General features: G+C 44.5%; 3 protein-coding genes across 5 annotated transcripts in view; 2 read left to right on the plus strand and 1 right to left on the minus strand.

Moving 5' to 3' along the window:
- ZDHHC15 (zDHHC palmitoyltransferase 15) overlaps positions 1–2,863 on the plus strand; it is an 18,260-nt gene extending 15,397 nt beyond the window's left edge. Inside the window, exon 11 of the mRNA XM_086619565.1 lies at positions 2,820–2,863. Coding sequence (XP_086475691.1) covers positions 2,820–2,863 — 44 coding nt within the window. The remainder of the gene's footprint in view (positions 1–2,819) is intronic.
- Positions 2,864–10,977: 8,114 nt separating this feature from the next.
- UPRT (uracil phosphoribosyltransferase homolog) lies at positions 10,978–28,838 on the minus strand. The gene is made up of 7 exons (XM_086619690.1): positions 28,552–28,838; positions 21,889–21,931; positions 15,841–15,910; positions 13,646–13,708; positions 12,699–12,860; positions 12,227–12,325; positions 10,978–11,377 (listed from the first exon to the last, which is right to left on the minus strand). The coding sequence occupies exons 1-7, from the start codon at positions 28,836–28,838 to the stop codon at positions 11,271–11,273; spliced, it is 831 nt and encodes a 276-aa protein (XP_086475816.1). The 3' UTR covers positions 10,978–11,270.
- An 11,316-nt stretch (positions 28,839–40,154) lies between these two features.
- Positions 40,155–80,416, plus strand: ABCB7 (ATP binding cassette subfamily B member 7). Of its 3 annotated transcripts, none has more exons than XM_086619650.1 (16): positions 40,155–40,325; positions 47,541–47,618; positions 49,036–49,122; positions 54,676–54,795; positions 62,890–63,022; positions 63,445–63,713; positions 64,945–65,033; positions 65,117–65,204; positions 66,198–66,372; positions 67,800–67,957; positions 68,509–68,672; positions 68,844–68,973; positions 69,415–69,586; positions 74,821–74,924; positions 76,518–76,625; positions 79,338–80,416. In XM_086619650.1, exons 1-16 carry the CDS (start codon positions 40,155–40,157, stop codon positions 79,554–79,556), a joined length of 2,265 nt encoding a protein of 754 aa, XP_086475776.1. In that variant the 3' UTR covers positions 79,557–80,416. The 3 variants fall into 3 exon arrangements, with proteins under 3 accessions (XP_086475776.1, XP_086475777.1, XP_086475778.1); XM_086619651.1 differs by lacking the exon at positions 40,155–40,325 and adding an exon at positions 43,964–44,013; XM_086619652.1 differs by lacking the exons at positions 40,155–40,325; positions 47,541–47,618 and adding an exon at positions 50,684–50,837 and having other exon boundaries at positions 49,081–49,122.
- Positions 80,417–142,436: the final 62,020 nt, after the last annotated feature.

Consider the following 142,436-nt stretch of genomic DNA (forward strand, 5'->3'; position numbering starts at 1 on the left):
AGCTGAGGAAACATCAAAGTTCAGGTTTTCCAGGCCTGCAGTCTTACGAGATGGCACTGCCAGCTGCACCAAGATCCGAATAACAACTGCCCTCTTGTATTTAAGTGGGGTCTCTCACCTCCTGGAGTTCCATCTGTGGTTGTCGTGCGCTTGTGGGTAGGTCGTAGGAGTAATGAGAGGTCTCCTCTTCACTTAAGTCCCTCACCCCAGGCTTGTGCAGGAGAAACACCACAGAAATAATGAAAAAATGAGGAGCTTGATGAAATGTTTCTTTGTGTAATGTCACTGTGCCTAACTCCGTTAGTGCAGTCTTTTGCTTCCACCCTGATTGTTCTGTGTCTGCATAAAGCGGGGCATTTTTAAGCCCCCACAACTGCAAAATCAGCTCACGTGGATATTGGGGGAGGTGAGCATTAAGGGGACTGGGAGACTGACAAGGAGAGGACAAGCCCAGCTGAAAGCAAGGAGATGAGGTATCTTCGTCTGGGTCCCAGGAGCACACAGGCCATCTTCTCATTTGGCGTCCTGTGGATAAGATGATTATGGGTGTTTGAATGTGCCCTTCCTGGTTGGATTATTTTTTTTTTCCTTAATTCTGGCCGTGCTAAGGCTTTTATTGTTTCATATAGGGAGAAAAATATAGTGGAGAACCTTTTGTTTCATTTCTTAGCCAGAGACTGAAAACACTTGCTTCCAAATTCGTGGTAATTTGGGTATTTTTCAGGTTTATTAATGCTCATCCCTTATTCACAGGCATCTGTTTAATCTGTCTCGCCAGAGAGCTACCTCGAATCACATGCTGGCAGCTTATAAGGTTATCAGTTTTTTCAAAGAACTCATCTAGGATGTATTTGACATGCTGGTCACGGGTGCGTCAGTGCTGTGAATGCTTTTGCAGTCTTTGTCTGGTGGAGCTGGGACAGGACAGCCTTTCCTGTACGTCTATAGCAACATCTCCTCTCTTAGATTGATTTATTAATTTAATCGTGGCTCATTTCACTTGTGCAAAAGGCTTCAGGATGAATCAAATCGTTCCCAAATTGTTCTCACCTTGAAAAATGTGTCATCTAAGTAACGTTTTCTGAGCAGAAACCAGCATATCCTGAGTAATAGGTGGAAGTTGGTGTCTCCGTTGGTGTGATGAAGCTTCCGATGTCTGAAGGCATCGATTTGAATTTAAGTTCATATCAGTGGGAGTCTAATTAAAGGAGCTTCATGTCTTGAGGTACCAGCTAGTTTGGCATAGCAGCTCTTTGAATAGAGAAGTCATCTGTTGTGACTGGGGGGGTTGAAGTTCTATCCATGGAGAAACGTAAAAAGCTACTTAGATGTTGGAAGTGAGCAGAGATTGCTCCAAGAGTACAACGGTGTGTTGGCCAATTAGGTAAACTGAGACACAAGACTGGGTGTGCATCTCTGGATTTTAGACATGATATAAATGGTTAAATTGTGTCTGACAGAAAAGGATTTAAGTTAAAGCAGTGCTAAACCCTGCCTCAATGACTGCCTCATAATGGGCTTTGAAACGATAGAGGGGTAACTGGGCAGGAGTCTGCGTCAGTTCGACTAAGTTCATTGGTGAATCTATTTAGTAAAACCAGTATGGTTTTGTATGTGGATCAGCAGCTGCTAAAGCAGTTGGATGAGAAAAGATATTCCATAAAAAGTTAGTAGTGAAATGTCAGTGAGACTCATGTCCCAGAGCAAGCAGGTCGTATATGTATCTGTATATCCCCTTGTATCAGTTCCCTTTGACATTGGGATCGTGTCCTTTCCCAAAGGTATGCAGAATAAAGGGCTGTTCTCTGGAACTTCCCATCTGAATAAACATATTCGATTTTGCAAGGTAAAATAGATGTCTATGCTAATAAATATGAAAATAACCTAATAATGGAAATAGCACTGATTCGTTTTAGACGTAATAAGGAAAGAAGGGGCCTAGGCAAATTTATTTATTGTGGGTGTATCGTTGAGTGATAAGGGGGAAGTGTTTGCTTGCTGGTTTTCTTTTTTTACCTTCACAGGGAAAATCAGTTTAGAGAAAAGTTAACAAACTTCTGTGGCAAATTGATTTTTGACTCTGCTTGATGCCTCTCTTGCATTTTGACCATCATGTCTTAGACAAGCTCTGGACCTTAAAGCTGAACTGTGTGGGATTAGTGTAAGATGTCTACAGAGCAATACGGTTTTGAATCCTGTTTTTGGCAGGAACAGGAACAACTCTAGAAGTATGGATTTGGGAATTGGATCTTATTCCTATAGCTGCCACAGATTTTTTAATTTCTTGTAACAGGACAGCGTGTTGCACTCCAAGGTGTTTTGCAGGTGGGGAGAAATCCAGCGTGCTGACCTTCCTGTCACATAAATGCTTTGAGTTTCTTGTGTGTTAGTTACTGTAACTGCAGTTCTACAGCAGAGCGAAATGTCCTTGTTGCCTACAGTCAGCAGGATGCTGTTTCCATCGAGTATGAGGAGTGAGCACCTTCCAGGCCAGTTGTCATTTTAAACAGTCTCCACGTAGTTGTAGACTGCTGTTAGATCGACCTCGAGCTTCCTCTTCATCAGATGAAACAAGCCCAGCTGCGTCCACCTGTCTACATAGGTTTAAAGTAGAAATTTATGTGCTGCCTATATATGGCTTAAGTCTGACTTCCACAGCTTTCAGTTTTCTAAGATTTGAGCTGAAACTATCTGCTTTCATAGAAAAATGAGAAAATGTTCAGGAATAAACTTACCATGAGTGCATGAAAAGTGTTGCCATGTATTTCTGCCACGGAAAGATTTACTTACCTCTAACTACTTTGGTTTTGTTTTCATAGATTGTGGCGAAGCTTCATCGCTTGCCATAGAAAGGGAGACGTAGCAGTTTGAGAAGGCAGCAGTGCAAAGCTTGTTCAGAAAGGTCAGTATTTCTTTCTTCATTACCTTCAAAACAGCCTCTCTGCAGGGAAACCAGGAGGTAACGTTGGGCAGGTTTTGACTTTAACAGTCACAGTGCTCTGGCAGAGTCGGCTAACCGCCGCAGGCTGTGGGGTGCAGACCTTCCCGCTGGCTCTGGAGGGGTGCAGCTGGGATAGTGGCATGGCATCTCGGCCTCGGAGCCTGCTGGGGGGCAGAGACCCTCTCACCAGACTAACGTGTTGATGCATCTATGCCTGGTAGTATTTCACCAGTGTTTCTGCATCTTGTCCAGAAATACATTGTTTAAGAGAACCTAAACCAAAACCATGGCTCTCCAGTAGCCCTGGGCTGGGTGTTGACGCAGTTGGCACAAGAGCTGAAAGCACTGTTTGTGGGGGAGGATACAAACCCTGCAGCACCTCTGGCAGATGTGGCAGGAACAATTCTTGCTGCTAACTTGAATACTTACAAGGTTGGAAGCCTGCTCCGTGGTTGCTGGAAGGTGGGAGAAGGTGCAGATACAGTCTTAAAAGAAACTGAAGCTGAGAACAGCCAAGAGGCAGTTAGGAATAAATGGAAGTAACTTGTAATGCCCACATCAGCTGCTACTCTCTTATCTATTTTTTTTTTTTTCCCACCCTGGAGAAACTTGGCTACAACAGATGGTACAGTTGGGGGAAGGTGCTGGTACCAGAACGTTTACTGGTCTATAATCTGTTCTGACTTTCCTGACAGTGGGGAGATGCCCCACACACATGCTGTTGCAGTAAGCTGCAGGCTCTGTCCTCTTCAGTCTCCATGAAACGTTTTCACAGCGGAGTGTAACTGACCACGATTCAAGAAGTACCCTCTGCTGTCCCACTTGCAGGAGGTGGAACAGTCAGGTGGAATTTGCCCCTCTGTTTTCTGTGGGTGTTGGGTAACTGTGTTGTGCGGCGAAGCACTGTGAGCCACGGCCCAGTTCTGCACACCAGTAGGGCAACTCGAGATTTTCATAAACGGGCTTCTTGTTTGTAGTACATGCCATTTCATTGTCTTCCACTGAGAAGAAAAACCCCAAAGCTTTTTTCTGTCCATAGTCAGCGAGGCCCCATACTGCCGTTCTACCAAGGGAGCAAAAAGGCAGCATTTTCCCTGTCGTTCTACGTGGCTTTAAAACGATGCTCCAAGTCAAGACTAGACAGCCCTGCATTGCTCGTCAGATCAGTTCTTACAGCTGCACGTTTTTCTCTATTCACATTTCAGCTTCCCTCTCAGGAGCCAGCGTCCCTTCTCTTGGCATGGACTTCAGTTTTGAGGGGCAGAAAACAAGTGGATCTTCAAGATGAGGAAACATCGTGAAGTATCGTCTGATTGGAATCTGCATTCCAGAGTGCTTCTCCTGAAATCCTGCTATCCAGATGCTTCAAGGCTTTATAAGTTTAAGTTACAGAGTGAACAGAACAGTTTTATAGAGGGATTTTGGCCAATCTTCTTTGGCCTGCTCTCTTTATTTTATAAATAATATATATTTTTTATTCAAAATAGGTTAAAAGTATTGACGCGAGGGCATTTCCAAAGGCCTTTTCATTTTGCAAACATCAGGGACTCGAGTTCTTGAAATTCTTGCAAGCCATAATATTCTTGGGGATGGTATTTATTTTGAGACTGATTCTCCAACCTTCTCTGACAAATGGCATTTTCTAACGTGTTTGAAGTTCGATCTAAACTGGTTCAACTCGGTGAGACAGACCCACTTCAACTTGGCACTAAAATGATAGCTGGATGTAAGTGTGTTGAAAGAAAAAGCGCTGGACATGCATATGTACATGTGCAGCTGTGAATGAAAATAAAATATTCAAATTGCCAGTATCAAGATTCAAGAATATTGTGGCCATAGATTTTTTTTTTTACGTATTTTTTAGGAGGGTGTAATTGTCTTAGCTTGAGTTATAGGGCCCTTTCAGCACAATCCTACTTGTGGGCACCTGAGATGCAAAAGGGAACTTTAGACAGCACAGTTTGCATTAATTCCCAGGGCTAAAATACCAGCTCGTTCCTCGATCAGTGTCTGATGGAAATTTCTGTGTTTATGGAGTCAGAAAGAAAGATGTAAATTCACAACACATGAGTTGGAAACATGCACTGAAAGTTTAGCTCCGACGGCAGCGTTTGGAGTTTACGCTCCACAAAGGTGGTTTTAGTCCCATAATGCTGAAGAGACAATTGATGTATTGAATTTTTTCAAGCTTCTCCCCAAGTATATGTATTGACTGGTGGTTTCAACGTTTTTCAGCTCTAAGAGGTGATCAGATTTTATCTTTATTTTGCTCCATTTGCAGTCAAAGGAACGTATCACTGTTTTTATTCTGTGGAATGGAACTGGGAATTTACTGGCAGGACTATATGCATTATTCTGCACCGGAGTCTTTTTTTATCTGCATGATTCAGACCTGGCAACTCCATCATTCATGTTTGAATTAGGTGCATGCTTAAAGTATTAGCATACTGCCTATATGATAATTTAATACCATTTTCTGTCCCATTTTTTGTGTTTATCAGCCCACTTGTGTTGACAGTGACTACAGAAGCAGTTGTGCATGTCATGAGAAATTGCCTGATAAGTATCTGTTTGGTGACAAAGGCCTTGCCTACCTACTAAATGCTTCTTTCCTGTGTTTACTCAGCCGCTGCTACTAGTGGCAATGTGTTTGTGAGAGAGAAGAGAGTCTTGCAGAGATTTTCTGTCCATAAGAGTAGGTGTTTAACCACCTGGTATAAACCATGCCCTGTGGACGGATATTTTATCCATCAGCTTCCGCAGTTGGGCGTAGAGCAGGCACCAATCCCTGTGGAATGCCTTACTGCTGCAGGAGGGTGCATTGCTAGGAGTCAGGGTGGGCTCCCCCAGGCGTAGGTTACTCTCTCTTCTCCTCAGCAGTACTGAACGCTCTGAATGTTCCTGCTTCAGCCACTTCATCCATGTCTGTCGGGTGGTTCTGTCATCGAAGGGCTGTTGAAACTCTTTTTCCTGTCGATCTAAACCTGCATTTCTGATGTAGATCTGGTGGTGGACCTTAAGCTGTGTCTGGTGACAGATGGCAGTAGAATTAGTCACCTCATTTCTGGCAAAGTCTGTTCTGGAGGGGGAGCTCGAGAGGAAGATGGCAGCTAAACACAATGGGAAATGTGCAGGAATTTAGCACCAACAGAAGTGCTATTTGTGCCTTTTCAGACTCTCAATTCCTTGTGTATAAAACCAGGGAGACGATTTGGTGACTTTCTGTTTCGTTCTGTCGACTGAGGTGTGTTTTTAAGATTGGAGTGTCAGAGCTGTGCCTGAAGCCGTGTGGATGTACAGGAGTTTCAGACACGCTCCTTAGCCCCCCCATGCACCCAGGAGCAGTGTCGGTGTTCCCACCAGCATTGCCATCTCGTGACGTTCACTGTCAGTCTCTGCCTGGCTCGGTGCTGTAAATCCAGTTGTGCCCAAAAAATTCAGTCAAGTTCAATAAAGCAGAAAAGTGGTTTTTCAGGGTCAGAAACAGCTTTTGTCCTCGGTGGATCTCATACTGCCAGTAGGGCTCGAGGTGCAGAAGCACCTGTGTTTCGAGAAGAACGACTTTGTTGGCTTAGCTTGACGTAGCCACGGGGGGTGAGCTGAGTGCCGGCGGCAGAGCGCTCCTCGCGCGGCACACGGCTGCTCTGCGGCGCAGACCGTGCCCTGACTGCCGCCGTGGTGCCCGTCGCTGCCGGGAGTGTTCCGGTGGGGCGGTGGAAGCTGGAGTAGGACCACCAGACCTCTGTAATTCTACCGACAGTCATCAGGTAGTAACACCTATGGCTTGAGTGACAACCAGCACTGCAGGTGTTGGACTCACCAGGGGCGTCTCTGGAAGTGTTGAACACAGTCGGGGCACGGACGTGTGCGAGTTCAGCCCAGGCACAGCGTGTTCTCCTCACCTTTGGCCCACTGGTTGGTTGTGTTTCGGCATCTTCCAAATGCATTTCACGTCCTTCACGTGAGCGAAGGCTTTCTCTGCGATAAGCAACTTTTCCAAGTGGATGTCATTGTGTGAAAGAAAACGCTCTGGCTGGATTTCACTGTCCTACCTGCCACTCGGTCTCATCCCTGTACTCCTGGATTAATGCTCCAAAATAACCACCACCTCCTCACCTCTCCTTCTCTCCCACTTACGTTCAGGTACACTGTACTCTTAAAAAAAAAAAAAATAGAGAAAACATCATATTGATGTTTCTATGGGTAGTATTGTGGTAAGGCCTTTCCTTGGGCAGCGAGTCCTGTCTGAGGAATTAGGGCTTCTCTAAGCCTCGGGGCACTGGGGTTTTGTTCTGTCTCTTGCTGAACTGGTTCAGTGTGGGTTTGGGGTAGAGTAAGATGGTATTCCCTTGCACAGGGAGCAGTACCGTGTGGTTGGAGTAGGTTGTAGTGCACTGTCACTGACGAGAACCCAACAGCACTATAGCAATGAGCGTTCACTTCCTGGAACGCAGCAGAAATGTGACTCAGCAAAGCCTGTACTGGTTTTCAGTTCCGCACGCTGGTGTGGACCAAAAGCACAACCTCGTTACCAAACCTGATGCGCAAAGTCTGTAACATAATATGAATGTAAAGTGTCGGGGGGAAAAAAACACAAAAAATTTACCTTTTCTTCCCCGAAGCTGGGTATGAAAACTGATGTGCTAAGATGTATTCAGGGACCTGCTGCCTGCCACGACGTCGTCGCGCCGGCAGAACGGACGAACCGTTGGCGCGGCCGGCTCGTTCGCGGCAGTGCCGAGTTAGCCGGCGAAGAGGCACTGCTGGCCGTGGTTATTAAGCCAGAATTAATTAACCTGACGGGCCACGTTTTTATTTCAGTAACTCCCGTGGTACAAATTCTTGAAATCGATCCATAGTACTTGAAAATACGTGATTTTACTGATATTTTTCCAATTCTGTCAGCTCGGGTTTTGTAGCAGCACACTTGCACAAATAAACTCGTTCCGAGTCGGTCGGTTGAGGCGTTGGCATGGCAGGAGTGGCTTTTTCTGGTCGGTCGAGCAGCGCGGCGGCGACCGGCACTGCAAGGCTGCGGCGGCGCCGGGAGCTCTTCCTGCTCGATGCTTTGCTGCCTCTGCTGGTGATTAACATTTTGTTCTTCTTGTCCTTTTTCCGTCTCCCTTTGAGAGTCTTTCTTCTTCCTCCCAAATATACAGTTAAAATACTCCCAGCTCTCAGCCGTTTGTGCCGGTTTTTGGGTACTACAGAGGTGAGTAGGAGTCATTTTAAGCAGTTATCCCACGTGTTTTATTTGTAACTAAAAGTTTGTCAGGTGTCGTTCGTGATTCTCGTCCTTCAGGCTCAGCTCGCTCTGCGCAGCGCAGCGGGATCCAACTTCCTCCATTGCTTTCCTTTCTCTCCTAGGAATCTTTTTTCTTCATTTTCTACCTTCAGTTTGGAACGTAAACCTTGTGAAATAAAATGTAAGTTTACATTTCATATGAGCCCGTAAGTTGGTTGTGCTTTCATGCTGCTTGAAATGTTTTGTGGTTTGTTTGGGGTTTTTTTATATGAGGTTTTAACATTTACAGCAGCATTTGTAAAACGTCAGCGGGTAACAGCCACTGTTAAAAAAGAAAAGCAGAGTTTTGTTAAGGATGGGGGGAAAAACCCAACCAAAAAACCCAACAAAACAGACAAAGGGATCAACTTTGCTTTTTATTCCAACTGTGCTTAAAAAGAAACACCCGCTCGCATCAAATGCCGCTGTCAGACAGCTCACGTGGCACGCGGGTGTTTTACCTGGAGGCATTCCGCTGGTTTTAGACTTGAACTTTTCCTGAGCGAAACCTCGGGCTAAATCCCCTGGGAAGCCTGGAAACCAACCAGCCAACCAACCAGTCCCCACCTCCCTTCTGAACTGGGAGAGGTGTGTGCTGCACCTTCTCAGATCGGCGCTTCCCTTCCTAACAGAAAGGAAAATGCAGTGGATTCCGGAGTGTTGCTTTGGGTTTTTCCCCCTGCCTTTTTCTGGAGGATCCAGGAGCCTCTAGGACACGTAGGAGAGAGAAATTCCTCGTGTCCACCTCCGGTGTCCTGACGATGCAATAAACCACCTGGGCTGGGGCAGAGGTGGCCTCCCCCAAGGAGGAGGCACAATTTTTATGGCAAGAGCTTGTGTGAGGAGGGAGGTGGAACCCTTTGTGCTGTTGTGGATTTACTCCGTGTGTGGCCATTCTCCTCCTGCAGCAGCCATTACGTGAACATCCAGCTTCCTGCCTGCTCGTGGACAGTGGGAGCTGTTCCAGAGCAATTCCAAACTGTGCTGTTGGGGCAGGGAACTTGGAACAGCTTCCCTTTTGCTAGTAACGTACCGAACAGCAAAGATCACACTATTTTGTACATTATTCTGTCTGCCCAGCTGGTTTTCATCCGAAAGAGACTCATTTATGTTTGTTGTGAAAGTGGGTCCCTCCAAGATGGAACTTAATTAAATCTCAGGGTCGGATAATGGCCTGAGATCGACCTGTGTGTTAGAACTCAGCATCAGCAGGAGGTTTTTTACCTCGCTTCCAAGTAAAACGCATGGGTTTCACCCACGGGTGTTTGGCCAGGCAGGAAAACTTGTGCCAGTAAGAACACTGGCTGCAGGAGCTGGGCAGGGAGCAGAAGGCTCCGTTTGGGAAGCGAAACGTGACCTCTGTGACTGGGTCACAACTTCCCTTGCTGCAGACGCCGCAGCGTAATGCCCTGGTCCTGGCGAGGCAGAGTGGCTTATTGGCTAAATTAATTATCCCTTAATTTAACGGGATGCACGTGTCTCCCAGTGAATGTCACCAAGGGTCTGCCGACAGCATCCGGGATGTTAATGGGGCTCAGTTTAACGCTGCTGCTGGCGTTGAGACTTTTGGGATCAAATGGGGTTTTACAAAAGCTTTGGATACTCGTTTTTACTGTTCTGACTTTACTATGAAAGCTTTGTGTAACGTTTTCGCAGCAGTTTCCAAGTGTTTGTACGGTTTCTACAGCCGAGTATCCTGTATATTCTGCTTTGCCATTTTCTATGACGGTTTCTACTGGAAAGCCTGCACGGTTTGTGTTGCACCGCAGGCAGGGACTGCATTAAAACCATTTTTGGCTAATTTATTCTACTCGTGAATAGTTATTTCCTATGGCTTAGCCTGTGCTCAGGCTGAACGTTCTCTCTCTGGGAGCCTTACGCAACTGGAATTAACTGGAATTACTGCTTGGAGCGGGGGAACGTTCTTCATCCGGGTCAAAAAAAAAGGATTCCCTGACTGCTTCCCCTTGTCACAGGTGCTGGTTGGGGCAGCCCAGGCCTTTGCGTTGTGCCCACCTGACGAGAGGCACGAAGCACTCTGCTCGTGGCAACGTTCTCTAATCCTGCACTTTACAATATGGATATATTTAAAAAATAATAATGGACTGTATTGTCTTTATAGAAAAACTTCCCCGAAGTTCTAGTAAGGTGTAAGATGTGAGCTGGTTGAAGTGTTGGATATTGTGTACTTGGTGCCAGGGGATTTAAAGCCCAAGAAGGAATTTGGCTGCAGATTTACGTTTAATCTGATCGCTGCAATTACTGCATTGGGTATTCTGGAAGGGCGCTGAGCCCTCAGGGCCACGTTTCTCTTTTGACTTTAAGCCCTGTTGCTCTGCAGACAGAGTCAGAAACCGAGTTCAACTTTCTGCCCCAGCGTTGCTTTCCTTGAAGGGTTCAGTGATACCAGTTCAGCCACCAAAGGTTTAAGAGACAGAACTGAAGTACGTGTAGAATTTCTGTAGGCGGTGCTGCTCCCACCCAGTTTGCCGGGGCACAAACTCTGGACGTTTTATTATCTGAAAACAATCTCAACAGAGTAAAATTCAGAAGAGTTTTACCTTTAGTACTTGGCCACCATCCAAAGACTGAAAATTCTGCTAAAAATTCAATGTGGCTGCAGAGAATTACATGGATTCCAAGCGCCCCCATCATTTTGGAAGCGTCAGGAGTGGCTGTACCAGCTGACCCGCAGTGATGTAAACGTTACTGCTAGAAATTAATTACACACCTCTGTGATTTAGTTGTTTTATTTTGCTCTTGCAAGCAGCCACAAGACAGGCTATAGGAGAATAAATAAGTTAAAGCAGAGAGTGTAGTAATTTATACAGCCCCAACATTGAGATGCTCGACTGTGTAACGACAGAGTGCTTTGTTACCGTACCTGATTCGGGGTTCAGGCAGTAACGGAACCAATGGAAGTCAAGTATTTCCCCCTTTGGCCAAAAAGATTTTTAAACATGCCCTCAACCAGCTCAACAGGAATAAAACGTAGAAAAAACCTCTTGCAACATCGTATAGTCCTGTCCGATTGTTCCGAGTGTGTCAGTCTGTGCCAAAGTACTTCTGTCCAAAGTGCGTTGGTGCGACAGGATGGACTTCTGTAGTTAAGATGGTGATCTCTGGGAATTCCTGGATGATGGATTTGGCACCTTTTGAGAGAGGCAAAGGCAGGAATGACTACAGCACTGCAGCTGCGTTTCAGCACCGCACGTTACATCACGATTAGCAGAATTCCGTAGGTAGGTCAGGCTCTGTTCTTCATCTCCACCTCGTGTTTCTGCCTCAGCTGACTGTCTATGAGGAAAAACTTCCTGAATTTAGGGGATTGCTTTTTTGGGTTCTCTTATTTGGATTTCTCTTTACCGTACATGTATACTCCCAGTCTAATCCCCCAGGTGGTTACAGACTGCCGGGCATAACTCTCTGCAGTTCAGCTGACCTTTTTGATAGCGATTTCTGCCATGGCCAATTTTTAAAACAACGCACAAGATCCATTCCCCTGCTTCGCAGAAACAGAGGTTCCTTTTTGGGATCCGCTTTTACAAGTTAAGATCTTTAACATGCGGACAGGACAGTTCTGTGGCTTCATTTACCTCCGGCTCCTTGCGGAACTGGTGCTCTTTTGGTGGTGGAACAACTCAGCGCCATCCGTGGGCTGCTGCAGTCCTGAGCGGCAGCAGGATCGGCGCTGCGTTGTGAGCCACCGGAGCGTTTTGTGTACCTGGCAGCACTTGCATGTTCCTGCTTTTAGGAATACCTGACCATGTGCAGCTTTGCCATTAAGTGTGACAGACCTTTTCCTTTCTGCTGCCCCACACCCTACCCACGCCAAACGTGTCACTGGTCACTCTTGGTTTTACGGTTTAGCCAAAAGGAAAAGAACGGGAAAAGCTCTCTCCTGATGCTGCTGGTGTTACCCAAGCGTGAGACTAATGTAACTGTTCCCCATCAGACGTACCTGCGCTCGCTGTCCTGTCCCCTGGCACCCCTGCACTTACCGTGAGGTGTGGAGAACAGGCTGAGCAGGATAATGACGCTTGGTTGCACGCCGTGTTCCACAAGAACTTTCACAGCCTCAATGACCGTGTTACCAGTACCTACAAGGGGAAAAGTGAGATTTTTCATTTTTCCCCCAGTTAAGAACTTGTCCTGGGCCATGCGAGAATATCCATTTGAATATATGCAGAATATACTGTTTGAGTCTTTTCTCATGGCAAAATTTAAAAAATTAAATTTATATCAAGCCTTAATGCTTCAGCCTTTCTCACAAACGTAGATGTGCCCAAATGATTCGCTCTGTGTTCACGCTGGTGCAGGCTGACTAATGTGTATTCTGGCACAGCCCAATAAATTCCCTAAACCAAGCAAAAACCCTCATCAAAGCCGCTGAAATTTGGAAGTTTTCCTTTCCATTCAGCGCACTCACTGTTCAGATGAGCCTAACGGTACGTAGTGAGGAAAGACACTTACTGAGTATTGGGTACATCAGAAGAACTTTCCTCCTGTAGATGTCGGGTGGGAACTTGGCGTAGTACACTTTTGCTCTTTGAGTCTCCTCGTCGCTCTGTATCAGGATTTTTCCGATGCGGATCGATCTGCAGCAGTCTCGTAAACCTTGTTCCATTGCCTCTCCTCAAAACGAGCAGCAAAAAAAAAAAACAACAAATTGTTACATGCTGAGAAACAGCACAATTGCAAGATGCTGATTAGGACAATTAGGATAATTAGACAGTCCTGATGCTGGATTGGTGAAGAGTTCTGAAAAGGACTTTTTTTTTTCCCCCTCAGTTCTAAATGTTAAAACCACTTGAAGTGGTTTTCCTTTTTTCTCTGTTTAGACGGAGAAACGAGTCTCTTTGGTGTTACTCAGCTCCTGGGTATTAGTGTTGCCACACACCAGTGCTGAGCTCTCAAAGGCGAGAGCTGGAAACACCGAAACAGCCATATGGGGTTTGGAGAACGTCTTTGAGCTCTGCCCCGAGACACCGCGGTGTGGAACGCAGCGCAGGGAGCGGTGGAGCCACGGGATTCACATCACAGCTACGAAGGTTTCCCCAGCATTGGGCAAAATCACAGAAACTCCACCACCACTGAGCATGGCTTATGTGGAGACCTGTCTCTAAGCAGCAGTAAACTGGCAGCAAACAGGGCAGGACACTGGCCTGGCCTCTCACAGGTAACAGTCGCTGGAGAAGAGCCCGGATGGAATCTGTTGCAGCCATTTGTCTCCTAAAAACTTAATGAAGCATGTTACTTGACGTTCTGAGACCGAGGATAGCTAAGAAAGAGTAACAACTGGCAGGTTTGGGTAAAACTTTGCTGTAGAGAATTGGTGTTGCACATTTGTGAAAGGGAAGTTGCTTACGGGTTTCCAAAACGTTTAATTCGTGCTCATTCAACGACCAGAAACTGCCTACCACTTCTCATGATGCTGACTCCGCAGTTTCCCTTTTCAAACCGGACTCCTTCGTACTTGTGTCCTGTGAGAGGAGAGAAACCAGGCATCAGTGGCAGCGATTGCTCCCTTCTGCCCCATCTTAGTGCCCCTTCGGGGCACACCTTGGTGGGAATGGGACTGAGATCCCCAAACACCCAGGGGACAAGTCAGCTCCACATCTCTCGGCAGGTGGCATGGGCCAATCTGCACACCACGTCCTGCAGCCCACAAACAAGCAATGGGAACGGGGCCAAAACCATAACTGGTAAAAACCTGTGCTTTTTTTACCTGGAAAAGTTCTGTCAGAAAAATGGCACAGAAGTGATCCTTTCCAGGTATTCTGTGATTATTTTAAATGAAGGGCTCTATGCAAAATAAAAGCAAACAGCATATTCCCTAGGAAGCCACGTAAATGCAGTCTGGAGCTGCACGGTGGAAGAGTTAGAAGTGATGCTACAATGCTGCTGTCACGTGGTCACTGAAAGGAAAAAGTGGGCAATGGTATGTGTATGAGAGACCATCATCAGTACTGTGAGTTCAGGGCTCCTGCAATTCAAAGGCAAAGCAAGATGGTCCTGGTCCCAGTTCTTCAGATCTAACCCGAGAAGCTGGTAACGAGCTTGCCCAGCACTGCTGCTGGGAAGAACATGTGGTGATGTTCCTTACAGGCACTGCGTATTCCCCTGCCTGCCTGGAAGCCCAAAGTCTCCCTTCAAATAGAAAGAACAGGGTGATTCGCTGATGTCCTTGAGGGCTGTTCTGCTGCTGAGCCCCGAAGAGCAGAAATCACGGGCTCTTGTGCCACCTACAAACACCTGGAGGGAAAGAGCTCAGTATAGATTCGCAGGAATTCATGCAGAAGCATCCGAGTTCTCCAGGGACACTTCCTCCTGGAAGGGCTCGGCTGAGGCCATGGTAGCTCCCTCACTGGGCACAGGTGTTGGAGCAAAAGGGCAAACCCAGTGACTGCAGAGCTCAGGCAGTTTCGGGAAGTGGGGCTGGGAGTAAGGGTGGGAAACTCAGTCTTTTCCCCATGGCGATGTGCGCTCCGAGGGTGAGGTCCAAGACTTTGCCCCCAGCCAGGGCAGCCGCCCACTCAAAAAGAACTGGAGAGCTGCCAAGGGGTGTTCTTCGCAGGGGACCTGCCCAGTCAGACTGTGCAAGGCAGAGAGACGGTGGTCATCGATGTCTCCCCCACCCACTGACCTGGAACAGACGCGACACCGATGCTCCAGAAGTGAAGTAGCTGCTGTTTTATTTAAAAAGGAGCAACGGTAAGTGACGGTGCCTCCCGAGTGCCTTCCTAAATTCTGTCTAGTTTCAGGATTGAGTGTTTTCAGTCCATCTTTTCTCTAAGTAAAGACATACAAAGGATTTACTGTGAAGGGCAGACAGCGTAGACGTACAGAGCTGCTCTCGCTCTGCAGAAAGGCAAATGAAACTCCTGGGGGAGGAGGACGTGCCCGGTGTGCATCTGACAGGGGTGCTGCGGGTGAACTTGAGCAGTTCCCAAGTTCTGATCACTGAGCAGCTACTCCTGAGCGATGCGTGCAACCTGGCATGTTGTTACAGCTAACAGGAGAGGAGCAAACCAAACCCACTGCGGCGGGTTTCCCCTGGGGTCAGCACAGCATCACTCCCAGCTGCAAACGGACAGGTGTAGGCTGGCACCACAAAACTGCTTGTGCCCCGGGCTTTAACGGGCCTGGGAAATGTCAGCAGTGTTAGTTCAACGTTGCAGTATGGGCAAGTAAACTGATCTTGCACACGGGGAGATTTTCACCACGGTTTTGCAAGGCCAATTTAAACTTTAGTAAAATGGCAACTGTATGACTGAAGGTTTGGCTTAACTGTGTTGTTACGCGCCTTCTCGCTCTTTAAATACCAGAAGGGACATTAACTCTGCTCTCTACCCTGAATGTTACACTGTTCTCAGGCTCCCCAGGGAAGTGGTCACGGCACCAAGCCTGTCAGAGTCCAAGGAGCACCTGGATGTCACTCTTAGGGACACGGTTCAGATTTAGGTAGTCCTGTGAGGAGCAGGGAGTTGGGCTCGATCATCCTTATGGGTCTCTTGGAGACGTTCTATGATTCTTGTAATAATTCTGTATTTTTTTATATTAGTTAAGGTTCCACTCCCAGTCTTACCTAGGGGAGGAGTAATTTCCCACATACCTGTCGGAGTGGTCACGGTACATTCCGTGTACGGCAGTTGATTCAGTCCCTCTTCAACCACAAGTCTGATCTGCAGAACCAAAGAGATCAGTCAGCTTAAAGGGATTTGTTATCTATGGAGATAAGATACTAAACGTTAGTAGTTTTTACAAGCACTAGGTGAGCGCCTGACAGCCTGAAGGCTCTAAAAAGTTCTCTCTAATAGCAGTTAGGGACCGAATTTGGAGACCTTTTGGGGGTGATGCCTACGTTTTGTCCACAAATCGAATGCAGGCATTACAAAACAAAACTGGGGGAAGAGGAGGGCTTCATCAGCAGTCATAAAGCTGACTTTATTTGTATCTGGCAGGCGTAGGCATCACAGGCAAATTTTTCTCAACAAACGACCAAAGCACCAATGCAACTTCGTTTTGGGAGAAGGGGATAATGGCACCTAATAATTCTCCCTAATACTAGGGAGAAAATGGGATAATGGCACCACCGAGTGCCCAAAGACAAGTCAGTAGATCTAGAAATCTCTTTTATCACCTTCTTCTGGCACCTGTGGTTACTATGGGATGCTCTGCCAAGCCCCTGTGCCTTCACACAGATGGCCCAGTTCCACAGGGACACCTCTACTGGAGGTGCAGCTCGTAAGCCACACACTCCTCCAGCCTCAGGTGGCCAGAACACCTCCAGCTGTCCCCTGCTGCTGGCCCTGTAGCTGTACCCCGGCCAAAGTCACCGGAACGTGTTCACCTGGACCCCAAATGATTGCCCACGAAAGATGCTGTGGGTATCACAGATGGAAAAATTCCCTCTGCTAGAGAGCCAAAGACTCACAGGCCAGGACTGCTCAAGGACAGCTACTGCCAAGCCAAAGAGAAAACCTGTTCAGCAAAAGTCACTGTCTGATGGCAGAAATGGGGCTACTGCTCCTGGGACTGGGCAAGTATGCCGCTCCCTTCAGACAGTTCTTATTTCAGGAACGGGGCAGAACACATCAGAAGATTTTTTCTGTTCTTCTGTTCTGCCCTAGTTCCTGGCACACGGACAGCCTCTCCTAGGAATGAGAAATGGTCCCTGAAACTTACAGTCCCTCTTTGAAGACATTTTTAGTCATGCTAGTACAATTTTTTCCTAGAGTTGGGTTTGTGGCAGCTGTGTTCAGAGGTGGTGGTGGTGAGACTACATCAGCGGAGGGGTCCAAGGGTGTGACTGACCGATGACGGGAGCAAAGGACCAAAAAAGCAATTCACAGGGTGGTATTTCCACGGCAGCGAAACGGCACTCGGGAAACGGGTCCGTCGGAATCGTCAGCCCCCTTGGTGCTTGGCTCACAGCTTGTTGGGTGGCTCTGGGAAGCCTGTGCAGAGGAGCCAGCTCTACACCTTCCTCCTCCTCCTCTTCCTCCTCCTGTCTCTCTGCAAGTAGGGTTTTTGACTCAGTCACTTTAATCCTGAGATTGAAGGCACTAGTGGTGTTCTATTGAAAGACACAGCTTCTCATTTAAACAAGCCAAGAAGTCTTTGATTTAATTTTAGGTTTCTGGGACGTTTGTACACAATTTTACTTTATTTTTTTTTTTAAAGTTATGTCACCAAAAAAAGCCAACCTATGAGCTAGGTTTGGAAGAAATGCTTTTTTTGTTGTTTTGGGGTTTTTTTTTTTGTTGACAGGGTTAGCACTGCTGCACATTATCTGCCAAAAGTTTAGAGCAAACCAGTGCAGGTCTACAGTCCAATAATCTCCCTGGTGTTACTACACGTATCAATGTTTTATACAGAGGCTGGGAAGGATTCTTCTGTCAACTTGTCCATGTTGATAAAACACGTACTTTTGCTTTCTGCTGTACCCCACACTCAGGGATTATAATTTCCACTGTTTTCCTCTCTGGCCCTGAGAACCAGCAGCCCTGCTCCTCTCCCAGAGAGGTGGTTGCCATTGCTTGGAAGCCAAAACAGGAATTATTATCGCCCCACACGAAGCAGGGAAGTAAAGCTTTGGTCCCAAGATAGAAGAGTTTGAGCAGAAATTAAAACCATGAATTAACGTTATCGGTAACAAACATTAATTGTGGAAGACAAAAAAAAGCTAAAAGGGATGTTAAATTCTAGAAAGCCTAGTTAAACTGTCAAGGCTTACAGTTATGCTGAAGTGTTCGATTAAGCATTTAATGCTGATATACAAAATTGTATGTCAACATGCTTATTTATTACAGTTCTTTCTACATTTAAGATTTGCCCCAAAGCCTTTGCAGTAAGCAAAGGGAAATACTGTTTGCTTCAAACCTTCATTAGTGCAAGCTCTGTTAGAACTGTTAGCAAAAACCAGTTAAGAGAGGTCCAAGGAGTTTTAGCTAACTGCCACACAAATATTTCAAGGATATGAAAATTTTAGTGAAATCTACCTTTTCTCAGTGAGTTAGGCACATGAGTAAAGTCTCCTAACCACACTCGAATACCACGGAAGAAATGAGGTTTGGCCAGCTCCTCAGAGCCCGTGAACAGAGAAATTTGGATATAGGCAACTACAGAAAGCAGGCTGACAGTACTCTTGTTCAGAAGAGGTGTCAAGGAAACCAGCCAGGGTGCAGTCAGTGGTGGGGCTGCGCTGGCGAGACAGATGTGGAAAAATGGGAGAGCCCTTTTTAGAGCCACCCCAAAAGGTATCTGTGATCCTCAGCAGTTGCATGTTACAACTCTTCCTCCTGCCTGCAATTTGGAAAAGGGTGAAGCGTTTAAATGCCACGAAACCAGAATTCAGATGAATTCTGGAGTGACCATTGTTATCTTACCCTATTCGAGACAAGACTGTATTTTATGGGATGACTATGTATCACCTAATTTCCAAGCTCACAGTAATTCCCAGGGGGACCCTCTAACCCATCATGTTGTAGCGCAGCTTGGAAGCCGAAGGGAAGGCAGAGTAGTGGGGCTGTCAGCCATGTATCCGTACAGCTCTTTGTAGCTCAGCATCTCAAACCACTTGTAAAGTGTGCGTTATGACCCCCTGAAAGAGAGGCAGGTGGGCAGAAAGGTGAAGTGACGTGTTCAGTGTCACGCAGGGAGTTGCTGGTAGGGCTGAGAAACTAATTAATTCTTCAACCTCAGACCTCCAGTCAAACCATAAAACCTGCCTTCTGCTGCAAAGCACCACTGCACTTGTGACCTGAGGCTCTACGCCCGTGCTGTGTAAATGACAAATACTTGCCTGAACCCAAGCTGCAAGTTTTGCTTGGTCCTTGCTAAAGCTCTAGGCATGCAACGTTCCTCTACACCTCTGGGAGATGGTTCCTCTTCCTGCTGCTCACCTGGTCTCAGCCCACACCACCACACCGCTCAGCTGGTGTGCAGCACCAGCTAAACTCCACGGGGCTGGACCTAGCTTACCGTGTACCTCCCACTGAGCAGGCCTTGGAACAAAACCCTCAGGTGGTCTCCGTAAAAATACTGTGGGCTTTGTGAGCATCTCACTAGTTCTACAGCAATCCTGCAAGGTGACATCAGTTAAATGCTTCCACAGTGCGTGGGTGCTGGGCAGCACGTGTACAAGGTTCAGTGGGAGGGAGCCTCTTGCACTGAGAGTTGTCTGCTGGTGTTTCTCAGATTAGTCTCACTACTGCTTTGAGGTCTACCTGTCCAGATACCTATTACAAAATGATTGATCGTCTCCTCTGTTAGAGGCTCACGTCCCACAGCTGCCTCTCCTCCTTCACAAACACAAGATGGGTTGCCTTCATTCCCGTGACTTTAACCCCACATCTTTCAGCTTCAGGATCACAGCACTGGCAGTGAGTGGCTTTCAGAAACTCCCTGCTAACCTTTACCGCCTGTTAACTCCTTTCTCTCGCAAGGATCTTCGAACACTTCTTTTGTGTCATCCCCTTACGCGTGAAACAAACTGCCAGAAGAAAAAACTGTACCACCAGAAATTCACCTGCTTTAAAATCCCTCCTTAAGACCTCTTCCTATGGTGACCTTATGAGATACTGCCACTAACAACTGCCAAGCTAGTACCAAGCTTAACTTCTTTCTCATTTTCTGTCTGCAACAAGGTGTACTTCATTACCCCACAATCCCACACGTGTTTCTTCTCTTCACGTTTTGCATCTTGCCATTAAGCTCTGTTTGCTAACTGGGTGGAAAACACAGCAAGTCATAACTATGCTTGCACCCCACCAAGTTTAGTAGAGACCACATCCCACAGGAAATTGTAACTGTTCTTTGCCACACCTAGGAATAACATCTAGAAAATGAGACAGTCCTACATACTGTTTTGCACAAAATTCCTCCTACATAACGGAAAACAGAGCAGCAGATTCTGTAGCAAACATCTGCATGACCAGGAAAGAGGTGTTTCAGTGAAGAGCAGCTCCCTATCTGTACACGTGCTGGCCAGCCCGTAGGAGATACTGGTACAAGGGCCTGAACTTAACTCGCTGCCTGGAAGCTGCAGTCTCTAGCAATGAAGTGGAAAAAAACCATTGCTTCCCTCAGAATGGTGCAGGACCTCCCAGTAAAGTGCGAAGGTAGGTGGGAGAGGTCCTTTGCACTAATTAATGACAATAAGGTACAGTCAGGGCTCTTCAGGGTTTTCCTATCAGTATTAGAATAGCCATTGTTTATCACTTTTTTAAAATACAGATTAGGAATATGGTGCTTCTCTTTGATTCAGAGAAATGGGCAGGAATGAATGCTCCTTCAAAGGTGCAGCATGATGGGAACCTAATACAAGGTAAAATTAGAATGTTAACCAGAAGCCCTTCCTGTGAAAGGAGTACTGGTGGGGAAGGGGCCTGACCCCTACACTGGAGACCTGTACCCTGTAAACGTGTCACATCGATGGTGGTGGCTTCCTGAATCTTACTTTGCACCTTTAGGCACGTGAAGAACCTGAAACCACAAAACCCAGGAAGAATGACACGTAGTTGAGCCAGGCTGTCCCAGGTGGTGGATGTTTCCTGGGCTGTTCCTGCTCACGCCATGAAGTGTAAAGGACATCTGTCTATTTAAGTGGTATCTGCTGAGAACTGCTGGCACAGAATGTCATCAGGGTGGCAACTTTCTGCCTGTCGGTGATGAAGTGCTATCAGCAAAGGTGGCACTCCAGTTAGTCACTCCATCTGTGACTTAGGGGATTCATTGGCTTGGGCCTTTACTGTTCTTGGTGAATGGGAATGAAAGAAACATCCTCAAGAAGGGAAAAGCAGGAGAGAAAGTGGAAAAGCTGCAAAGATAAAAAGCACTGCAGTCACGATCTTAGGTTGTGGTCGTACCTAAGCCCTGAGCAAGCCTGGATCAGGCACGGATTAAGACTCGGCTTGTCACAGGAGACCTGCCTGCTGTAGCAAATGGCACTGGTAATTGAATGGTCTCTGGGCTCATCTTTTCTGGAAAGGGAAGGAAAGACTTTCCTTGTTAATGAATGTGGATTTGCAAACAGCAAACACCCTCATGAAATACAAGGAAGCAGATGTGTGCGCATGAGTGTTGTGTTTTTCTTTAAGTATGTAATTTAAATGAGATAAATGGTGCATTCCCAACAGCCTTTGTTCTGACTTGCTAAAACGTGTGAAAACTTCAAATTGCTTTGTCCCTGCTAGTAACTACCATATGGCTATAAAACAAATTCCTAGTGTGGCTGCACCCAGAGTTAACAATCTAATACATCACAAGTGCCAGGAGGCACTTCTGCATGCAAGCAATTGTTAACATCCAGACTGAAAGGAATTGTACAGCTCTGTTCACAAGATCAAAAGTACCGTTTCAAAGTAAAACTGGATCATCTCTAGCCTCTGAGCATCTGTTTTGAAACAGTGTTCTCATGTTACTACTGCTTTCTGTCCTGAAGTAGCTGTGTTCGATAACAATGTGGTTTCTGGCACCCTTTGGGATGAAAGCGGTCTGTAACAGAGAACAGAAGTCCCTATACAGAAAGTTGCTGTCAAACAGCAGTTCCCTTTGCGTCAAAAAGTTGCCCTCACACCATCGTTATTCTAGCCTGAAAGCCCCGTTTTATGGAAGAGTTACAAAGCACAATACCAAGGAGAAGAAATTCTTCACCTACCAGACGATCAGCAGAAAATACGAAGTCTCCTCTACTGGATTTCCTGAAAAAGGTAACAATTTCTATTTTAAATTGGGGAATAATTTTAAGAACATTGCTTAAATATAATAGTAATTCAAGGACAATACATTCTTAAGGCAGTTGAGAGAAAAGTCTCCTACCAAACACAAAATTTATCCTGCAGAGATTTTGCTTGGTGGGTTTCCTGCCTGGCAGCAAGGATTGAGATGCAGCAATATCCCTGTACAAGCAGCAATTAAAGCAGGAAAACATAAGGATGACGTTCTGTAGGTTTTCCATTGTGCTACTGCTCCAGCTCCATTCCAGAACACCTCAGGAGCTCGGCTGTGCCAACCTGGCACATTCCCTACGGCTCGGAGCAAGCAGGCTTTGCTCCGCCGGTTCCCAAGTCAGTCGGAAACCACGGGATGATAACAGAGATCCCCAGCCCTGAGACCAGCTACCACACCTGATAAGCAGGGTATGGATCTTATCAGTCACAGTGTGACTAGATTAGTGAATCCGGGACTAAAATGCGCAGGGATTAAGGAGCGTTCCCAGGAAAACACCTCTGCTGTTTTAGGAGCTTAGGTGCACCTTTTTGCTGGTGTGATGCATTGCTTTTGTCGCGTTCGGAAGACAGAACAAGCTCACCTCCTCCTGCTACGTACTGTGCAATTATGCCATGTTAAAAACCTGACTTCTAAAAGCAGATTTTAACATCCTGCTTCCCATGCCAAGACCAACTCTCACTATCCAAGAGCAGGACAAATTTCCAATTAAGGAGCCAACACTTACAGCACGCTAACCTTAAAAAATCAACATCATTAAGTAGGTACTTAAATACCATAAAGACAGTTTTGCATTTCATCTCCAAGATTCTGCAACATCCTGCATTTACATGAGTGAAAGTGCAGAGGTTTGTCTGCTTATTTCCTGGGCAGCTGGGAACTTAGCCACACTGAAAAAAGGTGTTTCAAAAAGAATGACAGCTAATCTAATTTCTTTCCTTGTGCTAATAACACATTATTAAAAATGCTGGGTTTGTTTTTTCCTTCTTTCTGGTAATAACAGGGTATTCCTAACTTTCTGCTACTTTGACATGAACCAGAAAGGCAATGCTCAAAAAAACCCCAATCACAGAACTGAAAAAAAAAAACCAACCCAAAACCCTACAATTACACAAACTGATTTTATTAAGATTTTTGGAAGGATTCGTGTTTCCATCTGCGGTGTTTATAAAGGGAAGTAGCAAAGTGTGTAGGTGGCGCATCTGGGTTTGTCCAGACTATGGCATTTCAGAAAATTTAGCTGTTTTCATGGTCGGGTGGCAAGACACAAACCCAACAAGGTCGAGACTGCAGTTTTGACCGCAAAGCGATACGTGTTTAGAGCGAACACGATGAGTTATTAATACAGATTACTAGGTTTTAAATTAACTGCTCTGTCCTTGCAGAGAGACACAGATGTTTTTATGTGTTCATAAAACTGAACGCTCTTAGTCAGTTACGGCTGTTTTTCAAGGGGAGGAGGACAACAGGAAACAATGGTGCATAAAAATGAGAGACAAATAATCATAATAATAATAATACTGAAAACAACAGACCTCTTGTACACCGGCAGCTGGAAAGCTGTGACCACATTTCAAGCCCCACATCATATGAGAATTGCTAGGGGCCAGAAAAAAAAGGCTTATGTGAAAACACTGTAACTGTTCACCTTAAATACCAGATAGAAGTATAGAAAGTAGTGATCAATGGCAGACTGGGAACAAGACATCTAAAAAAGTCGGGCATTAAAACCTGACTTGTGGCAGATGGCTAACGACACGAACACTGTGTTAAACAATATGAATTGGTTTGGATTTGTTTCTGAAGGTATGGAAGCATGGCTGATGCATAGCTAGTCGTGTGCATGTCTTAAGAGGTGAGAAGAAATGTTTTTGGGAACGTGCTGTAAGACAAGCCAACTGCAGAGTTTCTTCCTGCTTTAGCGCTTGGCACTAGTTACGAGGGCCAACAGGGCGGCAGGGTATGCGGGTCGTGGTCGGAGGCACTTCAGTAATTCCTGTTTCTCTGGTTAACTTAGAGGAGAACTTCTTGAGAGACACCCGGGGTGCTGTGAAGGCAAGGCTGAAAAAAGCCGCTTCCCTAAACGGAATTTGTAAAAGCCCTTTGTAGGCAAACTTGAGGCACTGGATGAACTGCTGCCGTTCAGGGGAGATGGTGTGGCTGGGAAATGGGACCACGTTCTACCTGCAGCAATTCAGTACTTAATGTACTTCAGTACCTGTTTTTTTCCAGTGCCTGGGCCAGGGGGTGGTATGTGAAAGGGATCCCACCCGCCCTGCCTGCAGCAGTCATCTTTACTCCTCACAGGCGAGTTACACACTCCTGAATCGCCCTACTCCGTACAGCCGTCAGGACTGCGTGTCCTACTGCTTTACTGCCTTCATTTCCATATTGTTCACTCAGTTCCCCAGGGAATACGAAGCCTTAGCAGAACACAGAGAATGATCTCACATAACAGACACAATAACCTTTAAATACCCACATTTAAATCATGTCTATTGTTAAAGCAGGAGTTAAAATTACACTACCAATCTGAGCTAAGGAATTTGCTTCTGCAGAAACCAGAGCTCTGCGTTACAAACTGCTGCACTACTCACTTCAGCTTCCAGATGGCTGGTTCTGATCTGCACGGGCCAGCAATGACTCTGAGGTCGTACCCTCCTTAGGAAGAGGCTGTAACTGTTCATTCACCATCGTTCAGTACTTAAATCACATCAGTTCATGTCCCATCAGAGGACTCAAAACTCAAATCCAACTCACCCATTAAGCATTTGCTAGCTAGAAAAGTGAACAAGCCTGAGCAACAACGAGCAAACCCATGCACCCTCAAGCTGAGGTGATCTAGCCATGTCCTCAGTTCTGGCACACAGACCTAGCTCGTCAACTTTAAAGCAAAAAACTGAAAGAGGGGAGATTTAGATCGGATATAAGAAAAAAAAATTTCACTCGGAGGATAGTGAGGCACTGGAACAGGTTGCCCAGAGAAGTTGTGGCTGCCCCATCCCTGGAAGTGTTCAACGCCAGGTTGGATGAGGCTTTGAGCAACCTGGTGTAGTGGAGGGTGTCCCTGCCCATGGCAGGGGGGTTGGAACTGGATGATCTTTGAGGTCCCTTCCAACCCAAACCGTTCTGTGATTCTATGATTCTAAAAGAAATACATGGTCATTTGAATCTATCAGACAGCCACTACGATTCAGGCAGCTGTCTCTGAACGCAGGACAGGACATGATGACTAGCCACATGAAGGTGGGTTTTTCTTTTATAAACTGAACAGTTATTCCAATTGAAAGGCCGGGATTTCTTCCTCTGAATCCTCTCAGGAACAAGGAAAGAGCTTTCCACTTTTCTGAGCAGCTCACGCTATGGAGTCCCTGCGGTCTTCTGCATCTGGCCTAACCATCCTCACCTCCACGTAAGCATGCCCGGTTCTAACTTGCATTGCACTGGGAGTATCTATCCCTTCCTTACTTCACAGTAATAGTCCTAAATTGACTGGTTCTTCCCTACTTTTGTTCTGTTTCTCTCCCCCTAGTAGCTTGCCTTTTAATTTCTGCCCCTTTCATGACCTTTTCAGGTGATGGCCATACCTGGAACATCCATCTTCTGCAGGATTAAGTAATCCAAATAGCCTCCTTGAGTTAAGGCAGCTCCCGTGCTATCTGTTCTTTTTTTTTTAATTCAGAAGGAAAGTGCTAGGTAGATGTCACAGCTGTTCCCCAAGCAGTGTATGCAAACATACCCTTTTGTCAGTTTAAATCGGATTTTTTGACCAGTAGGCCCCCTTAGCTGTACAGTTCCCTACTCACAAATACGATACTGCTTCCAAGGAGCTTCTTTTAGCAGTTAGTTTGAATGCCACAGTGGTCATAGAGTCATCTTAAGGCAGATTAGACCTGACCAGGGAAAGGTTACTGCAACAGTTTCTAACCAGTGTGTAAGAAATCCTCTCTCCCTTGCAGCTGAGCACATTTTAGCATCTTTCTGAATGACGGGGACTAAAATAGGCCAGTCCAAGGTCTCTTATTTACTGAGATGCAGCTGACTTTTCAGGGACAGTACGTAAAAATGTTTCCCTGCTATCCCTACGTACAAAGCCTACACCTGCCTTTCTGAGCAGGCTGTTGTCCAGTCTTCCTCACTGGTTGGGAAGGGAGCTCGGAAGTGACAGTTACATCTCCACTGCCAAGGCAGTGTCACGCTCGGAATAAAGCACAGTTCGCTATCGCTGCAGACGAGATGAGTCATTCATTATTTACAAGTCTTATTCTGTACTTCCCCTTACTGACGTCTTGTGCAATGAATCTGATGCAACTCTAAAAAAAAAATCTCCTCAAAGTTAAAATATCAGCTGCTGGTTGCTGGATAAACTCTCTCTAACCAGAAACTTACTAAACGTATTTGCAAGAGTTCAAAAACCTACGTACAACAAAGTAAAAATAATCATAAACCCGGGCTGGGTACAGTAACCACGTTGCTAGTATTCGCCTAGATAGCAAAACTATATGCTATTTCCTTTTCACTAACCTCAAAACCTTTTATGGGCCATCACCAAACCTGGTTTGGATTTTCTCTCTCTCTCTCTCTGCTTAGCTCACTCACAACTTCCCTTTCTGCTCTGCAGGGAAGCTGCCAGGCAGACGTTCTCACCGGCAAAGATCTTTAGTGTGGTCTTCCCACAATTGCCCTCCTTACATGGAGACTGCACTACCTCTGTGTGCTCCTGCCTGCAATGAGACTGTTTTTTAAAAAGCAAATCTAGTTTAAGGCAACAGGGCTCATGTAAGCTAGTAAAATTAATGTAGGTACTGTCTTTGAGAAATGATGATTAATTCTGCATAAAAATGTATTAGTGTTATTAGCTAAAAAGTTAAGCACTCAAGAACCAGGGAATACCAAAACATGGATAGACTATGCAGATGGATAGACATGAAACAAACAGAAGAACCGTGTCTGTGCTATGTGTTCGTTATTGCAGATGTTAGAAAGAGTTGCAGAAAGAGGTGGTTTTATTCAGAACCTGATCACTCTAGCGATAAACTGGATTTCACATCTCTGTGTCTGCTGGTGGTTCTTGCATCACAGTAGGCTTTTGATAGATGGCCACTACTTATGTTTGTCAGATGTTGCATGCCAAATTTAACACCTTATACTATCACCTTCCAAGTGCTGAACAAAGCTCCAAAGGTGGTCAGTGGGAGGTATTCTTTCAACATCTGAGATGCTGTGTAAGGCATAATAAAACATTCAGTCTTAAGTATCTCACGTTAGATGCTCAGCAGTGGGTCACAATTTTGCACGGATTTCTGCACTTCAGCTGAAGATTTGTGAAACTGGAATAACACCTTCATGTCTCACAAGGTTCAGCGGCAGCAAGGACTGCTGGTGACACAAAGTGACAACAATGGAAAATAATGCCTTCGGAAAAGAAAGTCTGCTTCGCAGGTAACGTGCCCTACCTACACAAACTGTTTTCTTTGTCTGCCTCTCTCCTTAACGCTGTCTCTCTCCCGTTCCTCCCAGCCCACCTGGTCTGGTCTCTGTGCTATCCCCAACATTTTGTTCCAAAACTATTCTTTTTGCCTAATTTGTTCCAGACTCCCGATTCCAGTTCACTTTCACTTCAGCTCGTCCCACTTTTCTCCAACCTTTTTCTTATTTCCAGCTCTCTCAGGCCACCCTTGTGATCTGTTTTCTTCCGGCCACCCTTGTCTCAAAATCCTGAACACCTTCCCTCCCAATAAAGACTCAGCCCTTGCCTTTTCCTTAACGCAGTAAACCCAATCTTCAGCAAACTCGAGTGGTTTCCCCGCCATTTATTCCCAAACCCACACTCTCCTTCGCCGACCTTTACATCCCGTCTGTGCTGCTGTACACCCGCGTTGTCTGAACCCGCCCCATCCTGCCCACAGCGCCCGGTCTCCAGACGGGGGTTGCGGGACGCAGCTCCCGCCACGACGAGCTCCACTCTCCCTTCTCGGGGGCTTCGCGCTCCTTGTTCGGCGACGAGGATGCGGCGAGCTCGCTCTCAGCAGCCCAGTGAGCAAAAACCTCCCGGCCCGGAGAGCAAAAATCGGTAAGGCGTTTCAAAAGCCGCCGGATTCATGTCTTTGACGGCGCCGCGGCACCGCCGAGCCGGGCGCGCTGCCCGCCGCGGAGGCGGAGGCGCGGGGCGGGCGCGGCGGCGCGCGCCTTCCGCTGCCTCCGGCCGCACGTCACCAGAAATGGCTACAGCGCTGAGGCGCCGGCGCGAACGCCGAACGCCCCGCCGAGACACCCGCCCGCCGCCACCGCGGAGGTTCGGCTGCCGGCCTCGGTGGGGCCACCCGGCTGAGGGGACGCCGCGCCGGCAGCCTACGGGCAGCGGCCGCCGCCGCATCCCTCAAGGGGCTGCGCCGAGCGCGGGAGCCGGCGCTGAGGCGGGCCGAGAGGCGGCTCGGCCGGACTGCGGCTCCCTGAGGGAAAGGGGCGCCGGCGGGCGACGATCCCCCCTCAGCCGAATTCCCCCCCGCTGCGCCCCGGCTCCTCCTCAGGCCACGCTTCCCGCCGCCGGTGCGGAGCGGCCTCCGCCCGCCCCGCCGCGCCGCGCTCTCACTTGTCCCTGATGATCGTCTGGAGCTCCCGGAGCTGATCGTTCATGGGCAGCAGCTTCAGCTGCGGCCCGATCGGCGACGCGCCGCCCTCTCCCGCAGGGATCGGCGGTTCCGCCGCCGCCACCACCCCGTTGCTGCTGCTGCTGCTGTCCGGGCTGGGGCAACCGCTGTCCTCACCGGGCTCCGCGAAGCGGATCAGCCGGGAGCCGCCGCCCGGTACCGCCGCGGTGGGCTGCTCGTCCTGCGGCCGCGGGCCGAGCTGCTGGTTCTGGCAGGGCATCGCCTCCATGCGCCGGGGCGCGCCCCCGCTCCCCCGCGCCGGCCCCGCTTGCGCCGCGGCGGCGGGAGGCGGGGAGAGGGCGGAGCGCGCGCCGCACCGCCCTCGCTCTATTGGCTGCCGGCGACGCCACTCAAGGCCGCAGCGGGAGCGCAGGCACGGGAGGCGGGCAGGGGCGGGGCGTTCCTGTGGGCCCCTCCCGGCGCGGTGACGTCTGGGCGCCGCCGTTTTCCCGCGTGTCTCACGAGCCGCTCGCGCGCAGCCGGTGCGGGCATGGCTCCGTGCGCCCGGCCGTTACGAAGAACAAAAACCGCCACAAAGAGAAGGAAAAGGACGTGAAATTTGGAACGTGCATCCGTCAGTTCGCCCTGGAAAGCAAAGCAACAGAGAACAAGTGATAACGACAAAGAAAAGCTGGAAATTCTTCGTCCCTAGAGAGAAGAAAGATACCCTGTGAAACTCCTACTTGGAGTTCTCAAACGTGTGTAATCAGAAGTCACACCTTACTATAAAAAGCCAGAAGAGACAAAGAAACGATTTGGTTCATTTCCCCTCTGTAACCACAGAAAAAAGAGTGGGGGTTTGCTACAAAGTTTTTGTATGTAAGAGAGCTTCCCACCTGGCACAAGAAACATGCCCTGTGCCCACAGGGAAATGAGCAGGCACAAGCTCTTCAGGTCTTGTTTAGGTTCTGCTGAGTTTCCTGTGCACATGTTTAAATTCGGCACCTCTTGCAATATCAGAACACCCGGCCACCGGAGCTGTAACAACCAGGTGGAGTTACAACTGGGCACAGATGGTTTGGGAAAGCCTAAAAGACGAGCCGGATCTCACAAGCAGGAGAGTTCTACTCAAAAAAGGGCACAGGAAAACACCTTACAGAAGAAATGCAGACCCTCCATTGACTGCAGGCAAAAAAGAAACAACCCTGACTAAACCCCACCAGACTCACAGGATATGAAACAGTAGCCAGATTTCATCCGAGACTTAATTGACTGTCGCAGCAATATACAAGCAATATGACAAAGAACAGGGTAAGAACAGTAGAAAGAATTTGTAGTTAGAGAATCCAATGCTGTTGAAATCAGGACATGTACAGTGCACGATTGTAACACAATGAATACTGCAAATTGTTTTGGTTTTATTAAGCATCTTGATTTCAGAACACAACCGTCAATAAAGGAGCTCCCCTTAGTGGTCAAGATGAAATTTAACCAAAGTCCTTTTGCTTCTCACCTGAAGGCTTCTTGCTGTGCTAAGCAAAAGGACAGCTGGTATTTCTGGAATCTGCTGCAAGGTTGGTACCATGGTAAATCTGTCGCGGGGGCAGGCTCTAATTACTCACGGCTGTTTCTTGTCTGCAAAGGTGATCAGAGCTGGGATTTCTGTGTTACTTCACTCATTTGCAAAACTCAGGAGCCAGATTCGCCACTGCTTGTTTGTTTACATACAACACAAATAAAACCGAGTTCATGTAATTCTCCATGCACAGGACAACTTAAAAACGAACAAGGGAATGCAGAAAAAAATGAGAGGTGTTTGTCTCAAAACTCGGGTTTGAAAAATCCTCTACAGTAGGATTTTACCGGGGCGGTTCAGGTGGGGAAATGTTTGTGTTGCTTCTGATTTCTGAGATCTTCCTTCTTGAGAAAAGGAGGAGCTGGAGAAATTTAGTGGCAGCAATTCTCAAAAAGTGTAAAGCTCAGTTCGTCCCTGGACCATTCTACACGAACTGCCTCTGACCACGCACAGCTGGCAGGCTTCAGTTCAGAAACAACCTGCGTGCCAGTATTATTGCTGAAAGCCACCAGCTGCACGCTGAAACAATCACACACCCAAAATTAGAGGCCAAGTTGGAGTCCCTTTAAAATTTGAATAATAGTCAGAGAGTGAAGTAGCAGTTGAGTTTTAAATTATATTGATAGAACAACTTTTTCACACGTAGTTTATGGAACAAACAAGAATGATCTGTCTTTTAAAACAGCAACACCTCTCAGGCCATTTCAAAGTGTAATTGCTTTATAAATTTCCCAACATAACGAGATGCACGGTCTGAAATGAAGGCGTCACACAGACACTGCTCTGTGGCAGAAATGTGTGCCAACAGCCTCTCTTTTCAGAAAACTACCAACCAGTATCTGGGACGTACCATGGGCAGTGGTGATCCATTTTTAGCACGCATCTGCAAAAGGACAAAAAAGGAAAATGGCAGGCCAGGTCACGGTTAATCAGGGAATTTCCACTAGACAGCAGCTTTCCAGCGACTGAACACTGGGACGTTGCAGGGCTGGGAACTGCAAACACTTCAGGGCCACACAGAGCAGAAATGCCAATGCTGGTGCTGTCACACGGGAACACACGCTGTTACTGCAGCGGAACAGAGGTACTCGGGTACCTTTCTGCGTACAGAGCCGTGGGAAGGACCAGCCCATTCGTGAAACTCAGTGAAAAACAAGCTGGGAACTTACACAGCACAAACGGAGCAGTGGTGGCAACGATCAGGTTTTATGAGCTGGCATCTATCGCAGAATCACACCCCTGGAATTAAAGACACATTAACACCAAGTAACAGAAAAGCCTGCGTGCTTTTTCACACCTTAGTTGGTATTCCCTCGTTTCCCAACTACTCCTATTCTTTATCAGCTCAGAAGACGAGTGCCCCTGCAGCTGGGTGCTGCTGCCAGGTCATACCCAGATGAGCGATGCTCATCGTTCTTCTGGGGACTTGCGGACGTGCGGAGCGATCCTCCCTGCAAGGCGTACAGCCAGCTTGGAAGCGACACACCAAAGTCGTGCACTTCCCTCTGGCTTCCGCATTACTCAGACTTCACACACGTTCCACTTGGATAATTGCCTACGGAGCACTTCTGCACTGCAGAATTCTTTGGCTTGTCTGACAGAAAGGAACAGGTCAGCGCCTCCGATATCAACAGGGATTTCTTTTAAGCTCTGAACGGAGTGCGCTGCGCGTTTCATCACAGAACAAGGTCCAGAAATCTCTTCCTGGAATTACATCCAGCATCTCTGAGCTAAACTCCATTTTAAGTAAAAACGACTACAGATTCTGTCATTCTATTACTAAACGCAGACAACCCACGTAGGCTTTTGAACTGAAAATACAGAGAGGTAACGTCTTGCTCCGCAAAGGCAGCGCCTGGTGCTGCGCTGAAGATGAACCAAGTGTCCAAGGCTGTTTTGTTTTCCCAGGCACAAAACCCGAGAGAGAAGGCATTCGGATGTCTGCACAAGAGTTACTCAGCACACGCAGTGGCATCAGGAATGCTCTGCTGGTCGGCAGCATCGTCTGGGTTGCCAGCGTGCGCTGCTTCGGCGAGCTGGGCTGGAGCGAGAGAAACAGCGCTCGGCGTCACTGACCTCCGCTCCCCGTTCTCGTGTACACCGGCAGCTTCCGTGCGATCTCGGCGAGGATTTGCCGCTGCACCTCCGGCCTCTCCTCGTTCTCGTAGCGCTCTTTGTCAGCACAGGACATGTGGTACTAGGCGCAGGAGTCGTGAGAGGAGCAGTTAGCCGTGGGCAGCAGGGAGGGTATTTCAAATACAGGCAAGTTTGGGAGCGTTTTATCTCCCACTCCTTCTAAGGAGCTTAATCTGATGTGAAAATGTGTTCGTTAAGACGACAAAGAGAAATAGTAAGGGCTGGACAGCCAGAATACCATGTGATGCATCAGTAAGAAACACAGAAGTGAAATTAAGATCACAAAACAACATACTAGAACTGCTACTACTGCAAGTTTCAGTAGGATCTTAGCCTCCTGTGGCACTAAAACTGTGCTGCTAATAGGCTCTGATCCCTCAAATTAGTCCATATCTCTTTCTTCATGTCCCCCCACCTTCCTACCAACATTTTAACTGCAAATTGTAAATCTTTTTTAAATCATGCATTTATCTTACCACGTTTCCACGGCCAAACACCTCATTATTGGTGGCTTCTGAGCAGGAGGAAATAAAAGCTTCCATTTGTGCCTTGGCCAGGACGAATGCTCTGCGGACAGAAGGCTCTGTGTTCTCTCATTTCCTTGGCAGGACTAACAACCTTGGCCACTTTAGGGGAGGCTACTGTGTTAGCAAGGGGGAAAAAAAGAAGGGAAAAAATAAAGAAACAAAGAAAAACAATCAGCAACAAGAGAAAAGCTCAAGAATGGTCTGGTGTGTTTGCAGTGAGCCAGAGCACAGGTTAGAACAAAACCTGGAGAAGGCAAAAGGATCAGGATGTGTCAAAGTGGAAAGCGGAGAGGGAGGAAAGAGGGACGGATATGCTGAACGACAGCTCCTGAGACGGCACAACAACGGCAGCAGCAGCCGTGCAGCTGTTGGGCACAGAACTTTGGCGTGTGTGCGGTGAGCCCCGCGCAGCCCCTGCACCGAATTTACTGCTCCGGCACTGATCCTCGGTCCAGCACGTGCCTGGAGAAAACCTGACCTGCTGTGGATTTGGTATGGATTTGATCTGCTCACGGCAGTAAATCCAGTGACCCCGGTGAGGCTGGACGCCTCTGCTCTGCGCACAGACTATCCAACGGCAGAGATGGGGTAGGTGTTTCCGGTTATCCCAGAGCCCAAACCTAGTGGCTGCTTCGGCCAAGCCGGCTGGCATCCCAAGCTCCTGGATGAAGATGGCAGAGCCAAAAGAGCTGGCGAGGGCTCTTTGTCAGCAGGTGGAAACTCACCGCTTGTTTAGCATGGCCATCTCTCCTGTGATGCTGCTGTCTCTCTGGGGTGGGCGGCACGGAGACAGAAGGAGGTTCCATCCTGTTTATTGCTGGAGGAGTTGGTACTTGTAGTGGGCCAGTAAATTATTTCATTTCTTTAGGAACATTGAGCCCCTTGTGCCTGCAGGCACCTTACGCTTTACGCCCTTGTTTCAAGCACAGAGGATGCTCCAGTGGTGAACAGAGGTTGCAGAGAGCGGAGCTGATGGAAGTGGTGGGGTTTGGCGCAGACAGGGCAGCAACGTACCACGGCCGCGTAGGTCTTGCCATCCCAACTGCTGCTTGGCCAATCTTCAAAACCAAATCCAACCTCAGAGAAACAGGCAAAGGTAAATTCATCTGCTCAGCAGAAGCATTCTCCAAAACGAACGCTGATGAAAATGCTCGCTTCTTTTGAACCTAAACATCCTGAAACGTTTCCTGAAGCCCTGCAAGCTCGGAGAGTTCTGGGACTTACCTGGCAGTTCACCTCAGCGTCAGCCCACAGAATCACTCGCGTCTCCTTTAAGCCCCACCTAATGATGCAGCTTAACTGCAGCGAGAGCAACAGTTTTGCTGAATGTGCAACAGTCTCGGCATCACGTTTTGATGTGGGGAGACAGAAGGAAAAGGCTATTTTGCTTAAAGTTCAAGCGTTTCCACGGGGCTCGACTGATGTGGAAAAGACAGAGCCCTCTCCAGAGTATCTGAGGTCAAAAAGCTTTTCTCCTGTGTCTCGGATGTGCCCGCATCTACCTGAACAGAAAGGTACGAGTCTTGGAGATTTTCCTCCCCGTCGTTCTCAGGACTGTGGTTCATTAACGACAAGAAATTCCGTTTCATTAATGTGCATTAACCAGCGACTTTCGCATTAGCGCTGCTGTCTCCAATCAAAGACTCATTTATGGAAAACAAGGGCAGAGGGAACAAGCTGCTTTGGCAGCTTTAAGATGAATACGCCCAAAGCTTTATACCCTCTGTCTTATATTTTTACGTTAAAGTATCATGAGATATTACCATATTTTTCATTATTATTTGTGGCACTAAATACTGCAGCACGCAGTGCCAGATGGCTAATATTCAGAATAAAAATAATGCAAGGCCAATCTTAGAAAGACTCCATGAGAATGTAACAGCATGTATTCTACAACCAATGCAACACTGGGCAAAAATGCAAAGCGCCAGAACAAACCGAGATGAAATAAACAAAAATACACAACAGATCATTTAAGAAAAAAAAAAACAACAAACAGACAGATAAACACACCCCCCAAAAAAAAAAGAAAAAATAAAAAAATAAGACCTTGGTGGTCTTGAGATCTTGTAATGGGTGTGATTTTTCAGAAGATGTGTGCTTAGCACAGTGTTACAATCCAGCTCTTTTGAAGTGTTTGCAGGAATAAAAATGGAAACACTCCAACACGTTTCTCCCTGCTAATTAGGGTGGCTCGTGGCTGTAATGTGAGAGGTTAAGCAGCCTTTTTCCGTGGCTGGCATGCTGGTTAGGTTTGAGAGGCGTTCTAGGTAGGATTTTGGATGTTATCTCTCATGGAACGAGCTGACATGATAAATTTGAAATCATTTGTAAAACAGCTAACAGTGTGTTCATACAACATGTAACCTCTTTGCCATAACAAAATATAGGACACGTCTTGCTTGCTGTTAAGGTGGACAAAACCATGGGTTTTTTTAAGAACAAAATCAAAATGCCATTTTTTGTAATGTATTCACACATTTTAAAATACAGCTCATTTATGCTAGTTATTTAATTGATTAGGAAATATAATTCACACTGCACTTCAAACATACGTGCAGCTGCTCCATTCTTCAATGTAAGGTCTGAGGATTAATAGTTCCCATTTTTCCAGAAATAAGTACAACGGTCCCCGTCTCCGGATCAGTACTGTGCCTTTTGGCACATAGCCTCCTTCTGCCAAAACTAATTTGATATCTCTGAGTGAGGGGTTCTATCCCCCCTCCAACCTTGTCCTGTTTTCCTAGTTTTAAGCTCTTTGCATTCATTTCTTCCCATTAATTTTCCCTCTTTCTTCATACACTTTGGTGAAGCATTCCCCTCCGTGTGTTCATAGCCTTCCAGTCCTGTTGGTTTTAAATTATGATTGAGTATTGTCACTTTTCATTATCTTCTAGCCCAAGTCCTGAATTCGTTCTGATTTCCACAGCTCTGGGGGCACCTTCATTTATTCTGCTGCCTGCCATTACTGGAATTGTCACCATTACCATATGAGATGCAGGTTTCCATCTCCCATTGGCATGCTGATTATCTGGCATTGAGTGTAGATTCTTTCCATTTTATAGGAATGTTTGATAATTCTGAATTTGATAGGAGTAATTAATAATTATCAATCTTAGTTCTATAAATAGTCCTTATGAAATTGTATGCGGCTTTTTTACAGCTGGAAGAAACGAGTACTTATTGCTGTAAGTGAAGGTCTTTACGATGCTATAATCATATTAAACACATTTAATGAGAACTTAAAAACTCTAATAAACTCTAAATAAGGTGTTATTCCACCTCCACGCATGGGGGGTTGTATTTCTTACACTGAGCTGCCTCTGTTAACTTTTCTCGCTGGCAGCTCTGGAGCATCCTTGATTTTTGTCTGTCTCCAAGTAGATCCTCCGCTTCTACACTAAATCTGCAGAGAAACAGATGTATATATTTTTTTTTTTTTTTGTGGCAGCCTACTTTAAGCAGTATACATTTCTAAATCTCATCTGCTAGCTTTCTGTGTCTATAGCATGAGCTTTGTTCTCCTGGGTAGGTCACTTTGAGAGAAGGGTTTGTCATGTTTCTGACCACTGTGGGTATATGGCCTCTTTTTCTTTCCTTCTGTGTCTCTCTGGGGGTTTGTGCAGTGCCTTGTACAGGATATTCTGGTATCACGTAAATGAACTGGTATCAAAAGGAGAACAAGAAGACTGGAACTGAAAAAAAGACAAATTACTATTGGGGGAGGAAATAAAACCAGCAGCATTGGAGAGTTATTAAAGAAGGAACAGAAGGTAAAGGCAAAATTTGCAGGGAAAATATATAAAATGTATTAAGTACCATATTAGCCATAAAAGTATAGAGAAAATAAAATTATATGCATTATCACAGAAAATGGAAATTCTAAAGCTGATTTTTTGCTCAGTTCATGATAACAGAGTATTAAAAATACTAATTACCAAATTTTCCATCAAATACCACATAGCCATTTGATATTGTAAATGTATACATATGTACGTAATGCAAGATTTTTCAGTGCAGATAATTTTCTCATGTCTTAGCCATTTTAATTCTAAATATTCTAAATGAGGGGATATCAACTATCCTATCACAGTTCCATTATGACCGTTATTTGCCACGTATTCAGCTTTCCTGTGTTTAATTTGATCCCATTACTTCCAGTTCTCCTACCTTCTGTCATCATTAATAATTTCTCACCCTTCTTAAATGTTTACAGCATGGGGTATAGTCACCCCTGAGTTATCTGTAGACTAAGCTGCTAGCATTTGCAGTTTTAATCCCTTTTTCAAAATTAATCACCTCCTCTCCACCAGTCTGCTGATGTGTTTTTTCAGTGTTAGATGAATGACAGAAAATTATTTTCAATATTCCATCAGAACACTAACCATTCCTCTTTGTATCTCATGAGAGGAATATACTTATTTCTTATGCAGTTGGTGCATGCTTCAGAACTTTCTATTAGGCAAAAAATTAGTGCTAGTCTGTATTAAAGAGAGTATGAACTGAATGATCAAATGCATGTTGTCCATCTTCAATTTTAGGGTCTTATGGGAAGTACTTAACAGTTTCTGTCACTGACGCAGTGTACAGGCATATGGAACCTGCTCTTCTCTCTGGATGGTTCTGGATGGAACCTCCTCTCCATCCAGAGGGACCTTGACAGGCTGGAGAGGTGGGCCTGTGAGAACCTCATGAAGTTCAACAAGGCCAAGTGCAAGGTCCTGCACGTGGGTTGGGGCAATCCCAAGCACAAGTACGGGCTGGGTGGAGAATGGATTGAGAGCAGCCCTGAGGAAAAGGACTTGGGAGTGCTGGTGGATAAGAAGCTCAACATGAGCCGGCACCATGCGCTGGCAGCCCAGAAAGCCAACCATGTCCTGGGCTGCATCAAAAGCAGCGTGGGCAGCAGGTCGAGGGAGGTGATTCTGCCCCTCTGCTCTGCTCTCGTGAGACCCCACCTGGAATACTGCGTTCAGCTCTGGAGTCCCCAACACAAGAAGGACATGGAGTGCTGGAGCAAGTCCAGAGGAGGCCATGGAGGTGATCCAAGGGCTGGAGCACCTCTGCTATGGAGACAGGCTGAGAGAGTTGGGGCTGTTCAGCATGGAGAAGAGAAGGCTCCGAGGTGATCTTATTGCAGCCTTCCAGTACTTAAAGGGGCTACAGGAAAGCTGGAGAGGGACTTTTTACAAAGGTGTGTAGTGATAGGACAAGGGGCAATGGCTTTACACTGAAAGAGGGCAGATTTAAATTGGATATAAGGAAGAAATTTTTCACTGTGAGGGTGGTGAGGCATTGGCACAGGTTGCCCAGAGAAGTTGTGGCTGCCCCATCCCTGGAAGTGTTCAAGGCCAGGTTGGATGAGGCTTTGGGCAACCTGGTGTAGTGGAGGGTGTCCCTGCCCATGGCAGGGGGGTTGGAACTGGATGATCTTTGAGGTCCCTTCCAACCCAAACCATTCTTTGATTCTATGATTCCCTATGTGACGAAGGCGAGATTGTAATAACACAGTTGTCTCGGAGTGGTATTGCGAGGTTTATCAAAACATGCTTGTCGAGTGCTTTTGTAAATCTGCATTAGAGAGGCATTAGAACTATGTCAAATACTGCAAGACCACAATTCAGGGTTCATTTATCCACACACAGGATATCCCATGCAGCACACGTCCAAAGAGCTTGATCCGCTGGAAATGCTGGATGTGTATCATGCGGCTGAGAGCCTGTGCTGCAGGTCACATCGACCCAAAACGCTCCGTATCTGCACCCATAAACTATGCATGAAAGCCAGCGCAGCAATGCGTGCGGAAACGCAGAAACACTTGAAACCACTCAAAAGACGCTGCAGTGTTGGCCAGCCTGTCTGCCCAGGCTATCCCAGACAGAGTCACAATTATCTCATTTGGCCTCGTCACACTTCCACATTGAAGAGGACGTACCGAAGGGAGCGGACGTATGGAGGCCATAAGCCCGGAGTTTCTGTTTATCTCTCTGAATAATGCCACTGGGCGGCACTGTTCAGACCGCACTCTGCCAGCCGCAGGTATGATGAGGAATCAGAGTAGTGGCAGAAAAATGTCACCTCTGTTGTTTAACGTGAATCCTGGTCAGCAGCAAAGTTGCATATCGAAGCGCAGCCTAGAGAAAGGCTGCCTCATTAAAAAACAGCTTTAAGCCAACTGTCCTCTTTCTCTCTGTCTGTCTGTCTGTCTCTCTCCCCGACAAATGAGCTTACGGCTCTCCCTCAAGGCAAGGGCATCAGTAGTCCAGCTCTGGTAGCTTTGAAGAAATCTTTATGCGATTAAAAATGCCACGCAGCGTTACAACTTCCTCATGGCTCTGCATGCCAGGTGAGAGTATATAGGCCACTGTAAACGTAATCCATGGTGTATCTCTGTCTTCCAAAATTGGTGTTTAATTAGGAACCGTACTATTGCTGCGTTATTCTGGTCTGTGAGCTGTTAGCAGAAGGAATTCTCCGAGGTAGCTCACAGCTTCACCCTGGGAAGGGTGTGGAATACAGACCTAGGTCTGTGCGGAGACGTGCCATGCCACGAGCTGTCTAGATTACACCTTCCCCTCCGGCCGCGCTTCCCTCACGGCTCTGCAGGCCGAGGCCTGTCTGTGCCCGCGCCGAGGGAACCGCCGAGGCAGGATCCCCAGAACCTCCCGAGGGGAACGCGTGCCAGCTCGGGCCCCGCTTCCCGTCTGACAGCGACACGGGCGTCCGGCTGCCCGCGGAGACAGCGCGAGAGCGCAAACCGGCGGGCTGGAAGAAGCGCCCTACTGAACAAGAGAGACGCCATAGAGCAGCGCCGTGTTAACGGAGCTGCTGACCAACATGAGCGATTCTCGCAGTCGCCTGGGTCGCCCTTGAGGCCCGCCATGTTTCAACAGCCCAGTTTCTCAAGAAGGCTGCCTTTATCGGTACAGTCGGAACAAAAAGGCTGCTTTTATTGCTACAGTCGGAACAAACAGGCTGCCTTTATCGGTACAGTCGGAACAAAAGCCCTCTTGAGGTGACAGCTCGGGCAGGGCTCGGCTGCTGGCCAGCTCGGCAGGGAAGCGCCCGTCCCCTCACGGGGCGCCATGGCGGGGCTGAGGGCGGCCTCGGCGCGCTGCCGCCTCGCCGCTGCCCACCGGCCAGACCAGACGGCCCCGGCGGAGGGGCAGGCGAGCCGCGCTGCCGCGGTCGTGGCCGCAGGAGGCGGCGGGCGGCGGCGGGGCGGCCTCGGCGGGCTCCGGGCGCGGAGCGGAGCGGAGCGTTGCCATGGCGACGGGCCGCGCCTTCCCCTCAGGGCTCCGCCCCGCCGCTCCGCCCGGCGAGTCCGCCCACGTCCCACAATCCTCTCTTCTCCCGCCCGCCCAACATGGCGCTGCTGGCGGCTTCGCGGAGCCTGGCGGCGGCTGCTTCCCGCCGCCGGCGGCTGCTCGCCCTCGCTCTGCTGCGGCCTCCGGCGGCCGCCGCCGCCGCCTGCGCGCACGGCTGGTTCGCGGGGAGCGGGCGGCAGCGGGGGCGCGCGGCCCCGGGGAGCGGCCAGGTGCGTGGGGGCGCCGGGCGGGCGGCGAGGGGCTGAGGAGAGGCGCCGGGCCCCGCGGTGCTGCCGCCGCGGGCGCTGGGAGGACGGGGCGTTTCGTCCGTGCAGGGGCTGTGGGGGGCCGGGGCCGCCGCCGCCGCGCTCCCGGAGGCCGCCCGTGCGGTCAGCGCCGGCGGGAGGGAGGTTCGGTCTCGGGCAAGTCCGGGCTCAGCGTCGGGCCGAGCCGCTCCCTCCGTTGTGGCCGTGTCCGGCTGGCCGGTCTGTCTGCTCGCGGCGCGTTTCACCGTCTTTGCGCGGGCCGGCATTAAGGCACCAGTGCCCCCGGACGGGGCTGGGCGTTCCTGTGGAGGGGAACCGACCCTGACAGCTACTCCTGCCGCGGTGTGGGGAAGGGAGACTGGGAGTCTTTCTGTCAGCGGTGGAAGGCGGTAACATGTTCCAGTGAATGGTTTTTATTGTTGCAAGCAAAGAACTGAGCATGTATTTAGATGAGATCTAAGGAAGAAATTCTTCTCTCAGAGGGTGGTGAGGCACTGGCACAGGTTGCCCAGAGAAGCTGTGGCTGCCCCATCCCTGGCAGTGTTCCAGGCCAGGTTCGATGAGGCTTTGGGCAACCTGGTGTAGTGGGGGGTGTCCCTGTCCATGGCAGAGGGGTTGGAACTGGATGATCTTTGAGGTCCCTTCCAACCCAAACCATTCTATGAGTCCAGCTCTCAATAATCCATGTGTGTTTTTCAAAGCCAGCGAAGGAAGTGTGTATCTCAAAGACTGAGTGTACAACTTTCTGTAAACTCTCAGACAGCTGTTGTTCCTGTCGATTTCCACTAGATTTTCTAAACTAGAAAGCTAAGGCTACATCTGCAGTATATATATGTATTCATCTCTTTGGCCTTTTAGTTTCTAGGCATTTCTGTGTTAGAAAGTGGTCAATTATGCATTTTTTTTTTTTTTTTTACAGTCTGGTGATGAATTTTTACCTCACTTCTGCATCAAGCTCTCTTTGGATGGAAATCAGAATTCATTAAACGCACGCACAAGATCTTAAATTTTGTTAAATAAAAACTTTGTGCTATATTATGAGAAATAGGCAGTGCATTTTATGTAAGTGCGTTGTACAAATTTATTTGATTATTATCTTGCAGGAGGCTTAAACTTAATTTCCTGGAGTTTTTGGTGATAATGTCCTTCAAAATTTTGGGACTACTTGACATGATTTTTTAATCATTTAATTAAATTTGCTGACAGAGGAAAACGCACTGTCCTGTGATTTCAGTTTCCTTTTTTTGTGTGTTTTTCTTCTTGTTTTTCTGCTAGTTCAAGAAATATTGTTCCTGCACCACCAGCACTGACTGTCCGAAGCTGGCAACTTACTTCAAGTTGCGTTTCAGAGTGATTAGCCATTGATTTTGATAAATTAGGTAATTCAACATTTGAAAAGTATTCTGGGAGCAAGTATGTGCATCCTATTTTAGTTTCAGTTCTCTAATTATTTTGCTATATTTATACGCTAATGAGGACTGTAAATATTTTTTAATGGGCTTGTTCTGAAACTTTTCTATATATTAAAAAATGGCAGAAACACACCTGATTTTGCATTTTAAAACAATTTAAACATGTTTGAGCATGTTTGCCGTGGTCCAAAGCTGCGTGCTGCACAGTCGTCTGGGTATAACGTTTAATGGAAGTAGCATTTGTAGCATGTGTTCTTGTGAAAGTCTCTGGCCTACTGTGTGATGACATTTCTTAGTGTATAGACTTTAGTGTGTAGGAAAGCTCTTGTATTACCTTTGTTGCTATATTCTAGATATCAGGTATGGATTAGGTTTTGCACTAGCTCGTTGGATATAGCCAAAGGCAGTGAATGTGAAATAAATGCCTGTGATGCAGCCTGTTAATCTCCCATGGGATAGGAGACTGGCAGGACTCCACAACTTTTGAAATCCAGATAGTTTGCTTTAATAGGATGCCTTCCCCAAAGTGTTGTGTATAGTAAAAGCATTCCTGGGAGGGTGCACCTGATGCAACGTGGTTGTACCAGCAACATGGGGCTTCACTGTTGTAGCAAAGTCACTTTTCCGAGTAAAATTAGCTGTACAACCACAGTTCTGCTTTTTTTATAACTACACAAATAGCAGAGGTTTGTGGCAGCCAAGAGTTGTGCCTTTTACAACTCAGGCTGGTAAATGATACAGCCATAGCTTAACTCGTGAGAAAAAAATGTGATTAAAGGAAGGAAAAAAGCTCTGGTGAAATAGGACTGTAAAAGCAAAGTGACTAACCATTGTTTTTGAAAAAGGTGATTTCAAACACTTGCTCATCACTTCTACTCTGCTTTGCATCTGTGCAGTACTCGATCCCCCATCTTCATTGTTTCATGTTGATTTTAAGCTTTTTTTAAGCTTACATCTAATTGTAAGCTTAATTATAATACAATGTATGTATTCTCTATGGCACTTAGTATAATGAGATTCAAATATGGTAGAGTTGTTTGGGTGCTGTTGCATTATGAATCCATGTCTTTCTTCCCTCACGCTTGCATTTTTCAGTAGTTTTGATTAGAGCCTTACTTTTCTGAGTAATAAGACAGGTAACATTTGTATCCTGGAGAGGAGAAGAGCTCAATTTATGGAGGGAAAAAAAAAAACAGATGTAATAAACATCGTTGAACTGTGATCAAACTCCATTTCTTGATGTTGAGATCAGTTTGTAGTTCCATAAATGTAGTTCCTTCAGTTTACCCTCCCGTGGTGTGAGTAGACAGGGCTTCATCTTGTCAAAACTTGTGCTTTGAATTTAAGATCTCTGCTGAGTAGTAATAGCAAGAGTGGATGTGTTGGCTGTGGCCTGCTTGGTAAACTCGGAAAAGCAACCGAACAAAGACTGTGGTGTTTTTTTTCTGGGAAGCTTAGGGTTTTTTTTGTAGAACAGTTTGCCTGCATCCAAAATACATGCAATGGCAAATTTTATTAAATGTAAAACTTAAAAGGAAGGAAATTAGCATTTGACTGAAAAGGTCCACCAGCCTTTCATTATAATTATTTTACAAAGAATCTGTGTAAGTCAAGAAATACACTGAGTTTCTTTCAGAGAGGACTTTGGCAGTGGTAGAAAGCAAGGCTTTGTAAATTATTGTAAGAGTAACGGCAAAATATAGAAGTTACTTTTTTTTTTCCTTGCATTATCTTGTCCTTCCAGCTGCCACTTGACATGCGATAGAGAGTGTGTTACTTCTGCATAATGCAATAATATCCCTTGCTCTGGAAGTGGTTGTAAGAGAAGTTTGGGGTATTTTCATTAAATTTGTTTATATTTTGCATATTTTTTTTTTTTTTAGCCTGAAGCCTGGTCTGTTCTGTAAAATTACACTGATATTTATTGTCCAGACGTCATTTCACGTGTCCGTGTGCATTGCTGGATTCTCTTCTCTCGACTTTGATGGTGTGGCTGAGCAGCTCGAAGCATGGGAACTATTAGTCAGCAGTCTTCACTGACAGATACATGCTTTGTATCGGAGTACTTGAAATTCCTTGAATTTTCAAAATCCCTTTATAGAGGGAGTATTACTACTGAGCAGATCAGCAATCCCATATGTCTGTCTGTAAAAATGGATGTCTAATAACACTGCAAATTGTTGCGAGGAGGGATATATAATGAAGTAGAACAGATGGAAATATGGAAACTTGATCTGAAGGTCATTGGGGAATATGGGGTGGGCACAGGATAACAACACTCGCTGCAGCAGGGAGTGCTGTGCATTGAGGTGCCTGCTGTTGGTGCTGTGTGGGTTTTCCGTTCTGCTACGGAGACATATTTTACCAAAACAAGTCAAATGTGAGAGTGTATGAGTAAGATATTACGTGAGAAAGTATCTTTTTGTTAACCTTCTTGGTTTTGTTGGCTCTGGGTGTGTGTAAAGAGCAGTTGAATGTTGGTCATTGTTAAATGTAACTCCATTGAAGTTTGTTTTTCATACTGGTGACAGTTTAGTCTGTATTTATGCCAGAATAACACACCTTTTCTCTTGTCTTCCTCTGCTCTTTCCTATTCATCTCTTCTTTTCTTGCTTTGGAAACTCAGTGAAATTAACAGTGGGATTTGAGTGCTGCACCGGTACTTGGAGCCTAACTCCAGTTATCTTCTCTGTTACAGTTAGCTTTAAAAAAACATCTTCCTTAGATTAGTGCAGTACATCTGGACAGTACATAACACACTCTGAAGAGAAGTGTGGATTTGACCTTGCCCAAATGTGTTTAATCCCTGTTGTTTGTTTGCATTTGTAGAATTTAAACTACTACCAACAGTCATGACACTTCAGTAATATGACTTTTATGTGCAACCAATACCAGACATCTGTTTCATCCTTTAGAGCATACAGAATCATATCCAAAAATACAGTAAAGGAACATAATGGTGCAGAGTCAGGCATTCAAAAGTTAGGAAATGCCAGAATTAAAGTTCCCCATGCAATTTCTGAAATTCAGTTATAAGCAGGACTTGTTCCAGCTCCTTTAAAGCAATAACCTGCTGCTTTGATCTGTTGCGATAAGGCTCAGGTGTGCTTTTCCTTTTAGTCTAAAAATCTATTGGGAAAGAGTTGCCAGTGAGGGGGAGTGGAGTCCCAGTTCTGCCACAGGATGTGCGGAGAGTGACGGGGTAAGCTTCAGTCCCACTCATTTGGGCGGCTTTGCTAATAATCCTATCGTGGCTGGAGGGTTTCTCAGTGAAGTCAATTGTTCACCTTGTTTAATTCTTCATTTCTTCGCTTAGTCTTGATCTTTAGCAGGAGCTTGGGAGAGGTCGAGACCTCCAGTCTTCCAGGCTCGAGACTGGAAATAAGAACTTAAATTTTCCTGTGTACCTTGTGCAAATATTTTCATCTTTTTGCTGAATTCATCTCTTCACCGCATGGCAGTCTGTAGTTTCAGTCAAGGAATTAGCCTATCTAGTGTAGTAGTTGAGACCAGATCTGCCAGTTCTTCAGCAGAAGTTGTTTCTGTGGTGGTGTTTGTCTCATACGCCGGTCAGAAGAGAACTTTGTGAACTTTGAGGCCAAAGGTTATGAATTACTAGTAAACTATTTTTATGATATCCTATGAGTATGCTCTAAAAGAACAGGAGCTAACTTCTTTCCAGCAGCTGTTGAAGCATCAGTTGTCTACTCCCATGTACTAGGAATAAACAACGACAAAAATGCATTCAGAATAAAATACCTGGATTTCAGTCCTTACAGTACTCAAGATTTTTTTTTAATTTCTTGCAAGGCCAAGCAGGAGAGAATGGTACTACTCAGGAGAGGTTCCAGCCATGGTGTTGTAAGAGAAGCAGCAGTGGTTCATCAGCCCTTAAACTACTCTTTGGCGTGGTGTTTTAACAGTCTTTTATTAGCATGATGTGTTCAGAGAAGTAGAAATGCTGGTGTAGAGATGCTGAGGGTTTCAGTATATGCCAACTGCACTCTGGACTGTGGGAGACAGGAACTCAGTCTCATCGGTGTGAATTTAGGACTTATTGGTATTCAGCCTCTCACCCTGCCTCGTGTCTCTGCTATAAATTCTGAATTGTTGGAGTTTAATCCATACTTTGAATGGCCTCTGACTGGTGGAGCAGGCGGAGTTGTATCCATGCAACTGCCTTTGCTGAATTAGACAACACTGCTGCCTCTCATGTTGGTTGTATGGCTTAATTTGGTGTTGGATCCTAGGTAACTCCCAGTGCCCCAGTAGTGGTTACTGCTTGGAGTGCCTACTCCTCTTGTGTGTTGGTGGGAACTCTTATCCAGAATAACCATGCCTTTGTAATGATTACATTAATTTGCAGTAACTTGGGATGGGCTGATGCATCTTGAAGTCCTTCACTTTTTCCCTTATGTTTTCTGACTATGAAACTGCACTGTTCACGTGGAGAGCATACCAGTTTAGATGGAACCCTCTGTGCTGACGTGAAACTGGAACATTACGAGTGTATTTACAACGAAACGTCTTGTAAATGCAGCTCCTTGGTGTAGCCCAGGGCTGGGAGCATCAAGGCAGCTCACCCCGGCCGGTCAGCTCTGCTGAGTGCACAACGTGGGATTGTCATGTTTGCTCTTTCTCGGCATGTGATGTCACGTAGTGGAAAGGTTTGAAATAAGCAGGTCTCGTCTGGTGCCTTGTGAGGGAATTAAAAATGACTGACTAAATTATAACTTATGGTTTGTGCCTTAAAACTAGAGCAAAGGAATGTTTAAGGCAGGATGGGAAATTTGTGACAGTGCTGCTGCTTGTCGAGGTTAAAAATACCCTTTTTTATGATCCAGGTTTGTTGGGTTTTTTTCCCCTTTTTGGCTTTTGTCCTTTGCCTTGGGCAGATGAGTTGTTGTTTTGCTAGTTTACTTTGGGGTAGTGATTTTTACGTAGTGTGAGGTGTATGGTTAATATTGCAACAGAGCAGTAAAAGATTTAATATGGAACGTGTCAAAGATGATGTGGCACCATCATTGCTCACCAAAAGAGAGGTCCCTGGTTTGCCACTGGAGAAGCACTGCCAGCTAGTCCATCGAAGGAAAACAAACGATCCTTTGAAACTCTTCTGGAAAATGAATTGCCTTCAATGCCACATGTAAAGCGTGCCACAGTTGGTGCCTGGCAGTGTGTCTGTTAAAGATGCGTTGAGGGATATGTGAATATTGGGTATCTTGGGTCCTGCCTGCCTAAAACTAGTAGTCAGCTGTACTCTTCAGATAGTCCCAGGGCTTCCCAGTCAAGAGCTGTGGCTTTGATTAGCCTTGTGTTCTAGGAGACCAGCATGGCATGAGCTGAGCTAGGAGGAACTGGGAGTGGCAGAACCTGTAAGCATAAGAATAGCAATTCGTAATGAAAAACAGAACAAAAGCATGTTTGAAAGAAGTCAGAAGACAACCTGGGAGAAAATTAAAGTGAGAGGAAAGGGAAAACTTTAGGCTTTCATGGTACAAAAGAAATGAAGTCTGACGGGAGTGGGATTCAGGGAAGGGAAGGAGTCATTGTCACTTAGCATTTTTAATGGTTGAATGTAATTTATTTTATAGCTGCTCACCACCAGTTTTCTTTTTGTGTGGTCGGTTGTTAAACAACAAAGCCATCTGCCTTGTTTCATGGTATCGTTTTTTTACACAAACTAGGTGAATGTTCTCTGAATGTGAAGTGCATGTTCTGTTTGACTCCCATTTTCACTTTTTTTTTCCCCTTTTTTATTCTGTAGATTCCACCAATCTGCAAGCAAAGATCACGGCACAGTCTGGGAGGAGATTATTCAAGGCCGTTACTCGAGGCTTCAGAGGTAGGTATAAATTGTTTTTCTTCCTACTTGCAGGTCAGAGGAAACTCAAGCCCTTGGAACATCTTTCAGTTTAGTCTGCTGGTGTTTTTTTAGTTGCACTATTTACAGTTTTGAAGTGCAGCAAGTTAAATGGCAAGTTATGCTTCTGCCTGTAGAAAAGATAACTTTGCTTAGAAGCTTCAGACCGTTGCACTCTCCTCAAGAAGTCTTTCTGAATCTCTAGAAACTAATGATAATACAGTAACTTACAAAGACGAGTTCTTAAAAATGTAGATAAACTTTTTGAGGGTTGTCGGGACTTCAAAGCGTGAAATCTACTGAAATTGTTTTTTATAATATTTTTCTTTAAAATATGAAAATTGAAATTTTGATTTGGGAAACCTTGAGGTCTACTATCAAACTATATACATAAATCAGATTCCTGAAGAGCTTTTACATAACTCGAACCCAGAAATTGTCAGTATGTAGCAAATCTTTTAAACAAAATGCAAACTCTTTTCGAAAAGCTTTAACACGTCCATTGTTTGTGGCAGACACTTTTAAATTGAACTTTAATGAGTTAATATTTTTTAGTACATCTACATGCATTAATAAATTCAGAAGTTTTCTCCGGAGGGAGAATTTATTTAGGAGGGAATCTTGGCCACATGTTAAGAGAAGTGAACATTTGTTTTTAAAAAGCAGATTCTTTTCCTAAGTGCACCAGTACATGCTGCACGTGGGTTCCAGCAGGGGCTCTGGACCAGGTTAACTTGTACCTGTCGTGTGACACCAGTGAGCTGTTCTCCTGTTGGGAGAGAGAAGTGGGAAGCACTTCCATCCCTGGAAGTGTTCAAGGCCAGGTTGGATGAGGCTTTAGGCAACCTGGTGTAGTGGAGGGTGTCCCTGCCCATGGCAGGGGGGTTGGAACTGGATGATCTTTGAGGTCCCTCCCAACCCAAAGCATTCCATGATTCTATGATTTATCGATTTATTTTACCCCCAAGTAAAGTTACTCTTTACACATATGGAAAGAGTATTATTGCTTAAGTGTGTTCTACTTTATATATTAATGTACATAAGTACAGTTATCCTCCAAAACTTCAATTTCTTTTCTGTGTTGTTTTTTATGTTCTTTAGTCCACTTTTCAGTTTTTAGTGTCCTTTTAACTGAATATTTAAGGCTGTGTTATCTTTACCTCCCGGCTACTTGGAACACGGTCTTTACTCTACAGCTAGATTTATAGTCTCTTTCTTACTATTGTTTCCTTAAGCAAGGCAAGATTTTGAGAGAGAGAGGTAATATTTTTTTTATTAAAGCAAGCTGGTACGGTTGGAGGATGAGGGGTGGAAAACAGACCAGTAGTAGTTCTTTTTGTTGGCTTTGACATGCATGTTTCCTGAGGTTCTTACAAATTGACTTTCCATTTTCACACAGATCCTCCCGAGGTGGCGACTGATAGAAAAGAGAATGTGTTGGCATGGTCACGCAGGTGGAGGGCTTCACACAGATCCAAAGGAAGGGGTAAAAATTGCTTAATTAGTATTGCTGCTTAAATAAAAAATGTGATCAGCTTCCCCCCAAAAAAAAGCTGAAGACCCCAAGCAACAATTTGTGAAAAACTGTATTGATAGATATGTGAATAGTGTGGCGGAGTAGATACTGTGTAATTGTTGATATATGCTTACTAGCTCTTAATCCACCAAATGTTTGTAGTAACTATGTTGTAGTGCTTAAATTGTTTTATTAAAAATACAGTCTTAGTGTTACAGACTCCTTTGAAGTCGGCCTGTGTTATGTTAGATTTTCTTTTCATGGAAAGTATGTTCCTTGGTAATCTGTTGTGGTTTGTTATTCTTGTTGATATTCCTGATATTTCCCTGTGTCTTGACATTCAGGGTAGTAGAAATCAGCTTGTGGATGGAAGTTAGTGCATCAGTTGGTAAAATTGCACTTGAAGGGGGAGGGGGCAGTAATTAAACTGCATGTATTTTTACTTGGATTTCATGTTAATGCATCTGATATATTTTGACTGTATTTATATTCAGGAAGCATACGTTAAAATAATCATGGTAAGTAAGTAAGGAAAAGCAGTATCTTTTATTAGACCAAATGATTGCAGTTAGAAAATGAGGCAAGCTTTTAGTTAAAACAGCACAATATAAACTTTGCATGATTAGAACTACAAAACCAAACCTCTTGAGCTTAAGTAACTTTCATTTTGTTGCTTCCTGTGCAAACTTATTTCTGATACTTTGTGTATTTGCAGAGCAGTTCTGTATGATGGTTATAATGTGTTCAAACTGGGGTGGGATCTTCCTAAAAGTAGCAAAGACCATGTTGACGACAGACTGAAATTTCAGTGCAGAATCCAGGTCTTTCAGGGTGGTTTCCTCGTGCTTGACTTTTCTGACCATGTATTTCCTACAGCCTCATTTGTAAAGAAACTGAAGAATTTTGATGTGAGAGTTATCCCTTCTGTTTGTGCTGCGGGCAGAAGTCAGGAGGGGTGCTACCAAAACCTATGCTTTGGTAGTAAGAGGGAATTTCATACCTGGAGTATAGACAGCTTGTTTTAGCAAACATCTGTCATCTTTTCTGCATAAGGCACAGGAAGGCACAGTAATCAGACATCTTCAGTTAGCGGTGCTGCTGGCTCTGCATGTAATACTAACTTTAGACTAACTTTAATTAAAGACCCTCCTTACAGCAGGTATAGGCTCTTTCAAAGATTTCCTAGGCAAAACAGACTTTAAAGCCAGCAGACTATCCTTCTCTGTGTTCACCCCAATTGTATGTGTTATGGAATGTAATTGTCATGGAGTGTATTTCTCCTGTAAATGGGAGGAGGGTATTATCCCCTGTGTTGTCACTTTGGTGGTCACGCATCTGTTGGGCTTAATTATTTGTTGTTGGGGCTTTTCTTCCTACTAGAATTTCTGTTCACCTGGGTATGTTGATTGGCTGAATGTTTTCCTGTTTGCTGTCATAACTCGGTTTTTCACAAGTCCATGGAAAAGATTTTGTTGTATGTACATAGAATGAACTCACCCTCATATGATTCAGTTACAAATCCATTTCACAGACTCGACTTCAGAACTGACCTATCTTCAAAAATACCATGAGGAGCTGTTTATTGTTTCTTTAAAAAGCTGCTTCCTGAAACGCAGACATTTTTCAACTGAACCCCTCCACATGTGATGGGCGACTTCCAGGCCAAATCTATTTTATCATTATAGGTATTACATGTTTAATCATCATGTATTTTCTTTGGAATAACTACTTGTCAAAGATCTACAGTTTGGCATCATTCAAAAATTTAAATTTCAGGGTTTTCTCTGGTCAGAAAGGAAATGGAAGGTTGTTTGTCCAGACACTAGTGATGTTAAGGAACAGTGGATGTTCTTTAACACTGAAACTCACTAGGAATATGTTAGCCAGAAATTTTGATGCCAGCTGATATTTTTTAGTCTGCTAGACAGTGTAAATATTCCAGGGCCATTCTTGGTTCACTCATTACTTGCAGCTATTCCTGTATAAGCCAATCCTCTGACTTTTTTATTCCAATAAATGGAGCCATAATATAGGACATTGTCAGTTAAGGCTGTTGTGTAACTACACAAATAGCAGCTCTTAAAGATTGTCAGGGAGAAAGCAGCAGGAACTAGCTGTAGATGAAATGAAAGGCATGAAGAGTGGAAAAAAAGAGAGTAACACTGAGTGCAAAAGCCAAGAGGTTCTCAGCAAAAATGAAGAGAAGGAAATCTGATGTTACAAGTGCAGTTGTTACACTTGTGTATACACACATTTGTATTCAGTGTGCAAAAGTACTGGCACCCAATTTACCATGTGAGAACTTTTTTCCCCCCTAAGATTATGCTTTCAGGATAACTACAGGTGATGTACATGTCATTATTTTGCAAAATCAGACGGGTTTCATAAATGGAGTCAGTTCATCAAGGTGTTTCATGAGCTCCAGAGGTGTGAGAGAAATGGGCTGGGACTGTACAACTGAGCACTCAAAGGGAGGAGAAAGCAGGGGAGGGAGCAAGCTGCCAGTGGCTTGCAGAATAACCTCATGCAGATGTGAGACAGCTCGTGCTAGTAGAATAAAGAGGATGATACAGTTCCTGAGTGAGTACACAGGGAGCCAGAACTGGAGCTTTTTTTTCTTCATCAGCAATGACAGCTTCAATGCAAGTCACACTACCATTTTCTTCCATCATGCTTCTGATAGCTCCTCATCCTGGCATAGGCTTCATCCATAGTCACAGGGTCAGCCCAGTGAGTGCTTGGCAATACTCAGTGATCTTGGAGGTTGCGAAGAGGAAGGAATACTTTCTCTTTTTCCCCTCTTTAAGTATTTTAAAAGGTCCAGAACCTGGAGGGAATGGGTGGGGGGGACAGGAAGATGGTCAATGCTCATTCCTTTGCAAGTAGTCTTCAGTGTTTGGTAGTGTGTCTCAAAACATACTGTATTCAAAAAGAAGAAAAGACTTTTCTTCTTTGCTTCCTGCTATATTACATTTATAATACTTCTCCTTCTGTTCCTTCTATTGCTGTAGAAATAGGCCTTGGAAGAAAACATAAAACATTGCTACCGCTTAAAAGGAGGTAAAATAAATGCATCTCTCAACCTTTTTATATACCACAGAGGATCAAAAAAGGGCCTGAGTCCATTAAACAGACTGCTCATTTTAATTCTTAATGTTGCCACTTGCGTATTTAAACCATTTTCAACTCATGTTTCTGTACAACAGTGACATTTATTTCATGGTAAACTTTGATGTAATGTGTGTACGTTTTGCATCTCCTTTGATATTTCTTCTTATTCCTTCGCAAGGCCTTTGGCAAATGACTGGCTGCCTTCTGACTTTTTTTCTGAACGGATTTACTTCTGTCACCGTTCAGAGCCATGAAGAAATGGAAATAGGTTCCTTGTCTGCTTCCAGTTTAATTTTTTTATTTCATTCTTTTTAATAGCTTTTCTGTGTGAAATCTGCCTAGCCAATAACAACAGATAATTAGAACTGCTCTGGTTGCACTAGTATCTTTTGAGTTAATGTGATACCCTTTTTTTAAACTTCCTTTTAACCTGTAAGTGGTGATCAAAGGTATTTTCCAAATGTTTGAACTGCTATTTATGCATATCCTTGGCTCAAATGGAAAGGTTCCTGTATATACTGCAGCAGATACCCCCATCTCCTGAATGGGTAGGACACAACAGAAACAGTTTTGCATCTTCACTTACAAATCTTCCATATATCCATTTTTAAAAAGTAGTTTCAAATGTGCATATACTGTGTAATGCTCCAGTACATTTGCAAGCGTTGACAAAATGCAGTATCTCTTACCCTTTGGTTTTCTTTGAAGCTGTGACTAGAAACACTGAGATGAATCTTTTGGTGCTTTTAAAAGCTTACAATTTATAGGATTGGCTTCTCTGGTTGCCTCAGCAATCTTACCTTTTAACAGAAGGCTCCTTTCTTGCTCATTCGCACTGGACCTTAACAGAGAATTTCTATTCTATTTTGCTTTATCCTCATTGTCAAGGAGGGAGCATTTAAAGTACACAGCCTAGTGAGGGAGACATTAAAATATATTGTAAAACTCCCCTTTTTACTGACTTCTGTAATGAAAAAGCTGTGGACTAGCTTTTTGTTACCTCCCCTCCTCCTGACTACAAAATATTGCCTGAAATAGAGAGATTAGCTGTTACTTGCTGCCTTCCCTTCAGCTTCAGATAACCTTCATGTCTTTCAAGTTAACCCCAGGGCAGCCAACAGAGTCGTTGATACTTGTGCTGTTTGTTACTGCTTGTGCTGTTCTTCTCGATTAAGTAGCATGATTTAGGCTTCAGATGATCTATTTAGCTTGAGAGTTTAGTGGAATATATCTCAAGTGTAAGTGATACAGATATCTATCTATCTGTAAAATAACCTGTATTTCTGTTAAAAATATAGCAACCAAAGAAACAGCAAAAAGGAAATCCTAAAACAAACCCCAAAACCTCAAACCAATATTTCTTGAGAAGACTTATTAACTGAATTGTGGTCTTGTTTTGAGCAAAGCGAAACTTGAGGTTTGGTGAGGGAGAACATATTTGAAGAATTAATTTAAAAATCAACGTACTCAACCTAACATGTGGCCACGCGCACCTTCTGCCTCCCGAGGTCCAATTACCCAACTTCAGAGGCCGTTCTGTTAACGGAAGTGGTGGCATTGGCAGCTGGGTTAAGGTCACTAGGGTAGTTTTCTTGCTGGTAGTCATAACTTCATTGGGCACCCATTGAAGAACTAGTCTGTGGGTTACTGAAAAGATGCCCTAAAAGACATGGACAGAATAAGAGTATTTCTCACTTCTCTGCAAAGGTTGTAAGATGGCCAAAGAACTATGAGAGTGATGGTTGGAAATGCTTAAATTTGTGGTAATGCGACCAGATGATCTGAGCTGAAATTTCTATTTGGTTCAGTTTATATATCAGCATAAGTGGTCAGTTTCAGAGATTCATTTGAGTTGCTATAGTGCTAGTGGTTTTTTAAAAATACTGTTTTCTGTTGTGACTCACTGAATGTTCTCCAAACTAGTTATGTTTCTTGTAGACCTTTCAGACTTCTTCTTGCCTTAGCTTTTTGTTACTTCATTAAATCCCACCTGTTGTTTCTATGCTACACTAAAACAGCTTCCAAAGAAGAAATACCAAGCCCTTGCATTTTGTACAGAAAACCTGAGAAGATAAGAAAGAAGGGTCAGTTTATTTGTTCTGTGAAGCATTTCGACTTTGGTGAATTGTGGCTTTCTCTGTGTTCCGTTTACAGCAGCTATACTTGCACTCTCGAGGATGTGTGAATTAAGAACAATTCATCTGTTTTAACAGCGTGTCATGGATGTAAACCTAGCAACTTACAACTTGAAATTTTAACATGCCATGCTAGTCTCCAACGTTGTGAAGTGTCTGCCTATCAAATAAAATACAGAAGTGATCTAAATGTATAAAATTCTTTCTTATTTATACTGTTATTTTGCTCCCTGGTGTCTCTTTATAATGCGTTGCCTTTGTTTGTTCTTTCCAATAGCTGAAAGAGATAGATGCCAAAAAGATCATCAGAGCAATGTTGTCTTATGTGTGGCCCAAAGACAGACCAGACCTGCGAGCCAGAGTAGCCATATCCCTGGGCTTTTTAGCAAGTGCAAAGGTAAGAACAGATACTTCATTGTACTGTGATAGTTACTGTTCATCTGCAATTCATACAACGAATAATTTCCTTTTTTAATATTTAAGGCCTTAACAATTTCTGTTTCCTGTGTAAGGAGCATACAGTACTAGAAATAATAGCTTGGATTTTGCAACGGGTTATGTATGCATGTGATGTGTGTGTGTGGTTAGGGAGATGGTGATGGTGACCAGAGTCTTTACTTCCGTTGCTCATGTTAGTTTATCCCAGGATTTTCCATTGACAGTTAACCATTTACATCATAAGTTATGGGAGCTGTGAGTTCAAGGTTGCTTACAGATCTTTTCTTCTTGTGTGGTGCTGTATCTGTTAGACAGGATTTCTTCAAGGCTCTGTGCTCGTTCTCAACTCTGAACTTGAGCAACGTAGTGGTATCTACTCGCAACTCTTGCAGTGCTATGGAAAAGGGGATTTGAGCTCCAGTCTTTTCTTGATATTTCTCTGTGAGATGAAAGTAGAATTTCTGCTGTTTCTGGGACTCTTCTGGTGTCCTAATGTGAAAGAAGCTGTTTAACTTATTTTTTATATTGATCCATGCCTTAATTCAGATGACTTTTCTTGTGTTCTTTTGATTATGAAATGGAGATTCACTCTTACCGTTACTTCATTGTGTGAAAGGATCTCTTATACTGTTGCCTGCAACAAAATTAGTGTTTCTTGGTTCTTAGAAAGCAATAAGCTTTCTGCAGATTAATGGAGGATAAAATTCAAACTTTGTGCAAACTTTGTAGAATTAGTTCAGAAGAGCAAATGTTAACTTTGTGCAAAAAAATCTTTTGCTTTTGAAAAAAAAAAAAGAAATATTCGATTGCAAAATATTGGGAGTAAATTTCATAATTTCATGGAGACATGTGGCTCAACTGGGTTGCTTCTAAGTGTGGCAATTTTTACCAAGCCTAAAGCTAATATTAGTATCTTGCTGGGATAAGCTGAAGTAGGTACTACTTGGTGATGAGCTTTAGCACTTAAGCTAGTTGCACTACCAACTTACTAGCACTCAGCAACATTTCCATGTGATGAAAAGAGAGAAGAAATAAATTTCAGCTATGTAGGTGTTGAAGGAAGAGTGCTTGTGAGGGAAACGTGTGCATTTATTTCTGCTGAAGAGGAAAGGCCAATCTTGTGGTCTGTGGCTCTTTCTCATGAGCAATCTATCAGGTGCTGGCTGGTCCTGTCTACAGTAGATATTTCGGTGGGTGCTGCTGTTGAGGACCTTGCTGATAATGTAGGTGAGGACATGTAGGATATGGCATGTCTGTACAAAGTAAACTTCCACCCTTTTTGTGTGCCTGTGCAAAATACACAGCAATGCTTTCGATGACACTTAAGCTGGCTGGGAAACTATCTGCTCAAAATGCAGATGCTGGGAGCATTTTGCCTTGTATACTGTGCAGTTGCCCTGACAGGAATATTTAGCTGATTCTGTGCTTGGTTCGTTGAGGTTTTGTGATAAATATTTAGGAATACCCCGTTTACCAGATGGATATGAAAATTCATCTAACTCGCATTCTTTTTAATGCCTCTTCTTAGTAATATTTATAATAACCTGAAGGCAATTTTGAAATAAGTTTGAAGTATTTTTTTCTCTTCTGCTCTGTCCCCCGGCTTTCCTAATTTGTAGGAGTTTATGAATATGATGAAGAATGTGAATCCAGAATTTAATCCTGCATGTGGCAGCATTGTACCTTGCTTTTAGGAAATCCATTAATGTTTCCAGCAGCTTTCTGGGGTGTAATGAAAATTGACGGCCAGGGTGCCTGGCTCTTGCAAGTAGCTCTGTATTTGGTATAATACAAAGCTATTCTTTTCCTACTAGGAGAGATGTTTCCCCCTATCAAAAAATCAGACACTTAATTGCTCTTTGAGGAAGTAACTGGATGTTTGGCTCTCTTAAGTGTTCTTTTAAATTCCTTACTTTGAATTCTGTACAAGGCAGCCTGGAAGCCCTCATGTCCAGAGCAAAATCCCAGAAGCAGAGCAGAACACATGTCGAGTTTTGCCCAGGTTTTAGGAGATGCCTGTTAAAGCAGAAATGCTTAGTGAGAATGTTTGTTTTGGCAAACATGGATTTCATTGGGAAAACGCACAGCAAGCTCTCTACAGAGTATATGTTGTAACTGGCTGGGGTGAAAAACTTTACAGGTGTCTTCTAGCTGTTCTTTGCTAATGGTCTTTGTTTTGTTCCATTTCTGTCATAACAGAGCTATGTTAGAACTCAGACATTTTCAAGTGACTGCCATTTAACAAGTTACCTCTCATCACCCGAGCTATGTCCACTCTTCCTTTGTGGGATGAATTTCCTTAGATTGCTTCATACTTTACGCGTTCTGAGTATGTGTGTAGTTATTGTGGCATAACTGACATGCAATAGTTTGTTACAGAGCTATAGTAAGTCTGTTGTATCATCGAGCCCTGAACATCTGCTTTTCTTCCAGAGCAAATTAAAGGTCACTTTGTCCTGGAGAAAATGAAATACAAATTAGTTTACCTGTAGCTTGCCTGGACCATGGATAATCCTGTGCAGTTTTCTCATTATCCCCTTTGGGAGCCCTTTGTTCTGACTGCGTGTGTGGCTAATTACAATGTACTTGATAAGACCACACAAGCAGTTTGTTCAAGTTTCTCTGCTATACAGTTGTGTCAGCACAAGAATGCCAGCATATCTTTCTCCTCACTGCAGTCCTGGCCCGATTTCTTTGTTCACTATGAACTTGTCTGCATCTGAAGGATTTACATCCTTATTGTGGATTTTGTCTAAAGGCTGCTTGTTCTCAGGGGTTTCGTATAGAGAACTGTATGATCATGATGCCTGCTACTACTCACCTTCCCCAGTAAGAAATACTTTTGTGAGCCTTTTGGCCAATTTCTTGTGAGTTTTGCAAAAGAGTTTGGTGAGATTTTGTACCCCTATATTTATAAAGTTGAGTTTCCAGTTAGAAGAAAAGATCCAAATGGTGACTCGCTGAGACAGGGGCTGTAGGGTGGCTTCAGTTTTAGCCTAAGAAATGTCCAGAGAAATCACAGAGGAGAGGTAAGTTATGACATCCTTAGCCATAGGAAAAAAATTACTTCACACCTAGTTTGATTGGGCTTCCTTACCCACAAAACACCAAAAAAATTAGGATAATACCTCCTTGTTCTGTTGATTGAGAAATAATTCCTCTTTACGTGTCCTGGTTCAGTAAAATTCAGTTTCAAAACAAAGCCAGTTTGTGTGCAGCTACTGAAGAGCCTTCAGCCACAATCTGTCTTGACTCCTTTTGTGGGACCCAGTTGCCTGTCATTGAACAAATTATTGTGGTTTTTGCTTCCTTTTTGTCTACACATAACTGCTGGTAGTATTGTTAGCCTTCAAAGCGAGCTGTTTGTGTGGCTCTTTATGACTGGGAGCTGACAGGGTGGAATCTGCTTTAGGGCTAGTAAGGTCTTTTTTTCCTTGGAAGATTTGTTGTATTATGACATGCTTTAAGTTTTTATCTTAAATATTTATAGGCTATCTAGGCATGTGCAATCTGAAAGATGCAATGGGAGGACAGGTGAGAGGAGTACACAAGGCATTATCTGTGTTTTCAGACACATAGATCAGCCTGCACAGGTTCCACATGCCTGGTTTTTCTTTTTCCACGTTCCCTCTCCCATTTTTTGCTGGGTATGTATAGTAAATGCTTCTTTTCTGTTCCTTCTCTTCTTCTGTGGCACAAAAAGAAAAAGTGCTGGGGCTTCTGAGAAACTGGATTAAACACATGAATATGGCAAAATTGCTTGTCACCTCTGTCAGCCTGTAATGGTTTTTGGCCTTGTGGTCACAGACCAAGGATGTGTTATTCATGAGCCAGAGAAACCTTTCAGACTATCTGCATTTCTGCTGACTGCTAATTCTGTACATTTCAGGAGAATAAATTGTTTGGCTAAGGAGGCAAGACATGAGTGTTGTATTGTAAATTTTGTCTGCGTGCAAAGGTATCTGTCTGAGCAGTTAAGTATGTGCGTATGATCTTGGTGTTTGTGGGCTCAGATGGAGTTAGATAATTACAGTAAATCTTTAGAAATTGCTAGCTTTTTGAGAATTTTCAGGTGAAAAATACTTTTTCCAGTAAGAGAAAAAAATTTAAAAATATGTTTCAAGTCATCATTAAATTCAAAGGCGGCGTGAAACCAGATGCTGCTTCCCTCTTTAGGACCACATTTTGTAGCTTCTTTAGCAGTCTTGCCTCCTCAAGAGTTGGAGTTTTCTGTTTATATTTCCACAAATGGAGAAGTTGGATGTGTACATTTATATTGGTCCAGAGATAAATTCAGTCATCTTCATGTCACTGTTTCTTATTGAATTATTGGCAGAAGAAGAGTTCACTGTAGACCAGTTTTATCGTGTTGGGGCTCAGCCTGTCACTAATACATCATCTTGATTAAACAAGAAATACTGGGAAGAGCAAAATGAAAGATAAGACTGTTTGCTTTAAAAGTAGTGTAGTCCCACAAGGGAGTAGAGATGATGATGCATTGTCAGCTTAAAACAGTGCAGTCATTTAAAAAAATGTTTAAGCTCATTTAAGCATGATGCATTACACTATAACGTGCTGTTAAATGTCAGCAATTGAGTTGGGATGACTTCATGGGTGCTGTATTTGCTTTCCAATAAATTCAGATCAGCATAAGCTATTAATTCAAAATTATAAATAGAAAATGTACAAATTTATATTAAGAGTCTTTTTAATGGGAATTGTAAAGCTTTCAGGCATTAGGAAGAGGAGGGAAACCTATGTAGATACGTCATGTAAGACAGTTGTTTTACATTTCACAGGTAGCTTTTCATAGCGTACCTAGGTGTGCTTAAAGCTTTTTGTTCTGTGCCAGCAAATCTGGGCTACTAAAGAGAGCTGTGACTTTATCCCCAACACAAGAAGGATGTGGAGCTGCTGGAGTGGGTCCAGAGGAGGCCACAAAGATGATCCGAGGGCTGGAACACCTCTGCTCTGGAGGCGGGCTGAGAGAGTTGGGGCTGTTCAGCCTGGAGAAGAGAAGGCTCTGGGGTGATCTTATAGCAGCCTTCCAGTGCCTAAAGGGGCTACAGGAAAGCTGGAGAGGGGCTTTTTACAAGGGTGTGTAGTGACAGGACAAGGGGCAATGACTTTAAACTGAAAGAGGGCAGATTTAGATTACATATAAGGAAGAAATTCTTCCCTCAGAGGGTGATGAGGCACTGGAACAGGTTGCCCAGAGAAGCTGTGGCTGCCCCATCCCTGGAAGTGTTCAAGGCCAGGTTGGATGAGGCTTTGGGCAACCTGGTGTAGTGGAGGGTGTCCCTGCCCATGGCAGGGGGGTTGGAACTGGATGATCTTTGAGGTCCCTTCCAACCCAAACCATTCTGTGATCCTATGATTTAATTTTAAACACTGTTGGCTAGAGTTATGTTCATTTCTGCAAAACTGTAGCCTGTAACCAGTTAAATTGATTGCAAGTGGAGAACTGCATTTTAAAGAATACATCTCTTCAAATGGACTTCAAAATATATCTGTAGTTCTGTTTCTAAACTTCCTGTGGTGTAGCATAGTCTGCTGAGAGTAAAATCCCTGCGGAGGGATTCCTGGGAATCTGCAGCAAATCAAGACAAGCTGCGTTACAGTGCTCTTGTTTCTACTGAGTAGTCTCTCCCAGGAGAACCTGCACTTTGTCGTGTTGGTCATCACTGTAACATGCATGGTAGTATATTCGTCTTCATGAAGAACAAAATGCCAACCAAAAATTGAGTTTTAGTAACTCTGAAGGGAATGTAGGGTTTTTCGATTATGCTGGGGGAAGGAGGGGGATGTTTGAATTCCAGTATTGTAAAGATTCAGAATCTCTGTTGGTGCACCCTCAGTTCTTTGTGGGGCTTTACGCTTAAGGGTTAAGCATGTCGTGGCAGAAACCTGACCATAATCCAAGTGAGCAGCCATTGTTATTTACTGCTGCTTTGGTGCTATTTGTTGGCTTTCTGCACATAATGCTAACCTCGGGGCTTTTTTTTGTGCATGGCCATTTCCACAGTTCCAGTCTGTGAAAAGGGGAGCTGTTGCTGAACGACTCAGGCTTGCGCTGGATAAATTTCAGAAGAATGTATTTGAAGTAGGATCTGTTCTTTCAGCCATTTTCTTTTTCAGTCACAAACTAACTGGTAATCATCTCACCTAAATGCTCTCAGATCTCCCCTGTCTCCTCTCAGGAGTTGTCTAGGTTATGCTGTATTGAGAATTTGGTAGTCTTTTTTTTTCTTTTTTCCCTGCTTAGTGTATTTCATGGGAGAGACACAGGAGGGAAGAGGAGAAAAGGGATTCCTTCCTCATTTGCATTTAAAACTTTTGCCTAAAACAGTGTTTAAAAAAAAATAAACAGAACAGATTCAAACCATTAACTCAAAAGAAATTTCATTTCTTTTGAAAAGAATTTTCAAATTGAAAATTTCAAATTTCAATTTTCAAATTGAAAATTTCAGATTTGAAAATTCTTTTGAAAAGAATTTTCAAAACCCTAATTTCCCTTCTTGGTGAAGTGCTTGTCTTCCACTAGTTACAGTAATTTGTAGCACTGAGAATATTTGATACTGGAGTAGTTATTATAATGACTAAAAGCCTGTCTTCCAGCTTGAATTTGGACTGAAGTTACGAAAGACTTCACAACTCTTTTTGCTTGAAACCTAGTTTTATCCAGTTAATATACAGTTTGTTGGTTTTTTGTGGTTTTTTTTTTCCCCACTGAGCTTTCAGCTCTGACAGACATCCCTAAATACGATTGAGATCTAAGTGGGCATACGAAACATTTGGTGGAGAGAGCTGAAATATCCTTGTCAATCTGTTTTGGTTTTTTGTTTCTTCTCATGTAAAATAATTCATCTTCTACCCACATTTTTTTTCCAAATATTGGAAAAAAAACTCCCCAACTTTAAGCAAAGTCAGCTCACTGTAAAGTATTTTAACATCTGCCATAAGATCGTAGGTCTCAACATACTTGTTCAGCTGCTAAAAAAACTTGTATACTTTACTTCCAAATCTTCACAGTTAGAAGCAGTTTGAATTAATGTATTTTATTAATTATATGAAGTTTGACAGTAAATTTTTTTTGTTGGTACAAATGAGTGATGTAATGATGGAACATTAACAAGACTTAGGAATTTTGGTTTCTTTAAAATTTTCTGTATTTTCTCATGCTACAGTTGTGCAGATAAAAAATGCTTAAGTTGGTCTGTTTACACATCTGAATGTCTTGCTTTTTGTGTGTAGAGGAGACACCACTGTTAGAGGAGATGCATGTGATGCTCTTATGAAAATATCCAGTGACATACTGTACATCAGGTCGTGGATTTGACTTTGGTGTTGTTCGAAAGCTCATATTGTTAAAGTAATTTGTAGTATTTTGTAGACTGTATAGAAAGTCTTTTGTGATGCTGTGCTAGGGTTAATGAAGGTATAGGTTAATATTTATAGCAATGTTGCAAATGGAAAGCATTATTTAAATATTAGGTAGTATTACAGTCAGAAGAGGCAAAGGATTGGTTAACTTCTGTTATTTGACTTCACTAGAGCTTTGGTTTAATGCACTGTGATTGACCTGGTTTAGCAATATTTGGGTGGGTTGTTTCTTTTGTAGCAGTGGTTCTTCATACTGCATATTGCCAGTATCACAAAGAGCAAACGACCTGTAATGATATGATTTATTCATAGAATGGTTTGGGTTGGAAGGGACCTTAAAGATCATCTAGTTTCAACGCCTTCCACTACACCAGGTTGCTCGAAGCCTTATTCAACCTGGCCTTGAACACTGCCAGGAGTGGGACATCTTGTTTAGGATAGGAGTTGATATTTAAAAGGAGCCAGCGGGAGAGACAAGCTAACCTTGCAGTCCCAGGATAAAAACGTAATAGTATGGACAATATTGTGCTTGAAATCAGGAGAGCCATCTCAACTACACTAAGTGGTTGAGAACTAAATAACAGTACAGCAACTCCAGAAAAAAAACAGTCATGCCACACAGATATATGTTTTAATGGATATGGACTAATTGGTGTTCTTATGCTTTTAGGCCATGAATATACTGGTTCCCTTCATGTTTAAATATGCAGTAGACAACCTCAACCAAGTGTCTGGAAACATACTCAACCTCGGTGATGCACCAAACACAGTGGCAACTGTGGCAACTGCTGTTCTCATTGGCTGTAAGTGGTTCTCCCAAATCCGTTGGCACGTGTTAATGTTCGGCAGTGGGACAGCAGAGCTTGGCATCAAGGATGGTTATTCCATCGTTTCTTCTGTGTTGGTGTCTGTTTCCAATGTCCCGTCACCTTCCTTCTAGTATTCCAATTAAAAAATGAAATAATGCTTGTAGAAACAATTTGTGATGATAAATCCTACCCTTTCGTTTAACCTGCTGCAAAAAAAAATGATGTAAAGTGCGTGCACAATGGTTTATAAATAAAAAATAGCATAAAGTTTTGGACCAGTCAAGTATAATTTACCTTTGAATTAAAAATATTGAAAATATATGAAGAATGAGTCTAATGTAATTTCATGCATGAAAGGAAGTTGGAAATATAATTATTTTAATTTTTGTCAACTTTTTCATCTTTTTTTTTTTTAGATGGTATCTCAAGAGCTGGGGCAGCATTATTTAATGAAGCTAGAAACGCAGTGTTTGGGAAAGTAGCTCAAAACTCAATCAGAAGGATAGCAAAGAATGTGTTCCTGCACCTTCATAACCTGGATTTGGCATTCCATCTCAGTAGGCAAACCGGAGCTCTGTCAAAAACCATCGACAGAGGAACAAGAGGCATCAGTTTTGTTCTTAGTGCTTTAGTATTTAATCTGGGACCTACCATGTTTGAAGTGGCACTAGTCAGTGGAATTCTGGTAAGTGTTGTTTCTTCATGAGTTGGAATTGTCTCATTTAGAAACAATACACTGATTTTCTTTTACCAAAGTCTACTCAGTATTAATAATAATAATCAAATTTACAAGGTGGTTGTGCAGACAACTACTGTAAAGGAGAGCAATCCATAATTTCCAAATATTTGTTACTTTAAATCTACTTCTTTGAAGTAGATTTGAAATTATTTTCACGTTCAACATCTGTCTTCAGCCAGTGATGTTTATGTGGATAGATTTTAAGGTTTTTCTTCAGAGTTGCTGAAAAAATGAAATGAGAAAAGTAAACTGTGCACACAAGTGTCAAATATATCTGGGTAAATACTGAGGAAGCAGAATATAAATGTCCAGGAATGTTGTTTCTTAGTGTGTTGAGGACAGAGGAGGGAGTGATTATTGGCTGTCTTCTGAATACTTGTCTGTCTTATTCAGAACTTATGAAAATTATATTCTGGAAAATAGGCTTCTCCTCCTTGCAGATTTTAAGCTTAATAAGCTCAATTTTAAACTTTTCTTTTATAAATCACACTTACTGTCTTTGAAATCAGGATCTTTGGATATTTATATGCTAAAATCTAAATCTTGATTATTTACTTTAGACTAAATTAAAAGCAAGAATCTTGTTTTAGCCCTTTTTAGAAGGGCTTACTCAAATTTGAATGTAACAATGTGAGGTAAAACCCCTGTTGATAATCACCAGGTTAAATTTTGTAACCTTTGGAAGTTGCAAATCAAGCTGGCTGTCAGCCAGCCTGCCATGATGCTTTAATTTTTCTTCTTACAGCTTTTCTCTCCTGTTTTACCCTGAAGTAGAAAAAATGCTTTAGAAATTGTTTTGCAAGGCCATTTATTTCTTCTGCAGTCTTCAGCTTTCTTTCAAAATCACCCAGGAAGCATGTAAACAAGTACTTATTTGTGCCAATAGCACCATCATCAGCAACGTTTATGTTTTATACTGGCAGAAGTCACTTTCCAGTATTATGTATGTTACACACTAGCTCTTGGTTATCTCCTCCAACCTTTTTCTCTATACCCTTCTCCTTGCTGCTTTCCTTTTGAGTTTATGCCTGTATTTAGTCTTAAGCTGTTAAGAGCAGGGAGTGTGTTGGGAGGGAACTTCAGAGTTCTTGCCTTTGGGCTAAGCTATCGTAATTTTGAGACAACAGTGAAGTTTTGAAAATTGTTATGACTTTTTCTTTTCTTTTAAATATTCTAGTATTACAAATGTGGTGCCGAGTTTGCTTTAGTAACTCTGGGGACACTAGGAGCCTATGCAGCGTTCACGATAGGAATTACACAGTGGAGGTAAGGCATGCCCTCAGATTCCTCAGGGTACTTAGTGTTGCCTCAGCCTGAACTCTTGACTGTATTAACCCTTCATTTTACAGGACTAAGTTTCGAATAGAAATGAACAAAGCAGATAATGATGCAGGTAATGCTGCAATTGACTCGCTACTAAATTATGAGACTGTGAAGGTAAGACCAATCTTTACTACTAGGCTCTTTGTCTTAATTCTGTCAGCCTAAGGAAAGTGAGTAATAAGACTCATCTTTTATAGGGCTACATATTTGGAGCAATAGCATTTTTAAAACGTTATTCATTTGAAGAGTGCTACACGAATTGACAGTAGCATGAAAGTTGTTAGTGGGGCTTGAAAAAACCTATTTGCTAATAAAGAGTGAGAATTTTCTTTCGTGACTGATTTGCCTTGACCATCAGTTTCTGCAAAATGTAAACTTAAGAGTCTTGAAGAAGCTCCTCTTCGCTTGTTTGCAAAATTGTCTTCTGAACGTCAGTCTGCAACATACTGTCATCTCAAATGACCGTGTGTACTGTCTTCCTTCCCTATTGCGGTTTGTAGCAATCATTCCAATGTTTGCATGAAAGAACGGGTCTCTATTGGTGGTTCTACTGCTGCTTCAAAAAAAATCTTGTGGACAGCTTTGAAATTGTCCAGGCTTATGCTTAGTTTATGCTTCTTTTAATTGGAGAACTAGAACTGGAAAGATAAGCAGTGGAGTGATCTGTGAAGAAGGACCCAGAAGTAGACCTTATGTGAGAAGTACTGTTCCAGAGAACTAGCTATCATCACAGTAACAATAATCTTCTAGTACATAGAGGAACATAACTTTTTCTTCTTTCTAGTCTCTAATGGCAGCTGGTGTTTGGTTTTGATGTTAATCGGGTAGAAGTTCTGCAAGACAGACACCCAGTGTTGCTAGAATCCGCGTATGGTAGGGATCTCCACGATGTCTCCTTCGCAGTGCAGAACGTGCCAGGGTTTTGCTCGTGGTTTTTGTCTTCACACACTAATCTTTTATCTCTTCTCTTTAGTTGTTAGAAATGTCGAAGAGGGGTTGCATGTGTCTCCGTGCATCTAGTATGTTTATGCTGGATTTTATAACGAGTCAAATACACAGTCTAGTATGTTTGAGAGTGACATTTTTTTATTTTTGTGTGCATCATAGTATTTCAATAACGAAAAGTACGAAGCCCGACGGTATGATGAATTCTTGAAGACATATGAAAACGCCTCCCTGAAGACTACCTCTACTTTAGCTCTCCTGAACTTTGGGCAGAGTGCTATATTTAGCATCGGCTTGACGGCCATCATGGTGCTTGCTAGCCAGGGCATTGTTGCAGGTAACTCATCTGTCTGTAAGCCAAAAATGACTCTCCTTTACCTTAAGTCATCCATAATAGAGGTGTTAATTTTAATTAACTTATAGTTGATGTGAGTTCATTTTGAGAATTTGTGCTTCAGAGTTTTGGATTTTTCTGTTTCTTGGAGTACTATTAATTCTATGAAAAATATATATATACAGCATAAGTAGTATGATTTTTATTAGAAACAGTTGAAAAGCTTAATGGTTAGAGAAAGATCCTGAGGAAATGTAACTTTGGGAAGTTTCTGTGGAAGGATTGTGAAAGACACATATAAATACAAATACTGCTGTGGACCTTCTACAAAGATGCTTTGTTTCTGCCTTTCCTCCTTCCCATGTTGGCAAGATTCAGAACTTTCCCCAGTGTGTGTATTCCTGTGTGTTTTGTCTCCAGTAGTTTTATTCCCAGTGTCCTTCACTTTCCTTAGATTAATAAGGGCATATTATCAAAACCATTGTTTCCATATGTTAGAATTATTCATTTAGATTTGTCTAATTTACTACATAAAGTAAAACCGGCTTGTTTAGGAAGACAAAGTACAAGCTTGAAATAGATGAATGCAGTATTGGGATGAGGCTCAGCTAAAGCAAGGTGGTTTCAGAGTGAAAATAATGATGCTTTAAACACTGTTGGCATCCAGATGTGTTTGAAGGGTATAAACCTTTATATTATGTTGTCTTTCTTGCATCTGCTTTACTCTTCTTAAGAGATGCCAGGACAGGGAAGAGTTACACTGTGAAGGGCTAAGTTAGTAGGTGCAGTTCATGGCATCGTTAAGAAAATTTAGAATATCCTTTAAGCAAGATGGTAGAAATACCACTTTAAATCATCTTTCTGGACCTGCTTCAACTGAACTGGCCTGGCACTTACCTTTAGCTGACGTGTCACCCTGAGTTTGCCTTGATTAGCGTGTTTGACATGAAGCTGCCCAGCTCTGTTGTGTATAGTATGAAAGCCCTCTCTCTTGGTCATGCCAAATTCTGTCATTCAGATTTGTCTGTAATTGTGCTTGAGATTCTTTCCTGATTCTTGCTTTCATATATTAGTTGCTCCCCTTCTAACTTATTTAGGCCCCTTTATGTTTCTCTCAGTGAAATTTCTAATTTTACAATCTGATGTTTTCCCTGAATTTCCTGATATGCAGCTTGTCTTACTTTCCAGGTGCTATGGTATCTCTTTTTTTAGTGAAATCCACACAAACATTGTCCTTTGTTTCGGGCACCTTCCTGTATAAAACCTGATCTGGGAATGTGTTTTGTTTACTATTTAAACATCTAGTTTAAGAAATGGGATCAAAGAAACTAGACTTGATTGACTTGACTATTTTTTGTAAGTCTTTTCGTGCTTCCTAGCAAGACAACCCTTTAAGTCTCCTTATTCTCTCTCCTCTGTTTTGTCTTAAGGCAGCCTTTCTGTTGGAGATCTAGTAATGGTGAATGGATTGCTGTTCCAGCTTTCTCTTCCCCTAAACTTCCTGGGAACAGTATACAGAGAGACAAGACAAGCACTTATAGATATGAATACCTTGTTTACACTTCTCAGTGTAGATACCAAAATTAAAGTAAGTAGTAGCTTATTTTCCTAAAGCGTCTGGGCGTTTAATAAAGCTGTTTTCTGGCAGTGCCATTATTTCACCCTTTTTCTGAAGGGTGTTTGTTACCTTCCTGGTTTAATTTCTATTCAAGAAAGAGAAGTTGTGTAAGGATTCTGTTCTGCCTCCTCTTTAAGTGCAGTTAGTGCAATAGCAGCTGCTTTTTTCTTGCAGAACCTTTTAGTGACAGCAGAAGTTGCTTCATGGAATGTTTGTACTGAGTTTTTTATTTAAGTATTCATGCTTCGTGCTTGAATTTTTATTTGTAATTAGTGATGCAGAACTTATTACTGCAAAAGAAGTTGGGAAACATAGTGTTTACAGCAGAAATTTTTACCTTCTTCGGGGAAAAGGAGGAACTAACCAATTTCACTTGTGTGGCGGATTATAATTACTTTCAACATATCCAGGCTGGAGTGTCTACTTGCCTTTTTCTGAGCTAGGAAATGGAGTGTTCAGCTTGTTGAACTGCTGGAGATACTTTCTGGGCAGCGTATAAAGTGTCTCTCTTCTTTTAATAGGACAAAGAGCTGGCTCCACCGCTGCAGATCACACCACAGACTGCTGCCATCGCCTTTGAGAATGTGCATTTTGAATATCTTAAGGGGCAGAAAGTCCTTGCTGGAGTGTCTTTTGAAGTCCCTGCAGGAAAGAAAGTGGCCATCGTAGGAGGTAGTGGGTCAGGGTGGGTAAATGGACTAAATACGCCAATTAATGACGCAGAATTTTGTTTCTAAAATGTGTTTGTTCTTTTGTTTCAGTTTTTATTGTTTTTGTTTGTGGCATCAGTTCTGTTTGGAGCTTGTAAATGGCAAACTGGGAATATAACATTAGCTTCAATTCTTTTCAATTTCAGGAAAAGCACAATTGTGAGATTATTATTTCGTTTCTATGAACCTCAGAAAGGAAATATTTATGTTGCTGGACAGAACATACAAGATGTCAGTTTGGAAAGTCTGAGAAAGGCAATAGGAGTCGTACCTCAGGTATGACATTCTCCTCAAATAGACCATCCTAATAGTAATTATCAATATTCTGATACTGAAGAATGTGTTCTTCACATTCCACCCACCTCCCCTCAGAAATATTATCTTTTTATGTGCATCATCATGTAGATCCAATTTCTGAAATGTGTTTAAGCCTCTTCATGAGAAACTGGCTCCAGCTTTAAGTGATCTAGCTTTATAGTTGATTACCACCCATAATGAGTTAGCAAAGTGGTAAATGTATGCATGGCATATATATGTATTTAGGACACAAAATGTATTAATCCCATTTTTGGGAAAAGAAATTTCCCCAAATCTTTTTACCTTCAGGCTTTATAGAAAAACATAAGCTATTCTGTATTGATTTCTTTCATGGATTGGGGACAGTTCTTAAATATTGTTCATGATTTCTTGTTTAAAATATTCTTTCCCTAAATGTAGGACGCTGTTCTCTTCCATAATACTATCTATTACAATCTGCTCTACGGCAACATCAGTGCCACCCCGGAAGATGTGTACGCAGTAGCGAAGCTGGCAGGGATCCACGATGCCATCCTTCGAATGCCAAATGGTTACAACACTGAGGTTGGTGAACGAGGACTCAAGCTCTCAGGTGGGTTCTTAAGCCTGCAAGTTCTTTGTGTCCCTTCTGCTACCTCAGAGTTCAATGCCTAGTTTATTCCTCAGATTTACTTTCAGCTGAATAACATAACGTAATGGTAAGGCTAAACATTAATATGAAGATCTGCAGTTTAAGGCAACTGTAGTCTACAACATATTTAAAGGAGTGTGTTTTCAGGGGGTAGCGTTAAATGAGTTGGTGCTTAAGCATGTAGGTGCATCTGAGCAAAAATGATCTTTCTTGTAGTCTATTTGGGTAGTGGAACGTGTGTGAAAAGAAATGGGAACTTTATATATGTGTGCTTTGCGTGTAGGATGTGATGACAGGCTTACATATATGCATAGACCTTCCAAATTCGAGTTCTTAAATCTGAACTGGTAACAGCAGGAAAGTTAGCTGGTGTTTTGGTTTTGCTGTTGATGGTAAGTAAGGTGATGGAATATGTTGTTGCAGCAAGGTCATTTTGGACCCTGTTTGTAATGAAGGGGCCTTCATACCTTAAATGTTTCTTACCCGTGAATTGTGTAAGAAACAACATGAAAATGGTGTCTGTGTATCTGCAGGCTATGGATTTATATTACACAGCCTCGGTACTGAAAATAAAAAACTATGAGTTTAAGTTCTCAAAGTCCCTCCATATTGGGCATGCACACTATAAAACAGCATAACTATTCTGTTGTATCATGGCATTAGCCAGGCTTTGCTGGGCACGCTGTGCTTTCGGGGCTGCTCTTACACAAAATTCACTTTACTCCTCCTCTACAACTGTCTGTAATATTAAAATTACATACACTTGTTTGTAGGGAAGGTGATGCTTGAAAGCAAACAATCTTCCTGTGACAGATTTGTAATGTAAGATGAGGGATCACAAGGAAACTAGGAAATGGCTAAATCATTTTCCATATCCTTTTTCTGTTTTTTATTGGAGAGACATAGGATTTTAAAAATATAGAGTTTAAGTATGACTTTTTAGGTAGTAGGTAGATTCCACTGGAAAGCTTTCAATCTCAAATCTTAGTTGCATCTCAATAAGTTGCATTGAGACAAAGCTAATGATGTCCATCACATAAATGTAACACTAAATGTGTGCTGCATTAAAGAAAAATGAAATTACTGTTTTGGTTGAGGAATTTGTTATTATGTCTTTTTATTATATTTTAAACACGTTTTTATCATCTTATAGTTTTTAGTAGATATTTAATGCAAGATAAAATGAGATACACATTTCATGAGTATTATGAAATCAGTTCACTGGTGGGTTTTGTTCCCCTCCTCAGTGGATATTATGAAAAGTAGAAGGTGCATTTGCAAAGTTCATTAAAACCATAGAATCGTAGAACGGTTTGGGTTGGAAGGGACCTCAAAGATCATCTAGTTCCAACCCCCCTGCCAGGGGCAGGGACACCCTCCACTACACCAGGTTGCCCAAAGCCTCATCCAACCTGGCCTTGAACAGTTCCAGGGATGGGGCATCTACAACTTCTCTGGGCAACCTGTGCCAGTGCCTCACCACCCTCAGAGTGAAAAATTTCTTCCTTATATCTAATCTAAATCTCCCCTCTTTCAGTTTAAAGCCATTGCCTCTTGTCCTGTCACTACATGCCCTTGTAAAAAGTCCCTCTCCAGCTTTCCTGTAGGCCCCCTTTAAGTCCTGGAAGGCTGCGATAAGATCACAGCCATCTCCTGTTGTCTTGTTTCGAAAAAGCAAAACACACTATGCTTTTGTTTAAAATTTCCAGCCAATACAAGCAGTGGTGGGCCACAGATTTTTCATACTGCAAGCTCTCTGTGATGTTTCTTACTACGCAGCTGCTGAAGTCAGGAGTCCTGGTCTCTTTGAAACAGAGGATCAGAGGTTACGTTCTGTACCCGGGATGTATGTGCAGGAGAAGTCATGCGTATTTGCAAAAGGGGAATACAGAGGTTAGAAGGGAAATAAAAGAGAAGCACAAATCTGGGTGAGTGAGTAGAAGATACAAAATAGGTACTGGCAGAACTGTAGAGAACTGTGATAATGATGAAAGATTTCTCTTGTGTTGCCTATCTCCCCAGACGAATAATTTCAAGAAAGAGGATTTGACTAACAATAGGTTTGAAATGTCTTGGCATTTATAGATGCATAGAAATGGTTTGGGTTGGAAGGGACCTTCTAAAGGTCATCTAGACCAGCCCCCCTGCTACGAGCAGGGGCATTTTTCTCTAGATGAGGTTGCTCAAACCTTTAGCCTTACGTTGAGGTTTAGACTGGATGTTAGGAAGAATTTCTTCACTGAAGGGGTTGCCAAGCATTGAACAGGCTGCCCAGGGAAGTGGTTCAGTCACCATCCCTGGAGGTATGTGTAGATGTGGCACTTAGGGACAGGGTTTAGTGGTGGGCTTCGCAGTGTTAGGTTTATGGTGGGAGTCGATGATCTTAAGGGTCTTTTCCAACCTAAATGATTCTATAATTCTGTGTCCCATTCTAAATCTGGAGAGGTGTGTGTGAGCATGTTGGAGATTCCTTTTGACCTCACAACTCCTTTAACAAAGCCTTTCTGAAAATGGGTTGTGCCTTTACTCCATCCTTCATTTTGTGCTACCACAATGATGGTCATAAGCACCCATCTAACAGTGCTTTAACCAACGTGGTGTTAGAAAGTGAAGTGTGTTCTTTTCCTGTTTTGTTTGTATTTAAAGAAAGAAAGAGTATGTAAACCACTTCTTGGGCTAATGACTGAATTTCTGAGCTGATAGAGCTCAGAGTGGGCATCTGCCACTGAAGTAGCAGCTTCAGTTTCTTATTTTCAGCAAATTAGGTGAGTATTGGCAAACGATAGTAATAAACAAGCTCCAGTAATATTTACAGTCAGGGTACAGTAGTCTTAAAACGTCTGTTCGTCTTGGGCTTCCTCTTATTGCACATGGAATTGATCTTCAGTGCAGTCGTGTGCTCACTGGGGAATTTGGGGAATTGGACTCTGTGTGTGTTGGCTTGCAGGTGCCAGTTTGTGGTTTTAGGTTGGAATGTGTCTGCTGTATCAAATGTGCTCCTGTTAGACCAGTATTTTCATTGGTAATGAGAGCTGTAATGGCCAGAAATGGTTCAGTTGTTTGATGGCTTGGTGGTGTCAAATGTGTGTCATTGAGTTGCTTCAGTAGCTCTCTAAAAGTCTGGCATTTGTAACTTGGAATCTCTGTAGTTTTCCAAATAGTGGAATGGCTCTCTAAATTATTAGAAAGGTACATGTTAGATTAATTTCTGAATCAGTCGAATATTGTTTTTCAGATAGGGTGAGGCTTCTTATACTTCACAAAGTCCTGATTCATTTTGTCTTTTTTAAATAATATTTTGTGAAAGAAGTAGGAGGAGTGTATGCTTTGTGAATTTAAGTGGTCCTTTTTGAAATCCGGGCATTTATATGCATGATGGAAAAAATGAGGTTTTCGGGACCGCTGGCATGGTGGGTGTGTCAGTGAAGGGCACAGTGGCAGTTGATGCGGGTCCCAGATGTGTGATCGGTGGGGCCAGTAAAGGCTGGGATCCTAATTTGGGGCCCTTGTTCTGTGAATAGTTAAATCAGTTGAGTGCAGCAATGATTAGTTTAAGAAATAATTGGATTCTCCCTGTATGCAAAGATTCGGTGTATTATGGATTCCTTTCTCCTAGTAAATGAACAGTTTACTACTTTGAGGACTGGCATTGGAAAACTGGATGTTAGAAGTGCTGTCTTGATGCTTTAGAACTGGTGGATATTTTTTCTATAGCTGGCAAGAACCTCCATACAAACAAAACTCCCTAATGGCAGCACAGTACCTGGATAACAAGCCTCAGTATCTGAGTTTCTCTCCCCTGGTGTGGTTTTCCTTGCTTGTGTGGTATGAAAATAGGCATAAGGAAGTCTTAATTGCAATGAGAGCTTTATCAATTTAAATGAAGAAAGCGTTTAGTGCAGTTCTCACTGGTCTCAATGATTGATTTGTCAAGAGTAAATAATGAAAACCAAGCTGTTTTGGCTGTTTTGAGTAGCATCCATCTGAGTGTTTTCTACTAGATGTGTAATAGAGCTACAGCAGCCCCAACCCTGACTGTGAAGGAAATGGTTAACGTGCTGCTGTCCTGACTATGAATGGGGAAGAACATGAAGTAGATATGTTACAAATGTAAGGAAAAACCTTGGGTTTTGTGACTGCAGTATGTCTTTCAAACATGGATATTGCCAAGCTGTGAGTTCTGAACATGCTTTAAAGCAGGGGGAGAGAGAGTATATTAAAATAGGCTGAGTAAATTGTACAATCCTAATTGCTACTGAGTTCTGCCAAAGACAGTTTAAAATTTGAACTGCAGCATTATTATCAGCCTTTTAAATGGTTTATTAAAGCATGTTCTGTCCTGATAGGAATGGAACATTAACGAGAATATAATGGTATTAAATGGAATGTTTTGAAGTCTTGAATAAAACAAAGGAGGACAAGTGCACAAATGTGAAATGTTTGCATTGCATACCAAATGTTTAGCAGATTTTAAGTTCTCAAACGCATCTGTGTTCCTGTCTGGAAAAGTTGTCCTAAATTGTTCTTGGGTAGATGTTGGCTGTAAGAATTGTGAAGGAAGGAAACTAGTCTAAAACTTGGGTATGTCAGAAACCAGACTGCACAATGAAGGTGGTTTCAGTACCATATTAGTTGTGTTCTGTAATGAAATTTGCTGGTTAAAGCTGTTGGGTATGGACACTTCAAATCTGGGCCATTATGGAGTGGAAAGTTAGATGAATTTCAAGGAGACACCTGAAAGAAAAAATGTTGTGTGCAAGATGCATGAAACCAAATACAGCAGGCAAGGAAGGAGTGGTGTTTATTTGCGAGAGAAAGCAGGATATATGTATGCACAGGGCACAGCTTAGGCCAGGTAAATGAGCTCATACTCCCTGGAGTATAGAGTGAGTTACTGTGCATCCTCGTTAGTTACCTGCTCTTGCCTTGTAACATATGCAAAACAGTTCTCTGTCCTTTTCTAAAAGGATGAGCAATCTTGAATCACTTTGGACTTAAGAGGGAGCAGGAACTTCTGTGATGTCTTATGTAACATGTACAGACCTTTATCAGTAGCAACTATGATGTGTATTAAATAAGAAGAAAAAAAAAGAAAAAAAAAACAACCCCCAAAACAGTCATGTCTGCAGTTGAATTTAGAATATCACGATTCTAACTTAATTTTTTTTTCCCTCCTCTTCCCTCCCACCCTTCAGGAGGAGAAAAGCAAAGAGTTGCAATTGCTAGAGCAATGTTAAAGGAGCCACCTATTTTTCTCTATGATGAAGCCACATCATCTTTAGATTCAATTACAGAAGAGGTAAGTTGGGGTAAAACCAGAAAACTTAAGTGGTGTAATGATGTCTGATTCGGATGCTTTTTTCTTGTTCTTGTCCTCTCAGAAAGAATTTTGTTTTTTTGCCAGGTTGCTGTCGCTTTTTCCTGGTATTGTTAATAAGAGATCCTATGGCTAAGTCCTTTCCCTAAAGGCCAGAGCAGAGACACTGAGTCTCTGTCTTCCATGAGCCACAGAGAAGGTGGTCAGCTCAGTCTCAGGGTGCATTTTCTGTTTTACACTCTTGAGGTCCCATTCACTGTTAAACATTCATCTCTTGAAGCTGTTGCGATTGCCTCGTGGCAATGAAGTGTGAAACTTTGCAGTCCGCTTTAAAAGGTGTTTAGATGACACCTAGCATTCATTAAGAACACCTTGGAAATAATTGTGATGTAATGCAGAAGAGAGAACCTCTTGTTTGTTGTGCAGCATCTTTCTGGGATGCAAATCAGGTAGGTGTAACCTGCAGTGCTGGCATTAATTTGTATTCCCTTCACAGGAAGGGCTGTGAAATACCAGCGCGTTGTGACATCGATGTCATGACACTACCACAGAAACTGCATCAGGCTTCATAACTACATCTGTGCGTAAACAGAAAACTCACCACCAGCAGTAATTTCACCAACTAATGTCACCCACGACTGGAGCTAGGGCTGTGTTTGTGTTCATTTATGCAGATTATTGAGCAAATTTGTTGACCTGTAATCACTAAAGTACTTTCTTTTTCCATAACCAAAGGAATCAGAGTACAACCTGTACGTCTATATAGTACAGCGTTCAAACATAGTCCAGCTCCCTCGCTGGACCAGAAGAGCTCATAACATACACAATTCCACAGAACGCTGCTTGGATTCTTTCCCTCTTTTCTTCTGCTGTATTTATTGCAAAAATGATAAGCAAAGCTGCAAGTTTCACAGCAGAACTGCACTTTAAAGACAGGAAATGAAAAGGAGTCCTTTCCACGAAAGTGTGTCTGGTAATCAAAATGTTTTTGACAAAAGCAAGCGTTTTTCAGGAAAATAAAGTGGACACTTCATTTACTGTCGCAAGGGCACAAATTCCCAGTTAGTGCTGCTTGCATCTGGATGTAGTTTGGGAAGGTGGAAGAGACTTCTCCCAAAGGAAGCAGTGGATAGATAGGTAATTCCCAGGGTTCCTGTATGTTCCACATTGGCGTGATACTAACAGGGATTTTTTTCTTTAACTTTCTTTGATTGGGAAGAATTATTATTATGATTTATTATTTTCAGGTGCTTTTGCTGCTGTTTATGTTGCTTTTGTAGCATGGCTGCAAGGAGAAGTTTTTGCTGAATGAAGTAAATACTTCCCTTCCTTTGTCCCTTGGGATACCTGCATTATTCTATGAATAAAGGGTTTTTTTTTCAGTTTGGGGACTTCATCAGTGCCACAGATATTTCATGCTTTGGGTTCTTCTGTTTCTTATTGTGAAGCTATAGCAATACACGAGATGTTTCTTGAAACTTATTTACAATAATTTGCATATTTCCAGACAACATTTTATTTCTCTTCATACCACCTAGGAGTGTGTAAGGGTTTGTCTCTGTTTTAATCTTGCAGAATATTCTCAATGCCATGAGGGACATGGTGAAACACCGAACGTCGGTTTTCATCGCTCACAGGTTGTCGACAGTCGTTGATGCAGATGAAATCATTGTGCTGGATCAGGTGAGGTGATCACCTTGTGTTGTAATTTTCACATGTCACTCTTGGTTTGGAAATACGATACTCCCACTGAGCTACTGAAAGTTTTTTCTTTGGAAGTGAACCATATTTGAAAATTCTAGCCCTTTTTATATATTTCTCTTCTTCGCGACTAACAGTTATCCGTTGCAGGAGCTTGCATGTGTGACTCTTACATTTTTACTTCATTTGCCTAGTTCATTTAATTGCATGTTATTTATATGGATTATGACAAATTTCACTTGATACTCTAGGACTGGCTTGATGCTGCAAGTTTTTAATCTAATTTATTACATGCTTCTGTCAGATTAGGTTTCGTAATGTGTTCCCCCAATTTAGGCTTCATTCTCTTTACTCAGTGAGTGTCTATTTTTCCATTGTTTTTTTTTCTTTCAATGGCAAGAGAGGAGACAGCGTGTTCTGTTTCCATGCAGATAAAACTGTTCCAGGATTGTTCAATCTAATTATGTTATAAATCTGAACACTGTTCTCTATTGTACCTATAGAAAATTGTGATTATTCTTTTTCTGTATGTTTCTCTTAGAAGAAAAAAAAAGTTAACAACTTTGGACTTACAAAATACCACTATTCAGCTGTTACCTCCATATTCAGTCTGTCCTAAGTCCATTTTATTTTTTATTACCCATATCTGGCTATAGATTTAAAATAAATGTCCTTATTATGACTTAATAGACCCTTTCAAGTGATAATGCTGAAAATATCATGCTCTAATCTGCTGCTAATAGATGTTAAATTTATCTGTGCATTCATTTTTTTCAGTTGCTTGTGATCATAGGTGCGTTTAGTGACTGAAATATGCATATCTAAAAGAAAATAAGTTATTCCTACAGTATATTAAATGATTTCATGGAGAATTAGAACAAAATCTTACGAAATGGTGATATTCATGACGATGTTATACAAATCTCAGCTTTGTTTGAGTCTAGAAATGAAATAGTGGAATGAATCACTCATACTGCTCTGTAGGGTTTTTTATTTGTTTTTGATCTGCTTATTTTTTCATTTTTGCTGAAAAATCATTTCCTAAGGTGTATCCTTTATGTAACTGCACGTTCAAACATCTTGCGAATGTTTTTTTTAACATGTTACAAGGCAATCTGCGACTTTTTGTTTTCGAAGCAAGTTTTCACAGCTTACTAAGAGTGTGTTTTGTGTTATAGTGTAACTGTTAAATTAGAAAGAAAAGCACAACCTAAAACTGTAAGACAGCTAGGGTGCTCGCTTTCCGGAATGATGTTAGCGTAGTGAGGGTTGTGAATGAGTAAGGCAGCGTGGTGCATCACTTCTAGTGCCCCACTGCCTCATGAGGCATCCGTGACGTTTGCTCAGCAGAAAGTTGCCTCTTGTCATCCCAGCTTGATGGATGAGCACTGTGTTAGCAACCAGGATAAATAAGGCTCAGTACTGGAGACGAGACAAGATGACTGGGACTCGGTTTGCTTAGCACTGGAAATATGACATCATATTTTTCAGAACCTTTGCCAAGATAAAATCAGAATAATCCTTGAGTGACTAAATAAACACTGTATTAATGGTATTGATCTTAATGCTGTGAAGCTGAACAGAGAAGTTACGTTTTCGATGATTGTTCACGAGTTGCTAAGAAAAGGCTGTAGTTCCAAAGCCTGGTTTCTGCTACAGTGCACCCTCTAAATGAACCACTTGAAGTTTTTAAATAAATTCTGCAGTTATGTTGATCAAGTGTGTGTTTCTTCAGATTCCACCAGCACGACTAGTAATAGAAGTGATGAGACCCAGTTTTTGCCCCGGCATGTTCCTCAGCAGCTGTCAGAAGGAGGTAGATTTAGTTGTAGACCAGATTCAGAACTAATATAAAATCCATGTAGTTGTCCACATAATGCTGTCTTTTTCCCCAAAGAAAGAAGAGCTGAAGAATTAATAACTTATTTTAAGTCTGTGAATGTAAATGTGTATCTCAAACTAAAAAGATGAGCCTGTTTTTTGAAGAGTAGTGTTGTTTCACTGTCCGTAGGATTTGAGTTCTCCTCTCCACCCTTCCCTTCCCATTTCCACAGTGACAGCCAATAAATCATCCTTGCTCTTGAGAATAGTGCAGATGAACTGAACTGCTCGCTCAGTTTTCATGACAACAGTGCGATGACACAAGTTGCTGAGCACCCATCTAAAAGCACAATTTACACAAATTGTTTTTAGGATTTTCTTTTAAATATGTTTTGCTTATCTAATACAAATCCCTCTCTGTGCTCTTTTCTTTTAGCTGCTTAGTGTAAATATTTTTGGTATCAAGCAAAGACAAGTATCTGTTTGTTTTGGTACGTCCATGTGACTTTTGTGCTAGTAGTAGAACACCTTGCTCCTCCTATAGAGGTCTACATCTACTTTAAATAGCTCTTACAGTTTAGATAGTAAAAAACTTTCTGTGTTGGTGAGCTTTAAATTTTGTCCAGATGGCCAAAAGGCATCTCTGTTCCCATTTATGTAAGACTGAGAACACCACAGCTCCTTGTTTTCAGCTTGCAGTGTAACACACAATTCCGTGCACCACGTAATCAATTTTTCATTGCTGTCCCAAGCTCTTTCTCATGAGTAACTGCTGTAATCTGTGCTGTAAAACTGTGGCACCTCTGTTGGCAGCATTTATATTCCTAAAGGCCTGGCAGTGCTGCTTACTGACTTACTCCTCTTCTTTTGCAGGGCAAAGTTGTGGAACGCGGTAGACACGCAGACCTCCTGGCAAGCCCCAACAATCTTTATTCTGAAATGTGGCATACACAGAGCAGCAAAGTACTGAATAGTCATAACAATCCAAGCTGGGAGGAGAGGAATACTCAGACCTCCAAAGAGGAGGAAAGGAAGAAACTAAAAGAAGAAATAATCAATAGTGTGAAAGGCTGTGGGAACTGTTCATGCTAAATGTGGTCCTGGGTTAATCTTCTATAGCAGGTTAAAAATGCACAAGATTACAATGAAGTGCAGCTCTTGTTTCTAAGTCAGCGTTCAAAAACTCCCTGGATTTTGCAGTTTTGGGGTTTTACAGTTTCTCAGAGGGACATAATTTCAACCAAAGGAGTTCTATTTTTACATCTTTAGAAATCTCTAATATTCAGTGGCATCTGCAAGAGCTGAGCTTTTTCAAAAACTTTAAAGTTCTCAACTAAGAGTGTAATTTATGGCAATTTTTAGGCACGGGACAATTATCCTGGTAGTCGCTTGAGGTGGATTATTAAATTGTAAACAGATTTGTCCTTCATTGACATTATTTCTCATCATTAATGGTTGATAAATATGTCATGTTTTAATTGTAATTGGGCTAATTTAAACTCATTTGCTAGTGAGGAAGATGCAATTTAAATTGTTCAGTGGTGTTCTGGTTTAAAATGTTCTTCCTTAAAAGATTAAGAAAAGCCTCAACGAAATATTAGAGGCTTGCTGCAAACTAAATACTGGAATTATCCATCTCACCCTTCAAAAACAGCTTTCATACTGGACAATCAGGAAATGTATTGGTATTATTCTAAAAGAAAACTAACAGTATTTTTAAAAGCCGGTGAAAATCTGGAATTGAAATATTGTGTGACTTTACAGAAATCATACAAAATATTGTACACATTTATGAAGAATGGGAAGTTTCCCTTACATGAAAAAAATCCGAGTTCAGGATTCTGTATCCTCAACATCTGCTGTAGTAGTCAAAGCAGAATGCAGTCACTTTTTCTATTTCAGTCACGGTCTTAGGGAGCAATTAAGATTCAATAAAGTCTTCCATAAATTTCTGTTATGTCACTAACGTATGAGAAAACGACCCGAATCATGTTGAAAGCATTGCTATAATTATCTCCTTGTTCCAATAGTCAAAACTTCTTTAGTGTCAAGAAATGTCGGTCTTTGTGATCTGCAGGACACTCCAGGTGTATCGGGTTTGTGTGGCAAGGTTTGGAAGTGAGGGGGCTGCAGGGATGGCTTCTGCAAGAAGCTCCCAGAAGCTTTCCTCGTGTTGCATAGAGCCAATGCCAGCAGGTGCCAAGAAGGACCTGCTGCTGGACAAGGCTGAGCCCATCAGTGATGGTGGTAGCCTCTCTGGGATGACATGATAAAGAAGGGATCCCTCTGCAGACTGTGGTGAGGCAGGCTGTGCCCCTGCAGCCCATGGAGTTCCATGGTGAAGCAGAGATCCACCTGCAGCCCATGGAGAGCTCGTGCTGGAGCAGGTGGATGGGCCCAAAGGAGGCTGTGCCCTCTTGGGAAGCCTGCGCTGGAGCAGGCTGCTGGCAGGACCTGTGGACCCGTGAAGAGAGGAGCCCACACCGGAGCAGGTTGGCTGGCAGGACTTGTGACCCGGCAGGGGACCCGTGCTGGAGCAGCTCGTGAAGAACTGAAGTCCATGGGAAGGACCCACATGGGAAAAGTTTGTGGAGGACTGTCTCCCATGGAAGGGACCCCACAATGGAGCAGGGGAAGAGTGTGAGGAGGAAAGAGCCGCAGAGACAACATGTGATGAACTGACCACAACCCCCATTCTCCATCCCCCTGCACCGCTCGGGGAGAGGAGGTAGAAAAATTGGGAGTGCAATTGAGCCTGGGAAGAAGGGAGGGGTGGGGGGAAGGTGTTTTTAGGATTTGGTTTTATTTCTCATTACCCTGCTCTGATTTGATCGGTAATAAATTCAAATAATTTCCTAGGTCAAGTGTGTTTTGCCCGTGAGGGTAATTGCTGAGTGATCCCCCGTCCTTACCTTGACCCCGGAGCCTTTCCTTATGTTCCCTCTCCCCTGCCCAGTTGAGGAGGGGGGAGTGAGAGGGTGGCGTGGTGGGCATCTGGCATCCGGCCACGGTCAGCCCACCACAACAGAATTGTATTTTTAGGTCTTATGTCTTCAGGGAGATTTACCATATCTCTTCATCACAGGTTATTCTGGTATAATTCTTCATGTCGAATTTAAAAATAAAAATCTTTCCTTGGATGTTGGAAAGTAACTTTTTTTTTTTTCCTGAGGAATTATACCAGTATAATTACACGGATACAATTACATTTGCAAATCAGATGCAAGATTTCTCAGTGGTGGGCACTAGTGAAGCACTGAATTCGGTGCCTCTGGAAATTTAGTTGCAAATAGTATTTATTTTTTTGCATTATGCCCTCCCCTGCAACTAAATATAGGAACAGTAACTTAAGAGCAGCAAACCCTTTGCTGTCTTTTCACTCGTTTTCTCTGTATTAAAACGATGGGTGAAAAAAAGCAACCTTGCATCAATCTCCAGTTAAAAATTATTTTAAAAGTAGATCGAATGCAAGGACTGAAGTTTTCATCCTCGGAGTGCAGAAGCAAAGTGAAGCCTTGTTAATGTAGCAGCAGTTTAGAATTCTTCTAGCTTAGTCTGCCTTTTATTTTTACTAATTGTCTCCTTTTTTAGTTTCTGACAGCAGTGAGGTTGACTGTAAAGGTGCAGTTATCTCTGAACTGCCAGAAACAGTTAGCAAAGGCTTATTAAAAAGTCTCTTTATGAGGCATCTCCCTTGCCTGTATCGTGGCTAATAAAAAAAAACCCCAAACATTGTGTCGTCCCTCTCCAATTCCTCCCCACCCCGCAAGAGCTACTTTTTGAAATTAAACAATTTATCCACTGTTGCGTGCAGCAGATGATGTGCAAAGGCTGTAAATGGTAATATTTTGATCCTGAAGATTTTTTTTGTTCCTTTCGCAGAACTATTAGAAACGTCACTGGTCTGAAAGATGGAGGAGAAGGTTTTTTTTTTCCTCAATGAACAGTTTTCTGTATTTCAGGGCTTAGACATCCCAGCGCAGAAGCCGGTGTTATCTTTCCAATAGTCTGAAAGCAAAAGCCATTTTAATGCCAAATTTGATGGTGTTTGCGAAGTTTTCAGGGGAACAAGTGATGTGTTTTATCGCTGGAGTGGACTTTGCAAGTGCTCCGAGAGGTTTGGGCATCACAGGTTTGGCATGGGGACTGCTGTCAGATGGCAAATACCAGAAATGATCGATGTTGGTTTAGATCTGCGTTATTTTTTGCTCTCTGTTTTTTGATATTTTGATATTTTTTGCTCTGTTTTTTGATGCCAGTCAGTGTGTTGCAGCTTTGTCCAGCTTGAAGCGAACGGGATGACGGGAGGTAACTTAACAAAGGCATTTCCTAAAAGAGGCCAGCCATACAGTAGAAAATGTTATTTTAAAGAATTGCAGTGAGTTTCTGGAGGTGGCTGAAAACTTGCTGTGTTGTGGAGTTGCCAGATAAATATTCCTGACTTGGTGGCGGCTTTGTGCTTGTCTGTCTGCTTCTTAGACACAGGTTACAAAAATATGCTTTACCATTGTAAGTAAATTTAGCAGCTACACACAAGAAATGGAGAAAAGAAGGAAAAAAAAAAAGGCATTGGTACTAAAGGGAGCAAAAAGGTTTTTCTCCCCTCGTTACTTTTCAAAAGTTAAGTGGGAAGAACTTCCTGTAAAAGTGGAAAAACTCAACACGTAGCTGAAGAGTTGTAAATGAGCAGGATCCTCCAGCATCACACAACTGACAACAGAATGCTGAGTGTTCCGTTGTGCTCGTGAGCGGGTCGCTCGGAGAAGCAGTAGCAATATTTGGTGGTTCTCTTGTCTGCTTGATGTGTGCTTGTTTTTTTAATTAATTTTTATTTTATGCCATGACTCCAGAGCATCACTGTTTGAAGCAGATGTTTAAAACACTGAATGGGAGAGTCATGGCTGTGGAGAGACCGTCACTGTAGCACACTGACTCTTAAGACAATATATTTGGCATCTCTTTAAAAAACTTTACAGTTTCTTGCAGGAAACAGATTTATTTTGGAGCTTTTACACATCTTCTGTGGATCTTGGTAATTCTGCTCTTCTGTAATCTGGAACATCACTTTTCTAAACAGCAGCTTTTCATATTCTGGACTTTTAGCTGCTTGTTTTTCAAAATTCAGATTATCTACTGCCATTATAAAATCTTTGGCTGCAATTTCAGTGTGGGAAAAGACATTTATTTTTTTTCCCTTTTCGTTCTCTGTTTTTAAAGGAAATATGTGTGTGAAAAATGGATGTTAAAAAGGGGCTGCTTCTTGCAGTGTATAGTCATCTATGAACTTAGAGAATTTAATTTTAATTCCCATATGAAAACTTATTAGGCACAGGATATGAAGACACAACACAGAAAATTTTGGCTATTCTAACCTCCAAGTTAGAAGACGTAATTAGTGGTTGGTGGGGAGGTTGTTTTCCTTTTTAGAAATAGAAAATTGTAATTTGCTACTTGCAGACGAGCCCTCGGTTTATTCGCAGCAGTTCTCTTCCATGGATTGGTATTTCCCCACGTCTCTTTAACACTGAGATTTTTAAATTATGATCAAGTTTCTTTTCAGAATGGAAATGTAAAACACCCATTGTATAATAAGGTGGTTGATGGTCAAGAACAACACAAAAATCTAGTTGAAGATCATATTGTGTAAACGTTCTGCTGGAAGACTTCTTACCCTGACTTCTGTTGTCCATCTGTGTATAGATAATTATTACTAAATAAAGGATTTATCTTTGTGGATAGAAACGGGTGTCGTGTCAAAATGGCTCTTCCAGCTTCGCAGCAATTCCCAGAGGGAGCAGTCACGGGGATGGAACACAAACAGCAGTGATTTTAATAACAGCTAAGGGAGTACGGCTCTTCCGCTCGGAAAGGGAAGCTTGGGATTGGCCTTTTTAGTGAAAACTCTAATTACTGACCGGCTTTCTTCTTTGCGCGGCAGCGACTTGAGTTCCTCGTTCCCAAATGCGAAAGCAATGACTGTGGTTTTATTTACGCCCGATGTTGATAGTTCCTCTAACGCCCTTGCACCGTGTTAACCTGAGCTACAACCAGCACTGGTCCTGCTGTCGCTGTCTCAAAGCCGTGGTCACCGCCAAGTGCTCCGTGTGCCTGGATGGAATGAGCGAGTGTGAGGTCCTGGAGCAGGCTGGGATTTGTCCGGTATGACTGGATGAACTTCAGCTGTCGTTTCTGAAAGTTCATTTGCTCTATCTTGAAGTCTTGCACTGTGCAAGGGTACTCTGCAAATGTTTCCTGACCAAAAAAGTCATTAATTTTTGAGGGGAAAGAGCTCCAATGGCAGCATGGCTCTTTTTCTTCATGTATACATACAACTTCTGTTAGCGCTTGTTCGAGTTGTGTGTGTGCATCGAGGGAAATAATATTTACAAATCCAGCATTTTATAATCCTCACATGAATTAGGAATCATTTTGAGGTTCCCAGCCTCATTTAACATCCCAAGTGCCTTCAGACAATGGTTGCAGAAATGCCAATTTAGTATGCTATCGATTATCTGCTGCTTCCCACTGAAAAACTTCCAATTACGTTTATTTTGGTTAGTTGAGCATCTAAACAGCCCTCCCCACCTTTAGTCCTGACGTCTGCTGGATATTTATATTTTCAGCCTGTGCACGGGACAGGAGATTCCATGGCAGCTGGATGCTTTCTTAACCGTGTGCTGAAGAGTTTGTCATGTTTCCTGGAAGGAGCCAGACCATTTTCCTAAACCAATATATTTTTAAAAAGTGTTGTGACGAGATGTGGCAGTACTGTGATGTATGGGTGTCTTGTTAATGAAACGGTGATGTCATCGAAATGGTGAGGGAGGTAAATTGCAGATATCTGAGCATCCTGTAGAATGGAAATTCTAGAATTCAGCTGCTGCTTGACTTTAGTGTCAAATCTGTTTTCTTTTTAAGAAAATCCTTAAATGGTTAGTCCCTGAAAAACATCTTTTTAAATTCCTGTCGTGTGACTTTTGATCAGTTTCTGCAGATGGTGTGACTAAACTCGGGGAAAAGATGGCTTTATGCAGCCTGGAAAACCAACCGAAACCTGGAGAGATCAGTCCTACAGAGGAAGGTCTGCAGGCTGAGGTTCTTCCAGTCCCCAGCTCCCTTTTGTCTCCCACCAGGACGCTGGCAGAGCCCGTCAGTGGCACCTCACGTGAGAAACGCTCTTCTCTCTGGGGCCAGCTGGCCAAGGCACCGGCCAAGCGCATGGGATGCTGTCTGTACGAGGGGAGGTGTTGCTGGGTGTTGTCCTGGGGATGCATAAGAAAAGAGCCTGAAAAACTGGTGTATGGTGTCCATCACACAGTGCTCATCTAGATGGATGTTTGGTCAGCCCCGTTACAGAATCACAGAATGGTTTGGGTTGGAAGGGACCTCAAAGACCATCCAGTTCCAACCCCCCTGCCATGGGCAGGGACACCTTCCATTACACTACGTAGCTCAAAGCCTCATCCAACCTGGCCTTGAACACTTCCAGGGATGAGACAGCCACAACTTCTCTGGGCAACCTGTTCCAGTGCCTCACCACCCTCAGAGGGAAGAATTTCTTCCTTCTATCTGATCTAAATCTCCCCTCTTTCAGTTATGATCCTCTTTACATGAAGTATGGCTAGTTACGCTGGCAAGCTGCGTGCTAGGCTAGAGGTAGGTTCCTAAACAGACTTCAAGGCATATCCCATGAGACAAAATTCTGATTAACTTTCTTTTGAGTCACTGGGCACTTGTGAAAGTGGGGCTGATGGAATACAGTTTGTGTGCAGAATTAAATCTGAAGAATTCACAGAGCTGCTGGGTGAGTTTCCTGCAGCTGCGGTGCAGTCACGACTGTGGTCACCTCCGCGTTCCAGCGCAGGGTCTCTCGCAGATGAGAAATGTCAGTTGTATGAAGTTGCACAGTGGATTTATTAATTCAAAATAAAAAAAAAAAAAGAAAAAATGCATTTTGACTAGTGTCTTAGGGCAGAATTTAAAATAGCATCCCCAAGGCTGAAAGACTAATGTGACATCTCAGCTGCCCGACTTTTCATTTCCCATTTTCAGTGCTTTGTAGCCCTTTGTAAAATTGTCAGGTAAAGCATTTATGTCACACTGACTTAAAATGTGTCTTGTAAAGCTATCAACCTTATCCTGGAGAGGAGAGAGGGAAAGGAGGAAGAAACAGGCTGAAACATGGTCTGTCGCTTGCGTTGTGTCCTTCGACTGCGCTGTGAAGCGCTCTGCAGGTGTCACCTGAAGACTTCGCTGGCCTCATGCGTGCACCAACAAATATTTAGAAAAGTAGAGGCTGAAAAGATGAAAAGTTTCCATTTTACGCTAGTTAGAGAAAATGGAATGTGAAGGTCAGTCTGTGATCGGGAATTAACGTTTCAAGCACAGTTGAGGCGTGAATTACGAAATGGGCTCTGCAGCTTTTGAAAAATGGAAATACACGTTTGTGGATGTTCAGCAGGGGTGATTTGAAAAACTTCCCGGCTTTTGAAGAACACGGGTAAAAAAATGAGCCTATTTACAATGAAAACCAGGGACTGTTTTCTGGGAAAAACAGTGTTGGCAGAATTTGTAAAAGGTAACGAGTGACATCACTTGTTACGTGATTCAAGTAATGGAGGATGTTTGGCAGGATCCGAGGGAGGGGGAAGAGCACAAGGCAGCAGAAGTATTTTGGGCTGGAGTTGTTACTTCTGCCTCCTGCAAACTTCACGTTGGTTTATTTCAAAGCCTGTGCTGGTGATGGGTTTTGCGTGTTTGGACCTGGGGTTGTAAGACCTCACCAAAAAACCACGCACCAGGTCACGTTTTATGACAGTTCTCCCTTCTGTGCTGGCAGGAAGCGCTAAGGAACAGCTTATTAAATATTAGAAGTGGAGTAAAATGGCTAAAACGCTACCGCTGCCATGGGGAAGCTGATACATGAAGTAGAGGAATGACTGGTGGATCTGTCCAGCCCGCCCGTGGGTTGCGCAGTAGGCGTCACACGTATCTGTAGCATTAAGAGAAAGATTTTTTTTTTTTTTTTTTTGGCAGGCTTCAGGCTTTTTAATGCTTGAATCCAGACTTCTATGCATGTGTAAAGTGCACGCACGTATCTGAGAATTGTTTAAAGTGGAGGCTGGGAGGAATTTTGGAAGATTAGTAACATGAAAAATTGTATCATGGAACACCCAAAGTTCATCTTCGAGGGTGTGGAGGGAATCGATTAATGTTCAGCGGGGTGTGATGCACGTAGACCATAGAGCGACTGTAACGGATGTTATCCACCTGCTCTCGTGAGACCCCACCTGGAATGTTGTGTTCAGCTCTGGAGTCTCCAACACAAGAAGGACATGGAGCTGCTGGAGCGGGTCCAGAGGAGGCCACGAAGATGATCCGAGGGCTGGAGCACCTCTGCTGTGGAGACAGGCTGAGAGAGTTGGGGCTGTTCAGCCTGGAGAAGAGAAGGCTCCGGGGTGATCTCATAGCAGCCTTCCAGAACTTAAAGGGGGCCTACAAGAAAGCTGGAGAGGGACTTTTTACAAGGGTGTGTAGTGATAGAACAAGGGGCGAAGGCTTTACACTGAAAAAGGGGAGATTTAGATTGGATATAGGGAAGAAATTTTTCACTGTGAGGGTGGTGAGGCACTGGCACAGGTTGCCCAGAGAAGCTGTGGCTGCCCCATCCCTGGAAGTGTTCAAGGCCAGGTTGGATGAGGCTTTGGGCAACCTGGTGTAGTGGAGGGTGTCCCTGCCCATGGCAGGGGGTTGGAACTGGATGATCTTTGAGGTCCCTTCCAACCCAAACCGTTCTGTGATTCTATGGCCAGAAAGCTTGTGGTACGCGCACACAATTCTTGCAGTATAGAACGAATTTTTTTTTAATGTTGTTTCCACTGAGAATTGGTGTCTATCAGAATCTGTATTTCTGTGTAGTGCTGCTGCAAAGAGCAGACCTGTCTGTTGGAAATGCGTGTTTGGTGCTGTATCACTGTCATACGTGGGGTGATTGAATTCAGTCCCCATTAGCCCCATATTAAAGTCCCTGTGGAAATACATTCAGTGGGAATATAAACACATGTCTAATGGCAGTCTCTGATTTAGGCCAAAGCTGCTTTACTGACATCTGAGCTGTCCTATGGAGATCCTCTTCCAACAGAAAACTGTACAGACTTTCACAGACCTTAAATTCCACTGAATACATCTCTTAAGTACTTTGCTCAAAGGAATGCTAAGCTCTTTTACTAAATCTGCAAATTATAGCTATTTGACAACTTTGAGTTTACGGTCTGACAGCTCATGTCCCCAGTCGGGACAGGATGAGCGGAGTAAGGGGCTCTGTTTCTTGCTGGTGACTTACAGGAGTCTTGTAATAACAATCGACTCGCGAGTGTTGGAAAGCTGTGACAGTCTGGAAACTGTTTGTGACATCTGTTAAACACACTTGGTTTTATTTCCTACTGACTGTAGTGAGATGCGAGTGGTATTCCATGGAAAAGTCTTCCTCAAGGACCCATGTTGTCGTTCAGGTGAATTTCTGTATAAATGACCGTGACACATTCTTAACACTTGAGCCAGATTAAAAAGAAGTTACTCAACAGATTATTTCTCTCTGACTGCAGGAGATAATGAAGTGAAAATAGTTACCTTATGAACTCTGCAGGGAACAGAAGAGTAGATGAGAGGAACCTCATGAAGTCCTTGCTGTTGAGTGCTCTGACGTGACCAGCGCTGCCTCCACGGCAAGTGAACACAGACTAATGGCTTTATGGTTCAAAGCAACTCGGCAACAATTTTACAATAAAACGGGCAGTGTTAGAAGAGATGTAAACTCCCAGGTGCACATATGTCATCTAAGCGTAGAAGGCCTCGAACGTGCAAGATGGGTAAGTGTGACCAACCAAGGAGAAGAGCTGTGCCTGTCTACAAGAGAAGATTCCTCACTAGATTGGTTTGTTATGCCCCGTGACTGACGTATACGGTTCCTCACAGTGGAGCAAAGTTTCCCCTATGATATATTTTGTAGGCAACATCTACTTGTTTTAATACACCCTTGTCCTCAAGTCCTCATTACTGAACCTGCTGTGAGACCTGTTAGAATGGCGGCACAGAAACTGAAGAAACCACCACCGCTACCTGGTAAACCAACGCAGCCAACTAACTGCGGTCAGTGCTGCTCTCCAAAATAGGTGCAAAAGAGAACGTGGCCATAGGGAAAAAAAATGTACTTGCCAAATCACCCAACTGGGGTCAGCACAGTTTTTGAATCACAGATTGTCCAATTGAGGTGGGCAACAGCTATCGTTGTGGTAACAAAAACGGGAAGGGAAGTCCTTGGCCCTACGCTGCCTCTTGCTGTTCAGCCAGATGTTTATCTAGAACTGAAGAAAAGCTGTGATCGCCTGGTTCCAGCTGACTAATATGTTTCTTTACCCATTGACCAGCAGCCATAATTATTTAAAAACCTCAGACCTACCTAGGTGATAAAACTTAACTTTCTGTTCTTTCCAAGAGCTTCTCCAGCAGTTTGTGGTTCTTTCCAAGGGCTCCCGTACCTTCTTATCAGCCATGGGTCAGAGCATCTCTGATCCTACCGATGGGTCACCTTGGAGCTGCTCCTCAGTGCAGACTGGAAAGTCATCTTTGTGGATCAGTCTGCAGCATGTTACCCGGTTCGATGTGGTGGGCTGTTTCTGAAAGTGTCAAAAATACCAATAATCTGTAAGGATCAGCTGAAACATCTTAGAATGGTTCTGGAGTGGAGCCCATCGTGCTGCCAAGGTACAAGAATGATAGGATCTACAAACCAGCTAAGGAAACGTTTGGTGTGAGCAGGGTGTGGTTACCTAAACCCTGGTGGTTTCATCAGTTGAAAAACACGTGTCGTATGACGGGGGAGCACGTACGTGAATCTTTCAATGCGACTGAACCTTTCTGTGAAAGTTGCCTCAAGTGCCAAGTCCCCATCTTCCTCCGGTCATTCTTGATCTCTTGACGTCTCTCATACATCTTGACCTCGCCTTTTTGAAGAGAAGGAGGAACAGTGTAAGGAAACGACCACAAAGCTGAGAATATATGTTTGTCCTAGAAGGAAGAACTCTCAAACCTTCTAAATGCTTAGACTTCAATCTAGATTAATGTCTGTGGATCTCAAAATCTTGGGACTGTCATCACAAAAGACGCTATAAAAAGGTTGGAAATAGAGACCTCGCTGTAAGTCATGTAGATAATTGCCTGGCTCCGTTGTGCCCTGTGAGGTAAGGTCACTGCAGGCAGGCAGCCACTGACAAATTCCATCCAAATGGAAAATGAAATTGCAACTTTGTGTGCGATTGTCAAGACGACCCCCCAAACCACAGGCTGTCCAGCAGAGCTGCTGCCCTCTTCTTTGGAAGAAAAGCTTGTTATTCTCTCCGGAAACAACAGATTTGAAGACGTTAATCTTTTTAAATGTGGCCTTTCAAGGTGTGTGGTGAAAGATGATGGTCTGCTAAGTGTTTACACTGGTTTTGGCAGCTCTCAATCTAACAGATAAAGGAATCTTATCACCCGAGACCTCCCAGGGCTTTAGTGTGAAGCTAAAATTCAGACCGAGTTTTAAAGAGATGAAGCTGGCAGCAGATACAGGGCTTAAATACAGGTTTTGAGATGCACTGGAGAATGAATCGAGTGGTCCTGCGCCTTTAGGATGGATTCATAGAATCATAGAATCATAGAATGGTTAGGGCTGGAAGGGACCTTCAAAGGTCATCTAGTCCAACCCCCCTGCAAGGAACAGGGATATCTCCAACTAGATCAGGTTGCTCAGGGCCTCATCCAACCTGGCCTTGAACGTCTCCAGGGATGGAGCATCCACCACCTCTCTGGGCAATAACTCAATAAGTGTTTTGCTACTTTTTGACTATTCTTTTTCAAATTAGGAGTAAGAACAAAAAGTAAGCATACCAGGGCTGTATTCCCAGTCTGAGGCAGGTTAACAGCAATACGTCTTCTGGAAGGTAAAAAAAAAAAAAAGTTCAGAGAGATTATGAATTACAAACTTGAAAAAAAAAAAAAAGCCTTGGTTGTAATCACTCATCATAAAAAAAAAAGCGTCCTTTAATTTTAACTTTAGTCTTAATTTTGAGGAAGATGATGAGAGATGCAGGAAGTTCGTTTAATCTGTACTTACTGTTATGTTTCTTTGTATTTTTGAAAGTAAACATTTTGCCTTAAAGAAGCTAAGTTGGTCTGCACAGGTGTGAAGCTTTCCTTTTATTAATATTTAAATAAATGGGGGACTGTCACTGAACTGCAATTTAGTATTTTTTTAATCAGTCTTTGTTGGATTGGAAAGCATTTATTCTGTTAAGAGGCTGTAAAAAAAAAAAAAATTATCCTTAAAATAAGTTAATAAAAACCTCTTGAGAAAATGCTGAAACTAAGTGGAATGTTTCCAGAAAAATCAAGCGTTATTATGATTTTTTTAAAAGTGTGTGTAAAATAATCCTGTCTTCCAAAAAGATGCTTGAAGTTGTTTAGATAGAGTTGGCATCTGCCAGCGTAGAGTCACACGTAAGATAACATGATTGACCATTTTTGGCATAGGATGGTCTAAATTGGCTCATCTGTTGGCTGTCAGTCTCTTCTGAATTAGATCCAACTCTCTGTAGGCACGTTTCCATCTGGTTAAGTTTAGGACTCAAGCTGTTTATATATTAAAAAAAAAAAAAATATTTTGTACCAATAACAGTTTCTGGAAAAAGGTTTTTGCTTATGTTCCTAATGCATTTTGAAACTATTCAGTTTTCTTTACTGGTCAAAATAACCTTCTAAAGAGCGAAGGAAGATCTGCCCATGTATTATGTTAAGACCCTTGAAACATGCAAATAAAATGGAAAGAATTTAAAATTTTTATACATACATCTTTAAATATATGTATATATGCATGCATATAATTCTGTAATATGCTATTCTTCTAAATTGGAAAACCAGATTTTAAGTCTGCTAATATTTTAACTGTGCATTAGGAAAGTAGGATGAATACATGCTGTTACATTCTCATGGAGTCTTTCTAAGATTGGCCTTGCATTATTTTTATTCTGAGTATTAGCCATCTGGCACTGCGTGCTGCAGTATTTAGTGCCACAAATAATAATGAAAAATATGGTAATATCTCATGATACTTTAACGTAAAAATATAAGACAGAGGGTATAAAGCTTTGGGCGTATTCATCTTAAAGCTGCCAAAGCAGCTTGTTCCCTCTGCCCTTGTTTTCCATAAATGAGTCTTTGATTGGAGACAGCAGCGCTAATGCGAAAGTCGCTGGTTAATGCACATTAATGAAACGGAATTTCTTGTCGTTAATGAACCACAGTCCTGAGAACGACGGGGAGGAAAATCTCCAAGACTCGTACCTTTCTGTTCAGGTAGATGCGGGCACATCCGAGACACAGGAGAAAAGCTTTTTGACCTCAGATACTCTGGAGAGGGCTCTGTCTTTTCCACATCAGTCGAGCCCCGTGGAAACGCTTGAACTTTAAGCAAAATAGCCTTTTCCTTCTGTCTCCCCACATCAAAACGTGATGCCGAGACTGTTGCACATTCAGCAAAACTGTTGCTCTCGCTGCAGTTAAGCTGCATCATTAGGTGGGGCTTAAAGGAGACGCGAGTGATTCTGTGGGCTGACGCTGAGGTGAACTGCCAGGTAAGTCCCAGAACTCTCCGAGCTTGCAGGGCTTCAGGAAATGTTTCAGGATGTTTAGGTTCAAAGGAAGCGAGCATTTTCATCAGCGTTCGTTTTGGAGAATGCTTCTGCTGAGCAGATGAATTTACCTTTGCCTGTTTCTCTGAGGTTGGATTTGGTTTTGAAGATTGGCCAAGCAGCAGTTGGGATGGCAAGACCTACGTGGCCGTGGTACGTTGCTGCCCTGTCTGCGCCAAACCCCGCCACTTCCATCAGCTCCGCTCTCTGCAACCTCTGTTCACCACTGGAGCATCCTCTGTGCTTGAAACAAGGGCGTAAAGCGTAAGGTGCCTGCAGGCACAAGGGGCTCAATGTTTCCTAAAGAAACGAAATAATTTACTGGCCCACTACAAGTACCAACTCCTCCAGCAATAAACAGGACGGAACCTCCTTCTGTTTCCATGCAGCCCACCCCAGAGAGACAGCAGCATCACAGGAGAGATGGCCATGCTAAACAAGCGGTGGGTTTCCACCTGCTGACAAAGAGCCCTCGCCAGCTCTTTTGGCTCTGCCATCTTCATCCAGGAGCTTGGGATGCCAGCCGGCTTGGCCGAAGCAGCCACTAGGTTTGGGCTCTGGGATAACCGGAAACACCTACCGCATCTCTGCCGTTGGATAGTCTGTGCGCAGAGCAGAGGCGTCCAGCCTCACCGGGGTCACTGGATTTACTGCCGTGAGCAGATCAAATCCATACCGAATCCACAGCAGGTCAGGCTTTCTCCAGGCACGTGCTGGACCGAGGATCGGTGCCGGAGCAGTAAATTCGGTGCAGGGGCTGCGCGGGGCTCACCGCACACGCGCCAAAGTTCTGTGCCCAACAGCTGCACGGCTGCTGCTGCCGTTGTTGTGCCGTCTCAGGAGCTGTCCGTCCCTCTTTCCTCCCTCTCCGCTTTCCACTTTGACACATCCTGATCCTTTTGCCTTCTCCAGGTTTTGTTCTAACCTGTGCTCTGGCTCACTGCAAACACACCAGACCATTCTTGAGCTTTTCTCTTGTTGCTGATTGTTTTTCTTTGTTTCTTTATTTTTTCCCTTCTTTTTTTCCCCCTTGCTAACACAGTAGCCTCCCCTAAAGTGGCCAAGGTTGTTAGTCCTGCCAAGGAAATGAGAGAACACAGAGCCTTCTGTCCGCAGAGCATTCGTCCTGGCCAAGGCACAAATGGAAGCTTTTATTTCCTCCTGCTCAGAAGCCACCAATAATGAGGTGTTTGGCCGTGGAAACGTGGTAAGATAAATGCACGGTTTAAAAAAGATTTACAATTTGCAGTTAAAATGTTGGGAGGAAGGTGGGGGGACATGGAGAAAGAGATATGGACTAATTTGAGGGATCAGAGCCTATTAGCAGCACAGTTTTAATGTTGCATTGGGCCAGGGAAGCCTCGGAGGCTATTAACTTACTGGAAGTTTCTGATTTGAATAAGGAAGTTTTTTAGCCTTGTGAAGGAGTTCAAGGGAGGGTTGGGTTTTTTTTTGGGGTGGAAGGGGTTGACCGGTGGAGGAAGGAGCATATGGAGGAATGGAGAAGCCTGGAAAACCAATGTGGGACCCTCCTCACCCTCCTTCCTTCTCTAGCTCAGTCAGGCACATTGGAACTTTGTCTTGCGCAGAGAGGTCACCAACAGCCTCCAGTTTCTACTGAGTGTTTCTGAAACATCATCCATCAGGGCAAAGGGAAGGTGTGGACTAAACAGCAGCACCACTTCTCCAGCTCCCTCAGCCAGCACACCGGAAGGGGGATGCCACACTACACCCTTCTTGTTCAAAAGTTGGTCCTGACAGTCTGACGGAGTGGGAGAAGAAATCCTCTCCAGCTCTTGGTGGTCGGGAGGGGTGGGAGGGTGATGTCTCCTTTATCCTGCTGCCTCTTGCTCTGGGTTTTTAAAGTTCATAACAGCTGGGCAGCTTTCTGCTTGCACCATGGTTTTCCAGGCTTACCCAAGAGCGTAGGATCTGAGATCTTTGGAAACCACATTTGTGTTGCACTTGTGCCGCAGGCAAACCAGAATCCTCCTGTGACCCTCTGCCCTCCTCTCTGGTACTGTTTAGCAGAGGGGTTGTGTGTGGCAGAGGTGAATCAGACCGTGCCAAAGGAAGGATTTAACCCTTATTGAGTGTGCCCTGGTGAGGCTCCCACGCGTCAGGAAAGGAAAAGAAGGAATGATCAGGAAATAGGTGCTTGGAGAACTGGAAACCACATGGCATTGGCCTGTTGCCATAATCCAGGTTCTGCTGTTTTAGGCTCCGGGTCCTGCTTCTGGGACAGAGGAGCCAACGTAGGCTCCTGGCGTATATCCATGCGTGTCTGGGCACAGGGGTTTTGTGTGAAGACAGCTGGGAGGATGGGACAGATGCAAATGTCGGATCTGCTCCGTCTTACAGGTTGCAGCGAACGATTGCGACGCACGGCGCAGCGGGGAGGTCGGGAGGGCAGCGAGGGTGCGCGGCGGGGCAGAGCGAGGTGCTGGCTGCCACCGCGGTCCCTCCTCGCGCGGGGTTTTGTCGACCCCTTCCTGCCAAAAGGAGTTTTCTTAGCACCTTGTTCTCGCACCTGGGAGTCTCTTTGTTTGACAGCCTGGAAAATGGAACACCCGGCCAAGGGGAGTAGTGCACTTCCATCGTGTCAGTGCACTTTTTGCATCTCTTTGTGGCAGTACATAAAAAGATCGCAGTGCACAGACTGTTAATTTTGAAGGTTGTCCGAGACGCTGTGCAGAATTTTATGCTGCTGATTGATTGGTATTGTGGTAGTTCTGTAATTGAAGTACCTTAAATGAATGGCGTGCGGATAAGTGAAAGTAAAGGCATTATATTGGATCACAGCTCCAAGGATAATCTTGGAGCCTTATGTTTGTGTTCTCTCTAAAAGACAGTGTTTAAGTAAATACCTGGGTTGTTGTTTGCTAAACTGGATCCAGGTGCAATGCTTATTTAATGGAATGTATCTTTTCACCTCCGGGACAGCTCTCCCTGCGCTTACAACTCATCTTATCCATGTGATTCTACTCTGCTGGTTGCAGCACCGCGGCTGCTTCCTTGCCCAAAGACGGTGGGAGGAGTTGGGCTGGTTGGACAAACTCAGCGTCGATGCCCCGGTGCTGCTACGCACACCCTTCCTGCCAGGTGCCTTAGCAGAGGAGCTGCTGGATTTTCTTGCGTGCCTTTGGTGGCACTTGGAAGGCAACAGCCTGTGTGTGAGTGTGCTGGGGGCAGGGTGACTTGGGGTAAAAATTCCCCCAAGTTCCTGAAATTTTGAAAGCAGTTGATGAACACCATCCAAATGTATGTTTATTTGATTGAGTGCTGCCAGGTGTGCTCTTGCTGTCTCACCTGACCCTGGTTAATTACTCATTTATATTACTTGAATCTTTCTGTCAAGAAGATAATGGAGGGGGGGGAGGTGTGAAATAAAATCATAGAGTCACAGAATGTTTTGGGTTGGAAGGGACCTCGAAGATCATCCAGTTCCAACCCCCCCCTGCCATGGGCAGGGACACCCTCCACTACACCAGGTTGCTCAAAGCCTCATCCAACCTGGCCTGGAACACTTCCAGGGATGGGGCAGCCACAACTTCTCTGGGCAACCTGTTCCAGTACCTCACCACCCTCAGAGGGAAAAATTTCTTCCTCATCTCTCACCTAAATCTCCCCTCTTTCAGTTTAAAGCCATCACCTCTTGTCCTGTCACTACACACCCTTGTCAAAAGCCCCTCTCCAGCTTTCTCATAGCCCCTTTAGGCACTGGAAGGTGCTGGAAGGTCTCCCCGGAGCCTTCTCTTCTCCAGGCTGAACAGCCCCAACTCTCTCAGCCTATCTCCATAGCAGAGGTGCTCCAGCCCTTGGATCATCTCTGTGGTCTCCTGTGGACCTACTCCAACAGCTCCATGTCCTTCTGTTGGGGACCCCAGAGCTGAAGGCAGCACTGCGGGGGGGGGCAGAATCCCCTCCCTCGACCTGCTGCCCACGCTGGTTTGGATGCAGCCCAGGATATGGCTGGCGTTGTGCAGTGTTGCTGTCGTGTGCCAACAGCATGATGTAGCACTGTGGAACAGATCACAAACGTGCAAAGTTTTAGGGACAGAACTGTGCGATTTCCACAGCAACGTGGTGATGCCAGAGAGGAAAACCACAACTGAGGGCAGGACCGGGAGGTGCTGCCGCCATGCCAACGACTCGCTCTGCGGCCTCAGTCAAATCACTTACTACTCTCCTCTGTTTCTACGTCAGGGTGTAACACTTCGAGCATGCGCCTGGCTGCGGTGGGAATGGATCATTTATTTGCCTGGGATGTCCAGCGTGCCCTGGGTACCACTGTTAATGAAGAACAAATGAGATTAGCTGCTTATTTTGCAGGACCTAAAGTTGATGTGTAAAGTGTTCTGAATTCAGGGAGCATTACACATGTTGCTCTACACTATTCCTGTTTTATTACTGCATCTACACACGGAGCTCTCCGGTGCCTTGAGAACAAGGGCTAAAGTGCTTCATATTTTAAAGTTTCAGACACAGTATCGCCCAGTCAACTTTTTAGACTGTATGCGTTGTGTTGTCTAGGATGAAAAGGCAGCAGAATTTCGCGTAAGCTCAAGTGCTAACTTAAGAACAGTAACCTCTGCTAAACATCACAGTGAATTTAATTAAACCAAAAGGCTAATAACTCCTCTTGCTTTTCTTCAACCGCAGTTAAAACACTCCTGTCTGGTTTCATTTCTATTTGCTGAGATTTCTTCCGTGGATTCCGAAGATACAATAACAAAACTTTCCTGCAGTCCCCAGCGCACTGACTCCGGCCACGGTGCGCGCGCGAGGCCAGCGGCGCTGCGGCCGTCGTGGAGAAATAGGGCCCCAATTCTAAAAGCTATTGTGGGGTCCTGTGAGAACCCATGTATTTTATAAGCTCGCCAGCTCGGGAGCTGCAGCCTCCCACCTGGCCCGTTCCTTTCCCCCTCCTGTTCCGCAAAAGGCAGCGCCTGGTGCATCCCTGCCTTCCCCTTGTGCCTGGGGTCTCGGCGAGTCCTAAGCAACCTCGAGGCGAGGCAGCCTCTTCCTTTCCATGGCCTTCTGCACGTAAAGAGGAGTTTGAGGAGCTGTTACGTATTTAATAACGTGACAACGGAAATAAATCGGGAGAGGCGTTGCACCCCCTGACCTGATTTCCCATCCCTCTCCCCTGCTCACTCCTGGCATCTCCTGCGCCGAAGAGAATTAATTAAACGGGATTGACAGGCGAGCGAGTTTCGCTCCCGAGCTCTGAACGAGCGATACCCGGGGGCGCACGCAGGGAGGGACATCCCACCGGCACCGCACGGCCCCAGCTCAGCTCTCCATTGTGACCCACCCGCCGGTACGGCCCGGCCTTCCCTGCCGTCGCCTTCCCGGTGCGGACGAAGCACCGACCGCACACCGCTTTGCCTTCGTCTTCCCTTCCTCCCGGCGCCCATCTTTCCCTCCCCACCCCTGCGCAGACAACCGCCGGTGCGCTGCCGCCTCCCCCCCGCCCCCCCCCGCTCCGGGGGATGCTGCCCCTCTCGCCCGCATCCCCGGCGGCGGCGCCCGGCCGTGCCCGCACCTGCCCCGGGCCCAGGCGGCAGGTGAGGCCGCCCCGCCCCGCTCCGCCCCGCCGGGGTCCGGGCCCGCGTGTGCGGGGCCGCGGCGGCGCGCCCTTTATGCCCGGTGGCGGCGCGGCGCGCGCTCCCGCCGAGCGGCGGGGCTCGGGGCTGGGGGGGGGGGGGTGCGGAAAACGGGCGCCAGTCCCGCGGCTGCGGGAACAATGGCAGCGGCGGCGCTTCCCGGCACCTCCTGAATGGGCACAGGCGGACGGAGTCGCGGGGGGGGGGGGAGGCGGCGGCGGCGAGGAGGGAGCGGCCGCGGCGGAGGAGGAGGAGGAGGAGGAGGAGGCGGCGGAGGGGCGAGGCGGGAGCCGCCCCCCCCCCGCCCCCCTCCCTCAGCGGGGAGCGCGGGGCTGGCTGCGCGCCGCGGGGGGGGCCCGGCCGGCGGCGGAGCGCTGAGCGCCGGGAGCGCTGGCTCCGCCGAGGGCCCCTGCGGCGGCAGCGGCGGCGGCGGCGGCGGCGGCGGGGGAGGGGGAGGGGCGGGGGCCGGCGCGCGGGGGGGGTGGGGGGGGGGGAGGGGCGGGGGCCGGCGCGCGCGGGGCGGGCGCGTCCACCTGCGCGCGCCGGGGCCCCGGCGCATGGAGCAGCGCTGAGCGCCGCAGCCGCCGCCGACACCGACACCGACACCGCCTGGCGGGCGGGGGGGGGCACCCGCCGGCCCCGCGCGGCCGCCTCCCTCGCGGGCCCGGCGCTGAGGTGAGTCCCGCCGCGGCGGCGCTTCCCCCCCCCGCCCCCTCCACCACCTCCGCAGACCGCGGGGGAGGCGGCGTGAGGCGAGCGGGGGAGGAGGAGGAGGAGGATGAGGATGAGGAGGAGGCGGCTGGGGCGAGAGCAGCGGGGGGGGGGGGGATGCTGATGGCAACGCCGGCCTGCGCGGCGGTGCGGGGCGCGGAGGCCTGCGGGGAAGTTGCGCGGTGGCGGCGGAAGGAGCGGGGCGGCCGGTGTGTGTGTGCGGGGGTGGGGGGGGGGGGCGAGTTGGAGCCCCCCCCACGCCCCGCGGGGCGCCGCGTCCCCCCGGGCAGGTGCCGCGCTGGGTGCGGGCGCCGCCCCGCAGGGCCCCGGGGGGAGCGCGTCCCCCCCCCGGCCGGTACCGCTGCCGCCCGTCGGTGCTTCCCCCGCCTCCCCTCGCACCCCGGCGGGGTTTATTTACAGCAGCGGCGGCCGTGGGGGGGGGTGTGTGTGTGCATCTGCACTTACTTCAGCCTCGGCCAGAACAAAAAAAAAATAGGGGGGGGGGGGATGGGATTTTTTTTTTTTTTGAAAGAAAAAAAAAAAGCTCCAACCCTGGAAGTAACTGTCATTCCGCGTATTAAACTAGAAAACTGGCTAATCAAATAAAACTGGCTCATTGTCTGAAACTCTATCCCAGCGAAAAATGCGGCTGTGAATATAATTAACCATCTGTCTGGCGAGCGGTGGAGAATTGGGTTCGTGCGGTTTTTATTCCGGTCTCTCGGATTTCTGAACCGCTTGTGCGTCCGTGCAGCGGCGGCAGCCGTAATGTGTTTTGCTTACTAAGTGTGAGCTGTGACCTGTGTGTGTGCGTGGATGGGGCTGGAACGGGGGGGGATAATGAAATCCTCGTCTCCAAAATGAACGAAATGTGAAATATTACCCCAAACAAGCTGTAACGGGACCGGCGATGAAAGCAAAGGTTATGCGTTTTCTCTCGGTGATGCTCCCCGGCGTTTCGCCTCCCGCTCGGAACGAGCGCAGGATGGGTGCGTATTTGGGGAATTCGTGGATGGGTGTCGTGGGTGGATGCGTGCGGCCGGAGGGGAGCGATGCGCCTGTGCGAGCCAGGGCCTGAATGAGCCTCTGGCGTGAAAACAAAACGGCTCTGTGGTTCTTAAATCTTCCCGGAGGTTTTCCTCCCCTTCCGCTCGGCGGTTCGCTCGTCCCTTCGGCCGCCTTCTCCCGAAACCTCCGTGCAACCATCAACATCCTGGTACTCGGCCGAGCGTTCTCGTGTCGGAGGTACCCGCTGTTATCGCTGGAGCGGCGTGGTAATGCGGTAACCACTGTGCCCACAGCGGAGAGTCTGCTGGAAAGTGGATCGTGCGCCCGTGTGTGTGCCCCGACACGCGCTCGTGCTCGTTGGGCTGGGGTTTTTTGGGTCTAGGTAAGGGAGGAATGGAGAAACTGAAAAAATAACGGCAGTGCTCGAATGTGGAAGTCGCTTCGGCTCATGCCCCCCGCGCGACTCCGTTTGTGGAGGCGCGTGAACTGTGCATAAGGCAGCAGTCTTCAGGGAATCACTTTTTAGAAACAAATACTTGACAAAAGAACCAGACCTGCTAAATGGATAACAATTATGTAAGCCCATAGTAGGTTCTGATGCATGTCAAGTCTGTTAAATAGATCAACCTGTTCAGTGAATAAATCTGCTATGCACCAATGCTGCTTTTTTTTTTTTTTTATTTTAAGAGAATAAACCTGGCTATGTATTTTAAGATATTTCTACTGAGCGTGTGAGTCTTATGGCCAAGCCCCGTAGCTGCCAGTGACACAAGACAAATCCGTGGGGAGGGTGGGGTGCGGGAGCGCGGGGAGGGAGGGGGCAGGCCAAGTAATAAGATGGATATTAAAAATACACAAAGATGTGCATAAGGATTCCTAGTGATAAAATTCTCACTGATCCATGCCGTGATGGAGTATTTGCTTTGCAGTGGCAATGGCCCATACAAAGCTACATTGATTTAGCTTTCCCTGTTCACGATGGCAGTTCTGGTGAATAATTATTTTCCCAAAAGCCCTAACTAAGGGAAGAAAGAGAGTCCCTGCTTGGCCTACACAGTAGTACAGTATCTTTGAAAGCGCGTATCCGGCTGCAAATAAAGAGAGCCAGTTCAAGTGTTACTGCACTCAGCAGGAATAAAAGGGAGGCAGAAAAGGGGAGCACCAGCCGCCTTCCCCGTGCGCCTCGTCCCCCTTTCCCTCTCCGTACCTCACCCAGCGCTTTGCTTTGAGAGGTGGGGAGGGGAGGATTTTTGTGGTTTTGTTTTTCCTTTTTTTTTTTTGTGTTTGCTGTTGCCCTTTGGAGGCGAGGCTCTGGCAGCCCATTTAAATGTTGAGCTCTGAATCATGAGAAGGAAAAAAAAAAAAAAAGGAAAAGATTGTGGCCAGCGGGTTTGAACTTCCGTAGCTGGGACAGGGAGTAGGGCTGTGTGGGGCAGTGCTTTGAGGGTGTGTTCTTTTGAGGTGGTGATGCCTCATGGATGTTTTGTGATCGATCACGTGGGAATCTTTTTCCTGTCTTTGGAAGGAAACGTGTGAAAAGACTTCAGTGTGTTTGCAGGACCAAGAAGGACATAGGTAGAGGCACGGGGAGAAAGTGTTCTGAAACAAAGGGGCCCGACTCAGGTTGGCATCCTGGGTGTAGGACGCAACCGTCAGTACAAGGTGCAGCAGCACTTCTCGGATGATAAGGCTTTTCCATCGTAGCCAGAGTAATACCCACCCACCCAACCGCACTGATTTCCCCGAGCGCAGCAGCGAACCGGCCCCTTAAAGTTGATGCCCTGTCGCAAGCAAAAAGCAATGTTAGGAAATAATCTTTTCCTCGGGCAGAATCCAGGGAGGAGAGCCATGGATGCCCCAGACCTTGCGTGGGGGCCGTGCGGATGCTGCCGTAGTTGGATTTGCGTTTGGCCCTGAGGGAGGTGGGTAGTCTGAGTGTCAAACACAGTAAAATTGCTGGTGCTTCCCAGTAATGACAATTTTTGGTCTGGGAGGGAATTTAAAAAAAAAAAAATATTTTGAGAATTGGGAGCAAAACAATTTTGATGTAATCCACCTGTTACATTCAAAGTCCTGTGTTTTCACCTGGGAGAGGATTGCGCTTTTTTATGTTTATGCTAGATCTTTGTGTACTTTTAGCCCCGCTTGAGCTGGCTTTATAATCATTACCTGTGTGTACAGTCAGGTGCTTGACGAGCCCGATTTCGTGGAAGCTGCCAGCAGTGAGTAAATGAGCCGTGTGGCATAAAACCAAGCGATCCATGTTTTGTTGGTACCTTACTCTTCCCTCCTTCCTTCGAGTCGGTCCTACGCACCCGGGGTGTCCACCGGTGCAGGGGACCGGGCTGGTTTGTTACCAGTATGTGGTGCGAGAGGCTGGGTGGGATCTCAGCCCTTTGATTTTAGGGCTCCTGGGTGCCGTTACAACGAAACATTAAATAATTACCATGTGTTACGTTGTTGTGTAGAAAGTGGTGAAGTTGCAGGTGCTGGCGATGATTGACTGGTTGAGCACCCAGACCTTGGGTGTGGGTTTTTTGCCTGAAGGATGCACGAATTGAGGATAAGCCGTCCCACCGCCGGAGCCGGAGTGTTGGTACCGTCGATCGCTTGCCCGTGGATGTGAGGAAAAATTGGGAGTATTTGGTAAAGCTGAGCTGGAGGAAGTTTGCGGGAGGAGCTGTCAGCTCTGCAAATGAGCGTTGAACCCGGTGTCGTGCCTTATCCCTGGCAAAGTCGCCTTGTGAGCAGCAAGAGAAGGTGGCTTTGGTTCAGGAGTGTGTTGGACGGCGAGGGTGGTAGTGCTGGTGGATTTTGTTTGCAGTTCAGGGGAGTAGCATGTAATCTGTGTAATACTGCTTTTGTGTGCCTCTATTGCAAATTGATGTCTGGGGAATGACACGTAGCAAAGGCTCTAGACCAGCAGGTCTCTGATTTTTTTGTAGCAATGTCTTTTTATTCAAAGCAGGTGTCATGGAGATCTTTCATCCCAGGCTTTCTTTCATCTCTGGCGTTTGTTAGCTTGTGTTAAAACTTTAAATCTCGAGAATTTCTTGTGTACAGAAGGTGTTCTCATATTGCTTTCACATGGGCTGAGCCGGATAATTATGCAGTCTCCCAGCGGTGATACGTGTGAGCTGGATCCGTGTCTGCATTGCAACGCCCGCTCCGCGAACGACACGGGGATGTAGCCCAGTGCTCTCCAGTTGCAGGAGGGGTCTGTGCTGGCGGCGTTGGAGGATGCTGCAGGGAGGTCTGGGAGCGGGCAAGAATGGAGGGTGTTGGCCCTGGACAAAGTTTTCTGCTGACCCTTAGGGATTCAAAAGGTGATTTAAGCTCAGTGATGTGAGCTCATGTTCACAGTCTTGTTTGGTTTTAACAAAGCTCTGGAAGCACTTTTTACTATAAGAGGCCCGATTTGCTTGATTTATCCGCGCTCTTGTCTCTCTCCCTTGATAGAAAATTCTGTTGGCTAATTTTTTCCTTTCACTGATCCTGTATTTCTTTTTTTTTTTTGTTGTTGTTCCATATCTTCAGAATATGGGTGAGTGCATCACTAGAGGCTTCTGACCGATCTTCTTGTCTAGATTTACTGCTGAGACCCCTTGGGAGGGTAGGACCCTAGTGTGCTGGACCAAAAGGGCTGTCGTTTCCTCTGCTTGGACTTCAGTTGATTGATTTACTGAACCACTTTTAACACCTTTCTGAGTTGTTGTTATCGTTACTGTGATCATTGTCTCTACAAATAGCTGTTGTTATCCCAAGGCATGAGACCAAGAGCCTCTTGGTCTTGAGAGTGCGGGAGCACTTGAGGTCAGACTTCTGGATGTCACCTTGCACGGCATTGCGACGCCAGTCTTCAGCGTGTCATTGAAACTGGCAGCATCGGCGGAGGTTGGACGCTTGGCCAAGGTGCTGGTTAGGGTTTTTTTTTCCAATTTATCAGCTTTCTCACCTTGCTTATGTAGAACCTCTGTTATGCTGAACGGCTCCACGTGGGCATGGGTTTCTGGTTCGTGTTGAGAAGGTCGTCCTTCCTGCTTTGTGGTGTTCGCTGCTCTTACTCGTTTCTCTGCTGATTCAGTTTGAGAGGGGAGTGCAGGATTTCTAAAATAAAGTGAAATAGTCGAGGCAGTTTCTACCTCCCCTCTCTCCCAGGGTAAGGAGCTTCTCATACTAAATCCCAAGTGTTGACACTGCACTTTTCCTGGCATGCTGACACTGGTGAGAAGGTGGCCGACGCTATGAGACCGTTGCATTTTTGAGGGCATTCAGACTTCCAGATGGAGGTTATCAGAAGAATCAGCTCTTCTGAATCTTGCAGGACGTGGCTAGAATTTCAGGAGTCCCAGAATGTGGCATGGTGGACTGTGGAGTGCTACTTGACACGGAGCACTCCTGAGAAACTGCCTGGTCGTTTCATTGCCTGTGTGAGACCTGAGCTCTTTGGAGGGCTAGCACACAAAGTCCCAGCTCTTTCTCCATCCCGTTCTAGGTAGGGTCTCTGCCACACTGGGGAGTTGCCTTTGGAGCTGCATGCTTAGAAAAAAACCCATCAAATTCCTTTCCTCGCCCCTGGAAGGTTTTCAATGGGGAGTTATAGGGCAGAAGAACTAAACGTAGAAAAGACAACCTCTGTGGATGGATTTTGTCTCCTGTACAATGTCCCAATGAATGTTTTGAGTGTTTGATGGAGAAGAGAAGCCAAAGCCTTATGAAGGGCCTGTTTATTGGCATTAATTATTTTTTATTAGTTACAGCATCCGTAGTCCGTTGGCAGAAGAAGAGCCCAAAGTAAGAATATTAAATCTTCAGAAGTTTTTCAAAGCTTGCATTTTTCATAAGAAGCTTGTGAAGCTTCAAATCTAAAGCTTCCAAAGCCTTTTTTTTTTATTCTTCAGAAGTGCCACTGAAGCTCTTTTTAAAAATTTTCAGTATTTTAGCTGAAACTATAAGTTTTATACATCAAAAAAAAAATTGTTCTTTCCCATCCACTGCATTGGCCCCAATTTTCAGGTCTCTCGCTGGGTCAGCTAGATCCTCTGCGAGCATCGACTATGCTCTGTAGACCAGGTGTGTCCCCTTTGCTACCAATTTGCTGTCGTTTTCCTCTGATTAGGGTTTTACTCTGCGGCTGGTAGCAGGCTGAAGCACACGTCGGCATGAAAGGTGCGTTTGTTTGCAACCGGCCAGTTAGGACAACACTTGACCTTCACAGTTGTTGAATAACTTCAGAGAAATACTTAACTGCTTTGTGGAAACAAGGGTTGTGGGTGGGAGTTTGACAAGTGCAAAGCGGATCTGGTGTCTCTTTGGCCAGCTAGCAGCACTTTTTTTCCCCTGCAAGGTCGTGGTTTAATACTTGGAATATGAATTGAAGGTTCATGCCAGTGTTTCGGTGGCAATACAGATGGATGCTTGGTCTTATTTCATATTGCTTCAGGGAATGGAGCAATTAGCACTCTTGGCACTCTATGAACCTCGAGGGTAAAAATGGAAATTGCCTTTTTTTCGGGATGGTCGCTATTCTTGTTGTGTGAAGAAAACTGTTGAGGAATGGGATTATTTTAGCTACAAAAAGTTGTTGTGTGTGTTTGTTTGTTTTTTTTTTTTTTAATGTTTTGATTACATGACATGAACAGGTTTACTTCATTGATAGTTGTGCCTTTAAGGTGGAAGGATGGGTAGAATTTTCGGGAAGATCAGAAGGAAAAGTCTGCTGCTGACCACAATTTTTCAGCTCATATTAAAGCAAACAAGCAAACCCCTATCTTCTTGACACTGCTGGCTCTGTAGGGAGCAGCACGTAATAATTTCCCATGGTTTGTTTATGTCTGTATGTAAGGAAATCCACTATATCAAAATCACCTGTCCATGTAGTGGCTTTGTGTGTGTGATATATTAATTTTGGAGTACATCGAGCAGACGTTGCCAACTTGTGCAGAAATACAGCAGATTATGATGCAAGCAGCATGGCTAATGTGTAATACTGGAATTTAGGATTATTACTAGCCCACGGTGCCTACGAGTGTATCTGAAGCGGAGGAGCCACGTGGTGTTAACCCAGCCAGGCATGGCAAACGTGGAGGAACTCGTCAGCTGAAACCTCCTGCAGAAAAAATAATTTGTCTTAACCCACTAACCTTCACTTACTTAATTGTCTTATTTGTCTGGTTAGCTTATCATTTGATGGAGAGCTTGTACTGCAGTAAAAATACTTTTGTTTATTGTGCCTGTTTCTTTCTTTAATCTGCACTGATTCCTTGCCTGCTTCTTTCTGGGTTTGAACTGGGCCTTCTCCTCATCCCAGCTGTTACAAATACCAGCCTTCCTGAACGTGACTGGGAGGCCAGGCGGTCCATGGTATTTCCAACAAGTCTCTGGTCTGAAAGGGTGAATTTTTTTGATGGACGCGATCGCTCAATCTCAGCATTTGTTACTATATTGGGTAATGCAAACTTATGTTTTCGGGTTTACCTTAAGGTTGTGGTTTATGTCTGCATGTAGTGTCAAACTAAGAGCCATGTGCTACTTAGAGGTTCCTCCTCTTCTGTAGAGGGTTGTTTAAGACCTGGTGCTTGATGATTGACAGGTTATAGTGCTGATTTTACTCTTCTGGAGCGTTTTTAGAGGAAAGATGAGTGTTAGCTATGGTGCAGAGCTGAACGTCGAGTTAGTTTGTGGCTGATGCGTTGGCTGTTACATGGTTACTAGTGTATGGAATCGTTGAGCAAACCCTGGTATCCCAGACCTCTTTGTTGTTTTTTTTTTCCTATTAAATACATCCTCTTTCTCTTCCCTGGTTTACGACATTTACCTCTATATGCACACTCTGCCAGCGTGCCTGCTGGATTCCCTCACTGCAAATACGAGGATGAGTTTAAGACTTCCTAAAAGTTAGATCAGGATGACTTCAGGAGCATCTTGGATTAACTTCAGCTACTGCAGGTAGTTGGTCAGTGGTCTGGAGGGGAAGTTCTGCAACACGAGCAGCTTGAGATGGTGAGCAAAAACCCGAGTGCAGGCGTCGCTTCGGGTTGTTCAACCCAAACCTTCTCAAGGCCAACAGAAGAGCCAAGAGTAGGAACAGAGGAAGATGGCCCCTAGGAAGGGATAGGTGGTGATGCTGGGGCGACATAGTAAGTGTGACGTTTCATTGTCGATGGGGAGAAGAAGAAAATGCTGCTTAAATTGTGCTTTGAAGCTGTTTGCCCAGTGTGGTGTGGAAAAGTCTTCATCTGTGATGCGATCGGTCAAGTTCGTGCATGGTGGAGTCCAAACACGGTATCAGAAATTCTTAATGATTGCGTGGTGCCTTAACCTTCGCGTGAAAGCGTAGGGGTGGTTTCCCTATTACAACCTGTAATAGACATAAAATATGTAAAAATCTTCAGCTGACAATGTCGCCGATGAGTTCTCGCCCTGTGTTCTGTGGGCTGATGTTGAGACAAAAGGGGATTTATGGACAGGAACTTTAAATTCTGCTATTTGGTTAGGCCTGGGCGTTTGCTGAAGGGGCCGTGCTAAATCGCGCCTAAACTTGCAAGTTTCAGTAAATGAAAAGTGAAGGTGAAACCTTGACGTGTAGCTCACTTTACTCAGTATTTTTGTGATTTCCTTAATACCTTCGGTACCCCCCCACCATGTGTTTTTGGGTAAAGCAATACCCTGTGGTGGTAGCTCCTAAGCTTGGACTGTTCGAATCGTTTCTTTCTGGGGCGATGCAGGCTGCTCAAATCACAAAGGTGGAGGAGAGAGGTTGGAATGAGCCTTTCCAGATCCCATGGTGGTTATGCAGGGTGCTCCTCACAGTCCTTTGCTATCAAATGCTTTCACACACTGCTCCGTCTCTCCTCGAACAACTTCTGTGCATTGCGTGGTAATGGGAGTCGAAAGAATTTGTTTGATGTTATTTATTCAAATCTGGAAAGGATGGTTGTGCAAAGACCAAAGAAAAATGGTTTTAGTCTGACAAATGCCAAGGGTTTTTGTTTTGTTTTTAAAGCCCAAACAAACCCTTTGGGATCCTTGGCTGGGCATATAATAGCATGAAATACACCATTTCTTTCATTCTGCTCCCTAAAAATCTAATTCTTTATGCATTTAAAGTGGGAGTTGAGGCAAAAACAGAGTTTAGCTCTGTTGACCTATATTTATGAAAAGAGAAGGCTTGCTAACTGTTGCAAGAAAATATACAGTGCTGTTTGTATACTCCGATGAAATGTATACACGTACTAAAAGCACTTTTGGGATTCTTCATCTTCTTATGGAATGTTTAAGCCCTTTCCAGCCAGATTCAATCTGTTTGCGCTGCTCGTAGCATGTATATTCAGACTTCCCATTACTAGCTGGGAAACATCAATAAAGAGGGGCAGCAGAACGGGGAGTACAGAATAAGCAAGGAAGAGAGGTGGTACTGAAAACTTCCCTGATCTCAAGGTTTAAAGGTGAACTTTATTCCTCTGCCTTTTCTCTTTTTGTTTTTTTTTTTTTTTTAATTCAGCCCGCTCTTTATGAAGTACAGTTTAATGGTTATCATGCTGCTTATTGCATAACTGTGGCACAGATGTTATTTTTTTTTGTAATGTTGCCTGACATGTTTAAAAGGGAAAGGGAGGAAGGGAATTTATACTCTTTGGAGATGAATATGTGGAGCCTATTAGTCTTAAAAAAGTGTGAAGGGCTTGTTAGAGCCAAAGCTGGCACATCTCTGAAAGGCTGATCTGTGGAGTGGAGCTCTTCAGATAAAGAACGAGTGTTGTATCTTCTGGAGCTTGTTGTGTGTGTTACCAAGATAGCCTAAAATCAGAACTCGGTGGAGTACTTGCACGATGAATGCTTAGACACACACTCAAGTATTTTGTGGAACCGAGACCAAATCTGAACGTATATTTAATAAAATAAGATGTTGTCCAAAGTTGAGTTTCGCAGGATAATCAGCAATGGTGCTTAGAGTGAAGGGATGTAAAGATGAAATCCATCACTCAGTGGGTATTAGTACTGGATGTTTAAGTGTTTATAGTACTGCAGCTGAAAACAAAAGCCTTTAAAGTTGCTTTCTTACCAGGGTTTGACGGAGGAAATGCAGTTAGAAATACACTGGGTTTCAGCGGAAGGAAAAAATTACATGCAGGCCTGCTGTTTCCTGGTGGCATAGGCATGAGAACACAAAGTCGTCTCCTTTTGGCATTTCTAGCAACATCAGAAGTTTTAAAATAGTGGAAATGCAAATAAGTAGAGATTAAAATGGTAAATGCTATGTTTATATTTATTTATGTATAATAACGACGACGCTTGGTGTTTCAGATCAGCACGGTGTGCCTTGATTCACAAAATATTTGATTTATAAACACTGGATAAAGCTGCACATCCCACCTCTCCCTGCTGCATGGAGGAGCCAACCAGCTCACGGAGAAATTAATGACCTGCTAGAAATGCGGCTGTGAAACGAACCCAAGAATCTTGACTTCCCAGCCCTCGTGTGTGCGTGCGTGCAGGGTAATAGGATAATTGTTTGTGATAAATTGATAAGGGGGAAAGAGGAGGGAAAAGGGGGAAATGACACCTACAGTCAATGAGCCTCTTTTTGAACTCTTGGATTAAAGATAATTCAAATGACTCATTGAAAAGGACTTGCAAAAAGAGCAGGTAAACTGTTGTAAAAACAAACAGAAGGAAACCTGAGAGTGTTTTCTTTTACTCGTTTCTGCCTAGGGCAAAATATTTTGGTTTGATTTTTGTTTTGCTTTTGTTCTTCCCTTTGCCCTTTCCCCCTGCTGGATTCCCTACTGCAGGAAATAATGAATTAGGCAAAATAAATCCTAAATTATAGTTGTAGAAGGCAGGAGCTGCCGTGTGAGCGTAGGATTAGGCACAGGCTCGGGTGTAAATTTTATGGCAGTCCTTGTGCCTGGCATTTTCTTCAGCAAGAAGCAGGGGGGCTGTGACTTTGTGCCTTGGCTCCGGCAGCCAGAATTCCGAGGCCTTTTGTCCTTTTGTCCATGTTGGCACTGGGTGCCGATGCCACCGTCCTGGATGGGGGAGAGGGCATCTCGCCTGCCCGCCTCGCTCCGTCAGAGGCAAGGCTTCCTTGGCTGGCAGGTGGACAAAGCTCCTCCAGGCTCTGGAAATTTTCCTCCCTTTCCAGTGTCCGGTGACACCTGTGCAATGTTTAGTGTGTGGCGCTCTGAAAACTTCCTCTTCTGGCTAAAAAAGAAAGGGATGGAAAAATATTAGCCTAAAATAGAAGGTTCGTGCTGATGCAAGCTGTGTTTACTTTTGAAAATTCAGTTTATTAAACTCAAGGCTGCAGAACTCCAGGGATCAGTGATGCTGTCTGAACATCACCTTATGCACCGCACAAGCAATTTTTCAAAATTACTTTTTTAATTAAAAGTTGTATCGGTTTAATGCGAGTTAAAGGAAAGTTCACAGGCTTAGTGTTGTCAGAAACATGCCACAGATTTGGGAAAAACCTTTTTCTGCCTTTTTAAGTTTATCCAAAATAGTGAATATGCATGCAAAGAGAGAGGAATCTCCTCCTGGGCTTTCCGTCTGAGGGATTGCAGGGTGAAGATATTTATTGATTATCCGTTGAGCTCCGCTTCCATTAAAGGAGCTGCACAGAAGCTGAATCGGAATATGAACATAAGGAAAACAAGGAGGACTTGAGGTACAGCGGAGGAAAGTCAATACAGAGCTTATTTAAATGTCAGCTGCCTGGAAGAGCTCTGCTCAAAAGCTGTAAGGAGAGATTAGGTCGAAGACATAATGCACGAGTGTGTAAGGAAGGGAGGGAAGATTGCTGAGCAAGTCAGGCGCCGTGGGGAACGCGGGTGAAAGGAATATGTTAAGGAGGAGGAAGGAAGGAGAAACTGCTGACTGAAAATGACATCTGACAATTAGTTTTGAGCAACTAATTGCAGAAGCGCGTGGCTTTCGGACATGGGAAGACAGTGATCGTCGTTGGTGGGTGATCCGATCCGGTTTATCCGCCCGCGCGGTTTGCGGGGATACGCAACACTCACTACGAATCTCTTTACTACATCTATGTGTTGTATTTGCTTTCTGGATGTACGTGCAGAGTAGGGTGTCTCTGTAAGCATAGGAATTCTGGAATTTGAATCACATTGGCTAAATAAAGTCAATAGGCCAGACTCGGAATTGCGTGGCGTTTGTCAACCTAAGTGCATTTACATGCGGGGAGAGCTCGAGCCAAAAACTTACTGTTTTATAGATGAATAGACTTATTCTGAATTTCACGGGCCATTTTTATTTTGGAAAGTTAGCCACTCATTGTGTGGCGGAATAGGAAGTAGTTGTATTACAGTTGTGCCTGAAATAAAATTAAGTCGAGCACTCTGGTACAAGAACCGTTGTTAGAGTCAGCCTCCGAAATTTAAACCCAAACCAAGTCACACGTAGGCTTTGTTGGTGGGGTGAGGAAGACATGGAAAGAGTTTTGGTTGCGGTGGAGTCTCTGGTGGAAGGCCTGTACCCTTCTGGTCCGTTTGGTCAGTGGCTGAGGAGCGCTTCTGGTTCAGGCAGTGATGCTGAGCCCCGGCGTGGCCATACTACAGCTGAGTGATGCTTTCTGCTGTCGCTGCGGCGTTAGGAGTCTGTCTCCTGATGGTAAACGATGACCTCATCAGAGTTTTTCAGTCACCCTTGGCCATATAACAGCAGTGGGTCACGAAGTCCTCAGCGTTTAGGCAGGACTGGGGTGAGAAGGATGGGGTGCACCTCGCTGCGCTGTATCCCACTGCAACCCAGCCAAGTTTTCCTTTTTTCGTCAGCCTCTTGCCTGATTTTGAATGGAGTTCAATGTCTTCATTTTCAGGGAAGTGAGTGCCCTGTGAATATGAGAGCTGAAAGACCTAACAAGTCTTCAAGATCAAGACTGTAGCTGGCAGCATTGCTTCCTTGGCACAGTGAAACTTTCTAGCCTTAATCTACTCAGTTGGAAAAAACCCCTGTGTCTTGGAACAAATGCTTGCTCGGGACAGTAGGACCATGAACATGGGAACAAAGGACAGCTACAAAACATGCTGGTTTGCATGGGAGGGCCGTTTCTTTGCTTTTGCCATGTAGCATACATACGTAGCAACATCTATGCTAGTATTTGTGTTCTTGCCAGTCACACGTTACGGTCTTGTTGTGCCACACTGACTGCACACACGTCTTGATTAAGAACATCACAACTGTGGCACATGCTTCTCTCCTGCAGAGGATGAGAGAACAACCAACATAGGAGAATTATTTGCATTGTTTAATGCTCTTCTGAGCAGAACAACTCATTTACACTAGAAGATACTTTATGGTCTAGAAGGGAAGATGACCAAGTAGGCTGAGCTGGGCAGGAAAGTATTTAACAAGTAGATGGGACGAGAACCTATGCTCTGAAGCAGTGGGCTTAAGTTACTGTCTCCCTCTCTGGCATTAGCTTTTGTTTTCCAAAATTCGTTGTGACAGTGGAACAGTTGACCAAGGAAGTAGGTTTACATTTAAAAAACACAGGAGGTATCGCTCAGTGGTGTGAGCACGAGCCAACAACCTGAGTTCCGGCCCTAGCACCAACGTTGACTTCTCTCGTGACCATAGGACAGTGCCATCGTTTTTCTGTCCTTCTTGTCCCACTTGTTTAATGGGATCCTTAATATGGATGTGTTTGCTTCCTGGAAGCGTTGTGAAAATTAGTAAAGGTTTGAAAAGTGTGTTGAAGAAGTCTCTCGGTGCTGATCATTACTACAACTACTGCTTTAAAAAAACACTTTTTCTTTTAGCAAAAATATTTTCTCTTCTGCTGGAGTTTACTCCTCAAATTTTTTTTTTTTTTTGGTGTTGCTTGTGTGTGGTACCCCTAGGCTTTTTCAGTATACATACTTCTTTGTGAAACATTATATTTTATCCTGTATTTGAGATTCAGATTTTCAGTATGTATGTTATTACAAAAAATGTAAATAGGAGGCAAAAAGCCTTATGCTGATGAAACTTCATGGTTGCTGCTTTCCCAGCTGAGCAATGTCTGTGGGTCAGATATGCATTGACACATCCTTGCAATGCTACTCCATCTCATCTATTTAAAGGAGGTGTTTAGACCAGGAGGGATTCTTACAGCTCTTACGATGTTAGCTGCCTCTTTAGAGAAAGCTGAGAAGCAGACATGCTAACAGGAGTGTAAGGGGATGGACCTGGAGATGTGAGATGAGATCTTGCCAGAGAACTACTGCCCTTATCTCCAGCACCGAGACAAGGTGGTGACCGCAGGCGTGTTCTTTAAGCATGGGTAGCTCCAATGCAACTGCAGTCGAAGCCTTTTGGACCAGCAAACTGTTAGACTCTTTCGAGTGAAACAGTCCCCGCATGTTTCAAATTACATACTCTGAAAGGTTGTCTTTTTTTTTTTTTTTCAGCACTTAAAAGTTTGGCCTATAAAACTTTCTTCCCTTTTATATGACATGGAGGAGCTATCATGCTTAATTAAAAGGTTCATGATATTCTTTTGAAGATACTTGCTGCAGTAAAACGTGGAGAGATCTTTCTGCAGATTACTGTTGGCCAGGACTGATTTCTTGTCAAAAAATGACCTCTTTCAGCAGTTTCTTCAAAAAGCATCTGGGGAGCCAGTTGAACCTAAACCAAGAGGGGGCAGAGTTAAGAAAAACATTTTCTGTAGCATTTAAACTAGACGTTTCTTGGAGGGGATCCTTCTGAGTGTTGATCTAGGTTGACTGTAGATGGGATTGAAATCTTCGTGTGTGACTGGAAGTTGGATGGAAGACCAAGGAAGAGAACAGGGAGATAAGTGTTGGGAGGAGTGAAGAATTTACTCTTGCAGGGCAAGAAAACACCAAACCTTTTCCCTTACAAGACTCACTTAAAATGCCTGTGTTACTTTCCCCTCATGGACTTCTTCCGTTCTCCTATACTGGTCTTTCTCTTCAGTACCAAAAGCTGCATTCCCTGAAGGTTATCTTCCTTCTGGTATCTGAGTTCCCACAGTGAGTGAGATGAAATAAGACAAACTTGGTTCTAATAGCTCTCTTTTAATTCTGCTGCATAATGGAGATGAGCAGTACTTACATAACAATATCCTGGGATGTTAATAGATTTAATAACCCAGAAAGGTGGGAAGAGGTTCAGAATTACCTGGAAAATGGCATCTAGCCAATGAAGTTTACGGGAAACTTATCTCTTTGAAGAAGAGTCAGATGGTAGGCGCAAGAGTTCTGCGTATGCTTGAAAGAGAAAACAAAATGAAGCTGCCTGTTCTAATTGGAATACATCTCCCATTAAAAATAAGTTCCAAGGTGCTGTTGGATTATGCCAATTTGACATGGGCTTCTGGTTAAACTCTTGTAAAAATGTAAAGACCACGGTCTGCTTTAGATTTTTTTTTTTTTTCCAAGTGTAGATATGTACCAGTCTTGGGGATTATAACTCTGTATGTGCCCGATGAAAACAATCAGTTCATTAATGCTGTTTTGTTAGACCTTGCCCCCTTCTTGCTATGGTGATAAGGGACCTTAATTAGATCCCAGAACAAATGCTGGAGAGCCTGACAAAAAGGAGAAACATGGGGAGGGGGTGGAGAAATACTGAGATGTTGTTAGCAGATATATGCAGAGAGCTGTATCCTGCAGAGGAGAGCCTGTGTTTTATTGAAAACATTGGTTTTCTTTCTGAAGAACAGAGCATGTGCTGGTAGGCTGCAAGCATCTGCGGACAGTGTGTAGAACTGGTGTTGGCAGCTTTATGTATGTCAGATCTTGCTCTGAGGTGTGGGCACCTGTCCATCTGCCAAGGAGACCGAACCAGGAAAGCGCTGCCGACGGAGTGGTAGTCACGAATTAAAAATGTATTCTTAAATCTATTCTGGATGCTGGTGATGCTCCCTGATGGGAGGTGGCCAAATCATTGGGTTGATTCATATGTTCCTGTGTTAAGAAAAAATGTCTGTGTGGGGAGGGGTGGCAAGGGAGGAGAAGGATAAGAATTCAGAGGATTTTCGTGAATACCATCAGCAGAGAAACGCGTAAATGAAAGGAGGGGGAATTTGATGCTAAACAGTGAAAAGGAAGGTTGGCAAATAATGTCAGCTTAAAAAAGGAAGAGAGAGTTTTCTGTAAGGAGCAAATCTCCATGTGAATTCAAAAATCAAGCCTGCAGAAACACAGGCATTAAAAACTACGTTGCATTTTTTAGGGAGAAATGTTAGGTTCTTCTGTTTGGCTTTTGATTATTGGGTGCTCAGGTTACACCTTCAGAACCTCCTGCGCCATCATTCAAGGTAGAATATTAACTTCAGGTTAGAATCTCAGCTTTTTATTAACCGCATTTCCAGTTTGAAAGTGGAGGACTGTGGGTCTCAGCTCTCGTACCTTCGTCTCTGGTCTCAAATCTACGTGCTGCCTATGTAGTTGTACTTCATAATTATTCCTCACTTAAATTGCCTTCCAATAAACTAAAATAAGATTAACTCCTTGAGTTTCTCCTAGGAAGTGTGTTTTCCGGGTCATTAAGACAGTTGTTCTCTGAACAACCAATTTATTAAATTTACATTTTTTTGAATGTATTTTTTATTTTCGTGTCAGATTTTCTGTATCGCAACAGATGCAACTTGTAACAACATCTTATTGTTACAAGATGCCGCGTAAAAAGTAACCCTGTTGTCGAGGACTATCAGGCAGTTTAAAGTCTGGAATCGATATGTCTCTAGCCAAATATTTTTAGAAACTTTTAAGTAAGAACCAGGTGTATTTCCCGTATTTAAAAAAAAATATGCTTACCTCTGGAAAGCATGCATTAGGACTGCCAACATGGTAGGAAATGTATCAGAAAAGCAATTCCACATGCCTGTGGAATACCAAAATGTATTCAGTCCAGTGCACCTAAAGCTTGGTGAAGCAACAGGAGCAAGACTTTGTCTTATTCGTGGTCCGAAGAAAACATTCAACTGGTTTGGGTAATGCTGTTTAACAGACGGTCTTGAATTGATGCTCATTAAGGGGGGGAAAAAAAGAGAATATTTTCTATATGGGTAGATTATTTTTTTTTGTATAAAGTTTTATTTGCTGAGCCCAGGATAAGTTGTGTGGAACAAAAAGAGTTTGGTAGTTTGTGCAGGTTGCTTCTGAGTTGGCTGGTTTTGGACAGGGCTTTGGTTATGAAGAATAAGACAGCTCAAGGTATCAGGGTGTGTGTATGCCCTGCTACACCTGGGTGCAACAGTGATGCAATGGGTTCATTTTAACAAAGGTAACTTGGTTTTCCCTGAAATGTGTGCAGGAAAGAGAAACTATTTGAAGTTTGCAAGGTGCATGTTTTCTCATGATTTCTTATTCTTTCACTATTTCTATGTGTTTCCAATACCCCTACTCAGGATTTTCATTCAAGGTTAACGAAATCTCCTATACAGTTTTTGCTGTCCTTTCAAACCCCTGGATTTAATTATTTTTTAATTTACCTAGAGAACACGGTGGCCTTGAGTATCCGATATTAGTTTCTATTTTGCAAGAACAGAAAACAGGCTGCGTACTGGAATTGAATGGAAACTGAGGTGGTTCAGTTTAAGTTTTCCAGTTTTCCTTTACAGGCTGAGAGTAACTGGTGTGAGCTTAAACAAGTCATAATTAAGACAACAGTAGGGTTATAGAGACAATTTCATGGATGCTCAATGGCAAGGGATATTTTGTTTCAGATAAATACATGTAAGGTGACTGTAGTTTAAGTCACATTAATAAAATAAGACATAAAGATAAATAACGGGGAGGAGACTTGAATTTTCAAGCGGATGAGTTGAAGCAGTGAGGATGGGTCAGCAGTGGTACCACTGCCTGCCACTTGATGGGCGTTCAGTATAAATTGGTGACTAGGTTTCCCTGCTCCATAAACCTGTGGTCCACACAATTATTGTCACGTAAACATCGCTGCAGAAAAGAAACTCATAAACTCATGCTTTTATGGATTTATAGCATTGTTAGTGCTAAATAAAACCATTAAAGTCAGCACTTTTCAGACAGATGCTTCAGGATGAGTGAATACGAGCATCTGCCCATCTTCAGGAGTCTGATTCCTACAGAATTTAATGGACGGCCTCAGCGGGTCTGGAGCTGTTCTAGTGACCACTGGTGAAGTATGAGCGTGGTGGAACCAGGACAGCACGTCTGGAAGTGGTCTTTATTGTTTTTAGAGCTGCATGGATTGCTTCCATGTAGTATGCAGTTGAACTTCTTGTAGTTCTGGGGAGGAAAAGGCAGGCAGAGGACAAGGCAATTACGTAATTTAATGTGAAGTTGAACTCACACTCTGTAATTTGAAAGGAATAAAATGAGTGTTTCCGTCTTCATTGTCAGTCCATTGTAAATTAACGGAGTCGATGCTTTATAATGTAGTGTTTTGATTTTCTTTCCATTCCAAACCTGTTTCATAAACACAAAGCAAAGGTACAGCGTCAAAAGAAACGTGGGATGAGCACACCTTGGAAATCCGTGTTATCCGTGCGATGTGTGCACGGTGTTCACTTACAGGAGCGACTTGAACAATTGGCAGGGAAAGATTCACTGCACACCGAAACTTTTCTTTGCAAAGATCTCTTCTATCATGACTTTCGTTATTCCATGAAATCTGTAGTCCAGCTCCACTGAAATCATCCAGGCTCCATAGTGGGCAGGCTGAATGTGTGGGAATTGGTCAGCAATTCACTGACCAACTTGAGTGGAAGTAGCTTTTGGAATGCTGGCAGGAAATGCACACGCAAGGTATTAAATAGTGTAATTAGATCATCTGGAGGATTTAGTCCTAAATCATGATTTTTTTATTTTTTTTTTTTTTTTTAAGCTGTTGTTCCTAGTGGTTGTACGTGTTTCTTCTCTAAGAAGTTTTATGTTTGGCTTTTACTAAGTCAAAACGTCGTGGGAGAGTTTTTTAAATTACTGTTTGAAGCTCAGATTTTGAGTTAAAACTCAAACCTTCACTCGTTTCCACAAATGGATGTTTTGTCCGTACGCAGACAAACTGGAAGTGCCAAAAGGCAAAGTGCTCTCTCCCCACGGCAGCTGCTTTGCCGAAAAGGGCAGCGGCAGCACAGGGAAGGTGCCGTGGCTTACCGAAGGCAGCTTTGAATGAGTTAAGCTGATGAAACCTCGGTCTAATCCTCGCTCTGGTTTCTGCCTACCTCAATTAATAGTTATGGAGATGAGCTCTTGCTGGTGAGTTTTCTGAAACTGTGTGTATAAACAGTATGTACTATGAAAACCATGAAGACCTAGTTTGTAGGTCTGACTGCAAAACTGGGAGAGCTCTGCTTGAGCCACTTCCCTTCTGCAGTCCCCTCTTACCTCCAACAACGCTCCAAGAGGTGGGTTGCTTTTGGGTCTCTTCTGCGTAAAAATACCGGATTTGCAGGGTAACAATACGAGATATGAAGGAGACATGGGGATTATTTTTCTAGTGCAAAGCAGATGTCAGTTATCTTTTCTGTAGTTGGCTTTGGATGAGAGTTTCATGGTAGTAGGTAAATATTTTGATGAAGGGTGGCTCCTTCTTGGCTCCTTCTTCGCTCCCTTCTGGTTGCAGTGAATAGTGCAATTTAATTCCAGGGCTACGCTGTCACCTATCACACAAGAAGAGGCTGTATTTGTACAACTGCTGCCAAACTGGTGCAGCCACATCCGTGCCCAGTGGTAGGCAGGGTGATGCGACTGCAAAAGCAGCGCGGTGATGGTGCAGCTGCACCAGTAGAGGTGCGTATGGAAGAAGTCCGTGGTGGCCTGGCTTCTGCTTTTACAGTTTCTCCTGAGCTGATTATTGAAGTCTTACATTAAAAAATGAAACCCTAATTAAGGATTAAGTGGGTTGAACAGTGTATTCGCAGCGAGTCTATTCAAGGTCTTGGTTCGACAACTCAGGTGCATTCTCGAGAGAGAGTCTCAAGACGTATCTGAAGTATGTCCAGGAACATGCCTGTAAGGGAAGGAATCAAGGGCATATGGAAAGGATACAGAGCTCATTTAATACCAGATCAGCAATTCTAATCAAGAGTTAGAAGTCACTTGCCAGATGTGTGCGTTTGACCCAGCCGGTCGGGGTTTGGGAGCATGTGCTGGGTACCGGGCAAGAAGGCCTGCCGTGAGGTTGTGTCGGGGCGGGAGGAACAGCCACTCATCTTCTGCAGCTGTACTGCTATTCCTTTCTTCTTTCCGTCTTTCCTGGGCAGAAAGGTAGTCCGGCAAAAAATTGTGGACGATATGCTGTGCCTGAAGGAAAAGCTGGAGATGCAGGGGATGTCACGCTGCCATCTCCGGGGAATGCAGCTCTAGTCTGGGATGCTCTTCGGCAGCGATGTCTCCCGAGTATCACGGTATAGGTTTAGGCATCTGGCAAGTCGAGTGTTGCAGAGGCAGCAGTGCTGCTTTTAAGGAGAAGCGAAGCTAGTGGTGGTTGTGATTGCCAAAGGCTCATGGCACAGCTTGGGAAACACAGGGCCAGCTCAAACGCTTGTCCCATTACTGGAAGAGCGTGGGTATCTGTCCGCTGGCCCGTAACGGTCCTGGCAGGAAAGCTTGGGCACTGCCTGCCTGTTTGATTTGTCTCCCTGGCTTCCCCTGCCTTGTATCCTTTGCGTTCCTGGCACGGCGGCCGTGTCTCAAGCCGCAGATGGTAACAGGGAGCAGGGATGCGTGAGCTGGCGAGGTGCTGGGAGCGACTGGGCGCTGGCTGGCAGCCGCTGGGGCTGAGGAGCCCAGCAAAGGCGTTCGCACAGAGCTCTTGCAGGACTGTTTTATTACTGCTTGTGATACCCTTTTATAGAATCATGCAGCCTGTAATGTTGGCGTACCGTAAAATTCATTAAGGTCTGGCTCTTTGATTATACGGCTACCCGGAGTTTGTTGTTGGTTTAAGCAAATAACGCAGTCAAATCCGTAAGTGCGTGCAAATGTTCCAGAAATTAAATTAGCAAGCCAAAAGTGATGGTTTGGAAGGGGGTGGAGGGAATAAAAAGATAAGGCTTTGTAAAAAGCTTGATTGCAAGCAATGTATAAGCAGATGTTTGGAGCATAAGTTGTTCTATGTGTTCTCTGGAAAGTTTGTGGTTTACTCTTACTTCTCAGTTAATGATAAAATAACAACGCAACTTCCAAGTCTGTTATGAACAAACTCTTGTGTGCTTTGCTTCGCAGAAATTTTTTGTGATACATAGAAATTTAACACAGAAACATCAGATGTCTGTGTAATTGTGTACAAGTGCTAAATGCTCCTGGTGTCCATCAGTTTTACCCAGTTTCTCTGCAAGAGCAACATGGGCTAGTGGTGTTCTTTCACAAAACTTTTAATCCTTTTGTCACAGAAGGTAACACTGAGAGAAGTTAATGGGTTAAAGATGCTGTGGGTGCTCAGCTCTTAAGGATGTCAGTGAGGGTCATGAGGATCAGACTGTAGAGGTTAGTTAACCCATCAAAAAAAGCTCGCGTGCTCATACCGAGTCATGCAGTTCAACCAAGTTCCCTATACAGCTGGTCAGAGATGATCCTGTTCCTTGGAATAGGACCTGCTGGATGTTCATCCATGAGTTAGTGTTGAAGTGATTTTGTTTGTTGTGTTTGCCATGGTCTGGGAAAACCTGAAGCAGTGGTGATTACAGCAACCACTGCAAACTGGTTTGTCCGGTCCATTTAAAATTGCTTGTAAACTTGCATCTTCCTTAAAATTTTCTGGAGTTGCATGCCAACTTTTGAGCACCTCTGATCAGTGCAACTCATGTTCACTGGGGACTCTTGGTAGCTTTGTAGCTCTCCCACTTGAGGCTGGACTCCATGGAAGTATGTGACACGGCCAACCTGCTGTACACCAGCGTGTCCAGCCCACCAGCTGTCCAAGCACCAGCCCAGCACTGAGGAAACTGGGCTGGTGCCTGAGCCAAGGATTGCAGGAATGTCTCGGAGTAAATGAGATGGCCGTTAATCAAGGCTGGGGTTTCCTCTACTTGGTGAAAGCTAATTAGGACTTGCCAAAAAAGATGCATTTTAAATGGCCCAGTTAAACTGTTCAGCAGTTGAATTTAGCTGTACCTGAGGCCTGAAGTCTTGATTATTCTTGTCAAAGTGGAAGAAGACGTTTGTGGTATGTAGTGATCAGTGGTATTTTTGGGAAATGTATAGTTACATTGCAGCTTGCCCCATGAGCCAGTGGAATGAAAAAGAGGGAGAATCCCACTTTTGCTGGCTTGGATGCAACAGAGATTGGCCTTATCCCCAAACTCCCTGGCTAAATTTGACCCAAGCCTTTCCCTTCTTCCTAAACTCCCCGTTATGGTTTTAAGCACGTGTATTCAGTATTCTTGATGTCTGTCCTAAAGCTGCACAGCATTTCTGTGAAATATAAAATACCTTGTGACACTTGCCATTTCTTTCCACGTGTACGACCTCTGGAATAACTCCGAAGCTCTGGAAAAGAATGAGGTTTTCCGTAATGGCTACAGGCATTAAGGGCACAAATACCAGTGAGCATCGGTGGGATTTATGCTCCTGTGTTGCTGTAAGTGCTTTTGAAAGTCACACCCAAAATGTATCATGAAGAACAAGATACGCCGCTGATGTTTTTTTTAAAACAGATGCGTGGTATAAACGAACAATAAAATGTAAGGTGCTTTATCATGTCATTCTTGTGGAAGAATTGTTAAATACATGATTATTACAAACAGCTGAATTTTGGAGAGCTTTCTTGCCAGGATTGCAGTTTGGTGTGTTGATATTTGTTCAGCTCTAGAGAGAAACCCAGGGACTGGGATTTCGGGGCAGAACTCCTTTACTCTGTTGTTAATCAAGAAGAAATTTCTATATATTCCTACTGAGACAAGAAAATTTCCCCAGTTTCCGAGAAATGTTCTAGTACACTGATTGTTAAATGTAAATGAGACCCTGTCATTAAAATCCATAGATTCACAGTGCTAAATGACAAATTGCATTTACCACATCGCTTAATATACCATTCTTTTATTTTAATATCTTGGAGGTTTGTTACTGCTCGGCGGTGTCCGTGAAGCTTTCTGGTGGTTTCAGCTCGCGTCTTTCTTGTGTCTCTGGTGGAAGTTCATTTTCCACTGACCCCTGAATCTCCTGAAGTCAGGAGACGGGCTGTTACCCTATAAACAGATTTCTCCTGCTTTTCTTTTCACAGTCCCCAAACTATCTTTTTTTGATGTGCCACATGTTCTAACAACGCACCGTTTTGCCTTCCTTGTCGGCGCCCAACTGCACTTCAGCATTGTACACCTGTGAATTAGATTTTAATTTCTGAATTCTCTTTCTGAAGAGGTGGTTATTCCTTTGGGAATCGTGTCCGGTGTTTTCCCCGTGCCCGAGCTGCTAGCCCATCGAATCGCCGCGTATTTATGGGGCTGGGCACTCCTGTTAGCAATTGTGGTTACGTATTTAAACATACTTCACATAAGTAATTATGTTTTATGGCCTGTAGCCAAATTGACTCATTCTGCTTCCTCGAAGCTCCAGAAAAATAGACATATTTAGAACTTGGCTAAAACTTCCCTTTAGCTACTCAATGACATTTCCCTAAGGTCAGGCTGTTCTAAGTGGGCAAATAAAGGTGTTTTAACATCAGAAAATTTCGAACCAAGTTTTCCTGTCTGTGTCTCTCTTCTTTTTTTTTGAGCCTGTCTTTGGTGGCAGCTGAACCCTGTTCCATCCCAGGGGGCTTGTTTTGCGTGGACGTGCTGGTTGGGCTCCTTGGCATCCTAGAACGCAAAAGACCTGTCATAAATAAACTGCTGAGGTCTCTGTTTTTTTATTTTAAATCAGCACATAAAGCGAAAGGGTGGGCTGGCTGGTTGCAGTGTCACTGCGGAGAGGAAATATGGACCAACTCTGGGCTCCGTCACCGTGCTGGAATGAGTGAATTGAAACCAAGTGGCTGGCTCGATTTACAAAGGACTTCATTTATAGTTGCTGGTTTTTATTTGTCGTAGAGCGGATTACAAGCAGGCAATTGTCAAAAATAAGGAAACGCTGGGAAGAGATTTTTTTCCTTGTGTTGAGCTTTGCGTGGCATTGTTGTTGTGGTTCACGAGTCCTGTGTCCTCTCCGGAGCGTTCATTACTGACCGCTGCGGGGTGGGGAAGGCAGAAAGCCTTTGCCTGGCTTATCCTGCCCGGTTCCGTGGGGCAGCCGGCGTTCCTGCCCGGAATGTGGAACTGTAATTCCATTCTTGAGCCCCAGCATCCCACCTGACAGCTCTGCATCCTCCTGCCGTTGTGCTAATTGCTTGGCGTTCCCTGGGTTTTAGCGCGTGGTCTCCACGTGCAGAAAATCTCTCTTTTCACAGGTGGGTTCGCCACATATGTGAGATCGGAGGGGGAATTTTTTATTTATTTGTTTCTCCTAGCCCGAGTTCGGTTTAAAACGTGAAGCCATTAAGCGATAAAAGCAACACACATGCCTGTAGAGGTCAATTTAACTGGTACAGCAGCACAAAAATACACAAAGGACCTGTGTAACAAAACCTAATCGGCTTTAGCTTGAGGGTTACCAGAACCCACATCTTTCAGATTGCTGCTATCAGTTACGTTTCTACAGTTCAGCACTATTTATTTGTTGCAACTGAAGCACAATATTTGTACCTATTAGCCTTTGAGTTTCTTTTTTAGCTCCCTCCCTATAAAGCAAGATGGAGCATTATGATTAAACTGTTCTTGGGGCTAAACATTGTGAATGTTATTCATGTCTGTATTTATTAATACAGAAGGAAGAGGGAGAAGGTTTAGCTTGTCTGGTTTGCTTGATTTGAATCAAGGATAACTTTGTGAGAGAGCGCTTTCAATAAGTATTTAAAATTGCATAATGAAAAGGTTCTGGAAATAATTATAAAAATCAGACTGAAATCGCTTTGAGAATTGTTGAGGGTTTTATTTCTTTTTTTTTTTTTTTTACATTTAAATTGGCAATGAAGCGTAATGAAGACAGTCAGAAATAACCCCTGACGCCCACGCAGGGTATATATAGAGATTGTATTTACTCTGCTGTGCAAGCATCTACTGCAAGATGGCACATTAAAATGTGAACAAAACAGCACGTCCACGCTCCTGGATGCCGCAGTGCTGTTACAATCTGATAAACAGTTCGAGTGGGGAGTGCATGCTGTGTGCATGGATTATCTCCCCGGTACGCCCTGCGTTCTGGCATTTGGCGTCCACTACCTTTGTCTCCCTGAAACGCTGCAGCCGCTCGGGGCTGCGGTTCGGCGAGGGAGGGCGGGGGGATATTCTTGGGCTGCTCCCCTTCTCTCTACGAGGGCGATTTTCCAAATGTTAGCCAAAACCAGCTGGTTTGCTCGGGAACGCTCCAACTTCCAAACTTTCTGTGTTTTGCATGAAACGTTGCCGTGCGTGTGAGCACACACGAGTAGTTGGTGGGTGATCGTTCGAAGGAACCTCTTTGTCACGTTGGTTTGCAGCTGGGGGGGATGATCATAGAATCATGGAACGGTTTGGGTTGGAAGGGACCTCAAAGATCATCCAGTTCCAACCCCCCTGCCATGGGCAGGGACACCCTCCACTACACCAGATTGCCCAAAGCCTCATCCAACCTGGCCTTGAACACTTCCAGGGATGGGGCAGCCACAACTTCTCTGGGCAACCTGTGCCAGTGCCTCACCACCCTCACAGTGAAGAATTTCTTCCCTATATCCCATCTAAATCTCCCCTCTTTCAGTGTAAAGCCATTGCCCCTTGTCCTATCACTACATGCCCTTGTAAAAAGTCCCTCTCCAGCTTTCCTGTAGACCCCCTTTAGGTACTGGAAGGCTGCGGTGGGTGTCTGGCAGGGTATGGTATCTGCAGTTAATGTAGCTCTTGTCGGGCACTGGTTCATTCTTTAGCAGAAATATTCCGGTGGCACGTTTTATTTTCTTTTAGGTTTAAGCTTTTTCTTTCCCTCTATAATATTGTTTCCAGTCCTTGCAGATATTTATATGACCTTCGGTGTGTAATCTCTTCATACGTTTGGTACTGAATATGCAGCATATTGAGACATGAGCTTTAGAGACTCGTCTCAGAGGACGTGTTAACTCTGAAAATCAAATGCATCAAATTTGGGAAGAAAAGCCCAATTGTAAGTAACCAGCCTCTTCCAACTCCCCCCCCCCCAGGTCTTCCACCTCAAAAAAACGTCGTGTTGCCTATATTTGTATGTGATAATTTAGCATGAAAAGCACTTTGAGCACCCTGGAATGAACGTTTTGACATTCAAGTGGATGTTTGCTTTCACATTTTCCATATTTCTGTATACCTCTGCGAGAAATGCATTACAGAATTTTTGTATCTGAAGTTACCAAAAAATGTTTTAAATGCTGGTAATTCTCAGCTAATGATTTCAGCACGGGCATCCGGTTACCCTGGCTGAGAAGTACAGGTAGAGGTTGAATTTGGAGCTGGAGTTTATTATATTCCTGTCCTCCTTCCCTCTCCCCTTCTCCATGTCTTTATGAATGTTGAGAGAGAACTGGTAAAAGGATTTGGGGTTTGTTTTGGGTTGGGTTTTGGTGCTATGGTGGAAATGGTTTTGAGGTGGGGTGGTTTTTTTTTTTTTTTTTGTATTTTTTAATGAAAGACTCGGCTTTCTGGTCAGCAAAAATGCATCGTTTATCCACTGTGCATGTGGCTTTCAGGGTGCAATCCTGTGGCCTCTCATTTCATGGGTTCTCGCTCTAATTAAAAGGAGTGTTCCTTAAAAACGTAGGTATGGTGAAGAGGAAGAAAAAAATGTGTGGCTAGTTGTTGGCAGCAGCTACTTGTTTGCAAAGGGATGTCATCACCTTCAAAATTTGTTGTTTGTAAGAATGCTTTTCTACCTCTCAGTGTTGCGAGTAGCATTTAAAATAAGCAATACTGAGAAAAGATCATCAGAGTTCTTGTATTTTTCCAGGCTATTTTTGTGAAGATATCGGTACAAGTACATTCAAAGATTTTTTTTTTTTTTCCGATTTTGTATAGATTTTTCACATAGCTGCAGTAGAGAACAAAGGTTTCATATTGGGGAAAAAAGTATTATTTGTAAATTCTTAGTGGGAAACTGGGGCAGACGAGGTGTGTAAATTAACTTCAAAGTCCTGTAAATTGTCAGAAATTTGAAAAGGTGATTGGCCTTTTATTTTATAATCTTGTCCAGATGCTGTCATGCAATATAAACGATAAAATTAAATTATTATGTTGTCTGTGTTTTCCATTATCAAATAAATTCTCGACGTGGAAACTCTTGAAGCGATAAGTTCACAGTAGCTTAGATGTACACTCTGATGCCATGACATGTTATTTACTAATTCTAGTTTGTGTTTTTATTCTCTTTTTTTACTCCAGGATATTTTTGTTGGCATTTAATAGTACAATAGTGAAATCAGTGCAATAGTGAGTTCTCCCTTGCAGAAAAACACGGTGGCCAAGAAGTGACGTTAAGCCTACTGCATACCTAGACATTTACTTTGTAGATGTGAAGTTAGTAACTTGATGGTGACAGTCACGTTCGACAGAGTGGTGTGGGGACTCTGCCCCATCTCAGCGCTGCCGTAACGCCTGGTTAGAGCTACGTCCTCGCCAGCGTTAGCTACGGAAGGACATCCAAGGGATGGCCAGGCGTTGCGTCTATAGGAAGTGGAGGTTTGCAGCCATAGAGGTTTCTAGATTTACCTTGCCTTAGGAATGTAGTAGAAGTGCCTCTGCCTTGTCTTCTTGGTGTCTAAGCTGGAGTTCATAGATTCATAGATTCATAGATTTCTAGGTTGGAAAAGACCTTAGAGATCATCGAGTCCAACCATCCCTAATCCCCATTAAACCATATCCTCAAGTAGCTCATCCACCCTATTCTTAAACACATCCAGGGATGGGGACTCAACCACCTCCCTGGGCAGCTTATTCCAGTGGCTGACAACCCTTTCAGAGAAGAAATACTTCCTAACATCCAACCTGAATCTCCCCTGACTAAGCTTAGGTACCACTTGAGGAGGGAGGAACAAACCATCTCCAGCGGTATCTTTGGATCCAGTCTTGCATCCTCTGAGAGTGATGCCATCTTCCACGTGGACTGAAGTTGTCACAACTGACCATTTCCAGTCGTTTTTCGAAGTTTTGACAGCTCTGTGGGCCCCACTGTGAGATGGAGAAACCAAGACCAGGAGAGATGACACCGAGGACGATGCAGCTCTGGCAGCGGGGTGCTGGGGTGGGTGGCAAAGTGGAGAAGAGCCCCTGGTTCCCCCACCCAGCCCAGCTCTCCTCCCCACCTCTGCCTATGCTGGCGGGGCTCAGGTGGAGCTGGGACAGGTGCCCAGAGTCTGCTGCGATGGGTTTACACCAGTTTTGTCCGTTGGACTCCATTGCTTTAGAGAAAGCGGGGAAATTCAGCAGCCAAGGTGGATTTCCATCCCCGACTCCCCTCTGTGTTGTTGCAAGCGTTTGCAGAACATATGGTATGTAAGAATCACCCGTTTCTCCGTGAGATCCCAGCAAATTCTCAGCATATCAGGGTGAGATACTTTTAGAGCGTCTCTTAACTCTTTAAGTGCTGAATTTCCATCCCTGAGCATTGCGTGAAAACATATGGTTCATCCCCCACCCGGTGCCGAGGTTGGGTTTTTTTTATGTTGCAGTTTTTTTTCCCTGTTTTGTTTTGTGTGTGGTTGGGGTTTTTTGTTTTGGATTTTTTTGTTGTCGTGGTGGTGTTTTTGTTTTTTTTCTCAGAACAAGACAGGGGAAAAAAAATACTTGCTACCACCTCTAACTATTGGTTGTGTGGCCTTTTGGGAATGGCAATATTTTATCTTTGCTGAGATTTTGCCCACGTTTTGAACGACAAAACTCTCAAATGATGAATTAAGTGCAAGCCAGTCTCTGACCATGGCAGGAGGGGTTGGAACTAGATGATCTTCAAGGTCCCTTCCAACCCAAACCACTCCATGATTCTTGCATTGGAGGATTTTTCTACCCCATCACTAGTGCTACCTGTCTGATTTTGAGCAGTGTTTTACTCACTCACCTCTACCTTCCCTGTACCTCCCTAAACAAAGTTTCATTTCTTTTTTTTTTTTTTTTTATTCTTGGAGATAGTGCACTGAGCATAAATATTTCATGTTATATTTGCGTGTCTTCCTTACCACTTACCCACTTTTTCTGGGTAAAAAGACAGAAAAATCGTTTCTACAGTTGCTTGTTACACAGAACTCAAATTTTAATGACTAAAGTAAATAGAGGTTTTTTCAAGTTGAAATCTGTTAAAAAAAAAAATCACCAAGACAGTGTCGATTACAGGAAAATGATGATATTAAAGCCTGTTCTTAAGAGCATAAAATGCCATATAATCTGCACAATAAACAGTTTTTTTTAAATGTTCCTGTACCTTGCAAATGGGCAGTAGACATGTTTATGAACACTTGAGTGGGGTTTTTTTGTTGTTTGAAGTCACTTCTTAGTGTCTCCCACCCTACAAACACATATGGAATCGGTGATCAACGACTGCAAGGCATAATCTCATTTTGGTTTTAGATAAGCATTAAAACCTGTGTATTATTAACACTTTTGTTTGTTTTGGAAAGCAGTGTAATGTTGATCTCAAAAGTAGATCCAGGGCTTTCATTTTTCAATGCTGTGGTTCAGGTTAGAATGTACCACCAAAACAAGGATAAGCGAGTTTGTAATCATATGGAAATACAGCAGTGAGTGTCGTTGAGTGTCTGGTTGACGGTACATCCATCACAGCAATTAAATTATATGGTTTAATTTTATTTTTTGACCTTTCTGCCAAAACCGTCTTGGTCTAATTTTCAAATATCCAGTAACTTCTTGGTGTCTTTTCTCAGTTTTATTCATTTCTGCAAATGTGTTTTATTCCAAGAGAATATTTTCATATTCCAGAACTGTTGGAATAGGTGGGATTTTTCACATCTAAACCTGTGGCGGATGCATCAAGCTAAACATACTGCTGGTACCCATAGATCCAGTCCTTTTTATTGAAATGGGGTGGTGTTGGCCTTTGTCAACGATGAGTTTTGCAGCTTTTCTGGTAGTTGCAGATCAGGCAGTAGTTCAGCAGGGCGCTCAGGAGCTCTTCTTTGCCAGATTCCTGGTTTGACGGGGCTTTTTGAATAAAGCCACGGTGTTTATGTTAACGCAACATATACAAAAATAGTTCTCCTTGCATCCCGTTAGTGGTGGTTGTTTGGTGGTTGGTTTTTTTTTTTGGTTTCTTTTGAACTGCTGAAGGAAAATATAATGCTGCCAACTGTCGTGGAGACGAGCTAGGTAGATAGTATATTTGTAATGTTCTTTTCCCTCCCCCGGCCTTCCTTTCGAAAGAGCTTTAGCATCTCTGGAGTCTGCAGCTCATTCTCGAGGATAAATTTACCCGAGGTGAAGCGCGGTTCCCTCCGAGGTGAACCAAAGCGGCTGTTACAGCTCGCTCCGGCGCCGATGCCGAAGAGCGTAACCTCTGGTTGGAACGACGGGAAGCGCCGCGGATGCGGATGCTTGGGATTTGGGCAGGTCCAATGCCACCAGGGCCCGTGCGTGCCCACCCTTCCTCCCTGACGCTGCTCCCAGTGCCGGCGTCGGCGTTCAAGTGATAATCTTGCCTCGTTTTCACTGGCTAATAATGGTGATTAACCTTTTCAGCTTTGACATTATAGACAATAAATCAAGCATATTGGCGCCGCGTCTGCAGTGGTAAAAGTTTTTAAAGGATAACAAAACAGGGGCTAAAAATACAGCACGGGCAGTATCCGCTGCCCGTCGTCTTGTAAATCAGCACTAATTACTGCGCAGTTGGGAGAATTTTAGAACGTGCTCGTCCTTGCACTGCTTGGAAGCCTGGAGCCCATATGCAGAATCAAGAAGCGATTTTGGGAATCTGTTTATAGCGTCGGACCTCTTGCTATTTTCAGATCTCTTCCCCCCTGCTTTCGGTTTGCTGAAGGAACAAATCCTCCGAGGATGAGAGCTCCTACGGGGTAAGGCAGCGAGGGCGGCGGTGGTGATGAAGAGAAGAGAAATCCAGTCTTGTCTCCTCTCCTCCATTGCTGTGCCAGATGGGACTTCCAGACCGGCACATGGTGACTTTCTATTCCTGGCGCCGTTCGGGGATGACGGTGCGGTGCTTCTCCCGCGGGACACGCCAGTCTCCGTTTACACGGTCGTCCCTCTTGTATCCGAGAGCAAAGGGCTAACAGTTTCTGCTGTTCCCGAAACGTGGATTTGTGAAGATCATCAGCTGGAATTGTGGTTTGTTAAGCGTTTTGCTTTCTGGCATTGCCACTGGATCAGACAGAAGTGTGTAGCCGTCAAAAGTGGCAGCTAGGAGAACAAGTTGTCACTGCCAGGCTGGATGCGGGCATCTCGCGGTCCCTTCACGTGCTCTCCTGCTTCCCATCCCATCCCTGCTCCTCCCTGAGAGTCTGCCCAGATGATAACGTGCCGGCTGCTCGACGTGCGACCGGTATCGTTTGCTTAGGTTTAATTTGCCATGGTGCATCAGAGCGCTGGTAGTCACATGATAGCTGGAGACCTAACCGTGGGCTCGTTCTTGGAGATACTGTTAATTAAATTTTTTATGAAGGAGCTGAGGCACACCAGCAGTGATCTCCTTTCAAGCAGAAATGTAGCAGGCAGTTCCCAAAGAGACCTCATCTGCTCTCTTCTCTATGAAAATCAATTAGTGTTATGAATGTGTGATAGCTTCTTAAAAAAATCTGTCATGATGGAGAAGTCTTTACACCTTGGAATAGTGAAGGGAAGGACAGGATGTCTCTCTTGCTCCTCCTCCCTTCCCTTCTCCCTCCCCTGCTCTGGCTGCTGAACACGGCTGTGGGCGACCACTTGAACTTTTTTTTTGTTCAGATTCGTCAAGTATTTTAATTATTTTTTAAAGAAAAAACAAGCACAGAGTTGTTCTGCTGGATAAGGACAATTTGCAAATTAAGAAATCCATGCTTTGATACCTATTACTTCATCAGCATCCCCAGGTACAGGATTGCTGGGGCAAATTCTTTACTAAGTAGCACTTTTTATTTCGGAAATGACCCAAGGTAGACGTGGCATTATCATTGATTTTGTAGTGGGGCAGCCATTTGTGCACCTACTTAAATGCTTTTTTGATTCTCTCCCTCTGCAGCGGGAACACCGTCTCATTGTTGACTGTGTGTTTGTTTTTTGAACTTCCTAACCAAGCTTAAATGCTGATTTTTATCTTTCCCCGCACACCGTGTTTCTGCCTAAGCAGAGCTGCACACTAAAGAAGAAAAATATCATACTTATATGCTAAAATGCTTAATAGCTACGTAGCAGTTATAGACAAAAGATCATTTTCTCAGCGTGGCAGTGTTACTGGAGTAAATGACTTCAACCGATCGAAAAAGGTGATGTTTTCAGTATATATTTTTGCCTAAGCCTTTATTTTCCATTGTTGCTGATACAATATTTGACATCTAGAATACACTTGCAGGAGATTTTTCTAACAAAGTGTATTGAAAAAAGAAAATTAAATACTAATCTGTGAAAATACAAAAGTTGCTTTTGAAACCGCCTTCCCAAAAATATGCAAATCGGAGAGTGGCAATTTTCCTTTTTGCCTGGGATACTGAAATTTCACCACCACTCTTCTACCTTCTTGTCACTCTTTTGTTCGCTCTGTCACGAAGTGACTTGCACCCATGCAAAATGTATGATTGCACAGGCTGTGACCTTTAAAAAAGGCACTGTTGTTTCCTTCCAATCAGTCCTTACGAAATTAGCACAGATATTAGCTGCCTTGGCTCTCCTAGTTCAGACCTTAAAAACAAGGCTGAGGCAGGAGGGTAAACCCACTTTCTCCCGTCTCCAAAAATAAATCAGGACATCCCAAATAAACCCCAAATATCCTTAGGCCTGCAGTTACCTTGCTGAGACCTCTTGTAGAAAGAGAGGAAGAAGGAAATTAGTTTTGAATTCATCATTTACACAGTTAATCCATCTCAATCATCCAGCCCACGGATCCGTGGAAGACTGGTGCTCCGGGGGCGGACAGCTTCCCAAACGGGAGTCCGCGAGCCACGGGCGTGCGGGCTCTAACGGCGTCCTCGTCTCAACCGTTAGGGAAGTACCGAGGGTGCTCTGAGTGCCTTGGGAATTCACGGTCCACACGGATTTAGAAGGGAAAAAAAAGGGTGTTCTGGGATGCAGGCAAAAAGGGGAGTGTTGCTTTGTTCTGGGGCAGCCAGGAGCGGTGATGGGGAGGAGGAGCTGGGGTCACTGGCTGTCCCCCTTAGCTCTTCTCCTCATCTTCACTCCAGATCTTTTCTTCTTTTCCTCCGTCTTGTACCTACTTTTCTGCATTTTTCTTTCCTAATCTTTTACCTTCCCAGCTATGCCCTTCAATAGAATCGCACGACTAGGTAGTGGTTTCTGGCCAGCTCCCTGGAGGTGCTGTTTGGGTTTCTAAACATCTTTTTCTCTCCCAATGTCTGCTGAGACTCCGAGCTATTTTGACAGGGACTGCAAACTACTTTTTGCCTATAACTTTGCACTGTGGGGTCTTGTTACTGTTTGGTCTTTAGGCACTCCCACAGATGAGTGTAGTAGGAATTCCTGAAATTTAATCCAGTTCAGATTTTTTTTTTTTTTTTTTTTGGGGGTTTCCCATTAGAGTTCTGGAGGTGCTTGAACAGTCTGAACACCTTGGTGCAGGTGATTGGGTTCCCAGAAAAATATTGCTTAGCCTTTCCTTATAGCTTCTCATCTGCAAAAAAGAGGTAAATAATTCGGGCAGAAGTTAAAGGAATATCATGAGGTTAAATTGTCATTTGAAAAATGTTTTTGGAAGTGCTTTAGTTGCATGGGATCTTCCTGTTCCCAAAACTCCAGAGTCAGGAAAATCATTCTGTATGTATGTATTTTGTGATTCATTTTGGAAGCGCTTTAAGCATGTGCTTACATGCTGCAGTGAGCCAGAGCCTAAGGAGGCAAGCTCAGGGTGACTTGTGTTTTATCTCCAGGTGATGGACAAGATCTCTGCTTCCTTTGTGTTTTCTGCCGTTGAGAATGTGTCAGCTCTTAGTGTGAGAGGTACCATCAGCATTGCACCAGGCAGAAAAAAGCCGCTATAAGCAGCTGAATTTAAAGAGTGGAAGCCAGTTTCCGAAGGAAGCTTTTGTGGGAAGTAATAATTTCCTGGTCTTAGAAAACCCCTTCCCCTCTGAATTTATTTCTGGAGCCCACCCTGGGCCTGGCCATCTTCTGCTATTTCATTGCTGATGCATCAGCCTCCCTGATGATGTTAGCAAGGTTGCACCACACCACGCCGTACGCGTTTGCCGGTGGCAGTTTGAAGCATTTAAGATGCAACTTTGTGTACAAACCAAACTGGCGCAGGCGGATCTAATTTTCAAATTCTTGCCTTGTTTTTAAACATTTACATTGAAGCAGAGTATTAATGATCCAGTGGCTGTTCCACACCGGGTTATAATGCATTTCAAAGTCCTACAGGCTGCTGAATTTTGTATGTAGGCAGGTTGAGCAGATCTTTAATTGAGCTCACAGGACAAAAAGGAGAGCATGGTGTGGCTTTCAGAGGGTAACTTCCTTCTGAGTTTTGTGTCCGTGGAAAACAGAAATACAGTTAGCACCCTCATCTTTCGGGTGTTGTAGTAGTAACTACAGGATGTGACATGCCAAGCGGTGGGCAAAGAAAGGTGTTTGCAAAGTCTGGTGTGATATTTAGTTTTACCTCTTCCTGAGGTTTGTCTTTAACTGTATTTATTTTTGTGTGGAGGAAAGAGTCAAAGTCAAAATATGCAAGAATTTTTCGTGTTCTGCAGGTTCCTCTGCAGCAGGAGTGCGGATATGGATATGGTACTAAGTTCCTGTGGTTAGCTGCTTGGATGATGATAAAATATATCGTTGCCCTTATGCACAGTTGCATCATTTGAGATTGCTGGAGTTACGACTTGCCTGCAGGCTGTGGAATGATCTTGGGGAGCAGAAGGCAAGGGGGATCTTTCGGTGTGCTGTCACCAACCCTTGCCCTGGAGTTCATTTATCACTACCTCGGACCTGTTGCATTTAGCTTGTTCAGGAGGTGTCGTCATGGGACCTCTCTTGTTCAGTCTCTTATGCATCTTACCGATGCCAGACACGTTTCCATAATTTGGTAATATAATGCTATCTGGACTATTTTATCCTTAAAACCAAACAAAAGCCTTCTTGCCCAAAAAGCCCTTCAACACCTACATTAAAAGAGTATGTTTTGCCAAGAGAATCTCTCAGAAATCCTTCAGTTGGATGGTTTATGTTGTAACCAGTTAACCAACCCAGTGTTTGTTGATTAGGTGGGTCCCCTCTGTTTGGGCAGCGTTCAGTAACTGGTTAGGTGTTTACCTCTAGCCGCTAAGCTCATCATGAATGATCCAGACCATCACCTGAACCACCCGCATCCTCCTCCTATTTCTGGCTGCTCACTGCACAACAGCCGCCTTGTTTACAGAACTCAGATATTGCAGTAACTGGGGTGTAAATCCAGATCTGCTCTGCTGCCACTGCCCACAGGGCTTGGGACTGAAGCAGGCAGAGATTGACAAGACTTTTCCCGTTTGTTTTGCATCACTTGCTGCTTCCCATCAAACCAGCCAGCCGAAGGAGGCAGGGGTCTTGCAAGAAAAGAAGTATGTGATCTCTTAAAGACTGAATAGCAGTGCGTGTACACAGGGGACAGCGCTGCATTGCACAAGTGGTCTCTGCTTAGATGCCGTCAGATGTGGAGTCTTTAAACTTGGACTTTTTTTCACGGAATTCTTCAGGGTTTTAGAAAAAAACCCACCGTCTTGTGGAGCTCTGTGCTAGGCAGCAGGAAAGATGCTATGTTTTAATAAGAAGCTGCTCCCTTTCTTCTTTGCCTCTTCGAGTGTGCTCATCTCATGTTGATTGAGCTGTAACTCTCTTGGGCACCTTTGCAAATACAGCCTTGTTTCGCGGGAATTACTCTCTGCTTCCGCTCGTTCCCATCCGTTCGCCGCCTTCTACAAGATGTAGGCATAAGAAATGGTGCCTGTCCCAGGGGCCAACCCGCTTGGGCCACAGACTACCTTGCGAGTACAAGGCACGACGTGTCTTCAGAGACACGATCCCCAAGACAGAGATACTCTTGTTCTCTTATTTTGCAAAATCTCGGAGGCAGGACGTGCTGTTTCATGGTTTGGAAAACCCAGGCTTCCCAGCGTAAAGGCGTTCGCCGTGATTTCCAGGTTGTAAATGTTTATAAGATAATTCATTCATTTTGACATGAGCCTGAATCAAAATTTCAGGCTAATGAAACCTTTCCATCCCCCTCCCCACTCCAGGGACCAGGCTTCTTCCCAGCTCCGGAGGAATTTGGCTGCTCTGGTCTCAGCCTGTTGTGCATTCAGGGCACCTTAAATGACGGGGGGAGCAATTCAGTGAATGCTGCACTTGCAAATCCCATCGCTAGTCCCTTGCCAAGGTTTGTGGATGTACAGGAGAAGGGATTAGGGAATAAAAGAGCACCGGTGAAAATAGCTGTGGCATGATGGAAGCAGCTCGTTTTGCAGACACGCAGGATGCTTAAAAACAAAGGGTACTTCCCCCCAAGTTTCAAGCATCGCCATGTAATCTTTTCACCGTTGAATTTAATTGCTCCCGTGGTCTTTAATGGGAGTTGTGTGGCTAACTCCCCTGCACCGGGCTTTGGTGAACAAGCAGGGGTTAACGTTAAAGCAGAACACGCTGCTTTAGAAATGGGGAAAAGTAGATGCAAATTACTGTGAATGCTAATTGTTTCTATTTGAAAATTCTTGTAGTGTTTTTCTGAAAACACTTCCATTCAGTAAGCATTAGGTGGATAGCTGAACTGTTTGAAAACCTCAGTCATGTTCGGAGGGGCACGGTTGCGTAAGAAGATGAAAAAAACATATCTGGAGCCTTCTGGTCTCTTATATGCTCTGCTTTGGGACCTTGCAGCACATGAGGAGAGGTTAGAGTGGACTTCAGGCGTTTGTGTAATGAGAGGGACCAGTTTCCTGAAAAGATAGGGGCGGAGATCCAAAATCCTGGTGCGGGCAGGTAGCGTTGGGGGGTGTCTGTTACTCTGGGGCAGAGCAGGGCAGGGAGATAAATCTCCTATTTACAAGACATGAGCAGGTATCCCTGTCCAAGGCAGCCTTCCCAGTGGCTGCGCTCCTGGTTTTGTAGGCATCACTGAGGCTTTTTGTGCAACGAGGGCCCGATCCCATCCTATTGAGTAAGGGAGGATCTCTTCACTGATGGCAGCATGCGAGCGCTGGGCTGTCGGTACCGGGTATCCGGGTGGGCAGGGTCGGTGGCGGTGACAACAGCCCCGAATGCTGGGTTTTAATTGGATCAGAAGTTGGGTCCCGTCAAATTAACCAGGAGCTGCCACAGCCTCTTCCCACTCCCGGGCCCCCCTCTCTTCCCTCCTACGTGCGCCCAGGTGAATCCCGTAATTAGGTTGAGAGGGAAGCGGGTAGATGCCTGTGTCATGCTTCAAACCTTTCGTCTGGATGGAGCCTTGGCAGCTGTGCTGAACGCAGGAGAGGGAAGAGGGCAGCTGGCAAGGTTTGCTGTGAAAGAGTGGGAGGCATCAAACCATGCCCGCCCTCCCTCCCGGGCTGCACGGGCAGTGCACGCGTGTGCGTACGGGTGCACACGTGTGTGCCTGGCGGCTCCGCTGCCACACACAAGCACCCAGGGGGCTTTTTCTGCCAAACACCACGTCCAGCTGTTACCGTGTCGGAGACGCAAAGCCGAGCGATGCCGTGCTCTGAAACGCAGGGGAGAGCGTCAGGCAGCAGATATGGCTCAGGGATCAGTTGCCCGGCAAGGGGCAATGGCTTTAAACTGAAAGAGGGGAGATTTAGATGAGATACAAGGAAGAAATTCTTCACTCTGAGGGTGGTGAGGCAGTGGAACAGGTTGCCCAGAGAAGTTGTAGATGCCCCATCCCTGGACGTGTTCAAGGCCAGGTTGGATGAGGCTTTAGGCAACCTGGTGTAGTGGAGGGTGTCCCTGCCCATGGCAGGGGGGTTGGAACTGGATGATCTTTGAGGTCCCTTCCAACCCAAACCATTCTATGATTCTCTAACGCAGCGGAGGCTGTTGCAGGTCGCAGTTTCAGGGCTGTTCCTGATGCTGTAAAGGAGTGTTTCAGCTTTGGCCTTGTTCACACCAGTAAAGCTGGCAAAATGAAAGGGGGGTTTGAATGCAACTGGGTGTTTGGCTTCAGCTACGTTGTGATTTAATGGTGGGTTGAGGGGTTTTTTTTTGTTTGTTTCCTGCTGCTTGAATGCAGTGAAGGGAGAGAAGTTTCCCTCTGGAAGAGGGTGAAGGCAAACAGAAGCTTCGGTTCTAGCACCTGCCTCGTACCCCTCTGGGCCGCTGCTCGATGGGGATGGTGCAGTTTCTTCGGAGTCCGTGGTTACATTAGCTGCTGCCATACACATCGTGCGCTGGTTAGCTTGAACCATAAACAAATACTTTGTTTAAAGCAAGAATTTTACAATCAATAACTTTTTATGCGATCCTCAGGTTCTTTAATCTCCCTGCCGTAGTCTCAGATTAAATACAGGAGAATTAGGTTTCAGGGAGCGATGGTTTTGCTTGTATTTATCCTTTTGTTTGTGTCGACAGATAATCCCATTACTGCTGCTCTTAGTAGTTTGTTGACTGCGATTGCTTTTTATTACAGATGTCTTGCTTTAAAACTCCTAAGCCTATCTGAGCACTTGATTATACCTTTGGTGCTGAACACCTACCCACCCTCCCAAGGAGTGGACGGAATGACGATGAATATTCTTGACTTTAATACTTTCAAAAAAGAAAAAGCAAAAAGCACGCAGTTCTGTGGTTTCAGAGAAATACTCACTTTGACTTCCGAGGGCTTTAAATCAATTAAAAATTGGCTACGAAACGGTCTGAGCTCCTGGGAGTGTGTCCATGTAGTGAACTGCGCCTTGTTCTGGGCACGGAGGGGTGTAGCCCATAGTGAAAAATGGTGAAAAAGGGTCTGGCCTGTTGGATTGTCTCTGCTTGCTTCATCCAAGGATGAATTTTGGACAAGTCATGTTAGCTTGTATTAGCTTTGCAGTTTGTAAAATGGAGCTAATGATACCATCCTCCCCGGTCCTGCCGTGCTTCCGGACCGAGGGATGAAAAGCGTCGGCTGAGGAGCCGGGCATTATTTTTATCAATGAGCCATGCATGTGAACGTGGCTCATGCCGAGTTCAGTAGATGCTGAAATCTCTTGATCTCTGGAAGCAGACCCTTTAACCGAGCCACCTGCACGCGGTTTTGGGATTTGACATCGTATTAGCCTGAGAAAATAGTAGATCATCTCGCCTGGAGAGGGGTGTATCTCCCAGTAACTGAGCTGCTCCGGCTTTCCATGTCTGGTCCTTTCTCCCTGCCCTGCTTTGCTCTCCTTGGTATGAACCGTGTGTCATCCCCAGTGGGGTTTTATTTTGGCCATTGTGGTTTTAATTCTGTACATTGGAAATACACAAACCGTGTGTGATCGGCTCATGCTTTGGATTCTTCCTGCAAGGGGACCAGTTGTGAAGAAAACCAGTTACTGCAGCTGAACCCAGCAGCCCATGGCCACCACCCTGCGGCACAGCTCTGCTCCGGGCACCTGTAGCAGCAGGAATTACCCCGGGAGCTGCCACCCGTCCTTCAGGGCAAGGAGACGGCTGTCTGTCCAGCCGTCCCTCTGGTGGGGTTGGCACCCAAGTGCTCATCTTTGGGTCCTTCAGCAGGACAGGAGCTGGTGGCTGCCCCTCACGGCTGGCAGGGCGGGTTTGGCTCGTGCAGCAGGAATGGTGGGGAACCTCTGTAACGTCAGCGTGAGCGTATAAGTGTGCCCTGCGGGGTGGCAGCCGGCACCTGCTTCTCAATTCAATTAAATTAAAATGAGGAGAAAAAAAAAAAAAAAGGTTTCAGTGCAAGTTTGCAAATCCAGGTCAGTGAAAGGCGAGTTACCAGCTCTGTGGCTAAATCCTCGCGTGGCTGAAGGGTGGTGACTGTTGAAATGTGTTTCTGAAGAGTTTCCTCTCTTCCCCCCAGCGTGAAGCGAACTGGACGGTGTTTGTTCCGTGGGGACGTGCCGCCGAGGAAGCGGTGTACCCATTCTGACAAGCCTTTCCTACGCGTGACACGACAGGTTTTGAGCTGTGATGCTGTCGGATGCTGTGAGCCGAAAAAAAACGGAGCTTTAAACAGTATAAAAAACCTCCAAGATGTTGCCTTTTAAATGAGTCGTAAAGCTTCTCGAGGTGTAAAAGCCAAAAAGGTGGTTTGGCTGCAGATGAGCCCATCGAGCGTGTGTCATTCCAGCTTAAAACGCACCTTTGGTGGGAGGGGAATGGGTCCTGGAAACGCTTCCGTGGAGCTCGTCCTGGCCAAGGATCTGCTCCGAGGCTTCGGCTGAGCCAGCCTGGGGCTGTGCTGGGACATGGCCAGCCTGGCACCCGCGGGCAGAGGTGCCCACTGCCTGTGACACATGTTTGTGTGGATCTTGGTACTCGGTGGTTTTCCACTGTTTGAAACCGTAAAGGAGCTTGCAAGAGTGGGGCAAGTTTGCATGAAGTGTTCAGATACTAAAAATCTTAATTGGGCCGGTGCAGTGCCTGGGAGAGCCGTGTGGGAAGGTGGGCTGTGTTTCGGTTATCTTCTGCCCTCCTGGGGCCTTTTAGAAACAAAAACAAGCAAAACCTGAACTTTTATGTTGGCAAAACACAAGTCAACGGAGAAGCTGCTTGCTGTGCTGGAGTTCCACTCCATGTTAACTGCGGTGAAGTTTCTTCCCTCTGGCCAGGGTTGGTTTTATTCTGTCAATCCAAGCTGGAATCGGGCAGAAGCTTAATTGCATCTTCTGTGAGTGTTTTGCTCAGGATTGGACTTTATTATTGAGCATTTGGAGGTGCCCTTACACCCAAAACGGTGCAAAATGGTCTTCCCCCTTCCAGCTTTCAGAAGGGTTGGAAGCCAACGGGTCAGAAGCAAACATCTTACTTGGTTTGACCTGTGATGCTCCAGTGTGCTGCAAACAGGTAGTCATGGCCTCTGTCAGCCTTTTTTTCTTTAAATTCCATCTTTAAATATTGGGTTTATATTAATTCATAGCTGTTCAGAAACATACTCCATCAGTTGAAACCAGTGAATTTTCTTTCTTCTTCTGTCTCCTTTATCTGATTGTTTTAAAGACATCAAGAGAACTACATTTTTGCGTTACAGTTATGTACCTGCTGTGGTTTCACCAAAAATGTAAGCTTACTGTGATTTAAAGAAATTAGCAAGTTTTTTTGGCTAGTCAATGCTTTTGACAGCTCTTTTTAGTATACAATTTGTATTTTTCTGGATAGTCAGTAACTTTTTTCCTTTCTGAAAAGCTCTTATAAAAATCAAGAGTGTCATAAAAACCCTTACACATGTTTTTTTTTTTTATGGAGTCAGGAAAAATAAACCCAGGATTTTTAATTAAAAGTAATCTTGGGAAGTAGTTTTGGTTTTGTTGTTTGGTTTTGTTTGTGCTGTTGTTTTTTTTTTATTAATGAACATTCTTAAAAGACCCACTTTGAGACACCCAGATCTTACTGAGATGCTCTGTTCTGCCGATCCAGTCTGAATTAGTTGGAAGAGGGGGGCCTGCACCCCCAAAATGTACAAATGCATCAGAATGGGTGGTGTGTTGCGTGAGCTGTGACGGCACCGAGAAGCCCTTCAGGACTGGCAGTCGTGTGTCGTGGGCAGGTTCCTGCTCCCGTGGGCTCTGGGCTCGGGATCTGGGACATGGAATAAGGAAAAGTAGTGAAGTTATTTGAATGGTTCTTGGATGACTTAATTTTTCAGATAGGTTAATTTATTTTTTTTTAATTTTAACATAATAATTTGATGTTCTCTTGCTCCGTCCCTTTGGGTAATTTAATGTAAAGTTTCAGAGATTGGGTTTTCAGGAGCGTTTGTAAGAAAGAGAAAGTGATGGCCACAGAAATTGTCGGAAAGAGCTGTCACCTACAGAAACACAGCTATCATTTCATAACAGAAAGTACGCAGTGTTTTGTAGAGCATCTCTCTCCAGAACAGTTTTTGTGCTGTCATTGACACCGTTCCTGAGTTTTCACAGAAACATTTTTCATGAGTTTTTCTATATGGCTTTACTAAGCGTGGAGGAGATGGGATTCTTGTGGAAAGCCTGCGAGTGGACAGATGAAGATGGCATTTTGGGGGAACAGAGTGGGTTGGATAGATGGGGTGTGACAGAAGGTGATCTTTCTTCTTCCTGAAGAATAACATGTGCATATTATGGGATTGGGGTTTTTGACAAACAGAGGAACTTGTATAAATGGGTTATCAATCTCGTCAAAAGGTGGCTTGTTAACCATTACCAGTGTATTTATTTATCTACCAGTGTATTTATCTAGAGCTTACCTAATAAAAATGTGAAGTTTCAGACACAATTGGGAGTGATTGTTTGAACAAGAAAAAAAAATCCCGTTCCTGTGTTTCATCTTAGCCCCATTTGCAAGTCAGCTCTGGGCGAACTTTCTTTCGTAAAGTAGAAAAAGCCTGAGTTTTATCGCACGCGGTAAGCTCTGCTTGTCATACGCATAATTATAATAAATCAGCAGGAATTTAGTATCCCTGTGAGATCTCTGCAGGTCTCTCTGTAGTGCAGGGATCCCATACTGGTCGGTGATATAGGGCCGGTGGGTGCTGACAGTGGGGGTGTCAGCTCGTGCTGGGGGTCCTGCTGCAGGAGAGTCCATGAGCTGCATCGCTTCCGTTCACGTCACTACGGCCAAGTCAGGAGGTCCTTCTGCATAGCAAGAAATGTTTTGCTTTTGTGTTTTGATTTGTTGTTTGGTT

Source organism: Tauraco erythrolophus, chromosome 13 (genome assembly GCF_009769465.1).
Source record: "Tauraco erythrolophus isolate bTauEry1 chromosome 13, bTauEry1.pri, whole genome shotgun sequence".
Taxonomy (NCBI): Eukaryota; Metazoa; Chordata; class Aves; order Musophagiformes; family Musophagidae; genus Tauraco; species Tauraco erythrolophus.

Bases quoted from the DNA above. Each gene is read 5' to 3' on its own strand.
- UPRT (XM_086619690.1), bottom strand. From the start codon at position 28,838: ATGGAGGCGATGCCCTGCCAGAACCAGCAGCTCGGCCCGCGGCCGCAG. The intron at 21,932-28,551 runs GTGAGAGCGCGG...TACCTTTTTCAG, and splicing joins CAGACGATCATCAGGGACAA to GAAATCCAGTAGAGGAGACT. The intron at 13,709-15,840 runs GTATGTGGGAAA...CTCCTCTCACAG, and splicing joins TACCGTGACCACTCCGACAG to GACACAAGTACGAAGGAGTC.
- ABCB7 (XM_086619650.1), top strand. From the start codon at position 40,155: ATGGCGCTGCTGGCGGCTTCGCGGAGCCTGGCGGCGGCTGCTTCCCGC. The intron at 47,619-49,035 runs GTAGGTATAAAT...ATTTTCACACAG, and splicing joins CGTTACTCGAGGCTTCAGAG to ATCCTCCCGAGGTGGCGACT. The intron at 49,123-54,675 runs GTAAAAATTGCT...TCTTTCCAATAG, and splicing joins ACACAGATCCAAAGGAAGGG to CTGAAAGAGATAGATGCCAA.